Source organism: Sceloporus occidentalis, unplaced genomic scaffold (assembly GCF_023333645.1).
Source record: "Sceloporus occidentalis isolate IW3139 unplaced genomic scaffold, rSceOcc1.0.p SCAF_157, whole genome shotgun sequence".
NCBI lineage: Eukaryota > Metazoa > Chordata > Lepidosauria > Squamata > Phrynosomatidae > Sceloporus > Sceloporus occidentalis.
In genome coordinates, this window is record NW_028317137.1 from 1,758,880 (window position 1) to 1,902,396 (window position 143,517).

The window sequence follows — 143,517 nt, forward strand, 5'->3', positions numbered from 1 at the left end:
TTCCAAGCAAAGGAACAGCAATACTTCAGGCGAATTTATGTATTTTCTGTAACAGGTACTGGCTGTAGTGTAATCATTTCAGAAAATTAAACCAGAAATGGTTAGAAAGCCGTAAAGTAACACAGATGGTAAATAGATGAATGAATGACCGCGAGCTCCTGCGAATACGTTCATTCAGTAGATTCCGGTGATTGCCTCGGCACCGTAAACAAACCCAGTTGTGTAAAGAACACGAAACACGAAGCTGTTAACCATCAGTCTACGATCTAAAGGGATCCCTAAAACCAGACATTTTTGTAGTTCACAAAAGCCTAACCAATGCAATCTATAAAGACCACGGGCGCAATATTTAAATAAAATATCATGCTATATACGGCTTGGAAAACGCAGAACTACGAGCAAATCTCAATGTCTTAAGAAATGACTCCAGGGTAAAAAAATAAAGCAGGGGACATGGTAACGAGACATCTCCCCGTTCATTTGTAACGAGTTTGGGTAGATGTCTGATGGCCGGGTGTCCAGGGAAGAGCCAATCCGCAGCCTCTATAGGTAGCTTTACGCACAGGTAATACGTCCTATAGGAAGTTGTACTATTAACCGTATAGTTTCAGTGAGAGCAGCATGGAGCCTCAGCCTTTGTTTCCTATACAGCCAGTGAGTATTGACTCATCAGCCTCCCCTCCCCCATCTCCGGATCTAAACAAACACTCCCGAATGCAGAGTGACCTCACTCACACCTTGTGATCCCAGAACACATCACCGCTCACCTCCATCCAGCCAGCCTTACACAACATACAACCATTAACACGTCTCCCCTACCAATAGCTCCACGTACAGGGGGTCACCGGGTAAACACTGCCGCCTAGTAACAGCTCCAGACGCAACGTCAAAGCTAGCTATTATAATAACAGCCTATGAGAGCCGACCCCTATCTGCGAGATTTAACGATATTATAGAAATGACATCAACGACAGCGATTTAGACCACGACCCACAGAGAATAAGCTCTTTGCTACTATTAAGTAACCGCAGAAATTATATATGGGCCAGCAGGGCAGGTAGGACCTTCCCGGTATAAACCACTCCTCTGTGTGTAAACTACACAGAACTACAAGATTACCAACAAGTTTTAATTCCCACCAGCTACCAGACCAAGGTCAAACCGGGGCTTTCAGGAAAGTGACCCCTGATTTAGTTTAGTGATCTTTAAACACACAATGGGGTCATCACTAAAGTCCGGCTGCACAGGATCGAAACACAGCGGCAGTAATGCTTTCATTATATACCGTCATGTATTATTTAACCCTTCACAGGGCATGATCTAGGACTGGGGATCCTCGTGACTTTACATAACCTGCAGCGTATTTCCAGACCAACTTATACGTTTATTTTATTGAAAGACATTTCAATAAAATCTCTAACTCTGGCCTGGATAGAGTGAGCAGTCCACACAAACAAATGATCATAAATAAAACGCATGTGTAATTTATATATATAGATACAGTTATTCTTGAAACATTACAAAATATAACACACTGTTCTATATAATATACACAAATACAGTATTTAAAGTGTATATATTTTACACACTAAATACTGTATGCGTAAATAAAGGCGCTATATTTAAAATGTGTGTATATTATATACACAAACAATATTCTTAATACTAAGGTTATATCTGCAGGGAAAAAAAAAACATCACCATGGCTACTGTTAAACATTACCGCAAGCCGCACATTAACAGAAGCAACGCATACAGGGCCGGCTGAGGCAGGGATTCCCCGTTGCCAGGATACGCAGCGCCCCCTCCCTCGGGGATATATAAGTCTGGGCCGCCGGAAGAAAATGGCGGCGCCGCAGAGCTGAGAGGGCGCAGCCAGCAAAACCTCCGAAGCGAGCGCTCCCCACACCCGCAGCCATGAGATATAGGCAGGACTCGTAGGAGCATCGCGGCCTCTATCTGTATTTAACACCAGCCGGAGGTGCAGAGGCCCGGGGAACGAGGATGGATGTGGATTTAACGTTGAGTTGTTACGGAAAAGAGACGCCATCTCTATGGTAGCTGGAGGGAGGGGGGTCAGCTGCAGAATCCCAGCGATTTCAGTAAAAAGCATCTCAAGTAAAAAGCAAAAAATAGCCAAGGTTACATGTTGCACTGGATGACATCCTGAGCGTGTACCTTTTAAACGCCGGGTTAATGGCCGTCTCCATGCGGATGGATACGGATTGATTTAACGCCCGCTTTCCGGTTGGGGGCGCAGCGGTGTCTTTTGCGCAAACTAATTCTGCTTCTCCACCTTCCCACTCCGACTCTCCGCTTCAGCGAAATGGCGCCTCGAAAAAGGCGGCCGGTCTTATATAAATACATGTTCGGCTAAGGATTGGCTGGAGACAGCCAGCCCCCTCAGCAAAGTAAGCATTCCAGTTGGTCGATTCGCTTATCCACATTGACCTCATCCGCCCATACAAACAAAGAAGGCTTCTCATTGGCTTCTATTTAGCCGGCTACTCACACGCCCCTAGCGGCCGTGAGATGAACAACAGCTGCAGCAGCAAAAGAGAACGCGCCCTTCTCTTTAGAAAACTCCAAGACTAGTGACTCAGCGGGGCTTCCACGTCACCCAAATTTGCTTTACTTTTCATTGGCTGTTGCTCCGTGGAGTCCATGCACCACGAACTCTCCAACTGGCTGTTACTAGGCTGCCGATCTTAGACGTGGGCGTTCCTAACAAGTCACGCGATCTTGCCGTTGTTTTCCCCTTCTGGCGCCTTGAAGGAGACGGCGCCATTTTGTTGCGCAGTTACAGAAACCGTTTAATCAAGCAATACGTGAAAGGACATTTTTCAAAAATAAACGTACAGGGACGGCATAACAAGTCTAGAGCTTTCTCCCCATTTTGTTCCCTATCAGATATAGAGATTCCGTCAAAATGCGTGTTCCACATCTTTAAAAGACAAAACGCTAATTTCGTGTAAAACTCCTCGGTCCCAAAAACAAGCGGGAAGATGCCGGTCAGTTCTAAGTTTATATCCTCACCTTTAGGCGCCATATATCCCAATTGATTCTCAGGTTATCCCAATCCTCTTCATGCCACTACCTCCTCGCCCTGTCACAAAACGAAATATCTTGACGTAAAACGAGTCCCGTGTTTCGGCAAAACGAATTCCGCTTGTAAAAATGACAGTTTTTCCGTGGCGTTTGGAGTCGAAAAAAGTGGCCTTAGATCCCGCAGGCAAACGCCGCCCCCGCCTGCATAGACCCGCCGCCATTTTGTTGCGAGGCAGCTCAGAAGCAACAACGCTGTCTTTCTTCATCCTCCTCCTCTGGCTGTCCTCTCCCGCAACTCCAGGGAGGCCCCGGCCCCCGGATGAGTGATCCTTTCCGCCACCTACCGGCTGCATCTTCATGATTTCCTCCCCCTTTCCTCTCTCCCCCCTCCTTCTCCTCCCGTTTGTGCACAGTCATAGCTACAAGATGGCGCCTGCCCTTTGTTAGGCTTTCGATCGCCATATTCCTCAGGCATTCAGTATGTGCTCTTCCAGCTACCGCCCCATCGCTTTAACATCTCCTCGTCGATAAACCTTGTTCTATCTGAACATAACCAATTGATCGCCGGTGACCGACTACGGCAATATTCGGTGAATTCGTTTTAATAAACGCCATAGGGCGGGAATAAAACGCAATAAAATATTTTTTCTTCTTCCATTGCGTCCCCTCCGATAACCTTCCCCCAACGAGCAATCAGCCAAAGGATCGGTGCCTGGAATTAACGGATCCGAACGTCCTGTAAAAGGAACTTGGAATGGGATTCTGCGTTCGTGTAAACTCCACCCAGATCAGCTTTACACGGATCTTACACGAACCCACCGGTGATTACCGTTCGCGTGTGTGTCATCTGCCCCCGGGGGTACAATGCGGATTGTATCCATCTACGTGGCTTCCGTGTTTTTTGTGTATTTTAATCATGATTTGGCCAATATGATTACGCAAGGAAACTGGGGGGTTTGCATGTATTGGACTAAAATATGTGTTTTTAAGTGTTGTAATACGAGTTTAAGACACAATTTCTCATGTATTTTGCAGAAGTAATTTTATTTTCGTTTTACATAACCATCTTGATATTCATTCTATCCAGGAGCTTAGTAGTTGAATGGAGCAGCCTTCTGGCAGAAGTGGTAGAGGGTAATACAGTGAGGGTATTAAACATGCATGGTACAGGCATACAGCTCCTGAATCTAAGACGAGACCAGCGACAGATTAAGGCTCGAGTCGGGCGAGTAGACGGGCGGATGGGTCTGATCTGCCGGCAGGTTCTGTGTTCCTGCGCAGGGCATCTGGCTTTTCCGTGTTTTTTTTTCTTCTGGTTTAAAGTCCCCCTAGTTCATGCGCGTCGCGGAAACCCTTCCCCGATAGCGCGGGTATTCACATGCAGCCGGAGGGAAATCAGTTTAACGATCATTTCTGGAGGTCTGTCTATCTCTGCATCTGAATGCCCCCCCCCCCCGCCTGCTCTCTTATCATATGCTAGTTGACGAGGGCGGGTGCCCTGGCCTTTTATTGCACGGCTTGTATACGTTTCGCATGGTGCTGGCCAGTAGGTACAGAGCTGATTTCCTGCTGGGGGTTTAGTCCACATACTGTGGGGCTGCGTTTTGCGTGGGCTGGGTGGTAACATGAATTATGTGTCCCGGGAGACAAACGGTTAATGTGGGCAGCCTGCGCTTTACCTGAACGCGAGAAGCTGTATGCTTACCAGGTGAATGATCACAGGATCCGCTCCCGCTATTGGATGGATACAGCGTTAGGGGTTAATACAGTGAGGGTATTAAACATGCATGGGACAGGCATACGGCTCCTGAATCTAAGACGAGACCAACGACTGATTAAGGTCGGAGTCTCCAAAACCGGAGAAACGGCCGACTGGACGGGGGCCGAACGGGGCTGATCTGCCATTTTTATATTTAATAAATGTTAATATTTTTCATGTAAAAATAAGCGTTAAGTAAAAAGCTGAATAGATATTTTCTGAGCCCTTTCTATCTTTACCCAGCAGTTCCTCGGCTCGCTTGTTTTTCCCTCCTTGTATGAAAGCATAGCGGCTGCAGGAGTACCCGGGGGTCCTGTGCAGCTGGGGGGCACCTAAACTAATCGGCTTTTCTTAGTCTTGTCATACCGCTAGAATATATGTATAGTAAGAAGTGCTGAGTAAATTGTTGGCGTTATGTAAAAAACAGATAATAATAATGGTAGGAAGTGGAATACGCCCCCCCCCCCCCTGTAGATTTGTGTCCTTTCTTGCCCTAGGAAGCTAGAGGGAAGTCCTGGGCTACAGACTGTAACACCCACTCACCAAGTACACACTCTATTACCTTCTCTCAGGGGCCACTAACCCGTGGCTCGCTGACGCACACACACTAACACTCACACACACTCACAAGCGCTCTCACACCATATACTCTCTGTCTCCCTCTGCTGGGTGTCTCGGTTACCTGCCCGGTAGAAGCGTGCAGCACAGGAGGGGGGCTAAAGAACCAATCAGCATGCAGCTGCAGAGTACCTGATCGCGGCGGCCCACCATAACTCTGAGCTACAGCCCCCTGCCTGCTTCTCTGCCTGCGAGAGGTTATGTGTAGCGGAGAGCATTTTATAAACATTCTCAGACATAACAATAAAAATATGTTTATGCCCAATTTTGGGATTCTTAGCGATCTGAAGACGCATTTATTTGTCACTCCGTTCCACGCTTACAGGGTAAATAAACGTAAGATTTGTATCTCCCATTGGCCCCTATAAGCATTACGGGGGGGGGGGGCAATAGCTGTGGTCTTCACCTACTACCAGAAAGCTGGGAACGTCTACCTGTGTTTCACACCAAGGTCACCCCGCGCATGCTTCTCTCTGTCGCCTTTCTTTGCCAGGCTGGGGATTTACAAAACTCTGAAACCTAATTTCATATTCAGCGAGAGGCTTTCTACAGCACAACCTAATAAACACCATGTCTGATCGGGATGGGATATGCCTGCTTTCATGCCCAGCGCTGTAAACAGTAATATAACACCCCGCGCTGTATATATGGTAATATAAAACCCCAGCGCTGTATACAGTAATATAACCCCCAGCGCTGTATACAGTAATAACCCCCCAGCGCTGTATACAGTAATAACCCCCCAGTGCTGTATACAGTAATATAACCCCCCAGCACTGTATACAGTAATATAACCCCCCAGCGCTGTATACAGTAATACCCCCCAGTGCTGTATACAGTAATATAACCCCCAGCGCTGTATACAGTAATAACCCCCAGCGCTGTATACGGTAATATAACCCCCAGCGCTGTATACGGTAATATAAACCCAAGCGCTGTATACAATAATATACCCCCAGCGCTGTATACAGTAATATAACCCCCCAGCGCTGTATACAGTAATATACCCCCAGCGCTGTATACAGTAGTATAACCCCCAGCGCTGTATACAGTAATATAACCCCCAGCGCTGTATACAGTAATATAACCCCCAGCACTGTATACAGTAATATAACCCCAGCGCTGTATACAGTAATATACCCCCAGCGCTGTATACAGTAATATACCCCCCAGCACTGTATACAGTAATTTCGGTCAGTGACAAAAACCTGGTTTTATTTTATTTTGTTCCAATAAACTCCCTTTATCTGCAGACCTCGGGGCGGCCATTGTTATCAGTCATGTGATATTTTGGGGGACTTTCCCTGCTCAGACACCACACTGAGCTCATTCCCTGTACATGCGCAGAGCAGAGGAACCGCGCTGGCATCCGTGTTGGTGGCAGCCCTATTTGGTCTGGTGATGTGAAAATCGTCCATTACATAAGGCAAATTTGGGAACTTGCCCCAGGCCCCATGCCGAGGAAGCCTCACATTCAGAACTGTGTCCCTAAAGTGAAAAGTGCTGAAATCGCAATGTTAGCCCCCAAACCCCACTTAAGGCCGTGCAAACCGGCACTCAGACGTAGGCGGCGTGTAAGGACTGCGCGGGAGCGGAGGAGCTCTCACTGGCTGGTGGATGGACAACAAAGCTAGGAGGGCCGGGGGATGGGTGTGTGTAAGTAAGTGTATATATGTGTGTAAATATGTTACTGTGTGTGTAATATATCACTGCATGTGTTAGTATGCATGTTAGTATGCTACTGTGTGTAAGTGTGTTAGCGTGTGTGTGAAGTTATGTGTGTAGGAGAAGCTTGGGGGCCCTCACCATAAATCTTACAGGGGCCCCTGGCACTTTTTTTTACGCTACTGTCTCAAGGAGAATGTGATTCATGGAAGGGGCAGCCCGCTGGGGCTTCTATGGTGGAGCACTGCAAGGTCATGTCATAGATGCCCCGGCAGAAGGGCAGGCAGCAGCCGAGGTTGTCTGCCCGGCTGCCAGAGAGGAGGATCCGGGCCCCCTGCAGCGCTGCGGAGGATCTGGATCTTAGTCTTGTAGTCAGATCTAAATATAAGACGACCTTGAATATAAGACAAGCATTACACTGAAAAAAAAAACCTTGTCTTATAATTTGATGTGAATGACAAATTCTGAAAAAAAACGTTCACAGTTTAGTCCATTATATCCTTATTTTCACACTTTACACATTTGTTAATTACCCCTAATATCTGTTCTTACCAGATGATGGCAGACGTATCACATCACACAAGGCTCTTAGGAAACGGGAATTTTCATAGAAAATGGTCCGACTTCTTTCACCACGGTTCCCCTTTTTAAAGTTTAATATTTTTTTATTTCAGAGTGGGAGATGTGGGGGGTTTTTATGCAGTATTTATCCGTAGAAGGAGGTGCTAAGTGTTACCAGTAATATTTGCTAGACTTGGTGATCATTCTATATGGTTTCCTATATCTGGGGTTTCCAGGTAGTTCTCTGGTGACCTCTGCCCAGCACGCCCAACATTAAACATTTTCTTAGGACCTAAGCCAAGGGCAAGTGGTCCATCACTGTCCAGTGGCGTGTGTCTTTAAAAGCTGGAGTGCCGGATATGACATCATATCCCAACGCTCTGACGTAAGAATAGTGGTGCAGGGGGCGGCTGGCTTAGGGCGAGGGTAGCGCTGAAGGTAAATACGGCACTGCATCCGGTTAAAGCCTAGTCAAAGGGGAGTGGCTTTACAAGACTTTCTATGTGGCTTTGTGACTGTTGATAGGTATTACTGAGTAAGGCATTTAGAAGTATATTGTATTTAATTTATTTTTAATTTCTAAACATGTTCCTATACACATTATTGGGGCTTTTAGGGCTGTAGAACCCTCATAACCAGCAAACATTCTGAGCTCCTAGAAAAGAGGGGCATCAGGGGAGGAAAAAGGAACCGTTACCAGAGACACTTAGAACAGATATATACACTCCCCTCCCCCAGCGAATGTATATGTTTCAACACAACACCCAGCAATAAATACAATTAAAAAGAAAATCCAAACAGCCAATCAATAAACCATTCATCAGCTTTTTTTTTAATGATTTCCATAGTAGATTGCAAAGGCTTTCATTGATCATAACAAACGCCACACATGCAGAGGATTGTTGGTTATCTTGGTTAATATTATTATCTTTTATTTATATATCCCATGTTAACCCCTTCAGTCCCAGGGGTTTTTGGTACCTCAAGTCCAGCGATTATTCTCCTTTCCTGTGAATAGTGCACCCATGTAAACTATATACTGTTTTTTTCAAGGAGAGATAGAGCTTTCTTTTGATACCATAGTAAGATGATTAGCTGAAAATTTAGGATGAGAAATTTAGTAAAAACTAGCGAAAATGTGAAAAAAACCACTTATGATGATATAAGTGCAGCTCGATACGTGCGGCCAAATGCTACGCGAGCATAAAAAAGTGCGGTCCGGCCGCTGTCCGCACGCCGCAGCACCTGGTCTTCCGGTCCGGGTCTGGTCCAGTTTCATAATGTTTGGGGTATATTCTCTGACACCGAGGTTACATAAATTTTTCGTTGTTAACAATACACTGAATGGAAATGTAAGAACGGCTCAGCAGGCGGCTTTGACAAGCTGCGTTTGGAAAAGGGGAAACAAACAAAAACCACAGAGAAACCGGGGATCTCCGAGCGAAAATAATCTGAAACCCAGACAGCACTTCGGAGGTTGTGCCTTTATTTTACACACCATACTACGTTACATTTATTTATAAAGAGCCGGCAGATTCCGCAGCACTGTTACAGTCAGAAGAACAATTTATGAACACATACAATAACACATACAATAACACATACATACAATAACACGTACAATAACACATACATACAATAACACGTACAATAACACATACACATACAATAACAAACTGGTGCAAAGGAGAAGAGGGCCCTAGAGGTGGTAGAGGGGGAAGTGAGACAATAGGAGAGGACGGCTGGGATGGGGATGAGTTGATCTGGTTCCGATGATGTGTAGAAGCTGTTGATGGTTTGATTATGATGATGGTTGGGAGTACTGGGAAGGAATGTTGTTCGCTTCCCTGAACAGGTGGGTTTTCAGAGAGGTTTTGAAAGTTGCGTACGAGGCAGAAAGTCTGCCGGAACGGGGAAGGGGTGGTGTAGTATGGTATAGTATGGTGTAGTATACTACACCATACTATACCATACTACACCATACTATACCATACTACACCATACTATACCATACTATACCATACTACACCATACTATACCATACTACACCATACTATACCATACTATACCATACTATACCATACTACACCATACTACACCATACTATACCATACTATACCATACTATACCATACTACACCATACTATACCATACTATACCATACTATACCATACTATACCATACTATACCATACTACACCATACTATACCATACTACACCATACTACACCATACTACACCATACTATACCATACTACACCATACTACACCATACTACACCATACTATACCATACTACACCATACTACACCATACTATACCATACTACACCATACTATACCATACTATACCATACTACACCATACTATACTATACTATACCATACTACACCACACTATACCATACTACACCATACTCTACCATACTACACCATACTATACCATACTATACCATACTATACCATACTACACCATACTATACCATACTACACCATACTATACCATACTATACCATACTACACCATACTATACTATACTATACCATACTACACCATACTATACCATACTACACCATATTATACCATACTACACCATACTATACCATACTATACCATACTACACCATACTATACCATACTATACCATACTACACCATACTATACTATACCATACTACACCATACTACACCATACTACACCATACTATACCATACTACACCATACTATACCATACTATACCATACTATACCATACTACACCATACTATACCATACTATACCATACTATACCATACTATACCATACTACACCATACTATACCATACTACACCATACTATACCATACTACACCATACTATACCATACTACACCATACTACACCATACTATACCATACTACACCATACTATACCATACTATACCATACTACACCATACTATACTATACTATACCATACTACACCACACTATACCATACTACACCATACTATACCATACTCTACCATACTACACCATACTATACCATACTATACCATACTACACCATACTATACCATACTACACCATACTATACCATACTATACCATACTACACCATACTATACTATACTATACCATACTACACCATACTATACCATACTACACCATACTATACCATACTACACCATACTATACCATACTATACCATACTACACCATACTATACCATACTATACCATACTATACCATACTACACCATACTATACTATACCATACTACACCATACTACACCATACTATACCATACTACACCATACTACACCATACTACACCATACTATACCATACTACACCATACTATACCATACTATACCATACTACACCATACTATACTATACCATACTACACCACACTATACCATACTACACCATACTACACCATACTATACCATACTACACCATACTATACCATACTACACCATACTACACCATACTACACCATACTATACCATACTACACCATACTATACCATACTACACCATACTACACCAAACTATACCATACTACACCATACTACACCATACTATACCATACTACACCATACTACATCATACTACACCACACTATACCATACTACACCATACTACACCATACTACACCATACTATACCATACTATACCATACTACACCATACTATACCATACTATACCATACTATACCATACTACACCATACTACACCATACTATACCATACTACACCATACTAGTAGTGTGTGATAGCAGCGTGCCCGGGGAGTGACGGTCTCATGTGCTCGCTTGCTGGGTTCGTGTAACAAAATCAATGTTAGATTTCTAATTTGTAGTGATCCCTACCATACAATGAAGAGACTCAAAGGGATGGAAATCATTGGTATAGGAACAACAGAGGAGGGGGGGGATTGAGTGAATATGTGTGTATGCATGTTAATGTGAATGTGTTAGCATGAATGTGGATATGTCAGATGGAGTGTGTGTTAGAATGAGTGTGTAAGTGTGTGAAAGTATCTGTGTACATGTGTGTTAGGATGAGTGGTTATTCCTGTAAGTGTAAGTTTGTATACGTGTTAGCTCAATTGTGTTTGTGTAAATACATGAGCCATATGTGGGGCAATAAGTGGTAATAATGGTAGGGAATAGAAGTGATGGTGGGGGGTAAGTTATGCTCGGATGTATGAATCCCGTCCTGTCTTGGAACATGTAGGCAATCTTTCATTTACAGGAAAATTTTGGCTAAAATGTCCTTTTGATAAAATATTAAAATGTTTTTTTAAGGTGATATTTTATTTTATGTGAAAATAGACTGTATCATAATTAGGATATCAGGAAGGATTGTGAGTATTATTTTTTTCTCCTGCTTTTTATACTTTTTGATAATTTTTTCATTTCTGCATTCTCCCCCTTTCCCTGCCACCAGCAGAGGGCAGCAGAGAGACACAGAGGTATTATGCTGGGAAGCCAACACATGCAGAAACAGAAATAAAGCAGCTCCAGACATGTCTCTGCCTAGCAATAGGTGATGCTATCCTCAGAAAACTTTTCATTGGAGAATATTTTAAAGGCCTCCTGTGATTGGCAGATTGTCATATAATAAACTGTAAAAGTGTTTTTTTATGCATAGAATGTATAGTAGTGATCGGTGCTTTTAGGAGAACTTGGAAGGAGCACCTATATGGGGACTATAGCGTGCCTATAGCTTGCCTATACATCATCGAATGATTGGACAACTGCACCAAGGGTAAATGAAACTGAAAGCTCCATATAGTCCCCTGGAGATGCGGCTGCTGTGTGTATCCATATGAGCCACGTACAGATCAGGTAACATATATCTTGGAAATGTAACAATTGAATGTCTCATTAGAAAGAAGGCAACACACTTATGAAATTGATTACAATGTATTATTGGGTTTGTGTATAGTAAGGTCTCTGCAGTCATTATGTTGTTTCCTGATCTGATGCTGTTGGACATATAGTTGTTATCTATACATCACAATTCACCACATCTTCCATAGGTGACACCAGAAGTGTGCAGATATCCCCTCTTCGGCATTGGGAGTCCTGAAGCTGCTCTGATACAATATGTGGCGTCTCTGCGCTATGCTGCTGCTCCCCCTGGTGGCCGTCAGGGGTCAAGCTGGTAAATAAAGTTAAATTCCTAAATATTGTCAAATTGTTAAAAAAAATGATAAATGTTTATTTCTATGGGTAATGTATTTTAAAAAATAAATAAATCTGTCTTTGTATGTAATTCAATGACTTCTGCTTTTCCATATTAAATACTGCGGGGGCCGTAGCAGGGAGCCTGATCGACCTTTTGGGTTAGGCCTAGGGTCCCGAAGATAAATACGCCATTGGTCTCAATGCACCATCCCATTATGCATTCAGAGATAACGTATGGTGTTTAGGTCTGAATAAGGAGCCCCCTCATTAGCCCATTTAGATCTATAGATTTTCTAGCTCGTTCCCCCTCCCCAACAATTTTTGTTTTAGTTTTTCATCCCCGTTACTCGCCTCTCACCTCTTTCTTTTCTTTTTTTTTCTCCATCTTTCCCAGATACTCATCTGCTAACAGAGGTCCTCTTCTGCCAGCCCGATGCCCCTGTTTCCGGCCTGCTAAAAATGTTTGATGACGATCTGATGTTCACCTACAATTTTTCCGATGGCTCGACAGCCCCGCGGATGGCGGATTTTAACAAGTGGGCTGGCAGCACTTTTCCCAACCGCAGCACCATATCAAAAAGTTTAAAACTATGTAAAGACTTTCTGAACAATTCCACCAACAAGTTAGAAGACTTCACCCCAGAGGCTAAAGGTCAGATATCGTATCCTAAAATTATGCGTCTGTGTTTTCTATTTCCGTAATTCACCGCGTCTCGACTTTTTTTTATTCTTGCATTATTTGGTTAAAACTCTTTATTTCTTAAGTCAATTTAGTAGTACATAAAAAGGCTGACCGTTGGCAATGTATTATCTCTCTTCTCAGCTAACACAGAAGTGAGGGTTTTTACCGCACGACCCCTCACCATGGGTGAACCCAACACACTCATCTGTTTTGTTAGCAATGTCTTCCCTCCTGTGGTAACCATCACCTGGACCAAGAAGGGCGAGGAGGTGACAGAAGGCGTGAGAGTCACCGGTTACTCCGCAGCCTTGGACCAGACCTACCAGGTCTTCTCCTACCTCAACTTCACTCCTCACCATCAAGATGAGTTCTCCTGCATCGTGCACACGGCTGAAGGGAATTACACCACTGTTGGGTTTTGGGGTAAGGGCAATGATGTCCTCTTTGGCGATTTGCGGAGGGCCAAAAACCATGGACCATCACAACTATGGACAAAATAATACTGTTTCGGGTTAATTAACTAAAGCAAGGGTGAATCATCACTGTGTATTACGGGTCAACCCCAGTAAGAATCTCTACAGGATGAGCTTGGCTGACCCTATATAATGCATAGTCAAACTAGTGCGATTTCATGGACAGTCATCTTGAACTATACATTGTGCAGGGCCAGCTTAAGCCTTACTGCCATGGTAGCATTATGAATTCAGTGAGTTGAAATCACAGCCATTCTGCCAACTCCTGCTTTAGGGAATAAACCCCTTTGGGTTGTCCAGCTTTGAGTGTGTCCTTTAGTCCCCAGAATAACGTAAAAAGCAGCTGTATTGGTAACACTTTCTAGTTTCCTGATACACATCGCTTTATAAATGTATCCAGAGCGAGACATAGGCTTCCGTCTGTCACTTGTCCGCTGTTGTCTGGGAAGCAGTTTCTTTAACCATTTTATTTTTTTACCCCTAGTTCCAATGTACCCCGTCCCATCTGACTTATTAGAGAACGCTTTGTGTGGCCTGGCCTTGGCTCTCGGGATCCTGTGCCTCACGGTGGGCGTAGCGTTCCTCACCCTGGCCAGGAAGCAGAGAAACAACGGTGAGTACGGTCTGCCGTGTGCTAGGAGGGCCGAAAGCGGGACTATTACACGGTTAGTCCTTTAGATAATGGAAGTTAAAGGTTATCCCCTCGGTAGGAACACACCGTGTGAGATTGGACCCCCTGTGGGCTCCTGAATGGAGCGGGACCCTTTGGCACCGTGGTAGTTATATCTCCGTATCGTGAGCTCGGCTTTGTATCTATCTGGTCGTCTGCCAGTTAGGGTTCATTAGAGCGGACTGGACGCCGAGAGGACGCAGCTTGAAGAAGCCTTTTGTTAACAGAGAATCAGATTACAGGGGTTATATTTCCTGATCAGATGTCTGTTGGTTCTCTTTTGACACCAAAAGCCCCTTCGTGCCTAATTAGCAAGCTCATTATCCTCATATCTGCGCCAAGACATTCTAGAATCTTCACATGTGATATAAAGACTCGAGCCTTAATCAGTCATTGGTCTGGTCTTAGATTCAGGAGCCGTATGTCTATCCCATGTATGTATTACCCTCTACCACTTCTGCTGGGAGTACTAGCACTGAAGCATTTTCTTAGGTCTATCTTTATTGATCAGATCACAGATCATCGTTCATTGCTGCGGCCGTGGCTTTCTATGTCATAAAAGGATTTTTTGATGTTTGAAGTACTCGGATCGGATTTTCCATTAAATTTTCCGTCATTTGTATTTTTCTTGTACCCTACAGACTAAACCTGAGAGGCTCGCCAGGCTCTTCTCATCCCTACCCAGACCTTCATAATGCCAGGCGTCGTATCAGGGGCAGCGAAAGTGTGAATCAATCAAGGGAAATGTTTAAAAAATATAGCAAAATAAAAAAATTCTGTTTACAAATTGCGATGCGAGCGGCTCGGAGCTGTGTGTGTCTCCATGTCGAGTTGTAGTCTACCGCTGAGTGCAGACTTCCCTTAAACCGGAGGTTAATGAATGAAACCCAGAATTCATGCACTTGTTACATTCCTAATAAAACAGCGCGTGAGAATATTTTGCATGTTGTTTGTGGTTTATTTCGTGGAGAGCCGTGGTGCAGCTCATAGCTAACAAGGAGGAACTGAAGGAGCTGCTGCAGAGGACTCCTGGCTCACCAGACCCATGAAGCCAACGTCCTACAATGTACCGGCCGCCATACTGTATATCGAAGCACGTGTCGTATTTTGGTCTAGAGGTCCAGCCTTACATATAGGGCAGCAAACCAGGGATGCCAAGGGGGCAGGTCTATTACCCCATGGCAGGTCTAGGGCATATACTTTTAGTAGCCACAGATACATTATTACTTGCCGTAGCAGAAAGCACCTCTCCTTACTCTTCTGTAGGGGATTATTCAACCACTTCTTTCTGAGTAATAGAGAGGGGGGGAGGGAAGCGTGTCCAATGTTGAAACCAGGACCTTTTTTCATTGTGGCCGCCCAGCGTGGATAATGCAGATCTATATAAACGTACCTGGCGACATAACCGTGTAATTAATCCGAACAAACACGCAAGGTAATATTACTCAACACTCAGTAAGAACGAAACAATGGAGGGGTGGGGAGAGGTTAAAAATCCAAGCAACCAGATGACCTGGAACGTAAAGCTCTGATCTATCTGTAAACTTCTATGAATGGAGAGAGATCTCTGGGACCATTACACAGAATACGGACTTCTTATAACTGCGGTGCACTGGGGGTTATATTACCGTATACAGCTCTGGGGTTTATATTACTGTATATAGCGCTGGGGGTTATATTATTGTATACAGCGCTGGGGGTTATATTACTGTATACAGCGCAGGGGGGTTATATTACTGTATACAGCGCTGGGGGGTTATATTACTGTATACAGCGCTGGGGGTTATTACTATTACTGTATACAGCGGTGGGGGTTATATTACTGTATACAGAGCTGGGGGTTATATTACTGTATACAGCGCTGGGGGGTTATATTACTGTATACAGCACTGGGGGTTATATTACTGTATACAGAGCTGGGGGTTATATTACTGTATACAGCACTGGGGGTTATTACTGAATACAGCGCAGGGGGTTATTACTGTATACAGTGCTGGGGGTTATATTACTGTATACAGCACTGGGGGTTATTACTGTATACAGCGCTGGGGGTTATTACTGTATACAGCGCTGGGGGTTATTACTGTATACAGTGTGGGGGTTATATTACTGTATACAGCGCTGGGGGTTATATTACTTTATACAGCGCTGGGGGGATTATATTACTGTATACAGCGCTGGGGGGGTTATATTACTGTATACAGTGCTGGGTTTATATTACTGTATACAGTGCTGGGGGTTATATTACTGTATACAGCACTTGGGGGATTATATTACTGTATACAGCGCTGGGGGTTATTACTGTATACAGCGCTGGGGGTTATATTACTGTATACAGCGCTGGGGGTTATATTACTGTATACAGCACTGGGGGTTATATTACTGTATACAGCGCTGGGGGTAAAAAATAGTCCCTCTTTTCTAGAAGCGCAGAATGTTTTCTGGGTATGAGGGCTCGCTAGCCCTAAAACTCCACTTCTGCTGGGAGGCTGTTCCACGTATCTACCGCCCTCTAAGTAAAGTAAAACTTTCTTCCATTCAGTCTAAGGCCCTAGCCAGACATATCGAGATGCCTCAGTCTCCCCTGACCACTTCTATTTACCCTTTTAGAGGTAGCTGTCGGTGGGGTATTTAAATTGTCCTTTAGCATTTACCCAGCTGTGCCTGTAAACATTCTAATATCCACCCCTGTAAAGAACCGTACTGTGCACGTCCAGTGCTGCCTCTCCCCAGTAACTGATGACGAGAACCGTTCTGCTTTCCCATTGGCTGGCGGGAGCGGTACTTTTAGCGGAACAGTTCCTGATTTTTGTAGTTAGGCGGACAGCCGAGATGAGGGGGATGCGGCCGCTGCTGTTACTGTACATCTATATAATTATCTATATACTCTCCTCCGTAACAGGTACCCGCTATATATATATATACATACACATACAGCCTCTGCATATGCATATCTAGTGGAAATGGGGGGTGGACAACCTGTGGCATGCAAGCTGTTGTTAAACTACAACTCCCATGACCCCCTGTAAGCCGTGAATCCTCAGGGGTATCTGTAATTGTTTTTTGGATTTTATCCCAGATTACTGTCCGGGGTTTCATTCACCCTCTGGAATCATTCATGGCTGCCAGCACCATGATAGCCAAGGGAATACAGGAGTCAATGTGATACGTTTATTGGCTGTTTAGAATTAGAGTGCAAGCTTTTGAGACAAATGATTTCTCTTTTTTATTGGCATGTTACTAAATTAACTATGAAGTATCTCTTAAATGCGTTTATACAAATATGCTGCTGGGTTCAAATCAGTAAATCAATTCAGACTTTAGCAACAACGATATCTGAAGAAGAGCCCTCTGAGGCTCCAAAAGATTATGTTTCTATGAAGTTAATGCGAGGCAATCCGGCTGGGTATAATGTTTGAAGCCCCGGACAAATAATTCAAAGGCACAAAAATAAAATGGTCCATGAGGTCTCACCACAGATCTGGACATTGGGAAGAGATAGGGGGGGACGTGTTTGTCTCCGCTGGGTTTTAGGTGTGCTTAGAATGAACTTCTGTATATGAAGATTCTGGAGCCTCATATCACCTGGCAGGGCCAACTTGGGGGCCCCAAACAACTGCTTGATCTGCTTATATGGAGGTGCCCCCCCGTGTCTCTGTCTCGCGGTGAGAAGAAGTTGTAGATCTTTGTTAGATGACCTTTAATGGTTTTAGGAGGATCTGCTGGCAAACAGCCTCACGTGGTGATAGTAAGTCCACTGCCAATCCTCCATCTGACCGGCCAGCCTAGCCAGGGTGATACACGGAGGGGAACACAGCGTGGCCCAGAACCATGAATGCCAGGTCATGGGCGGAAAGAGTCACCAAGGGACCCAAAATCCAGAGTCCAGTCGGTCAAATAACGACACAAGTCTGAGTGACACGAGGAACATGCGAGGCTTATGTGCAGCCCACGGTTCATACGAGCTCAAGAAACAGCTTTTTGGTTTTTTTTAAGTCATTCCTCCGTCGTTGTGAAATTTATATATTTTTTTCTTTGTAGGGTTCGTGGTTGACGAGAAAGCATACTGCAGCTTTGGGGACCAGAAAGAAGGGGACGTTGCTTTTGAATACGAGCTGAGCTTTAACCGGATGCCCATGGCGAGCTTCTCCAAGACAGACGGGAGGTTTTTTCCGTGTCAAAACTGCCCGAGAGAAATGGGCGAGCTGGCTGAAGAACTTTGTGCCGAACTAAACAACGAATACATGGTGACGCTCATGAAAGAGAAAGAGGACAAGTGTAAGAAGGATGCGGTGGAGTATTGGGAAAACACAGTGGAGAGAACAGGTAAGCGAAGAACATCTAACGATTCGATGACTTTATCGCACGTATCGCCCCCCGGGGGGTATTTACCATTCACTTATTTCACTTACCTGCTGGGTGAAGGAAGCGGGGTATATGGAAGGGACTGGCGGGTGACTGTATGGAGTCTCCGAGATATACATTCACACCACCCTCAGACTCTATGTATTGCTCTCTCTCCATAGCTAAGCCATCCATGAAGGTCTTTCTCGCTGAGCCTGTGCATGACAGGACCCAGAACATACTGGTTTGCCATGTTTGGGGATTTTATCCCAGTTCCATCTCTGTGACCTGGTTGAAGAATGATGACACTATAACGAGCAACAACACAGACGCCATCCCCAGGGGGGACTGGACTTATCAGATCGTGGCCCTACAAGACCTGAGAGATGCGCTGCCTGATGACAAGTACACATGCGTTGTGGAGCATTCATCCCTGGAGAACGTTGTCATGGACATGAGTTGGAGTGAGTGTGAAATACACGAGACTCGATCTTTTTACCTCACACACCACCCTATAGACCCCCATTTACATTTCATTCTTATAGCACCCTTCTGATTCTTCTGCCCTACCCACCTCATCATCCGCCTCTGGCTTTATTATCCCCACCGGGAGTCTTCGTCAAGGCGGGTGTTTTTATATATGCGCTCATACTGCACACACATGACTTAATAAGGGTGACGTCATACCACCAATCAATAAATGTGACGATATTTTATAATTATTCATACAATCAGCATCTCACAATACATTATACAGTTTGCAACAATGTGTCCAAAGAACCACATCTCATAGTAATACATTCTATAGTGAATACAAATTTGGTGCAAAAATATACACATCAATATTTATATATACGGTATATATATACAGCTTAACTCAAAGGGCTTGCAACATTTTGGAGGGTATCACCTAATACTTGTCTTTTTTTGCCATCCTTCGTGTAGAACAAGGATTAACGTCCGTTCAAATCATTAAGATCAGCGTGGCTACTGTAGTTTTCTGCGCAGGAATAATATTCGCCTTGGTGGGATTTTGGTGCTGGAAGAATTCCAAGAGAAGTGGTGAGAAAATAGCAAATTATATATATATATATATATATATATATATATATATATCCTCATTCTGAGAGGGCCATTGATACACGGCTGTTCTCCCTTATAGACACAGGTCCATCCTACCCATAGCGTTCCTCTTCACCAGATTACACGCTCAAGTTAATACGAATTTGAAAACAACAGATGAGGCTGATTGTAAATAAAAATGGTTCCGCGATTACCGGAGATTGCATGTTTCAACAGATAAATGGCTGTGATGGAATCTAAACATCTTCAGAGCATACTTAAGTATGCTTCCTACACATGCGCGGTAGCAACCGCGTTCTAGTCCACGGATACGCGTTATTTACTGTGACGGCTCATACGTTGTCATGTGCTGAAGAACCTGCTAGCAATGATACGTTTGTATGTATATGAAATGTTTGTATAAATAAATGTGTATTCTCATCCCGCACGTCTTCTCATTTACAGGATACACTCCGCTCCCTGGATACAACAATGTGGACTAAAGCTTTCCTCGGTAGGAGTTCTTACAGCTCTAGCTTTTTAAAGCTTGTTAAAGCAGGTGCTCAGCAGAGTTAGGGGAGGAACAGTGCCCTATGGTTACTGAAGGGCTGCTCCTCGGGGGTGGGGTTAATGGGGAAGTGAGGCTTTCTCTTGATTGGATTGTGAGTGCAAGTGTGGTTATCTCTGAATGGTAGTCTTCTATTGTGGGGCGTTAGTTGGAGCCATGTTTTTTTTATAGTTTGACTCTTTCTGTTTCAGATGTTTTACAGACTTTTTTCTGAATCTTGCAGGTCACCGAATGAAACCATTTCTCCAGAAAGTTCCAGAATTTGTGTCGGGGGAAGAACTGTACTTGAGTTTCTCCACAGGCTTCCAATATCGAGCTTCATCCTCTCTCCTGAGCAGGTCACTCTCTACGGTCTTCTGCTCTCCATAAGCAGCACAGGTCTGTTTATATGTGCGCCCTGAACCGACGCCATCGCCCCACCGATCGGACCCGCTCTACTAAGGCCTGCGCGACCTCAAGCAAGTCATCCGTTTCACCAGCTCAGGCACTTTACAAGTGCTATGTTTCAAATGACCTATTTTTATTTTGAACTGAATCCAATTTCTGAAACCTGCTCTGCGACCCAATAAACTGAACGTTTGGGGTTTATGATTATTGATTTAATTCGATGTCTGCGTATCCCAAAGAGTGCCTCACAGGCCGCTGCTTTTAGACGTCCAGCTAAACCCCTTTTGGATCTCTCAAAATACAGCCATTTCTCTTATATTTATGTCTTTGTGTGTCTTGGTGGTTAATGTCCTCACTGTTCTGTGGCTTATTCACAATTGAAGGACAGCTTGTGCGCAATCACCGTCCTTAAAATTCAGGCATAAGATGATGCCTTTATGGCTAACGAATTGCAAGCTTTTGAGTCTAGCTAGGTCTGTTCATCAGGCATATTATACCTTCCTGTGACCGTTCTGTAGGAAATCTCCACTTTATGGCACCAGTGGAAGAAAATGCCTAGAAGAGGGAGAAAGCCGGTAGTGAAACGGATAGATGGATAATTATAACAGCGGAGAAGCCGGTGTGGATTGACCCCAAACCCCTGGCCGGTCGGGAGGACAGCAGCGTACTTTAAACTTCACCACGCGAATCCTCCATTAATACCGTACGGTTATCCGGTGTATTTTGCCCAAACTGCAGAAATATAAAGTCCATAGGTGCCTGGGGTAAATACAATAATACTAAAAGAAGCCCCTGAAAGCCGTACCCGGGCCGAGCAGCTGCTCCATATTAGCTTTTAGCTTTAGCGCCAACCCAAACTTTCTCAAACTTCTTCTTTATCATTGATTTGTATTTAGTTTAGGATGCGTGGGACGCTCCACTGGTTTCGCTTCCTCTCGGATAACTTCTTCTTCCCGTATCGAGGGGCCGGTGATCTGCGTCTGGAGTGTGAGAATCGCCAGTTCCTTTGTTAGCGTTTTGCACCCTAATCGTCTGATGGACCTCCTGAGGGACCTGCTCCGGTCACCCGTGTATTAACCCCCCGGATCTGGGGTTAAATGGATATATATATATATAACGTGCCTCTCTCCGCATCCTCGCATCCGGACAGTTAGATCGCGTATGTTACAGGGCCACCGGAAATGTTTCTTCTAGCAGTTTGCACAGCGTGACGTTTTGGCCGGATTATAAATAGTGTTTTTTCCAATCTTGCCCCGAATGCACTCTTTTTTTTCTCATGCTTCCATATGAAAAACTCTGGACCACCTCCTCCCGGCGATCCTCCACACTCCATCCTGCCCTAAAAGTCCCGAAGCCTGCATTACCGGGCGCTCTCGCAGATGGCACTGGTGTTCTATCAAACGATCAGAAGACACGGCAGGCAGCAGACTCTCTATTGGCTGCTTTTATTACTCGGCTATTATTACTGCATACGGGAAATCCCAAATACTGCAAGCAGAAGCAGACTCTGCTGCGAAGGTCGGTATAAAAATCCTCTTCTGATACATCCTAGGAGAGATGCCTTAATCAGGCGTTGGTCTCATGTTCATCCATTTCCTGGATTTATTTTATCAGCTGGGACCGAAGAGGTTTCTCATCGCACGTTCCCGGGTAATAAGGAAGTTGATTTTTTTTTTCTTGTTTATTACAGGGAAATTATTCATGGCCGTTCACTTGGATGAGAAACATGAAGATTATTTTGCTGATTCTGGTCCCCGTGGCAGTGTGCGAAAATCACACGGGTGAGACGCCTTAAACAGGTCAAAGCGTGAGCTCGGTCAGGATCATGGCCCCCAGGGGCCACTCTTCTTACTGGCAGGGCATTAGTCGATGTGCGCAGGAGGCGGAGGAAGATACGGTGACTTATTTACTTAAATAATTTAAAGCTGCGAGAACTGAAACTGAACATTTCCACACCCTGTCTTTGGAGGAATTTTCTGGCAGATCGGCCCTATTCGGCCCATCTAGTCTGCCTGTTATTCCTGCTGTACACACTCAAACTCATTGGCCTCGTCTTAGACCAATGAGGCGCCATATGCCTATCCCATGCATGTTTAAATTACCTCACTCTATTTGCCTCTACCACATCTACTGGGTGGCTGTTCTACCCCCGTCTCAGTAAAGGTGGGGGAGATTGAATTCAATTATCTAGAATACACTTAATCTATTGCTAACCTTCTGCTTCTCCCATAGGAAGCCACGCGTTGAACTATTACTTCACAGGACTGTCTTCGTCTGATTCGGGGCCGCCTTTCTTCTCGGTGATTGGATACGTAGATGACAAACAGATCGACCGATATGACAGCGACGGCGGACAGGCCCAGTCGGTAGCAGAATGGATGTCATTGTTTGGGGGCCCAAGATACTGGGAGACAGAAACTAAGAAGCGTCAGACCTGGGTGGCTGAATATCGGGAACATTTCAAGATTGAAATGAGCATTTCCAACCAGACCCAGGGTGAGTGAAGCTGAACCTTTGGGAAACCTTGGCGAGTGTCCCTCAGCCAAAGAGCCCCACGGGGCCCTGGGGTCTATTCACTAAAGAATGACTTGTAGGTGAGTTATATCTCACCCCGATACCTATCCGGTCCTACAGCGCCAACCATCCTATTAACTCCTCCAACCGCTGGTGGGTCTTTGTGCAGAGGCCTTTACCTAAAATGAAGACCAGACCTGTAGGTTGGCCAGGGGGCAGAAGGAGAGATATTGCCCCCTGAAACCCAGAATCACCTGAATGTCAAACAGGATCTGTAATAATGAGCCTTCCGGGAAGATTCCTAGAAGATCTGAATGTGAGGGAATTGTCCCACACGAGATGTAGCCAGGAGACGATGAATGTATGAATGGAACATGGTATTACTCCAGCAGAAGTTAATGCAGCTGTACAGGCAGGACTGTTACCGGCGTTTATATATAAAGCCTTCATTTTCTGTTCCACGCAGGTTTGCATGTCTACCAGGTGCTGTTTGGCTGCAAGCTGGATGCGGATGGTAGCTCCAGATCATATTATCTTTTTGGCTACCAAGGGAAGGAACATATCCGCTTTGATAAGGACAGAATGTTGTATGAACCGGCCACGGAGCGGGCAAGAATTACCACAGACAGATGGAACGGTGAAAGGAGCCGCCAGTCGGAGCGGGACAAGACGTGCCTGGAAACGATTTGTATCGAGTGGCTGAAGAAATATATAAGATATGGAAAAGAAGAACTGGAGAAGAAAAGTAAGCAAATTCCCCCGAAATGTGCTGAGTACACACCCTACCCATCACAAAAGCAGCAGATACCCCACAATGCATACTGGTTTAGCTGTGTTGGGAGAGTTGGTTACATTGTATCCAGTTTGCTCGGAGGGGAGGCTGCCTGCTCTGTGTGTGAATTGTTACACTGTGTCTGACCGCAAGGAGCCAGCTATGCCGCTTCTATTGCCAGTAACTAAACACAGCCTTCTCCCTCTTAGAATTGTCTATAAACTAATGATATTGTAAAATACGTTTCTTCTTTTCCGATCAGTTCCACCGGAGGTGACGGTGTCAAGTCTGAGCACACGTGGGGTCACTAGGCTCCACTGCTGGGTGTATGGGTTTTACCCCCGGCACGTGGATGTGATGTGGATGAGGAACGAGAAAGATGAGGTTTACTCAGAGGAGGCCAAACAGATCCTTCCCAACTCAGACGGTACTTATCAGGTCCGAGTTACTGTGGAGGTTATGCCTCAGGATGGAGACAGCTACACGTGCCACGTGGATCACTGCGGCCTGGAGAAGGTTCTTGTTACTAGGTGGGGTAAGTGCCACGAAGGGACATCGGACACGCTAAAGAAACCAAACAAAATGAGGTCTCTCTATATACAGCTATTCTCCAAAGCCATAACTAGGGATCTCGGCACCTGGGGGAAGGTCAGAGGTCATGCCTCTGGTTGATCCTACATGTAGAGGGAAGACACAGGGTCATCGCCGATGGGTGGTTCAAGTGTGGCCATTCCATTGGTTGCTATGGTGATGAGACCACTTTCTTTGCACCAGAATATAACATTCTTCACAAAAAATCCCTCATAAGGGTTTATTGTCCGCTCCTTGTAATTCTTCTCCTTCTCGATGTCCCCAGATCCTGTTAGGAGATCATTCCTCTACGAGCTGGTTGGGGTCCCTGTGCTGGTTCTGGTGATCATCGCTGCTGGATTCTTTATGTACAAGAAGATTGCACGTAAGATTTGTCTCTTTATATGAGAATGTTTCACTTTTTCAGGAGTATCCCTAAGATCAGGCCTGGTCTGGCCAAACCGGGCAAATGCCCAATGGACGGGTGGCCAATGGCAGGTCCTTCAGTGTGTCCCCGCTGACTGGATACACACAGCTGTACTTTGTTTTTCCTTTATCAGTATAATATTAATTTTACCTCTAAAAACCTGTATTCTCACGTTCTCGTCTTTACTCATTTTACCAATGGTGGTGAATTCTCCAACTCAAATGCCCTTACTTTAAAGGATCAACTACACCAAATGAAATATAATTTACCTTCTAAAATGTTGGATATGATGGACAGACAAAAAAAAATCTTAAAATATCTTGGTTTTTTGGTTAGAAAAAAATCTGAGGAAAATTGACATTAGGGATACCGTCTGCAATAAATGTAACTGGTGTCACATATTATCCATACTCGCACCAACTCATTTTATGTGGGCACAAGAATTTTAATTGTCTCCCTTTTTATCAATTTAGGAAAGAAAAATCAGCGTGAGGTCATCTTTCTCCGGGGCAATGCACAAGGCAGACGTGACAATGGCTGAAGAGGCTTTGGGCTGGAGTATTGGTGGCCACGTCCTGCATCATACGTGAAACGTGTCCTACTCCTTCTTTTCTGGATTTTCTTTAGTATTTAAATATAAATGGTGGATTAACTCAGCCGCGTTTTTCTCCTTGTTTTTTTCTTCATTAAGACCATCTCCTGTGTGGCAATAACCAGAATAACCAAAAAAAATGGGTCTAATGGGGGCAAATTTAAGGGTCCAGATTCTCATGCCAGAAGGCACTACACATGGAAAAAAAATGTCTTCCTTCAGAATAAACCCCAGCAGTGTATACAGTAATAACCCCCAGCGCTGTATACAGTAATAACCCCCAGTGGTGTATACAGTAATATAACCCCCAGTGCTGTATACAGTAATATAACCCCCAGCGCTATATACAGTAATACCCCCCTAGTGCTGTATACAGTAATATAACCGCCAGCGCTGTATACAGTAATATAACCCCCAGTGCTGTATACAGTAATATAACCGCCAGCGCTGTATACAGTAATATAACCCCCAGTGCTGTATACAGTAATATAACCGCCAGCGCTGTATACAGTAATAACCCCAGTGGTGTATACAGTAATATAACCCCCAGTGCTGTATACAGTAATATAACCCCCAGCGCTGTATACAGTAATATAACCCCCAGTGGTGTATACAGTAATATAACCCCCAGTGGTGTATACAGTAATATAACCCCCAGTGCTGTATACAGTAATACCCCCCAGCGCTGTATACAGTAATATAACCGCCAGCGCTGTATACAGTAATGTCTGGTTTTCTCTCATTTTGTTCCAATAAACTCCCATTATCTGCAGACCTGGAGCCGCCGTTGCTGTCAGTCATGTGAAATTTTGGGTGACTTACCCGGCTCAAACACCACACTGAGCTGATGCTTTATGGCAATGCTAGTGAAGTCTGTTTTTTCATGGACTTTCATTAAAGTGCCTGGCTGGGCCATTGAGACTGAGTCATTCTTTTGTTTCTCACAAGTAGTATGATAAGGAGTCGGGGTGAAAACATTATATTATGAGGCAAAAACTACAACTGGGTTTAAAAGAAAAAAGCTCTGAAAACATGTTTTTAATTTGATACGAGGAGCAGAAATAACAGCAGGAATTTCCCTGTCAAGATTTATTTAATCAGGTTTCTGGCTGCATCACAAGAAAAGCATCTACCTAGTAACTAGTGATGTCATCGCAAAATCTGGATTGGTTCTTGGGAGACATGCGGTTTCTGGGAAATCAGGTCGATTCTTTTAGTTCAAAAAGCAAGAGAAAAATTCCCACCAAAAGGGGGCGCCAATGTATAGAGAAATGGCCAGTGTAATCTACATCGCGCATGAACAACCAGATCCTTCCACTATAATCACCCAACAAGAGACTACTGAGCCTTTTCTCTATAACTCAGAAAATAGGACTGCGGCCTTTCAAGTGATTTTATTTTATAATTAAACTTTTAGTGGTTTTAGCTTCATACTTTACAAAAGTACATTTCTTTACTGAGAAGGCGGTGGATGAGTGGAATAGCCTCCCTGCAGCTGTGGTAGATGTTGTATGAGATGTTGGCTTATAGCTACGCTGACTAGAGATCATGGCCAAGGACCAAGTAAGCTTTCAGGTTTTATATTGCGCCTCGGTCTTTTGGCTAAGATCAAGTGAGTTCCTGACAGGGAAAGCGTGAAGCCCCGAGATTGCAATTTGTCCCCCGTCTTTGGCCGAGGTCAGGGCTCTGCGCATGATGGTGTTTGTGTCGGGTTGAGCGCACTTTTTGCACTTATTGTTTTGTATACAGCAGCCTTTTGGCGAGGTGTATACGGGATTCATTTTTATCACATCAGCCTCAATACAACTATTTGGAAAGCCAAGCAAACATACAGAAGATACCGGAAAGCCAAGGGGGGGGCGCGTCCCCTGAGAATGTCCAGCTTTTCTGGTGAGGAGAGGCGTTAGGTAACTGTTTTGAGTGCAACCCCCTCCTCAATAATATACAGTAATACCCCCCAGTGCATTATACAGTAATAACCCTGGTGCTATATACAGTAATACCCCCCAGCGCTATATACAGTAATATAACCCCCAGCACTGTATACAGTAATAACCCTGGTGCTATATACAGTAATACCCCCCCAGTGCTGTATACAGTAATATAACCCCCAGCACTGTATACAGTAATAACCCCCAGGCGCTGTATACAGTAATATAACCCCCCAGCGCTGTATACAGTAATATAACCCCCAGCGCTGTATACAGTAATATAACCCCCCAGCACTGTATACAGTAATATAACCCCCATAACTGTATACAGTAATATAACCCCCAGCACTGTATACAGTTATATAACCCCCCAGAGCTGTATACAGTAATATAACCCCCAGCGATGTATACAGTAATATAACCCCCAACGCCGTATACAGTAATATAACCCCCCAGCGCTGTATACAGTAATATAACCCCCCAGCGCTGTATACAGTAATATAACCCCCAACGCCGTATACAGTAATATAACCCCCCAGCGCTGTATACAGTAATATAACCCCCAGCGCTGTATACAGTAATATAACCCTCCCAGCGCTGTATACAGTAATATAACCCCCCAGCGCTGTATACAGTAATGTCTGGTTTTATCTCATTTTGTTCCAATAAACTCCCTTTATCTGCACAGTCCGGGTCGGCTTCTCCTTTTTCCGTAACCAAGTAAGAGACCACAGAAAAAAAAAAATCAACATTTATTAAAGTCGGTTATGGATAAAATTGTCCGCAGTGTTTTCACCTCGCAGCTCCGCACCGTGATGTCAACGTCTCCCCAAACAATGCTGTAAACAGCTAACTTTATGTGCAAATGTATGCAAATTTATGTAAACATATTAACATATAGCCAACATTACATGCGCTGGAGCCGAGCCAACCCAACACCGGCTGGCCCAGGCATCCCAATGATATCCCTTCATGCCACCGGCACCGGCCCCAGGAGTGTTCTGCCCTCAAACTGGCGGCTTGTGCACCACGAGTCCCACCACCTGTAAGGATGATTAACCCTTACACCACGCCAACGACCAGCAGCCCGCCATGACAACAGCAATAGTGGCGAGAGACAGTGGGGCGTTGTCCTTTACAACAAACAATAACAGGAAGCTGCTCCCTGAGGGAGTCCCTAATATCCCTTTCTAGCCCCCTGTGCCCTCCCCTTCCAAGGGGCGCCCACCAACCGTCATGGCCCTTAATGCCCTTTTTGCATAATCTACCCAGATATGGGGGGGGGGGGTCTGCTTGGCGTCACCTCAGTCATGCTGCCCCTTCGCCCGACGCTTGTTGGCAGTCATGTGATATTTTGGTTCCCCTCAAGCAGTTAAAGAAAACATGTTTTGGATCTGATACGAGGAACAGAAATAACAGCAGGAATTTCCCTTTCAAGATTTATTTAAGCATCTAACAACTAACTAGTGATGTCATCGCAAAATCATGCCTGGATTGGTTCTTGGGAGACACGCCGTTTCGGGGAAATCAGGTTGTTTCTTTTAGTTCAGAAAGGATGAGAAAAATTCCCACCAAAAGCGGGCGCCAATGTATAGAGAAATGCCCAGTGTAATCTACATCGCGCATGAAGAACCAGATCCTTCCACTATAATCACCCAACAAGAGACTACTGAGCCTTTTTCAGAAAACTAGGAATGCAGCCTTTCAAGTTATTTTTTTTTATAATGAAACTTTTAGTTGTTTTAGCTTCATAGTTTGACTAGACGGTCAGAGGTTTCTTTGTAACAAAGTATTTCTTTACTATCAAGGTGAGTGGAATAGCCTCCCTGCAGCTATAGTAGATGTTGTATGTAAAGACACCCCAAAAAAAATCATATCGGCAAGAATATTTAACAAATTTGGAAAAATACGGGAAAAAAATGGAAATCTAAAAAAATAAACTTATAAATAAATTAAATAAGTTGAATAAATAACATTTACTAAACAGATATGCCTTAAAACAGCATGCCTGTGCCCCCTCTTTCCTGAAAAAGGCTGCTTGTGCCCCCCCTGCCCTGTAACAGCCTGCCTCCCCTCTGCCCCTGAAACAGTCTGCCTGTGCCTACTCTGCCCCTAAAACAGCCTGCCTGTTAATGATCTGCCCCTGAAAAAGCCTGCCTTTGCCCCCTCTGCCCCAAAACAGCCTGGCTGTGCCACTTCTACCCCTCAACACTAATACTTTCATTCACTCACTCATTCACTCGCTCAGTCATGCTAATGAAGTCAATAATATCGACAATAAATTCATAAAATAAAAATGTTTGAATTCACACGGAATGTCTTTTATTTAAATGTACAGCAGAGGTTTACGGTTCCAGTCTTTAATAAATGTCGCGCATACACGAGATGATACTGGGACCCCCTAGAGCAGAGTTACAGATCATAAAAGCGAGGAATATTGTCCCCGGTTAAAAGGGTGTTTTTCGTTCCATCTTCGGTGACTGTCACAAGGTAAATAACACCGCCACTCGAGCCGTCGCGGCTCATGGCCAGGGAGAGAGCTGAAAAGAAATAATAATAATAATAATAATAATGAGAAAATAATAATAATAATTATAAAATAAACCATGGTTAAATAAATGGCCGTGATGTCTTGGTTTATGGCATTGCTTTCCTAGAGCTCTAGAGCATGTCAGTAATTCTCCATCCCACCTAATGAGGGTTAGGGGGTTTGATAAAACTATTATCGCACAGATTATTTGGGGGGATATATCTAATATTCTCACCGTGGATAGCGAATCTTTCGCATTCCTCTTTGGACATCCCAGGCTTGAAGGCCGAGTCCACATAGCCGTATATATAAGTGCTGCCGGAGCCTCCGATGGCGAACGGCTGCCGCGTTATCATACCTCCCAGCGTCCCGTAGACCTGCCCAAGAGTCACATCATAGACAGCAAATGAAATAATGTGACAAAATATATCATAAAACACGCAGACCCCCAAAGAGTGTAACGTGTTTCTTTACCTTTAACAAAGTTTTAAAATAAATATTCCAATATTCTATTCTGCTCCGTGCCCCCCATTAATGACACGCACACTCACTTTCATTCCGTTTCCCCGATGGTCTGACCGTTTCTTCTCATTCCTTCACTCTGTTTCCTGAGAGAGTGCACTTACCTGCCCCCTGTTCTTTCTATCCCACCCAGCGACAATGAGGTGGGCTACCATCTCCTCCTTATACTTGTAGCTGATTCCTTTCACCAGAGTCGCAGCCGCCAAGACTAACGGAGGTCCCCCCATTTCTATACTGCAGACGAGAAAACGAGTCAGAAATGTTACCCCCCACAAGGACAAGCGGGGTGTCACCTGCACAGAGGTCTCACCTGTGCACATCCATGTGATAGCTGACCAGGTCCGTCACCGCCTGCGCATCTGCTGCAGATCCAGAAAGAGCACAGTATATATTCTGGTGGACAGGAGCTACTTTGTTAAATACTCGATTTACCACGGCTTCCCTGGGGAGGAAAAAATATGTATAGGAATCACACCGTATACATTCAGACACGCTAACACCCACGTGCAGATACAGGTAGAACATACAAATGGCAGGACCACCAGTGATGTTGACCTTCGAGGTCGCGGGGACCACGTATTTTTGATAAACAGATATAGTAGCAGGGAGATATATATATATTAGCAGGGCCCCCCACAATGTGGCGGCTGCTGGGCCACAGAAGTGCGAGGAGCCCCTAATCTCACTCTGTGTATAAATACATTATTTATAAACCCATGCTAATCCCCCAGAAACGCACCCAATCCAGACATGGGCAGGAGGGCCGGCAGGGGCCGGAACGGGAACCCAGACTTACCCGGCAGACACACGCGAGTCAGAACCTACAACAACCCCTCCGTCGAACTCCACCGCAATGATGGTGGTCTGGGGGAGAGAGAGATACTTTGTTACAAACGTCTTAGCATTCTACAGACCAACAAAGGGTACAGGAGGTCCGGGGGGCCAAAGGCAGCCATCAGGGGCCATCTACACAATGCTGAGTGTAACACTAACCATGGGGGACGCTATATAGTGAAATGGCCCCTGGCATCGACCCCCCCCAGGAATGACTGGACCCAGGGCAGCTCCCTCTTTTGCCCTGCGTTAAAGGTGGTCCTGATCAGAGTCACACTTATCAAGCCCCCCCTCCCCGGTGAAAAAAATGCTACTTATTTTTTTTACATTTCTTTAAATATTTTTAAAGTTTGCAGGTTTTGCTCTGGTCCATGCGCAGCCTGCGGCTCAGTCCTCTATACAGTGCTCTGCTGGCATTAAAGGGTTAAACGTCTCTTTGAGGCATTTCCTTGGATTTTTTAACGGTTCTCTCCCAGCCTCCTCTTTTCTCTCTCGTGTTCTTCTCTTCCCGTCTCTGTCCGCATGACATGTTACCTCTCCCTCTCTGCCATCCCCCCCCGGCCCCCAGGTAACCCTCAGGGCATGAAATGATCGTCTTACCCCTGTGAACACCTCATAGGAGGCATTATACGGACTCCCCGAGCCGGGCATTACTCGTCCTTCTTCAGCAGAAGTAAAAGTGAAACAAACTGTGAAGCTGCAGCTTGGCGTCTCTGTGTTTGTAACAGACAGACAGACAGACAGACAGACAAGCTGATTCAGGATTTCTGAAGGGGGGACTCTGGGTTTGCATCCAATGTGCCTGCGCGTTATCAGGACTGGTCAGACAGCGCGGGGTCTGTATGTAATGTAGGGGGATGTGACTGCGTTATCAGGACTGGTCAGACAGCGCGGGTCTGTATGTAATGTAGGGGATGTGCCTGCGCGTTATCAGGACTGGTCAGACAGCGCGGGTCTGTATGTAATGTAGGGGATGTGCCTGCGCGTTATCAGGACTGGTCAGACAGTGGCGGGTCTGTATGTAATGTAGGGGATGTGCCTGCGCGTTATCAGGACTGGTCAGACAGTGCGGGGTCTGTATGTAATGTAGGGGATGTGCCTGCGCGTTATCAGGACTGGTCAGACAGCATGGGGTCTGTATGCAATGTAGGGGATGTGCCTGCGCGTTATCAGGACTGGTCAGACAGCGCGGGGTCTGTATGTAATGTAGGGGATGTGCCTGCGCGTTATCAGGACTGGTCAGACAGCGCGGGGTCTGTTTGTAATGTAGGGGATGTGCCTGCGCGTTATCAGGACTGGTCAGACAGCGCGGGGTCTGTTTGTAATGTAGGGGATGTGCCTGCGCGTTATCAGGACTGGCTCAGGTAGTTCTAATTCAAGCAGCCTGTGGTTACTCTCAATTATTCACTTTTCTAAACTGTTCACAGATCATCTGCCTGGCAACTGATGATGTGTATTATTGTCTAACCATTCATTGGCCGTTGCCACGTAGCTTTTCAGCATTCACATTCTATTGGCAGAATACTTTCGGGCTTTCTAAGCAGAACACCCGCCTCTGATAAATATGCATTTAACCCCCAAACACCCATTTTCCTGTTAATATTACATCTTTGTTCACGAGCTGCATTAATATTTTAAAAGCATAATATTGCAATTATCAACAAATCAACAAAAAAAACCCAGTTAAAGCGTAACATTTATAAGTCTTTCAAATCGCCAAGTTCGCTAAATTAACCCGGGTCCGGCCCTGGACAGAAATGCATAGATCAAAGCTGATGTGATGCAATATAAATCTCTCGTAGGTAATGTAATTCCTAGAAAGCTGTCTGTTTCTTCACCGAAGGTGATTATTTATAGAAACTATAAAGATAATTAGCAAGGACAGGTTTATGTAACCGTCTGTGAGGCACAAAGCTGCCGGCGGCCCCGTAACCAGGATATTCGCCAGGACAACTTCGCTAAGAAATAAGCCTGGCTGGAGGGACTGGTTTGGGAAATTTAAGGCTCTTATCATTATGTGCATGCGCGACGGTGCTTCTCTGTTACCGCTGCTGTGGGTATAGAGGTGCGCGGCAGACGCCATGAGGCCCAAAGCCACCGGGGATATTCATATTCTGCCCTGATGTAAGAATATCTGAGCATTGTACAGCGCTGCAGAATATGATGGCGCTATATAACACAATAAGTAATAAGAATTCAGCTGAAATCTCTGCTTGAACACAGGTGACAAGGACCATTATTGGAACCTCTTGGTTTGCACCATTAGCGAGTCACTACAGTAGGATCTTTGTGACTGGCTATTAAAGGGTTAATTTTTATGGAGTCCTCAGTGAGAATGCTCCCAGCTATGGCGGGTACTCAATACACAATAATCTTTGTCCTTTCCTATCTATCTATATATAGCTATCTCTGTATCTATCTATCTATCTATCTATCTCTGTATCTATCTATCTATCTATCTATCTATCTATCTATCTATCTATCTATCTATCTATCTATCTATCTATCTATCCATCCATCCATCCATCCATCCATCCATCCATCCATCCATCTATCTATCTATCTATCTATCTATCTATCTATCTATCTATCTATCTATGTATATAACTGTTCTAGAACCGCACACCATCCTGTGTTCCGGATATCCCTTTATCTTTGCTCGGTTCTGGGGAGAGGAACGGCCATCGAGGCTCTCGACTTCGTGTCACTTTCAGTTTCTGTTATAGACAGATAGACGGGAGAAACAACACAGAAGAGACACCCAGGGGTAGGCAGAGGGTGCGAGAGAGAGAGACAGCCCTGGAGAAAAGTACGGCTCAGTCCCACCCCGAGAGGTCCCAACAGAGCGAGTCACAGAACCAGACGCAAGAACCGGATCGTTGAGGTTTCTGAGATGGCCCTTCTGCAAGTGTGTGGCTCTTCATCCGACTGGCGGCTACCCCTGTATGGAGGCAAAATCTCCCCCGCCATCTCATTCCTGCCACAGAAGACCGAGCTGGCAGTGCCCCCTGGGTGGCAGGTAGGAACATGCATTTATTAGAATGTACATAGAGATGGATAGATATTCTTCTTTATGCTTCTTCATATAACTGTAACTAATTTATGTAAATGTAGCCAAAGAGGATTTAGAGGACGTCAAATGGAAACTTTTTATTTAGTTTATTTTTTAAATGTATTTTTTATTGTTTATTTGTCATATTATTATTATTATATTTATTATTATTATTATTATATTTATTATTATTATTATTATTATTAACTGAGATAAGCTAAGTCTGTCCTATTACTTCAAAGTTTTTAGACACCCAGGATTTTTACTTTAACGTATAATTAATAAATAAACCCCCGGCTTAAAATGCTGACATAGAATATTTTGGACCCCTTGGTATTATTATTTTTTCCTCCCCTATCCCGGCCATTGACTTCTCTACCTGTAATAACTATATTTATCCCGCTCTGCAGCCCGCAGAGTTCCTGCGTCGAATGGAGCAGGGGGTGGATGGCGTGAAAATCGAGCCGTGGCACGGAACCACGACCCTGGCCTTTAAATTCCAGCATGGAGTCATCGTAGCCGTGGATTCAAGAGCTTCGGCTGGGAGTTATATCGGTAAATGTGGGGAGCGAACGGGAATAACGAGTATCCGGGCCATTTTATTACACCGGCTACCGCTTACCTGATTGCAGTCAGGGCAAGGCAGGCAGCTGTCTGGGGCAACTGGAGTCAGCAGTAACCCCAGAAAACGCTACTTGCAGGTATTACCATCCCAACCTAGTACCGGATGCTGCGCTGATTTTATCACATTAATAGGGAGCTGTTAAAAGACCCCTTTCCTTGCCGAAATTATATTACATGACATAATACATTAACACCATATAAAACACTGGCCCACTGGGGGCTACCAACAGAAACCGGGCTACCGGGGAGTCTATGACCCTATTTATGCTCCATTTTATATGTTTATCATACTTGTATTTATTAGTACATGGGGGGGTCCTACATTATCGGCCATTCCTTTGAGAACTGGGGGGGTCATTGCCTGTTTCCACCATAAGCGGCTTCCCGCGATGGGTGCTCTGTATTGGTCGTCATTACCGCGGGAAAATTTGGGCCAATTCTTTAGTAATTGGATCTTCTGGATTTCCGAAACAGCGACACTAAAGGTTAATAAAGTGATTGAGATTAACCCTTACCTGCTGGGGACCATGTCCGGAAGTGCCGCGGACTGCCAGTACTGGGAGAGACTGCTGGCTAAAGAGTGCAGGTGAGGGAGTAGTATTTATTGTTTTTTATTGTTTTATATAGTGCCATCATATTCCGTAGCGCTGTACAATGGAGTACCTGCATGCCAGTTCTTTATAGCATCTGGAACCCCAGATAAAGTAGCCAGAGAAAGGGCCACCTAAAAAGTGACCGTTTGGACTGATTTTATGTCGTAGAACCTCGGCCTCCGAACTGCATGGAGATCTTTAGTAAATAGGACATGTCACAGAAGCCTCTGGGCCCTGGGCTCCTGGAGGGGCCTGGGGGCCGCCTTCTTCCTATAGACTTTGGGCCCTGGCCTTGGAAAGGGTTCTGTATTTCGGGAGTTGGGTACAAGGTAATACCAAGGGGTACCAAGACCACAATTTCTGAATAGTACCCATAAGATGGATCCGGAATAATGATATTTCCCTATATCCCGATGTATGCCTCTAGAAATCTGTACCCCCTCCGTGTCACCGGCGTGTGGAATGAATTCCTGTTTTCTAGGTTATACCAGCTGAGGAATAATTCCCGCATCTCGGTGTCGGCGGCATCCAAGCTCCTGTGTAACATGATGCTGCAGTACAGAGGAGCCGGGCTGTCCATGGGCAGCATGATCTGCGGATGGGATAAGAAGGTAGGAAGCCCCACCATTCCCCACCATTCCAACCTCTCTGCATGCTGGCTTCAGGTTCTATTACACAACTAAGCAGTGCATGACATCGCTAGAAGTTAGGAGCCTGATGATGTCATCACTAGAAGGGCCACAGCTGGGATTTAGACCCCTGGTCGTTTTGCACAGAATCGCCGTTCTTAGCGCGACCCCAATGCGTCTACAGGTTCAGTCCCGAAGGGGAGCAGGTAAAGAATGTATGAAAACTTTCTGCATCTCAAAATGTACGCCTCTCCTGGCTGATGTTTCCAACAGGGTCCCGGTCTGTATTATGTGGATGAAAATGGTACCAGATTGTGTGGGGACATCTTTTCCACCGGATCAGGGAATTCTTACGCCTATGGAGTAATTGATAGCGGCTATCGGTATGACCTGAGTCCGGCAGAGGCGTATGATCTGGGCCGCAGGGCAGTCACCTATGCCACTCACCGTGATGCCTACTCGGGGGGAGTTGTGAACAGTAAGTACTACTCTGAAACGGGACCTGGGACTGGTTAAGCTCAGAGACCGAATGGTTCCATGTTTCTATTGTGATAAATCTTTGCTTTCTCCTTAGTGTACCACATGAAGGCGGACGGCTGGGTGAAGGTTGGACAGTATGATGTCAGCGATTTGCTACAGGGATACACTGAGCAGAAGACCGAGTGACCAGAAAGTCAGAGGGAGGTCCTACAGAGGTCTCCGAACCACCAACCTTTACTTCTCTGGGACCCCCAAACAGAATATTGAAACCTCGTTACGCTGTAACACGAATCAAAGAACGAGTCAAAGAACGAATAAAACTTAAGTTTTACGATAAAAGCCTCCTTTCTGTTAATTCTGTGTTTCTGAAAACCTTTCTGGTTTTGTTTTCTTTAGTCCTAAGACAGCCAGCACCCGGTGGCATTTAGGGAACCAAATGGTCAACAAGCCAGTCCCATGCGCTGTGCTTCTCAGAGCGAGCTTCACAAAGGCCGGTATGGGCTACGTGACCCCCGCCTTGGCCATCAGTGGGGTATTTAGAGCTTCGCTCCTCAACGTCTTACCCAGGGCAGTACCTCCAGGTGCCCCTACCTATAAATCTTGCGCTGAATGTTTTATCATTATTACAGTTATTATTATTTATTGTTTTATACAGCAATTTATATTTAATGTCGCCATATCACACTGCATTCTACTAACCGCAGTGATATTGAGTTTCATATTGACAGAAAAGTTCATTTTAAATTTAAACATATGTATACGGTTTATTATTTATTTATTTAATTACATTACATCATTGCACTTTACAATAAATAAGTGCATAATTATATCAGTGGCTTCTGCAACAAGCATGTAAATGTAGAATGTTAAAGATAAGCTCAAGGGAAGACTCAGTGGTTCGACCAGGTCTATGAATTGTTCTTATTCTGACCTCGGCAAGGAAAATTGGTCTACCAGTGGAACCTAATGCAACAAAAAAAAGGCACACATCAAAAAAGTAACATTTATTGCGTTACATACATTATGAAAACATTAGCAAATATAAAAGCAAATAGAAGCTATGGTTTACTATGCAAAGTAACCCCCAATATGAATTGTACCCCATAGTATTATAGAAGCCAGACAGCAGCCTTAACCTTAGCAACCATTAATGTGGCGATTAGTAAAGACGCATATATTATATATATATATATAGGAAATGTGGTCACATCCATCACGGTGCATTGAAATTCTACATATTACCCGGTCAGGGACACTCATGGTATTTAGAATGGCTCCAGGGTGACACTAGAGGGTGTGACATCACACACTGTGCACACTAGCGGGATGCTTGCATCACATCCTGTTTTCTCGAATGTCACAGAGAAGCCCAATTAAACACAAAGGGGTTCCTACGGCCCATCACTGGCACACAATGCATTCTTAAGCCAGGTCTGCTTGGCTCAAGATCAGGACTTACAAACAGTAATAAATGAAAGGCTAATCTTCTTCTCCGTTCCCTCGTTGGTAACTCGTGTTCTGATTGTTCCAGAGTTTACAATAGCTGCCCTTCTGAGCAATCAGCTGTTCATGTGTCCCCTCTTCTACGATCCGACCCCCTTCTAGCACCAGGATGCGGTCTGCCCTCTGCACGCTGTGCATGCGGTGGGAGATGAGCAGGACACTCCTTTGCCGGGCATCGTCGTATATCGCACTCTGCACCTGAGGGGAGAGGGCAGGTTTTAGACACTCTGGTTTAACGACCCAACTTCACTGAATGAAAGTATTGAAGAAGTATTGAGCATGAAGAAGAACTTCACTCTGAGCTCAGATACTGTAATTATTTACAATGTATCTGTATTGAGGGAGTAAGCATGTGGGTCACTGCGAGGAGGAAAGGTGGAGCTGTTGTAGGGAGGAATTTGGTGTAGAAGAAGTGTGTGTACGTGTTATAAAATATTGTCAATGTAATGGAATGTGTGGCTGTGTGATGGAATGTTGTGTGTGTCTGTGTAAAGGAACACTGTGTGACCATATGATGCAGTACTGGGCATTTCTGTTACAAGGAACACTGTAAAAACTGGCCCTGACTCGCCTGTAGACTCTCATTTTATTGAATAGACCCAACAGTGTGTGACTGTATAATGGAACGCGTGATGGAATATTATGTGTGATTGTGTGATGGAATATTGTGATGGAATATTGTGTGTGATTGTGTGATGGAATATTGTGTGTGATGGCATGCATGATGGAATATTGTACGTAACTGTGAGTGTTTGGTTCCTTTACTGCACTCACTTTCTTCTCACTCTCTACATCCAGAGAACTGGTGGCATCATCCAGGATGAGGACCTTTGGGTCCCTTAGAAGGGCTCTTGCTAATGCTACCCTCTGTTTCTGCCCCCCGGAGAGCAGCCCACCTTTCTGTCCAGCATCTTTGGGGAAGAAGAATGAAATTTATACAGACCACACTTGTTATTATGTGTCTTCCCGATAATAATACATTGCATATAATTCTTGCCCAGAGCCTGTACCTGTCTGATAGCCATTATCCAGCTTGGTAATGAAGTCATGCGCGTAGGCCACCTTGGCTGCTTCCTGGACTGAGCTTAGCGGGACATCTTCCATCCCATAGGAAATATTGTCCTCCAGAGAACGGGAAGAGAGGGTCGGCTCCTGGCTCACCACCGATACCTGTAGTAGAAGATGGAACAATAGTCATATTATGAAGCGCACACCGGCAACAGTATTCACACACAAGTCATGTGCAGGTCTATTGCTCTTGGTCAACAGCTTGATGTCGGAGATCAGGGGCCATATTTTCCTCTGCCAACGTCTTCTTCTCGTTTACTATACGGATGCTGCCAGCTTCCATCTGATACCCGGAGTATTATTACTAATAATTTATTATACACAATATATGTGTGAGCCATTACCTTGCTGCGGTAGAAATGGTTGTCATATTCTGCCAATGGTTTCCCGTCCATTAGTATCTTCCCGTTCTGGGGTTCATAAAATCGTAGCAGCAGCTGCACTACCGTAGACTTTCCGGCATCGCAGGGACCCACCAGCGCAGTCACTTGACCAGGAAACAGTTTGAAGGACAGTCCCTAAAGACACAGAGAGAAAATGAGGAAACTGACACTGTTTGAGAAGGAGATTTACACTACGAGTGGCCATGTGTCTATCAGCACCTGCAGGGCTGGGGTATCTGGGCTTTTAGGGTACGAGAACGTCACATTCTGGAACTCAATGTGTCCTTTCAGATTGCTGGGGACATAAGATCCTGATATCGGCATCTGTGGGGTGCGGTCCATGTATTCAAAAACCTTCTCTGAGGACCCTGCAGCTTTCTTGACCTCAGGGTATGTTTTGAGCACTTCCTGGGCATAAAAAGGAGTGAAAAGCATGACAACAGGACATGAAGATACTGCCGTTCTACACCTGCACCCAATGGATAATCTGCCAGATCGTAACATCACAACGTAAAACAACACATCTGCCAATCTCTATTATACAGAGGAATCATTCCATGTCACCATCTCATACCTCAACAGCGGATGTAAAAGTCATTTGGTAGAGGACAAAAGACACCAGTTCCCCTCCGCTGACTTCTCCATCCGTCACTAAACGGCCACCAAAGTACAGAATTAAGACTTTCAGAGCCAGACCCAAACACTGTATGAAGGAGGAAAAAAATAATTAAATAAGAACCTCAACCCCTGAACATAAATGGTGTTTCCTAATAATATCTAATCTGAACAAAACATCCCAAAATGACAGCTTTCCTTAGTACTCACACTGTTGGCCATATTTTTGCATCCATAGGCAAGGGCCTCCATCTTGTTGAGCTGGTAGGTATCGTGCAGCATACTTTCATAGCGCTGACACTCGCCCTCCTCATTCGCAAAACTCCGCACCGTCTTCATGTTGGAGAAAGTCTGCAGAGCCACCTGGTTGGCTTTTGAAGAAGATTCCTGGATTTTCGCTCCTAGTTTCTGTGGGGAAGGAATAGGACCAGGCCTGTCAAATATGGAATATCTGATCAGAAGGCAAATAGATCCTGGTAGAAAGAAGGTGGACCAGGGAGCGGAAAAAGGAGATGAGGAGCCCATTCTAGAGGCTCGGGATTCCGGAATAAATTGCTGGGGAGATAGCAGGCTAGGCGGATCTGGTGAGGCTTTTTGTTGATTGTAAAATAATAATATGCATACGGATATACGCATACATAGGGTGATCATTAAATGTGTGGAGTGACAATTGTCTCACCTGTAAAAATGTCCCCGATAATTGTGGCGCAATCATGATGATGCACAGGCACAGCACAGAAAAGACTGTCAGCTTTGGAGACAAGTAAAACATGTAGATAGTGGGGAAGGCCGCCCTCATGAAGTACCAAATAAACAGGCTTAACCCTTCACTCAGAGCTTCACTCATGACAGTGATATCGGTGGTAACGCGAGATATGATGTCACCTGCGAGGACATTCAAAGAGTTAAAGTTCTGCTAGGTTTGTCTAAAAGGAAAGCAATATATTATTTCATGTCCATTAGGATCTACCTGTGGGGACAGAATCAAAGAACCCAATTTCCTGCCTCAGGACGGAGCGTAGAAGCTGCCCCTGGGTATGGATGTGGATCAAGCTCATGGTATTGTTGTAGATATAATCACATATGAATTCAGAAACTGCACTGCACGGGAAAAACACATTAAAAATACATTAACTTACACACTAAGATATCTGTGATAATAGCCTAGAACTCTAGAACATGAGCTAGAGGCTAAACAATGCAGGCTGGTAACACATCTTCCTACATACGCTGATTGTACATCATCCTACAGATCCCAATACTCAATAAAGGTTATTCACAACAGGAAGATCCATAGAAAGTTCCTTAAAGTTCCAAAAGAGTTTCAGAAGGTTCCTCCAAGCTATGAAATGACCCTGACTTCTGCTGGTGGCTCTTACCTGCAGATAGTGATCATACTCATAGCTATGATGGCATTTTTGAACATCGAGGGGTCCTTCTTATTTAGGATCCAGTCTGTCATACGTCCAGTGTAGGAAGGCAGAGACATCTCCCCTGAAATATGGAGGAGATAGACTTTAAAACAAGACCGTATAGAGGGTAATAGACAATACAGCACACAATACATGGTGTCCTACTCTGGATGGAAGCCTTAGGTGTTTGTGAGATGCAACAAGGGACACAGTGTGATGGAATCGCAACGTTGTTACTTACCCCACGATCCAATTATCAGGAATATTAACACAAATAGAAACCTATGTTTGCAAGGCCACAAGAGTTTCAACAAGCGAGTCACGGAACCAGACGACACGGCATCAGGACCGTCTCCTTCCTCCTCAGCATTAGGCCACAGGTGGTGCAACAAGATGGCCGAGGCCAGGGTGCTAAGGTAACAGAACAGTAAGATGTCCCAGTGTCTCCAGCTGTAAAGGATTTCCGAGCTGATGCGTGGGGACACAAACTGGGACACGGCGGCGCATGTCGGGATAAGGAAACTTAGGACAATGTGTGGCACTGGAATTGGGTCTCCCTGAAGCCACCAGGGGAGCTTGGACCAGCAGCCGAACACGTGCTTTCCAAGGGTCAATACGAATAGTCTTAAAAGGCCTACTACCCAGACCCAGTGTGCCGGGGCCATTATTTGGGGTTCGTTAAACCCCAGAAAGTACACGGTGGTGACATCCAGGGCCACAAGGGATCCCAGAGTCCAAAGGAAATTCATGATGAGCGAGCCTACAAATCAAGACAGAAATTATCATTAAACAAGAAAGATTATTATGAGACAGGCAATAAAGAAAAAAACATCGTTTTGAAATATATTTTAATTAAAAAAATTGCAACTAAAGTTTTGCACAGTATTTCTATGAAGAGGCACCTTACACATAAACCTTATGGTAAAGAGCAGGTTGTGCTGTTTTTTTTCTGTTTTATTATAATATTATTTATAAAGTTATTTGTTACACATTACACATTAAACTTTGCAAAGGTAATTAAATAATCATTAGAAAGGAGATTAATCATTTAAGGAGACACGGTGAGAGCCTTTAGATTGTAAGCTCTACCGACCAGAGCCCTTCACACCTTCTGTATTATAATAATAATAATAATAATTATAATAATTAGAGTAATCTGACAGGGTGAGAGCTTAACCCGTAATGACAAAGCCCGTACATGTACGGGCTCCAAATGCATTGTTTTCAATGGGTTTAGGGACCGCCCATTGTCCTTAAGGGGTTAAATTCAGAGGTTGCCCCAGAGCTGATGTGATGGGGCAGAAGACCCAGCGCATGGTACCCCTGATGCCCCAGGGGAAGTATTGGGCAGATTGTACAGCAAGAGCTCGTTTAGGAAATGGTAATGAAGTTGAAAGGGTATCAGGAAGTGCACCAATTAGTCGTTCTTACCCCGATGCAGTTGCCCCTGTGCCTGTCCGCCTGTCCCCGGTAGTCTGTCTGTTCGCAGCCCACGGAAACCCCCGATCTATAAACGGATCAGAAGTGAAAGTGAAAGCGGGAGCCGGTATATTCCGCCCACATCTCAGATCAGACAGCCATCCTTCTACCCCAGCTATAAATATACCCCCTCCTAGTGCAGATTATTCCCCTTTCCCCATCCACCATCATACACCACCTGATCCCGAGCGCTGTCAGTGAGTACCTGTCTGTACCGAGCAGTTTACCTCCCTCCGCACCCCCTGATACCCTCCTCTGTATCTCCGCACCCCCTGATACCCTTCTCTGTATCTCCGCACCCCTACTGTCATTCTCTGTATCTCCGCACCCCCTGATACCCTTCTCTGTATCTCCGCACCCCCTACTGTCATTCTCTGTATCACCGCACCCCCTGATACCCTTCTCTGTATCTCCGCACCCCTAATACCATTCTCTGTATCCCCGCACCCCCTAATACCCTTCTCTGTGTCTCTGCAGCCTCTACTATCCTCCTCTGTATCTCCGCACCCCCTACTGCCCTTCTCTGCATCTCCGCACCCTCTGATACTATCCTCTGTATCTCCGCACCCCCTGATACCCTTCTCTGCATCTCCGCACCCTCTGATACTATCCTCTGTATCTCCGCACCCCTGATACCCTTCTCTGTATCTCCGCACCCCCTGATACTCTTCTCTGTGTCTCCGCAGCCCCTACTGCCCTTATCTGTATCTCCGCACCCCTGATACCCTTCTCTGTATCTCCGCACCCCCTAATATCCTTCTCTGTATCTCCGCACCCTAACACCCTTCTCAGTATATCTGCCCCGATCTGCTGCCCCTCTCCCTGTATCTCTGCCCTCATCTGTTAACCCCTTCACCCCATATTTTGCACACTTACCTGCCCCTCTCACTCCTTGTCGTTATCTTCAAGCTTTATTACTTATTCTGTAAAATGCTGTATTATTTGTTATTTGGTGAGAATGATGTATTATCTGGTAACTGCCTTCATTCTGCTCACGCACCCATTCTGTCCCCACTCATTCACCCCATTATTTACCGCCCCCTGGCCTTCTATCCCAGTAACTTTTGTCATTCTTGTTTCTATATGAAAATGTAAACTCTCTATGTGTCCACTGGGGGCAGCAGAACCCTCAGAATGTAACAGACATTTATTAGTGTAATATGTAAAAAGTGGCCAAATGCGGTAATACACATATTATTATTATTAGGAAAAATGATAATAATAATACACCAAATAGCTTATTTCATTTAGAAATCTCTGTTGTGTTTTTACAGGTTTTTCACCCACAGTCACCTACACCATGGGCTCTTTGTGGCTCTACCTCACCTTCCTCCTCCTGGACTCTTCTACCACTTACATGTCCTCCATGATTGTATATACTTACTACCCCTATGCTCTCCCAGTGGCCATGTGGACAATATCCCTTATAAAATTCACCATGCTTGGCTCGGTGTCACGCCTTATAGAGGGCCAAGCTTGGACCTCATCGTCTTTTCTCTACCCCCTTACCCTCTGCCTCTCCCCACCACTGTACCAGACATTGAGAATGTATGTCACCTCTCACCCCATGGAGTTATACTGCGGGCTCTACCATTCCCTGCTCTCCCATCTCATCCTGCTCCTCGCCTGTCTGCTCTGGGATCTCGTGTCGCCTCACGTTCTTCCAAAAGAATCTTCAGAAGAAGACAAGAGCAGGCAACAGACGAGCAGGAAGAACTTCAAAAGACTCCTGAGATACTCCAAGCCGGACTGGTGTCCATTAAGCGGGGCTTTCATCTTCCTGGTACTAGCTCTGCTCAGTGAGTTTCCATAAAGATTGGATTTTTTGGGGAATATTCATAAAATAATTTAAAGTTTTGTGAGATGGAAACAGCATTATCTATAATGTAGAGTCATATTAGTTATTGCATAAAGACTGATACAAATTAACAAATTTTCATGCCCCACCAGGCGAGATGAGTATCCCGTACTACATGGGCCGGATAATCGACATCTTGTCCTCAAATTACAAGGAATCAGAATTTTCGGTGGCCATAGTCTATGTGTCCATTTTTTCTATAGCAAGGTAAGGGCAAAATGTTCATAGGTGGGCTTTGTACGCTTAAAGAAGACGTTAAGGACATATGTGGGCGGTCCTGCTGATGTTGTGGGCGGTCCTGCTGATCTTGGGGGCAGTCCTGCTGCTGTCAGTGGGTGTTATTGCTGCTGTCAGTGGGTGTTCCCATTGACATTGTGGGAAACACCCACATTTAAAGGGGAAATGGGCGGGGAGTGGGGCGTGTCTGGACCCCGCTCCTGCGACCCAGAGGATTCAGCACGGCTCCTCCTGGAATTCCCAGGTGTGCAAATGACCCAAAGATGAAATGAAAAATGTGTCGGAATTGTTGTTTTCTCCTCGTGCTCCGCGTGTTGGGTAACATCAGGAAGCCATGTTAACGGTCCCACTCTCCTCAGCTCTCTTTCGGCGGGATGCCGCGGAGGCCTCTTCATGTTCTCCATGGCTCGACTGACCCAGCGCTTGCGAAGATTCCTCTTCCGTTCCTTTATGAAACAAGAAATCTCATTCTTTGAAACTACAAAGACAGGTGACAGCGGCGCGATCGCAAATAAAGTGTATGAAAAGTGCGGGTTCAGCCCAGAAATCCACATTTTACCACGTGATTCACACAGAAAGCCCGTCGTGTTTTAGAACTTTATCTTGTAAGGGATTCAAACCCCCCCATCAGTCCTTGATCTGGTCCCATAGTGAGGAAAGCTTTATCCCTATCCCATGCCTGTTTACATTTCCTCACTGTATTAGCCTCCACCACTGCTGGGAGGCTGCTCCATTTATCTACCACCCTCTCAGTAAAGTCTCTCAGCCTCTAATCTCAATTACTTTACCTCTACGCCTCTGACTCTACGCCTCTAGTTTTAGATACTGACCCCCTGTTCTCCTCCTTTGAACCCCCCCCTGAACTTTGTGAATATACATTAAAATATTAAAAGGTCTAAACATAAAGATTAAAGAGGTAATTGTGTCTGGAGGGACGAGCGAATATGCTATTATTATTATATTATGCTATTATTATATATTATATAGCTAATACTATTTCCTTATTTTGTCCGCAGGAGAACTCACATCCCGCCTGTCCCAAGACACGGCCCTTGTGAGCCGCGCAATTGCTGGCAACGTGAACATTGCATTCCGCATGCTGGTGAAATGCATCGGGGTTTACGCATTTATGTTCTCTCTGTCCTGGCAGCTTACGCTCTTAACCTTTATCAGCTCCCCGATTACTTGGCTCATACAGAAGTTTTACAATCACTATCATCAGGTAAGGTTACGGTGGGTATTTCTACTGTAGGTGCATTTGAGGAAGAGACCGTTGAGGTCTTAAAAGTTTAGGGGATGCTATGGTGTGTGACGGTGCGCACTGTATCATCTTACAGCCTCTGGTGCAGAAGGTCCAAGACTCCATCGCGAGGTCCGGCGATATCGCCAAAGAGATTCTAGAATCGGTGAAAGCGGTTCATAGTTTTGCTGCGATGGAGGACGAGGCCAAGCGATACGAGGAGTCTCTGCAGGAAACGTACAGACTGCAGTACCTCAGGGACCTGGTCAGAGCGCTTTACGTCCTGGCAATTAAGGTGAATACAGCTCGGCGGGGTGAGTCTTTGGGGGGGCAACTATTGCCTTACCATGCCAGGGGCAAAATGTACTTCTGGGGTTGTTGGTTAACTCGTCTGGAAAGTTTTAGGCAGGTGTGAAAAAGTGCCAGAAATTTTAAAAATAGACATGTAAATAGTTTAATTTCATTAACAAAATATGGATTTGATTTACATTTTTAACATTTATATATTTTTGGACATATTCTTACTTTATAGCATTTTTCACACCTGCACAGTACTGTATATGGGAACTCCACCCCCCCCCGAGCTCTCCCTCAAAAAAGGTGGGGCCTACTGTGCATAGGGTGGGGTTAGCCCCAAAAGGGGCAGGGGAGGGTGTAAGTAGTAGACAATGTGGGTGTGGCCAAATGCAGCTTCCCACCCCAGAGATTCAGTAATCAGCTTGATCTCCTGTGTCCGGTTTGTAATTGCCCCTTTCATGGGTAAATAGTCTGATAAACATGGACAATCGTCTGTTTCTAATGTTCGTCGCTGTGATTCATTTCTGGTGCAAATTCCATGTATTGAAATAGTTAAAAAAATGTAATCTTTTTTTTCATTCTCAGCTCACCAACTTCTGTTCCCAAATTATAATGTTATTATACGGACAAACTTTAATCCAGAATGGGTATATAACCCCTGGGAAGATGGTATCGTTTATTCTGTACCAGATGGATTCTGGAAACTATATAATGGTAAGACTGGCTGCTGAACTGGACCTTGTGCGGAATGTGACGGATTGTTGGGTTGTGTGATAATCGAGTCCTCTCTCTCCTAGGGGCTTGTGCATATGCTGAGTGAGATCACTCATTCCGCCGGAGCTGCTCAGAAGGTCTTCCAGTATCTGGATCGGGAACCCTTGGTGTCCACCTCCGGTACTTACCGCCCGGACCAGCTTCATGGTTGTTTTGAGTTCAGAAATGTCACATTTTCATACCCATCCCGCCAGGACAGCCCTGCACTTCAGGTAATCATCAGAATTATGTTTGTAGATCTTTTATTGATCATTTATTGATCAATCTTTTCACAGCCCTGGACTGCCCATCTGGCACACTGGCTGTCATCTCTCCATGCGCCCGTGATCTGCTGCACACCGGGGGCTGAAGTGTGCGGCCACTGGCTGGGTGTAAAGCACCAGGGCTCCCTTGTAATTAATGTCTGAAATTTAAGAATCTACTAGACAAACGCCCTGACTTCTTATTATACTGCCTATTGGAAACAATAGAATGGCTCAGTCTTAACCACCGAGCTGAATTTCCTGACTAATGAAAGACTGTAGAGTAATATAATTCATTAGAATCGCCATAAAGCATCAGCTCAGTGTGGTGTTTTAGCAGGAACAATGGCGGTCTGCAGATAAAGTGAGTTTATTGGAACAAAATTAGATAAAACCAGGTTTTTGCCCCCCCCAACATTACTGTATACAGCGTTTATTACTATGTACACTGCTGGAGGTTATTACTCTATACAGCGCTGGGGGGTTATTACTGTATACAGCGCTGGAGGATTATACGCCGTGTTCTGGCAGCAGCCCTTCTCATTGACAGACTTTCTCTTCTCTCCCACACACAGAACGTGTCCTTTAAACTCAGCCCTGGAAGAGTCACGGCCCTAGTGGGCCGCTCTGGAAGCGGTAAAACCACCTGCGTGTCCCTGTTGCAGCGATTCTATGACCCGAACAGTGGGAAGATTCTGCTGGACGGGAAACCGCTAGATCAGTATGAGCACCGCTACCTGCACTCCAAGGTAAGACAGAGTGATGAGCTGCTGGGGTGGCAATGCTCATCGGGTCCTGCTGGATCAGCATTTCCAAGGTGGAGTATATGAAGTACAGAATGTGCCCTGGTTTCTGAAAAGTATAATACCCTTTCCCCATAAAATTATAATAATAAAAATATTTTAAAAGAGGATGTTTCCCCATTTTTCTGTGATATCCTTTTTTTGACATTCTGACCCATTTTATGTAACTGCACGTCTACGAAACGTTATTACGAGATATTAAAGCCTAATCTGCCTAAACTTTTCCAGGTAACGTTTCATCTTTGTTAGAATTAGGTTAATATAAGGCTAATTATATTAATGGCGTAATTCTCATTCCGTGCCCTGTAGGTGGCGCTGGTGGCTCAGGAGCCCGTCTTGTTTTCTGGATCAGTTAAAGATAATATTGGCTATGGACTCCAGAATGTCCCAGAGGAGCATCTTAAGGAAGCGGCAAGGAACGCCAACGCAGCGTCCTTCATCATGGGCATGGAGAAAGGCTACGATACGGGTGAGGAAAGGGGGTTTTATTATTACACATCCAGAAGGGGCATGGGGGACAGGATGATGGCTCGAGAGCATTCCGGAGGCGATACAGAAGGGAATTGCTCCAGAAAGGCAGTAAGGATGGAAAGACTCAAACCTTAATCAGTCGTTGGTCTCGTCATCCATGATTCAGGAGCCGTATGTCTATCCCATGCATGTTTAAATTCCCTTGCTGTATTACCCTATACCACTTCTGCTGGGAAGCTGCTCCACTTACCTACCACCCCCTCTCAGTACATCTATGATTACGTTTGTTGGCGGACCTGTTATATCTTCCAGAAATTGGTGGGAACGGAGGACAGCTGGGGGCTGGACAGAAGCAGCGCATTGCAATCGCTCGGGCCCTCGCACGGAAGCCGAAGCTCCTGATCCTGGATGAGGCGTCTAGCAGCCTGGATGCAGGGACTGAATATGAGGTATTGGGCAGTGTTCCTGTCGCATGGCTGCTTCCATCACACACGTGGACAGTGCCTTATAGCTCTCCTCCATACTCGTATCCGTCAGTCTCCCTCCTCTCTTTCCTTTGACCTGTTGAGGATTGAATAAGAATGTTTCGATATCCACATTCTTCCTAATTACGTATTTTAACTATTTGTATTATCAGACAGATACTTTTGATTAAAGTTCTATGTTTGTTATATCATATTCAATATTCTGCGTGTATCAGTAGCTTTCTCCAGGTCTTTTGATATTCCGTCTCCATGTCTCCCTTAGATCCAGCGCTCTCTACAGAGTATTGAGGGGCTCAGCGTGTTGATTATCGCTCACCGGCTGCGTACCGTGCGGGAGGTCGATCAGATACTAGTTCTGGATGAAGGACGTCTGGCAGAGTGTGGAACCCACGAGGAGCTTATGCAGAGACAGGGTGTATATTACGACCTGCAAGGACACATCCTACAAAATGGGGAGTGAGGAGCTTAGGCTGGAGAGGAGTGTGGAACTAGGGCATAGGACCACAAAAGTTTGGATAGAGGGGAAATACTGCACTCTATTGTACATATCATTTAATCCTTCGATATTCTTGGGGTTGAAGAAATCTTGAAAGTCTCATCGTGGGTTGAACTATACATTATACAGGGCCAGCTCAGCCCTTCTTATAGGAGCAACTGCATAATCCACAACATTTCAAGTGTCCAAATCGGGAAATCCGTCTCGGTGAAGTGTGAGACTGTTTCATGAAAAGTGAGACACTTGGGAGGTATGCAACCGGGTAGGGTATGGCTTTGTTTGTTTTCTATAAACTATAAAATAAATGCTATTTCTTGGAAATCCAAAGAAAGCTTATATAGCTTTGCATACCCTCGCCCGTAACTCACAAAAGACACAGGCACTCCTAAACAAGTAACAGATGAACGAGCCGGCAAAAAAAGCCAAAATCTACAGGAATTACCCCTGAAAATGACCTCCCTTATCAGAAAGCACCTAATACAATGCAAGTGATGAGATGATATACTGCTGGGGGTGACCCAGGGCCCAAAGTCAGTAATGAGGAGGCTGGCTCTCAGGCGTCTCCAGGGGCCCCCGTGATGGAGGGTTCAGTCACATAGGTGTTTTGAGAAGAAATCATCTAAAAAAAATAATGACCTTGACTTATAATCGAGGTCGTCTTTTATTCAACCCCCAGATCGTCTGATATAGCTTTTCCGAGTGCTGCCGAATCAGCACTTCCACCGCCTACTATGGCCCCCTGGACACGTTAAATGCCGCTTGCGTGCGTTCGAAGACCCGCCAGACTCTAAGCTGCCGTCCAACATGTGGGTCACAGGATGTCCGCAGCGGTCACGTCGCCCCCGCCGCTAAGTGTACGCGGCATAATGCGGTGTGATCTCCCATAGTCATGCATATCAGTGAGTCCGTGCTCCTCTCCTCAAGTTGCTCCTATAGGGCACACATCTTTGTGGACTACATATCCCATGATCCCCGGCTGCCTTAAGCTTAACAGAGTTTCAGGTCTTATTGTTCCACGAGATATTCTGCTCATCTCATCTCTGAGCCGCTGACTGAGGTGAGTATACAAGGAATACACATGGAATATGGATCAAATTACCCCCCCAAGTCCTACCCCCCCACACACTACTATATATACATAATTGCACTTCTGACAGCTGCGTTAATTTTTTGTGGTGCTGCTTTTGCAAATACATCGGGGATTCTGCAGACTTCCCCTTCCCTTGTTTCAGTGGCAAGAAAAGTGTCAAACCATGGAAAAGGAGGGCAGTTGCAGCAACAGGGCTGCATCTTCTAGGTCAGCGTTTTTTTCGTTTTGAAGAACGCATATTAAAGCGCTCACAGAAGGTTGGGGTTACACACATAGCACTTTAATATGCACTAAGAGACGTTAAACCGTCCCTTTCATTTTCTGCGCAATTTAAAGATATGGCCACATGGTGGCGCCACAGACCATTTAATGTCCAATCATACGCGGTGGAAAGTAACCAATCGCTGCGGGTCTATAGCTTGACTGACAGAGAATAAGGAGGGCGCGTTGATCGGATTTGTGGCAGTGCATGTAGTGAAGTAATGGAGGCTGGCGGAGACAGCTCCTGTCCTGTGAGGGAGGACGGGGGAGGACATACTCACCACTGACATGTAAGCCTGGGCTCGCTAAAGTTTTGGACTCTCTCTATTCATTGCATTTTTCTCTGACCCCCTAGCAAATGCGTTTTTCCCCCCCAAGCCTTGTGCGACTTTTTGAGTAAATACATGCCACTTGGTTACTTTTAGTTTCCCGCCGAATTTGGAACCTGTTGTTTAGAAACAATTCTTTTTTTACATGGTGTGTTTGCAGCCACAAAGTTTTCTGTGTCCATTAGATGGCGCTTGTGAGCATAATTGTCAATGTATTTTATTCCCATAATGCATTGTTACAAATCACTTACATAAAGGATTGAATGGTCTTGTCATCAGAAGTCATAAAGTTATCTTTCAGAATCATAAGCCATCTGATTAAGAAAATTCAAGATACACACCCCTCTCTTAGTTCACAAGCAGGCAAAAGTGGTATGTAGGTGTATTTGTGTCTAATTATGAGTTTCCAGTCATGTGTTTTTTGATGTAATTGACTGTATGTCTGATGATTTGTCTTTCTTATTTATTTTTATTTAGTTCTACGGTGTTGATGTAACTGTCTTAGTTGGAACCTGATATGTGCATTAAACATCTGTGAGATAAGAACCTCAGCCTTCTCATTGTGACTAAGGGCGGCATAGTAGAACACTTCACTGCATCAGTGAAGGCCTTGAGATGGTAAAGCTGCATGCAGAAGACAGCCATCAAGAGATGCCACATGTTTTCTAAGGGAAGTATAACATTGGGAGTGATCACAGTTAAATGACTGAAGCAGCCAGTGAGCAAGTAAAGGCTAAACAAGGAAGCACCTTTAAGTTAGTGCAATTAGCAGAAGAACTTGTTAACTGCTACTGAAGTTTAATTGTGCTGGAATTTCATATTTATTCTAAGGACAACAGTGGACATTTTTCTTTCACTGGATGGCTTTATAAGACGCTATAAAGACTAAATTGATAAGTAAATGTACATATGGTATGTTTAGAACAGACTAAATGCTTAAAATTTTAGTATTTTTATTTGTGCATATATCATTCAAGTGTGTTGACATTTATTGCTATGTTGCATTGCTACCATTGCTTGCACTAGAACGTCTTTACCTTTGAAAAATTGCAATACATAGTACTGAACAGATTTAGCATGTCAAACGCAAGTGAAGTTAACCCTGCAGATACCACTGCACAAGACATTGTCAATACACAGCAGGCTGATACAGATGAGCAAGCTGAAGTGGCTGCACAAATGCAACAGCCTCAAGTGAGCACAGGTAATACACAGCTCCCAGACATTAGAAGAAGCCAACGTACACGCATACTCACCGAAAGAGGTAAAGCTCTACAAGACATCAAATTAAATTATCTAAAAAAGGATTTTGAACAGAAATATAGAAGATGGAAATATCACATCAATGGGTTGAAAAGAGCCATTAAGAATAGTGATGAAGCAGAATTGATTATTGAAGTTGTGAACATCATTAATGCGACTCAGTCGGAGGTCGACCATATTTATGATGACATAAGAAGTATCTCAAGCCCTGAACCTGAAATCCGGAGAAAAAATGACACGTGCTACGCAATTACCAGCACTGCAAATGAAAAGGCTCAACGCTTTCTCAATAACGATCTGGAAGACATACCCTGGCCTGAGTCAGAGTCAGTTTTTGAAACTACTGTGTCCAGCATGATCTCAACAACCTCCAGTAAGCTAAGATCTGGTTCTAAGATGTCCAGTCAGTCTTCACTGCAGAAGAAACAAGAAGCAGCAGCGGAAGTAGCAGCGACGCAAGAGGTAATTAAAATAATGAATACACAACATCAATATGAGGAGGAAATTAGAAAACTTGAGGCAGAGGATGCAAGGTTAACAGCTGAGAGAGAAGCTCAAGAAAGGGAAATAGAAGCTGAGAGTGCGAGAAAAAGAGCTCTATTTATTTCAGAAAGCAGCAGTATAAAAATTAAGTTGGAAAGGAAGAAGAAAGAAGTGGAACGACTGGAGGAACTAAAAAGGCACAATGCAGCACAAGCAAGGCTACATGTGTATGCTGAAAGTATCAAAAGGGAAGATGAAGAACAGCTTTTGGCTTCTCTTCCTCAGCAAACAAAGGAAGGTTATGTTTCTCAACCAAGCGATCCAAGTTCTCTTCCTCAGCCATTCCTGCTCACCCAAGCAAAGGCTCCTTTGAACCAACCCCTTTATCCACCTCAAAGGGTTAAATTCACCCAAGATCCTATTTCTCAATCAGCTATATTTACTACCTCTCATGATGCTTCTAATGACCTTGTGAAAGCACTTGTTGAAGCAATTACAGCCAATAGGATTCCAATTCCAGAACCTGCTATTTTCTTTGGAGATCCTCTGAAGTATAATGACTGGAAGTTGTCTTTCCAGACATTAATTGACCGCAAGAACTTACCAACCCAAGAAAAGCTTTTCTTTTTACGCAAGTATGTAAGTGGCCCAGCAAAAAGAGCTATTGAAGGACACTTCATGGTTGGAACAGAAACCGCTTATCATGCTGCCTGGGACATACTTGATGACAGATTTGGAAATCCGTTTGTAGTTGGAAAGTCATATCGTGACAAAATACAAGCATGGCATAAGATTGCCACCAAAGACAGCAAAGATCTCCGTGAATTTGTAGATTTCCTGAGCAGTGTTGACTCAGCCATGCCTTATGTTCAAGGTTTACAAGCTTTAAATGACTGCGTTGAAAATCAAAGGATAACAGCAAAACTACCAGAGTGGTTGAGTTCACGTTGGAACAGAGCTGTCACAAAGTTCCAAGATGAACACAAAGCATTCCCCGATTTCAAATACTTTGTTGAATTTCTTAATAAAGAAGCCAGAATTGCATGCAACCCCATCACCTCACTGCAAGCGATAAAGCCAACAGAACAAGAAAGATCTAAGCAAACCGATCAAGATTATTTTAACTCTCAACGCATTCGCAACTCAAGTGCCAAAACATTCACTACAAGTTCCAGGGAGAATACTAGCGTCCTGTGTGCCTTTTGTAAGAGACATGGCCACACTCTTCATAAGTGCCATAAGATTATGGAAAGACCAGTTGAAGAAATAGTGAAGTTTGTAAAGTCAGAGAACTTATGCTTTGGTTGCCTCAAAACCGGTCATAAGTCAAAAAACTGTACCTCCAGAAGTGTGTGTGATAAATGTGAACGGCGTCACCCAACATGCCTACATCAAGATCGGCAGAATAAAGATCAGGAACAACGAGTTAAAACCGATCAAGAGCAGTCAAAAATCAATCAAGGACCTGCAGAAAGAACAGCTGAACTACAGAGGATACACGAGTCTAAGCAAGTAACGTCCAACAGAGTTATTCAAGAAAGAAGTAACACTCATACCTCATCAGTTATTCCAGTATATATCTCAACAATAGCCAAACCAAATAAAGAGATCCAAGTGTACGCCTTACTAGACACCCAGAGTGACACTACCTTCATCTTACAAGACACAGCTGAAATACTTGATATTAAGAGAGAACCAGTCAAGCTCAAAATTTCTACAATAACTTCTAAAACAAAGGTTGTATCTAGCCACAAATTGAATGGACTACAAGTAAGAGGCATCAAGTCTGAAATAAGAATCAATCTACCAACAACTTATACCAGGGACTACATACCTGCCAATAGATCACATATACCCACATGTGACACCGCAAGGAATTGGTCACATCTAGAACATCTTGCAGATGAAATGTCTCCTGAACTTGATTGTGAAGTAGGGTTGTTGATAGGCTACAACTGTCCTCAAGCTTTAATGCCCAGAGAGGTTCTCAGCGGTAACGAAGACCAGCCATTTGCACAGAGATCTGTGTTAGGTTGGAGCATTATCGGATATAATAACCCCGACAGTGGCTATGAAGATGAAATCGGTGTGAGTCATAGGATTATTATGAAGCAAGTTCTACCAGCTGTTGACCCAGTTCACAAAATCAAGTCTGAAGTCTACTTTGTGTGTAGGAACAAAGTAAAGGAAATCATCACTTCAGCAGATATACTGAAGGTTTTTGAGTCAGACTTTGTTGAAAGTAATAATGAAGAAGTCTCTATGTCACAAGAAGACCTACAGTTTCTAGCAACGTTAAAAGACAGTATCAAACAAAATCAGGATGGACACTATGAGATGCCATTACCTTTTAAAGATGAGCGACCAGAATTGCCAAACAACAAGGCTTGTGCAGAACATAGACTCAAATGCCTAGAAAAACGTTTGAAGAAAGATGAGCAATACTACCGGGACTACGTGGCTTTCATGAAGGACATGATAGTAAGAGGCGATGCAGAAAGGGTTCCAAAGATGGAGATAAACAGGCAACCATCATGGTATATCCCTCACCATGGGGTTTATCACCCCCAGAAACCAGGCAAGATCAGAGTCGTCTTTGACTGCTCAGCAAGATTTCAGAATACTTCCCTGAATGAACATCTACTGACTGGGCCTGACCTCACAAATACTCTGGTTGGGGTCTTGTGCCGTTTCCGGAAAGGACAAGTGGCCATTATGTGTGATGTGGAGCGTATGTTCCATCAGTTTCATGTTGCTCAAAGGGATCGAGACTACCTCAGGTTCCTGTGGTGGGAAGAAGGCAACATGGAGACCCTACCTTCAGTGTATCGAATGAAGGTTCACCTGTTTGGAGCTGCTTCCTCGCCAGGATGTGCAAACTTCGGGTTCAAGCACCTTGCCACACAAGGTGAAGGCAAATTTAATCAAGCTACAGTGAAGTTCCTACAACGCAATTTTTATGTTGATGATGGTCTAGCCAAAGTGGTAGATGTCTTCCCAGGAACTGATGGCAGGGTCAGAAAACTGAAACTTCTTGTTAGTGACACAACAATAGATAACAAGGGCACACGCACTAGTAAGCCAGTGTATCTAGAAAGACCCATACACAAAACAGTGTTATTACTTGAAGCTGATTAACGGAAGGGTAACGTGATTGTATCTGATTAATGTGTGCAAAATGCGTTTCCTCTAAATGTTCATGTTAAGTTATGTGTTATAATATCAGCTCCTTTAAGAATCACATGTTGTGATGGTGGGAGTGTGTTTGCAGCCACAAAGTTTTCTGTGTCCATTAGATGGCGCTTGTGAGCATAATTGTCAATGTATTTTATTCCCATAATGCATTGTTACAAATCACTTACATAAAGGATTGAATGGTCTTGTCATCAGAAGTCATAAAGTTATCTTTCAGAATCATAAGCCATCTGATTAAGAAAATTCAAGATACACACCCCTCTCTTAGTTCACAAGCAGGCAAAAGTGGTATGTAGGTGTATTTGTGTCTAATTATGAGTTTCCAGTCATGTGTTTTTTGATGTAATTGACTGTATGTCTGATGATTTGTCTTTCTTATTTATTTTTATTTAGTTCTACGGTGTTGATGTAACTGTCTTAGTTGGAACCTGATATGTGCATTAAACATCTGTGAGATAAGAACCTCAGCCTTCTCATTGTGACTAAGGGCGGCATACATGGCGATGACTTTTATTAACCCCTTAATGACAAGACATTTTTCAGTGTTGCTGTTTAGCTGTGATTTTCTTATTTCGTGCTCCCACACATATTATATATTGTTTTTTTCAGGGCAAACAGGGCTTTCTTTAGAAATACCCAATTTTTTATTTTTTTTTTGCACGTTATGGGGCACTAAGTACCAGTGGCGTTTTGCTATTTCAAAACCATTCTGCCCCATGTGCTATTTTGGGTATCGTTGAAGCCGGCCAATGCAATTTTTCACACACGAATATGTGTTCAGCGACATCACCTGAGCGCAGGATACCCCACATGGGTTTGTTAGGTTGTTCGGGGACTAAAAGGCCCTTTTTGAGAGGTGTGCATTTTTCAAATTGGAATTTTGACATGTCAAAAAGTCCGCCCGCATATCCTATTTCGGGTATCTTTGAAGCCGGCCAATACAATTTACCCCATCAAACCAAATATTTTTGAAAACTAAGCACCCCAAGGTATTTGAAATGCTGGTATTTTAACCCTTCCCATGCACTAATTTTACCACCAGCCTTTGTCAAACTTTATGGTAGTACATTTTTTTATTTGTATTTTTTTCCCACACACGTACTTCAGGTATAAATTCATCGCTTCTGGTATATGTCCGTGTCAAACAACACCCCAATATGTGTTCTGTAACATCTCCTGAGTGCAGTGATTGTAGGACTTGCTCAACATAGACCCTCTATCCACGTGTGAGGCTTCCATGGATGTTGCGAAGCCACCTGTCACGGTGAAAACACAGCTGTTTAACGGCAGCCCGTACATGTACAGGCTTTGTCGTTAAGGGGTTAGTATTTAGGGGAGCTAAAAGCATCAATAGCAGTCTATGTAGTGTAGACACCAACATTAACACACCAAAACACTTTTTAAATTGGGGGGAAAGGTTTCTATAGGCGTGGTACATGCTTAGCCTGCGCTAGTACCAGCTTACAACATAACAAACCGGAATTGCTGGTTAAATCAGTTAGAACCAATAAAGAATTCCCTATAAAAACAATCACACGCCATACGATTAATGTTATTTATATGTTGTTAGCGTGGATTACAGCGGTGGAGAGGCTATATGCACCTCAGGAAGCTGATTGGTGAAACGCGTTGTGCTGAATACACCCATTGAGGAAATGGACACACAATAATCCTGTACATAACCAAGCTGTTACTGCTACAACGCAGCATTATTCCGGTCCTTTCCACGGAAATTATTCTTATATGTAAGATAATACTTTTTTATTTATATTAAAATGACTACTTTTTTTAACTCTCTCTCTTCCGGTCTTTTCCGTTACACCGGTACAAAGAAGAAACTCCATTCCATTCCCCAGAAGGGGCTCTACGGGCTTCCCAACAGAGGAATCCACTTAAATGAATTTAAGTATTTAATTTCCGCGCATATTGTGATGGTGTTTGTAAATCTTGTGCAGCACTTTATTTCTTTGTTTTATGTATTATTTTTTACACACTTGTGGTCAGTGTGTTTGGTTCTGCAGCACCAAGGTATTATACTTGTTTAAGTTGTGTCATTACACCAGATATCTGGCATTTTTATTTTAAACGCTGAATATCACTCTTTTCTTTCCACTTTGTTATTTTGAAATCATATTTCAATTTCAAGAGATAAATATGTATTATGTAGTTAAAAATGTATGTCTAATGCTTATATGTGATGGGGCCATCACATAAATCAATAATAAAGGGAGGGGCTTGCTGGGGGCATTAATACAAATAGTGCTGGCTGGAGGCGATCATACAAGGCTCTGGTGTTGGTACCATAATAATCTATACTAAAAAGGTTCTGGCTGAGGCATCAATACACAAGGGGCAAAAACATTAAGGGGGTATTAACGACAATACAGTGTGGAAAATCCTTCCTTGTGTAGATGATTGTGTCCTGCTGTTTGTGTGTTTTTGGTTATCAGTATAGCAGAGCATTTCGTGGTGTGTGTATATGGGTGTTGGTGTGGCCGAGCCTGTCGTGGTGTGTGTGTGTTTGGATGTCGGCGTGGCAGAGCCTGTCCTGGTGTGTGTGTCAGTGTAGCAGAGCCCGTCCTGGTGTGTGTGCGCGCATGTATGGGTGTTGGTGTGACAGAGCCTGTCCTGGTGTGTGTGTGTGTGTGTGTGTGTGTGTGTTTTGGTGTCCGTGTGGCAGAGCCTGTCCTGGTGTGTGTCTGGGTGTCGGTGTGGAAAAGCCTGTCCTGGTGTGTGTTGGTTTTTTGTTTCCTGGCCCTTAATTTACAGAAGGAACTATTTCATTTTTACTTATCCAGAGATAAAGTGCCCTCCTGAATTTGTAGTGACTTCACGGGACAAAACATTCAAGGCCCTGAAATAATTTAGAGGAAAAGATAATGTATTGTGTTATTTACTGATTTATTTTATTACTCAAATATTTATTTCAAGGATTAGTCGCACTAAATTGTGGCTTCAGCCTTCCCATGTTGAATGACCAAGTATTATGTATGTATATGTATATATATATGTTTTTTTAGTAATTTGATTTAATGGTGGAAATTATTAATGCCCCCCAGTTTTGACGGTGGTATCTTATGTGCCCCCCGTTATATTGTTTCTAGAGTCGCCACTGCCTGCAACAATAGACAGCCGAGGGATTTCCTGCCAGGTTATTTTTTAGGTTAAGATTACATGAAAGACGAGTGCAGAACATTGAGTCAAAGGTTTAGCTGCGTCGGAAACCCTCGCCTAATGAAGAATCCATGAGAGAATGCATTGTTTTTTCAAAATTAGGATTTTCTTGCTCATCTTGTGTCATTCATCCAGGATCCGCGCTGGTGAGTATTTGTATCCTTTCTTTACTACGGTTTATATAGAAAAATAGCACGTCAGTAGATTGGCCCCATTCGGCCCCCGTCTAATCTTCCTGTTTTTCCTGCTGTAAAGACTCAAACCTTTATCGTTCGTTGATCTCGCTTTAGATTCGGGAGCCGTATGTCTATCCCATGCATGTTTAAATCCCCTCACTGGATTAGCATCTACCACTTCTGCTGGGATTCTGTTCTACTTATCTACCACTCTGTCAGCAAAGTAAATCTTCCTTACATTACATCTAAAAAATACAGTACTGTTTTAAGGATGCAGCCACAGTTAGATACATTTAATGATACATTGTATCTTCTGACTGGGATACAGAAGCTCCACATGTGGCGCTCTGAGCTCCCACCAGCAGAAAGGGGTGTGGTCAGGGTGGGGTTTTGCAGGCATTTAGTGTCACCCTGTGGAAGGTAGATTTTGTATGGGTTCTCTGTTAATTTTATTGAAGAAAAGGTAACATGTCCGGCGCCAAACTCAAATATGGCGGTGAACATCTGAGTCCCCAGAGTTCACCTGGAGGAACGACTGTTTCTTGCACCCCCAGAGGGAAGCATTGAAGAGAGGATGGCTGCCAAAAGATGGCTGACTTATTGTGGACCATTCATTCCATATAAGTTCCGAGGAAATATCCTTCCTTTACGAAATTCATTACTTAAATAACACACATTCCAACAGGTCATAAATATATACCTCATCGTGAAGACCAAATGTTTGTTTTACAAGATCTGATACCTGAAAGATGCCTAAAAACCATAAAAAATGAAGGCTATTAATAAGTGAAGATCTAACTAGTAAAAAAAATAAAAATAAAAATTCTTATAATTAGTCCACTGCAATGATCCTTGAAATGGTAATGGTGACTAAAAAAGGGCTTTAGCGGGAAGGAGGTGGCCGCTCCCGGACTTCCATAAAACCTTTCTTATGTTGAAATGTAAGATTTGACACAGAGAAAATCTGGCAGCAGAGCTTTGACATAATCCCCCCCCCCCTCCATAATAATTCATTGGTGGGCATGTTTAAAATAGTCAACCCCTCTGAGACCCCAATCCCCATGTCCACCTTTCCTTCTCTGAGGGTCCTCTTTTCTACTTAGCCGTGCATGTGCGAGAAATGAAGTAAAGTATTAGGAGCTGGCAACCGGGGTGAAAAGAAGAATTTTCTAACTCTAAAAACGAAATCAACCTCAGCGTAGAAAATCGGGGGAAAATAAAAGCAGGAAAATAACTAAATTAGTAAAAATATACGTACATACATTCTAGAGCTCAGAATGCTTGCCGGGTATGAGGGTATCGCAGGGCTCTACAGCCCTAAACATCACAAAAATGTGTATAGAACAGGGTAAACTGGGTCAATAAATGAAACTGCGTAACTAAAATACATTATTCTTCTTACATTCAGTTGCATAAATAGCTTTCACAAGGTGTCCTTCTTTGTTTATGTTAAAAAGCCACCTCCCCGGGTAAATGTGACCTTCTTATTCCTCTGCAGAGAAGCACACCTTGCAGTTTTATTTCACCGTACTCTCGACTCCTCTCCCTGGGCTGCCCGTGTATTCAGTAGTTGGACATGTGGATGATGTGTTGGTCGTTAAATACAACAGTACCTTCCGGAAAGTACAGCCCGCTTTACAATGGATGGAAGAGACAATAGATGCTGACCACTGGCACATGCTGACTCGCCTGGGAAACCATTATGAAATCGTAAACCAGCGCGATCTGTATTCTTTCCGAGACCTTTTCAACCAGACACATGGTAAACATCTTCATTTGATATTATGATTTTATATGTAATATTATTCTGGATTAGGCCCTGGACAAAGAATCCAAATATTACATACTCAAGTGTACACTAACAGACAGAAAGAAGGAGCATCACACATACCATAATACATGAAAAGAGAAAAACAGGCAATAGGCGAATAAAAAAACATGGAGAATGCGGCAGACATTCTTTATCATTGTAAATAAATAAGTGTGTCCAAGACTATAAACAAAGATGAAGAGCTTGCTCAGAAAGATTGAAGGAATGAAACAATAAAATATAAAAAATAATGAAAAATCTGATATTAAAAAATAAGATAATCAAATATTAAAAAATGAAACCATTTAATATAAAAAATAGACAATCTAATATTTAAAAATAATGAAATAATATATAATTAAAAAGTATAAAACAATCAAAGTTTTTTATGGTTTTATCTTGTATCTATCCTCATTGCTTTTTTTTTTTTAATCCCACATTTTTTGGGAGCTTTATTGTATTTTTATATAGGTAGCTCATGGTTTATTGAATATCTAATTTCATAGTCCAATTTCAAATGGACTGTCTAGTCCTCAAAATTCATATTTTTAAAATAATGAATATTGAGTCCATTCTTCTGCACATAGGTGCATTCATAATTTTGTTGGAGTTAGACGATGAGACTTTCCTACTGAAAACAGGAAGCAGGATTAAGTACACTTCCGGCAAATACATTGTAGCAATCAGTGGGAATTGAGCAGCAGTGATTAGGGGGAAAAAATGGGTGAAAAGTTAGAAATGTAACAATCCACCCAGAATACATTTTTTTCAGATGTCAATCCATTTCTTAAAATTGTAATAAAATAATGCAAAACTTTTGATTGTGTAGTAATTTAACAAAAATAATTTAGTAATAAAGGGTATTTTGTACCCTGCAACCAGGACTAATTTGTTTTTTTTTTTCAAAGAAGAATTGTTGGAACCCTATCCTACTTAATATGTATATTAACAAAAAATGTATATAAAAATTATATTTTGTTAAACAGGTCTAAGTGTCTACCAGCTGAAGTTTGCCTGTTACATGGTTGACGATGGTAGCATGAGCGGTTATCTGGAATTTGGATTTAATGGGAAAGAATTTCTTGTGTTTGATAAAGAGAGATTAGTGTATATCCCAGCAACACGTGAAGCTGAGCTCATTACACAGAAATGGAACCAACAGAAGTTCTCAAGACATCGAAACAGGGATTTGATCGAGAAGGAGTGCACCGCATGGATGAAGAAATATTTTCATCATGGCAAATCTTATTTTGAGAAGAATGGTAAAATTTTTGGTCCATTATATATTTTCATTTCCCACCTTACACTGTCTTGTTTTATAGCCAATGTTAATTTTATTTAACACCCCCAGTAAACCTCACAGCGTCTGTGGATAAGTTGGTGCTTTTGAAGGGATGTAATGTTTCTCTCTCAGTTCCTCCACAGGTGAAGATAACTGAGAAGGCATCAGGTGGGGTCACGAAGCTCCTCTGCCACGTGTATGGGTTTTACCCGCGAGACGTGGACGTGAAGTGGATGAGGAATGGCACTGATGAGGTTTATTCAGACGAGGCCAAACAGATCCTCCCCAATACTGACGGCACCTACCAGATCAGAGCCAGTGTGGAGGTGACACCGAGGGAAGGGGACAGTTACTCCTGCTATGTGGACCACAGCAGCCTGGAGAAGGAACTCATTGTTCCCTGGGGTGAGTGTTACTTTGTAACTTGACAATAGTCTTGCGAGAAGAGGGAACGCTGAACTAATATTTTACTTTTACTGTGACAGATCAGGTGCGCCAAGTCCAACTTCTTGCCTCTCATGCCTTCATCTTGCCTGGTTTATTCTTCCCATCTCTCATCTTATAAACAGAACCCAAGAGAAGCTCTTCTCTATGCATTGTGATTGTGGGGGTTGCTGTGCTGCTCGTCCTCGTTGTGTCCGGAATTTTCGCATACAGGAAGTTTTCTGGTGAGCAAAATAAAGAAACAGAGGCTCAGAAAGCAAATAAGGTAAGTTTATTTCACACAGGCAACATTTTGACACACAGGTCTTTCTCAAGCCTTCTGTTTATGGTGAGCAGAGAAATCACACAAATAAGATCAGAAATTATTTTCAAACGTATAATATAAAGGTGCTGTTCCACCTACTATGATCTTTATATGAAAACGCAGCATTCAAAACATCATCCCACGTTCTCCTGAATGGCCAAACTTTCCAAGAAATTATTATTTATCATGTGAATTTGTTGCTTATCCATAATTTCTGCCAGGAGCACTTAATTGTCATGTGACAAGGAAGCGCAGCTTATGTTTTCCCTAGGTGGAACAGTGCCTCTAACGGGGAGGAACAATAGGGAAGATGTCAGGGCTGCTTCCGGTGCTACACACATCAGATGGGCTTCTAATATATACGTTGCTTACTTACAGTGAATGCCACTGCGTAGGGTTGGAGAGCGTATAGAACTGTATGGCATGCTAAAGCGGCAGAACAACTAACTCTCCTCCTTGTTTTCCACTTATTTAGGCGGCAGGCAGAGGGTTAACACAGAAGACACAGCGGCAGGGTGATGAGTGCCCACAGATAACCTCCTTCTGCCCCTCGTTTCACTCTTGTTTGAGGCGCTCTGATTCCTGGTTGTGACCCCTGGCTTTTGTACTTTGCTGTTCCTGTCCTCTCCTATCCCAACCTTTGGCTTGCTATACGGACTTCGCTGCTCTCTCCCGCCCTGACCTTCGGACTGTTTCTGGATTTTGCCTTATCTACTAAACCTTCCCCCATCTCCTGGAAGGTAGCCCCAGGGACTGAAAAAATGGCTGCCTCTTAAACAGGGACACTTGGGAGGTGTGAGATGACCATGGCTGTTCAGTGGGGCACATAACGGAAAGCTCAATCTTTGTACAAAGTCATACAATTTTATTTTATTCTGTGATTATGGTGTGATGATATATATATATATATATATATATATATATATATATATATATATAGTATTATTTCATGTATAAAGTGGATATAGAGGCAAAAGGGCCATTTATTGTTAACCTTGTTTGCATATGCCTACCAATCTCTAGATTGTAAGCTCTTTAAGCAGGGCCCTCCTCGCCTGCTCTTTCTGTAAGTCTAATTGTTTTACTATATACTACTTCTTATGTCCTGTTTATCCGTTGTACAGCGTTACGGAATATGATGGCGCTATATAAAGCAATACTAATAACAAATAAAGAAGTGGCCGCTGCCTTTGTCAGAAAAGCCAACGTTATCCTGTTTTTTGGGGGTCGGGGAGTAATTGGGGAGTAGAAAGGGTTAAGGAAATAAGTTGTTATTCTTACGGCAAAAAAAATTACCAAAAAGAAACTTTCACTTCTCCATTTTAACTTCACTTCTACCTAGCAACAGTGTATGTCATTAACTGCTAGTTTTCTTATTGGTTGTTGGCACTGTTACATCGGTCGGTGTCCTTACAGGAACAGATCTCGATTGTCGGAGTTGAGTTGTTTTGGTAACGATGTAGCAGAATGAAGAGACGGTAACTATGTTGCTCCCCATTTTCCTCCAGTTTTTAGCCGTAGTCCATTCTGGTGAGTATTAATACAACACTGTCTGTAATCACGTGCGTTTCGGCCATGTTACCAGGGTGTTACCGGAGCCTCCGGGAAACCCAATCATTTTATATGTGATTTTAATCATAATGGATAATTGTATTATTCGTGAGAGCACTGGAAAGGCCGGAACCCCTGTCAACAGATGCTATACCCTTACCCACATCGTTCAGCAAAAGCATAGCCGTTGGGTGAAAAATGCGTAGGTCAAATCCTGCTGCGTCGTCTTATCCGTCAGCTCCTCGCGTTCAGCGCTGTACTTTCTGGACACTTTTCTCCATTTGCTATATGGAGACCGCAACATTTTTTGTAGTATTGCTATTGTTATATATAGGTTACAATCTTATAAACTAATATATATATTCCATGTATAAAGTGGATGTAGAGGCAAGGTGATCAATATTAACCTTGTTTTCATATTACTACTCAGAATCCCTTGGTGGGTGTAAATTGGTTTTTAATAATATCTCTGCTAAAATATATTTATGTATATATATCTGTATATACATTTTATATATACATATACAATTATTGTGTTAATAATAAAAGAAATGAAAACTAAACGTTTAGTTTTCAAGCCCCCGCTCACCCTTAGCTGTATCCAATATTGTGTGGTATATTGCGGTCCATAAACCTTCCTCATCGCTCCCATTATTAGCATTTGTCATGTCCAGAGATACAATCTTTTGGGAGGCAACACCAAGAACATGGCCAGGGGTTAGATTCCACAAGAGTTTATAACTTGGTTGAATAGCCATTTAGAAGAATAGTATATTCTATTTATATAAAGATGGAATTTTCTATTGGCTGTGAGGTCATATTCTGATGTAATGGAAGGAAGTTTTACTCTACTGAAAGGCTGGTAGATAAATAGAATGGAGGAGATGATACAGTGAGGGAATTTAACATGCATGGGATAGACATACGGCTCCTGAATCTAAAACGAGACCAACGACTGATTAAGGAGGAGCAGGAGGAATGGGTGACTAGATGGGGGCCAAACGTGCCTCTCTGCCAGCAGATGTTTCTATAAACATTTGGGACCCCTGTGGCATTCTGTATCTGTATGACTGTTAAACTTCTCTCCCACAGCCAGGCAGATTTTGCAGTTTTATGTCACCGCCGTGTCGGCCCCCGTCCCTGGGCTGCCGCTCTATTCAGTTACTGGGTATGTGGATGACGTGTTTATTGTGAAGTACACGAGCGAGTCCCGAAAAGCCCAGCCTGCCTCCCAATGGCTGGAAGACCGCATCGACCCCGAACACTGGGAGATGCTAAACCGACTTGCACAGTATTATGAAAATGGACACAAGAGCTTCATGGCAAATTTTCGGCGCCTTGTGAACCAGACGGAAGGTATATTCACTAAACTGGGAGTTTGCATTATGAAGGGCCAACCCTGGGAAGCTTCTCCTGCAAGGGGAGCTGGAGTGGCCCTGCATAATGCATAGGTAATATTGGGCAAGGTCATGTCTTTTATGCCACATTGTACTGGGCCAACTTACCCCATTTTGAAAAAGAAGCTCATTAGGCTTTTGCCTTCGTAATGCTGAACCACATCAAAGGGTTAAATGGTTCTTCCCTTCCGCAAACTCCTGGTTTAAAGAATACACCCTCAAATGACATTGTATCTATTTTTTTCACAGGTATCAGCGTATTCCAGGTAAAGTTTGCGTGTAACAAGCATGAAGACGGCAGAGTTGGCGGATACCTAGAATACGGGTTTAATGGGAAAGAATTTGTTATTTTCGATAAGAAGAAATTAATCTACATTCCGGCATCTCATGAAGCCCAGGTCATAACGCAGCAGTGGAACGGCAAGGAATTTTCTGGTCACAACGACAAGAATTTGATGGAGAAGGAATGCATCGGATGGATGAGGAAATACTTTGAGCTTGGAAAATATGTTTTGGATAGAAAAGGTTAGAAGTGAATATGCTATCAAACAGTTCATTTATGGTTTGAATTAGTTTCCTTTTCATATTATATATTAAATGATGTCTATTTTTTGACCAGGTAATAAGTTTGAATACTAGTGTTCTCAGTGTTCTTAAATGTCAATTTAGTCAATTCCCGGGAGGATGCAAATGACACTGGTGATCTTGGCCATTGGCAGAACTGATGACCTCTGTTCTCCTTCTCTATTGGACGTTCCTTGCCCTATTTACTCAGTCACCTGGTCATTTGTAGGTATTTCAACTACAACATGTCTCCTGATTATTGGACTGTTGCCGCCTGCCCTGACTTCATCCTTGTGCTGACACCATGCAAATGCTGTACAGTTTAACAGGTTTCATGGTTTCTGTTTCTCTCCCAGTTCCTCCACAGGTGAAGGTTACAGAGAAGGCATCAGGTGGGGTCACGAAGCTCCTCTGCCACGTGTATGGGTTTTACCCGCGAGACGTGGACGTGAAGTGGATGAGGAATGGCACTGATGAGGTTTATTCAGACGAGGCCAAACAGATCCTCCCGAATACTGACGGCACCTACCAGATCAGAGCCAGTGTGGAGGTGACACCGAGGGAAGGGGACAGTTACTCCTGCTATGTGGACCACAGCAGCCTGGAGAAGGAACTCATTGTTCCCTGGGGTGAGATTTGATTTGTTAAGAAATATTAACATTAATATCAATATGATCAATTAACATTCTATCAATATTTTCATATTAACAAAAATTACAAACTGAGCTCAAACACATTGTAATGATTTTAATTTCTTCGGGTAACGCTCATCAGTCGTCGGTGCTCATTCCATTTTCTTCTGTAAGCAGAACCCAGGATCTCACCCCATGGATGGACAGCGCTTGCCGTCGGTGTCGCTCTTCCACTCCTGTTTGTCATTATTGTTGTGTCTGTTCTGTTTGCGCGAAGGCATTTCTCTGGTGAGTTCAGGAATATAAGTGCATTACATGTAAGGGTCGCATTATCATCATTATAGGACTTCTATGTATTTATTATGACTTCCTATAATATTTTAACCTGAAAACCTAAAAGATTGCCCTTCCCTGACACTCTTTTTACCTGCTTGTCTCATTGCTGAGGAGACAAATTGCCCCCCAAATTCTGTATAGCCGGTCTCATGAGCTTATCTGGATTTCGCCTCTCTCCCCTTTTCGTGAGGTCATGTTCAAACCTCTGCCCAATCTATTACTAAAGTGTAATCATATGACATCATATCCTCATGTGGCACAAACCTCTTCCTTCGTGATAGTGATTGGTCCAGGGAGATTTATATTGCAACTTTCTTAAGTAAAATGGTCTTATATACATTTTATTATCTAAATGCCACCTAGGCAGCTGCCCTGTAATATTGTTTCCTCTCATTAGGTTTTAATATAAAACCCCACAACTGGTTTTATTACTGTGGTAAATGTTTTTTTTTTTTTTTTTTTGTAAATGGTGATTTACAACTATATTCTTGTTTTTTAGGTCACAGACAGAAGGTGAGCACAGAAGAAAGTTGAAGAAAGTTGCATGTTTTAATCATATAGAGTTTTTAATATTTTTAAATTACAAATGAGGCATAGTAATAAAACTGAAACATATCAGGAACCAAACTCTCTGATCCATTCTTGTGCTCTCCCCATCCTGTTCTATATTGGAGCTGGAAGGAGGTGAAGCTGAACCTCAGGGGTGGGGCTAATTATGCATAGGGGTGGGAGTGGGCAGAACCAGACAGAGCCAGATGCACTTACAAGTGTATACAAACAAAATGTGTACAGTTACTAATAAACACAGTAAAGCATCAAGGACACTCGATAAATCTGTAAGTACTGTGTGTTGACGCAGCATAGCACCTGCTGTTAGGCAGATACTGAAGTCTGTCAATGGTGGAAATGTCTTTAATCAAGTTGAGGATCTGCCTGCGACATATTGGCCTTTTCTCTCTTCAAAACAGGTGATTTGTACCAAACCACGTATCCTTAATATAACACATTAGGCTTCAGACTTCTTCAATGGCACCCAAGGTGTCCACACAAAATAAAGTAGTAAGAGAGGAACTGCCTCGCTAAAGACTTTTTAAGGTTCTCAACAAAATGTATTCAAAAAGACCATTGGGTTACCATGCCAATAAAACCTTTTAGAGATGCATGGCCTTACCATGTGCCTCTCCCCCTCCCTGCATTGCTGCCCTGTGGGATGGAGGGGTTACTGAATATTTTGTCCCCCAGGTAGAGGTGGATTCAGTCCATTGGAGCACCCTGTGGTACTCAAAAGATGCAACCCGTAGGGAAACAAGATTACCTTTTATTACTCCATACAGGGTTGTGAAACAGTTCCCTTGAGCTCTCATCTTTGGCTAGAGGAAAGTGCCCTATAGAAATAAATGTCTGATGCAGACACTAAACTTACATAAATTAACATCTACATTGGACTCCCCAAATGGAGAGTATAGCAGTACTGAGCAACTGACGGCATCATAAAGTATGAAGAAAATACAAGGGGTATGGATTTGCCAAATAAAAAATCTCTAAAAGCAATGAAAGGCAGCAAGCACTCAACTTGGTGACCCCTCCAAGAACTATCCCTTCCAAAAATGAGGTTTCCCACCCGCAGAAAACCCCAGCAATGTAACATTTGCTGAAATATTAGGAAACAAAAACATGAAAAACCACACATATAAGAAAATCATAGAGAAAGCGATGGGGATACTGGCAATGCATAAAGAGACTACTCAACTCACAAGTAGGGTGTCAGGCAGACACTAGACTGCTTACATCTACTCCCCTAGAGAGACCAATCAAAGGATGACCAGATACTAGATTATACAAGTAAAAGAGAGGCTGACTTGATGAAAATAACAAAAATGACATAAAAACCCATTCCATACGGGAGAAGGTCCTGCCCTACCTAAAGAAATACTCAAAAAAAGTGCCATTAAAGCCCCAGCACTCCGGCTGTCACTATAAAACTTACCTTTGGTCAGCAAGGGCTACTGAGAAAGAAAAAAAAAAAATGTTGTTTAAAGGGCCCAAGTACAGTGACCAGCGTCCCATCAGCAGATCAAAGATGTGGACTCGCCCAGGTTGGACCCTCTGGGACACAGTCAGAGCCGGCCTTAGGTGTTCTGGCGCCCTGTGCAGACTACTCCTCTGGCGCCCCCCCTATCCCCCCAAAAAAGGAAAAAAAAAAAACTATCTATCCCCTCTCCCCCTTTATCACTATCTACCACCTCTGCCCCTTCTCCCTGCCTTACCCCCTCTCACTGCCTTCCCCCCCTCTGCCCCCTCTCACTGCCTTCCCCCCTCTGCCCCTTCTCACTGCCTTCCCCCCCTCTGCCCCTTCTCACTACCTCCCCCCCCTCTGCCCCTTCTCACTGCCTCCCCCCCCCTCTGCCCCTTCTCACTGCCTCCCCCCCTCTGCCCCTTCTCACTGCCCCCCCCCCGCCCCTTCTCACTACCTTCCCCTCTCCCTACTTCTCATTATCCTTACTTACCTTGTTGAGTCCTGCGGTGGGAGCGGGAGGCGTCCGTCTTCCCGTTCTGCTGCGGTGCGATCTTCACAGCTGAGCGTGAAACGCCGGCAGCGCGACGGAGTCATGGAGAGTGAGGGGCGCCGAGCGGTTGCTGAAAACTTCACGAGCGACCACTCGGCACCCCTGCCCGGGACTTGGATTAAAACATCGGGGGGGGGGGTTGTTTTAACTTTATTTAACATCCTCCATGTTAAATAAAGTAAAAAAAAACCTTTATTTAACATGGAGGATGTTAAATAAAGTTAAAAAACACAGAAACTCTCCAACATCTTGTGGAAATCCTTCCCAGAAGAGTGGAAGCCGTTATAGCTGCAAAAAGGGGCCCAAGTTCAAATTAATGTCTATGTATTTAGAATGCCCGTGGGTGTAACGGTCAGGTGTCCCAATACTTTTGGTCATACAGTGTATTTAACAGCTTAGAAAAAAAAACAGCCAACATACATGATGGTTTATGTGATTCTTCCCAGCAACAGATGACAGTATTTTTTCTTATTGGCTTCCTGGTATGCATGTGATTGGTCCATTTCCTCTCAACCTCGTCACAAAAAGTAAGTAACGTAAAGAAATAACCGAGAGAATGGATTCTTTGGTAAAGTTCCTTACTTGTCTTGTCCCTCTGCTCTGGCTTCCATCAGCGATATATTCGGGTGAGTAATAATATCCAGCATCTATCAGCGATCCATTCAAGTAATAATATAACGGCACATCTTGTAATTACGGGTGGATCGTGGCTACAGGGTGTGTGAAGGCTTTGCCAAAAATGAAAGTAATTTTTCTTTTTTAGTTTTCAGCTCCATTTTTTATTTTGTTTCTATTCTTTATTTTTATTGCCCTGAGGGGCAATTTGTTGGTTGTTACAATGTGTTAGTTTGAGGTTTCCCTAAAGGAATCATTAACCCTTTAAAGCAGATAAATCCTGTATGACTGTATTACAAACCCACGTAATGCGTATGCCACGGGAGTCTTAAAGGTGCTGTCCCACTTAGACAATAATTGCACTCCGTAGTATGTATGCAGCACATAATGTTTAGCAATTTTATACAATACAGAAGTCTTTCAGAAGTTATTCAGTATCTATGGCAATAATCGGTGACTGCTTATGTGTCACGTGACAATTAAGTGTTCCTAGCAAAAAATACAGCAGTACTAGCAGTGAAACAGAACCTTTAACCCTTTGAGTGTCTTTTCCTCATTAGGGGCGTTTTTCAAACAACATACGATATTCACAGATATCTACTTTAGGGTAAATCGTGCAACCGATCACATGATATGTTGGCAAAGATGCAAACAAAACCCCCTCACAATTGTCTAGGGCTGCAACTAACGATTAGTTGGCCAATTATTTTTTCGATTAATCAGATAAAAAAATAAATGTAAATTTTTCATTTACTTAAAATAATTTAATAAACAAACAGGATGTTAAACAAATAGCAGAATAAAAAAACTTTGATAAAAATGCATTTCTTGTTTTTATTTCCCAACCTGCCCCCCCCCCCAGTTATGCACATTTGAGCCCAGGCTTGCCACACTGCCTCCCAGATATGCCACATACCCTAGATATGCCACTCCGCCCCCCACATATGCCTTATATACCCTGTATGCCTTACACTCCCTGATATGCCTTATACCCCAGTATGCCTTATACCCCCCAGATATGCCACTGACACAATACTTTTATAAATAAATACAGGGTTAATCTTCAGTGCCCCAGGATTTAGATTCCCCTTAGTTTTCCCCCCTTTACCTCTAACTGCACCTTAAGTTAACTTTATTAAATTAATTAAATTAACCCTCAGTCCTCAGCATTAAATTAACCCTAAACCATAACTGCCCCTAAATTAACCCTAAAGACCCCATCAACCATAACTGCCCCTGGGTGGGGCCAATCATCAGTGTGACTGCAGGGAGGGACTGGGAAGTAGTAACTGCTGTAGGTGACATTGATTATGGTAGGTGATCGGATTATAAAATGAGAGGTGTTTTTCAGAGCATTTGCTCTGAAAAAAACCCATCATCTTGGCAACGATTTTCATTATCGATTATCGATTTTATCGATTAGTTGTTGCAGCCCTACAATTCTCTCTAATTATTTTCCCATAATATCCAAATCAAATCGTAAAACTTATATAACTTAATTTTCTTAAAAGCCCCCATGCCTTTTAGTAAATGTATCAGGAATCAGGGGGTCTAGCGGGGCATCTCTGGCCGTTGTTGCCACCTTCCTCAAAGACAGCTTCAAGATGGGTAGCCACTCCGGTTCTCAGAGTAAAGATGCTCCTCGGGGGTAGAAAGGTTTCCCAAATAACCGGACCTTTGGTCAGGAGACGACACACCAGACACGACACGACAAACCAGTCAAGACACACCAGTCAAGAGAACACACTTTATTGGGACGGGGCATAGTTTAGGTAACGACTTTACCAGGAGAAGGGAAATTAACAAACACAGGAAACAGGAAAAGGTTAACATAATTAACAGATAACACAACGGCAGGAATTACAAACAACATCGGCATCAGCAAATGGCGAATACACAAGGTGAAGGGGTTAAGTAGGGAAGTAGATGGTGAGTCATTCTTAATACAAATAGAAATGGAAACAAGAGGGCGAAAGTACAAAATATTACCATTTTACCCCTACAAGTCAATGTAACATCGCAGTCCCAATAACCTTCCTAAAACGGGGTCTACCATCCGTTACACTAAATATAGCCAATAGATGAGGTTGTACATACACGAAGACCGCACATGCAGCCCATTCCATTGTACAGCGCCACAGTATGTGATGGCCATACCTGGGAATTTCTGGTCTCCGGGTAAGTCAGTGGGAGCTCCCGCTGACGTCGGGGGCGGTCTCACTGATGTCGGGGGAGTTTGCACTGACAGCAGCGGGAAAACCCCCTTTTAAAGGGAAAATGTGTGGGCTCCCGCGACCCGGAGGATTCAGGTCTTGACTCGGAGAACCGGAGAAGCAGTGCTCAGCCGGCAATCTCCGGGTCAAACCCGAAAAGTTCCCAGGTATGGTGATAGCGCTATATAAACCAATAAGTAACACAGGTTTCATTTCTTAGGAAAATAGGAAATAAAACAGTCGTCATTTCAGTTACCATTCCCACCCGCTCCTTAATGCAAAAACACAGTTCATTCACCCGTTCGCTCCGATCTGTCCTTCACTCCTATCTGTCTTGCCAGGATCAAAGTGAGGAGATCAGTGCGAGGCTGTCTAATATGATATAAAGCAGCTCGATGTGGAAGCCATTTCCAGCAGCCGTTTATGTGTTTCCGTGCATGGAGGAAGAGAACATGGAAGTATACAGATTCCAGTCAGGTCCCATAGAGGTCAACAATAATCATCTTTTTGCATGTGCATGCGCCTACCCAGAATCCCTTGTGGTTGTGGCAGCACCATAAGATTTCTGAGGGAAAAAAACAATCCTTCTGGCTTGTCTGGTGTCTGTAGATGAATGTTTAATAATACTTCTACTACCCCTTAATTTTGAAGTGGAAGGGCTGCTTCTCTGAATCTTTCGGCTCGTGGGAGCGGGGTCCTGACACACCCACTCACCGCCTATTTCCCCTTTTAATGGGGGGGTTTCCTGCAATGTCAGCGGGAACACCCCCGACATCAGCTGACCTGCCCACTAACACCAGAGCGCAGTCCTGTCCGCGTCCCTCAAGGGCAGCCTCCGGGTAGCCGGAGCTCACAAGTCCCCAGATATGACCATCAATGACCCTTTCACTGGTCTGTATTCTATTTAAACAAACCCTTTTGTGTTTAGAGGATAGATCGTGCAATACATGTATTAGAAACACATCGTATGCTTATACCATGGAAGCAGCCATCTTTACTTCCTGCTCTTAGGAGCTATAGGATTATTCCTCAACGTTAAGATATCTCTCCCCTGTTAAGTTGCTGATTGTTGCTGGTTGGAGCAGGAAGCATTTTATTGGTAACCAAGGAACAGAACTTCAGAACTGGAAATTAATAATGTTGCTCCTGCTTCTCTATGACACAAGCTTCAGCATCCACAACATAAAGGTTGAAGTAAATTACCTCCAATAGGTAGTTTACATGAATTTAGGTTATCTTGGCTAAGGTTAGATACCCTGCATTTAATAATATAACATTTAAAGAATGTGGAGAAACTAATAATAAGGATTGGAGATAATCTGGAATGAGAATGACGCTTTAACTTCTGTCTGTTTTTTTCAAATTTATAACCATCATTTATTTTTCCCACAGAAAGTCACTCCTTGAACTATTATATCACCACGGTCTCCTCACCCCTACCCGGGCTGCCTCCGTATTCAGGTATCGGCTTTGTGGATGATGTGTTTTTTGGGAAGTACACCAGTGATTCCCGAAGAGCGCAACTCGCATTGCCATGGATGGCAGAGCGCGTGGAACCGGAACACTGGCAGATGCTAGCCCGACTTGGACAATATTATGAAAATCTACATAAACATTTCATGATGCAGTTTCGGAACCTTCACAATCAGACAACAGGTAAATAAACGTATTCACCTTCTTCTTCTCATGTATCAGCATTCTTTGAAGAAGAGCTAAGCATGCCCAGAATAATGCATAGTTTTGTTAATTAAGTCTCTTCCTGAAGAAAAGACCCCTGAGGACTGAGAGTCTGTAACTTCTTATTCCATGAACATCAGCCCACCAACTTTGGACTATACACCCAAAAAAATCAATATGTCTTAGCAACACGTCTGCTAACTGATATTCTACCATACAATCACAATGATTACAGTTGTGTGTACAATCACCGATTTATAGTAATATGGATGACACTGTGAAGCAGGACACCGCGGCACAAACCTCAGCAGAAGGTTGTTTTGATGGATGAGATGGCAGAGGTGCTATCGTTGTGCTTCGGAACATCAGACAATTTTGATTTTGTGTTCTGGAATATTAAAGGCTTAGCGGGTATTTGTTTTCTGTGGTGCAGGTATCAGCGTGCTCCAGGTGAAGTTTGCCTGTCACAAGCATGAAGACGGTGGCATTGGTGGTTACCTGGAATGTGCCTTCAACGGGAAAGAGTTTATTGTTTTTGATAAAGACAATTTAATCTACATTCCGGGAACCCATGAGGCTCAGGTCATCACAGAGCAATGGAACAATCGTGAATTTAGAGGCAAATACAACAAGTATTTGATTGAGAATGAATGCATTGCATGGATGGATACATATTTTCTTCACGGGAAACATGATTTGCTGAGAAAAGGTGGGCTCAGAGCTAGCGAAACAAACCACTTTTTCAAAACCTTATAACCATGTTCATTGAGGGCCCACTGCTTTGAGTGGTCCTCAATATTCTCAATTATCCTGCCTCATCCATAGTTTTTTCTTTCAGCACTGAACATTTACTGCCTGCCCCTGACATTCGCTATCCTTCCGCTGACACCAATCTTTGCCTCTCACGTTTCACTGTTCTTGCTTCTTTCAGTTCAGCCACAGGTGATGATTTCAAATCAAGATTCAGGTGGGGTCACGAAGCTCCTCTGCCACGTGTATGGGTTTTACCCGCGAGACGTGGACGTGAAGTGGATGAGGAATGGCACTGATGAGGTTTATTCAGACGAGGCCAAACAGATCCTCCCCAATACTGACGGCACCTACCAGATCAGAGCCAGTGTGGAGGTGACACCGAGGGAAGGGGACAGTTACTCCTGCTATGTGGACCACAGCAGCCTGGAGAAGGAACTCATTGTTCCCTGGGGTGAGTTGTCTGCTGACATTCCTTTCTGAGAACCATCCCTGGATATTTCACCAATTTCATTCTCTTCTGTAAACAGAACCCACAGAACCCATCTCACCCCATAGAGGGATTGCGCTCGCTGTCGGTGCCTCTCTTGTACTCCTGTGTGTCCTTATTGTTGTGTTTGGGGTACTTGCACATAGGCGCTTCCGTGGTGAGTACAGGAATTAAGTGCATTACATGTGGTAGTTTTAATGATTTTATTTATAAAGCATCTCCCTCCTACTCTCTATAGCTACATGGAATACGTTTGCTTTAGCAGTCACATGGATGATAATGTAAGGAAGGGCGGTAATAATCCCTTTCAGTAAACTTGTCGTTCAGTAATGTGTAGATGACTAGGTCTGCTTCAGGTGAAGTAACATTTTACCTATACATGGGTCTGGGCCTGTGACCAAGTTTAAGAACTTCCCCGGTGCCTATGGGCCATTTATTGAAATGTCACCCTGTTCATAGCTAAGCAGCCCACTTGCATCCTACATATGTGTGCCATTCGGGTATAAACTGAACCTATAACATTACTATTATCACTCACTGTTTATACTGTATATTCAGTCTGCCATTGACGAGGCTTTTAGCAGATGCCCAAGTCAGGTTTCGGTCTTGTTAGAATTTAACATTTTCACTGTTTTTTTACCTTTTTTCTTCTCGTCTGTCTGCATTCTGGTCACAGACTCACGGATATGAAATGAAGACCTGGGGGAGGCCACCTGTCTCCTATGCTACTTTGCTTAACAATGAGCCAAATATTTCAGAGGCAGCATGATGTTGGAGGCCTGAAGACTGTCCTTTGAGGTTGAGTCTGGCGCGATATTTGAATTCGCCTCCCCTGCTTGTGTGGTTTTGCAAGAGTGTGTGTTTTATTTGCCGTTCTAAACTGCCTCCCTGTGCGGGTTCCATGACCGTTTTGGCACCACCACTTGTATAAAGCAGGGCCTCATCATACGAGTTCCTCCTGGGACGGGACGACTGGATCCTGGACTGTGTTCCAACGTGAAGTGCGCACATTCAGTCCCAGGGCTGCACATATTGGGAACCCTGGTCTGCAATTCTTATTATTTTTAGTGTTTTGATTTCAATCGGTGTGAATTAAATCACGTGATATATATTATACGTAATCTTGTTCTAGTCAGATCTAGGGTTATTAGAAGTTCTTCAAATTATTGTTGATTCTAAAATCTCTTTCCCGTTATTCCTGTACATGTTAAAACTTCCCTTTTACTTCACCAAGTAAGAGCAGACAATGACCAAGCCATGTCCTCTCGCTGCTTCTGCTGTGAGGATCGTTGGTTCATCTCCCATAGTTCTTCTAAAACGGAAGGGTCCAAAACAGTGTAGGTACGATTAGAATGCAGCTTATAACTTCTAGAATACAGACAGTGATGTATTTACCTCTGGAGCCAGACCCAGCAGTTTACCCTCCATGGGGGGCATTCCAAGAACAGAAAAATAGCCTTTTAATGATAATAATAACACAAATAAAAGGATTTTCCACAAACGTAATGTTGAGTTTTGCATGAGTTCTGGAAGAGAAGGATAGAACACTCCAGCGAGGAAACCAGAAAACTGCTAGCCAGGTGTCGTTACCTGTGTGTAAGGTCCCCCCTTACCTGTGTGTTACCTGCTCCCTGCACAATAAAGATTGCCCTGGTGGGCTTGGCCAGTGGGCATATACCAAGAGGGGGTATCTGATCACTGACAGCACGAGGTCAGACTGTATTGGGGTATACTGAGGATCTGATTGCTGGGTATGGACGCAAGTATCAAGGAAGCTGTGGTCTGTGCCTCTGGTGTAATAAATGTCCTGTTAACTCTGCCTGAAACATTCAACATAAATCAGTAACTAACTGATATATATCTTAATGGGGAGGAATAAGCATGGAGTTTCAGTGAAAAGGCAGAAGGCTGCCTATATGTATATGTTACATAGAAACATCAAATTTTACTTTGGTCCTTGGTCTCACCCCTAGGAGCCATATGCCTATCCCATGCATGTTTAAATTCCCTCACTCTATTAGCCTCTACCACTTCTGCTGGGAATCTGTTTCACGTTTCTTAAAACCTCACCGCATTCAGCATACGCTTGCCCTTTTTTGTTCAGCTGTCAATTTCTTTGTTTTGGAGATATTAAGTTATAATGTCTGGCAAGTGTTCCAGGAGGGGGGGGGGCATGGTCTCACCCTACCATGCTGCCTATTTTAGGGTCATTTAGTGTATAGAACTGCAGAATGTATAGTAGTTATAAAGTTACTGATCTCTTTTAAAGTGACTTGAATCTTTGAGGTACAAAATGGAATTACTAATTAAGTTAATGCCACTTTAATAGAGCAACCGTCTGACACCCACTCTGTGTATCCAGTTAGTTTAAGGTTAATAAATAATGTATTTATTATATGTTACATGTTCCTATATGTTTTTCAGTCTATGATGCTGCACAAATGCATACAATGATTCTTAATTTGCTGGGAAACAAGGCAGAGCAACTCCCTAAAATAATAGCATTACGATTCGGTAATTCCTGCCAATCTAGTAGAACCTGGCAGCATATTACCTCTTCTGCGAAGGGCCTGGTCTGTGACATCATACCTCCAAAAGTCCTGGTTTTCACGAGACACAAATTTTTAGGCACTGTGCTGCTGTCCCAGATAGCTGCCCTACTGTCGCGGGCAGTGGGCAACATGTGCCAGTTGGGGAGATCCTCTGTCCGGGGGGGGTCAGTATACCTCCAATTCTGCCTACTTGACTTTTGGGCCCAGCTCCACCCCTTCATGCCTTCCACCCCTTCTTTCCTTTTTTGTCATCTTATACTGTCCTAGAATTTAAATTAATTGCGTATCGGAGTCCATTTTGCATGGAATCCAGTGTTTTTGTTACTGGAACGTTTTCTGTATCATTTAGCTCCTCCCCCGGCTGCCGTCACTGAATGCAGGAAGCATACTGCAGAATGCTTCTTCCACGCGCTACTTTTTTAGTCAACGGGAGCTAAGCTGAATGAATGAAAGCTCCAATAGCCAACAGCATGCTTGGTATCTGAACCCTGATGTTTTTCTAGCAGACATGTGCAGCTTTGGTGACCTCAATGTGCAAGACGTTTGTATTAATGACTCTTGGTTTCAGTATATTAATAACCCTGGTACAAAAAACGTTGTGAAACACGGTTATAATTCTTTATCCAACACATAGCATTGCAAGGACCACGTTCCTCTGTACATATCTTCACATCTAAGGCACTGGCAGTAGACACACTTCCCGTGCTGTACCCTCTTAGGATGGGTGAAGAAACACCGCTTCTCACGCTGCAACAGTGTATCGATTATCGAATACACGTCGGGAAATAATGTTTATCAGGTCCCAGCTATGTTGATTTTGGAACTCCAGCAAATCAAAAGCAGGGCCTTTCATTCCCTTTCATTCCCTTTCATTCCTTTTCATTCCATCACAGGGTAGGATTTTGCCTCTTGCAGGACAGGTCAAAAATCTTCTCAATACATTCTCTCAACCTGTTTGTGGAATATAGACCTGCCTGATTTATCTGCTGGAGGGAGGGCGCAAATCATACTTTAGTTACCTTTATTCATAATAAGCTTTCATATTTGAATATTTTGGAATCGTCAGACTAAAGAGCAGGGGGGCAACTGTAGCTGCATGGCTGCCGCTTCTTGCTCAGGCATTCTTTACCATGCTTACAACTTCTCACCCATTAATTATAGGTTTAGAATTGATTATGCATGACATATTATAAATTATATTATATAAAGTCTAGATGTATCCAGCACCGCATTATTTTTACCTGGGACTTTCCTGGCCGGGTCTGTTGGCTCAGACACTCCTAGAAATATTGCACCAGATTAAGGGCTGGGTGAGGAGGTTCTCCCATCAAATTATGCCAAATTCTGGTATATATCAGGCTGCTCCAGTTCGACCAGGCGGAGGAGCAACTGGAGACGGCAAGGACACCAGCGTATGAAACATGGGAACATACACGCTAACTGCGGTTCTTTTCATGGTCTCCTGCGTCTACCCGGTTTATTCTGGTAAGGACAACAAAGATTCTTAAACTGACGCTAGAAGAAGCCAATCAACTAATCATTTTTTTCCCATAAGTCTGCTGGGGGCTGAATAGTTGTGTGTAAATAAAAAATTGGGGAAATCTTCATTTGCCTCAGATATGATGGAGAGATAGACATTGGTTATTTCTTTTTAATTTACTTTGAGGTTATTATCGCCACCAAGACTACCGTTTTCCACTGCAGAAGTTGATCAGGAGGCAATTGTCTCCAAAATGCACGCTTCACTCCGTAAACATATAAAACAGATAATGAAAGCAATAGATACGTCTCATCATGGCACCGGCTAATTACGTGTATGGTAGCCCTTTCTGTCTACAAATACAGAGAATAGGGAACATTGTGGCCTGTGACATGCTCTGGCCTAGGCTAACAAGTTGCCCCCTGCGTCTCAGGGGTTGTTTGGGGCACTTCCCATAAAGGACTTAAATACTTTTGTTTAATGTGGTACCACAATAGCTAGCAATGAACCCGCTCGGGATGGTGCTTCGGAGGGTTGCAATGAAGGGTTATTCATCTGGCTCCATGGAACTCCTAAAAACCTTACACTTGGTTTTAGACGGATCTAAGAAACAGCGCTCTCAGGTCTCAGTCTCTTTTTTTAGTCGCAGACTACTACCTCCTCGGTGTCCAGAGAATTTAGTTTGGCAGTGGAGACCCTGGCAAGCGTCCGGGAAGGTGATGGGGAATGTATGTGTTTATTTGGCCCAAAGCCCAATGTGTATTGTTGAATGAGTTGAGCTGTACTCTACACCAAGCTCTTGTTGGCAAATTGTCAATCCACCCCAGATAATTGTGAACTTTTGTTATCTTGTTACCAGATTCTCTCTCTTCCCACAGGTAGCCACAGTCACTACTTTTTCACAACCACAATCAACCAGCCATTACCTGGAGAACCCTCATACGTCACAACACGAGTCTTGGATGATATCATTCTTTATCAGTATGACAATATAAATAAGTTAATGGAAGTCAAAGTTTGTTGGTTCAAAGCATACAATGGCAGTTTACCAGCGCTGAACAATCAAATGGCTAGTCATAAAAACTCCACGTTATCTCTTCTAAATAATATTACCAGCCTCCTGAATGAAACAGATGGTAAGTATCTGATGTAGTCGTTAACAATAATTGCCCTTTGTCTATAAAGAATATACTATACAATTAGTACATATTAGTCAATGTACTTTTTCTGTACAACAATCCATATTTAGATATTCTTCTGTTTGTTACCTTGGTTTGTTAATGGTTTCCTTCTTGGGCAGTTTTGCTTGGTTTGGACAAAGAGTTTAGCTTGGGGACCTAAAGTAGGGCTATGTTAAACACAGGCACGTCTTGGAGGTATAGAACTAGTGTATGCAGAACCGTAGAAAACATAAAAAAACAAGTTTGTAGTAATTTCATTTATAAGCTACATTCAAAAATTTGCTACAGTATCACACCGATATCTCAAAAATCTCAGTAAAGCCCCCAAACCATGCCTACAGTCACACCGTTACAATAATTTGAAATGTTGGGAGGTATGCCACTAACTAAAGACATTTCCGATAAATTTCAACAAATCCGTTATTTGTACTAGAAAAGTAATTTAATCCTTTAACGGCATTGGTTCATGGAAAATAGGTTTCTGAAGCTGTTTTGCTCGCTAACAGGAGTTCATGTTATGCAGAATATAGAAGGCTGTGATCTGCATGATAATGGAACCGTAAATGCAACATTCAGAATAGTCTATGACGGGGAGCCCTTTATTACTTTCAACATGGAAACTGGAAACTGGACTGCAGATGTGCCCGAGGCTCAGTATTTTGAGGATCTAGCAAACCAGAATATGACTGAAAATGAAGAAACAATCCGTTTGCTCACAGAAGTTTGTCCTGAGCATATAAAAGACCTTCTCGTCCTTCAAAGCACATATGCTACAAAAGGTTTGTAAAGTAAAGGAATTTAAAAACTCCACTTCTTCAGTACCAAAAAGTGTCTGTGATGACCACTGATATGTAACAAATCATCCAAATGTATCCATTAACCAAGTAAGAGTAGCAGTGGAGTTCAATGCCGCGAAAGCGCAGACTCCATTGCTTTCTACACCTTCCCCGGCCAGTCAGGGGAGATCAGAGGATCCCTCAACAAATCCATGATCTCCGCTGTCCGCAAAAGTGGGACATTGGGGGCTTCATCATCCATACAAAATCTACATCTTTACTATAAAAGGTAAATATTGGGGCCATAATAGTAAATTCGCTAGATTTACCTCTCCACCGGATGTATTGTTTTTTTCTTAGTTTGTCAATTCAAGTCTTGTCAGACCTGAATACATTTATTGTAAGAAGCGCTGTGTAAAGTGTTGGCATAAAAAACATAATAATAATAATAATAATGATAGATTCTATTGAACCTGGACCACATACACTCATTGTCTGGTTTAGAAGGGGGTTGTTAATTGGATCATATTGTCTCCCAATAAGAATCCTCCAACTTACAATAATACAATAATTCATTGCTTACGTCCAATATTGTCCCATATGCCAACATTCTACACCTGTATACATATAGTATATGTGATAAGTGTATGTGTGTGTATGATTGGTGAATGTGCGCAGTCGCATAAATGACCATATATAACATTATCTGTAACTCCTGTCTGGCAATGAACTGTTCCCACAGAAGCTCCGGTCATTTATGTTACGCAGAGATCCACAAGCAATAACATGATAACCCTGGAGTGCAGGGCGTACGGACACTACCCCAAGGATATCCTCATGGTTTGGGAGAGAAATGGGCAGCAAATAACGGAGGCTGACGCGGAGATACTGACGCTGCCCCTCACCGATCAGACCTACCTGTCTGTGCTTTCCGTCAATGTCACCACAACGAATGAGGACACATTCACCTGTCAGGTGACCCACAACAGCACGGAGCGGCCCATACGGAGCCAGTGGAGTAAGTGCAAAAATGGTACAACGCGTGTTGTGCGTCTATTAATAATCGTAAGCGCCTATTCACTAAACTGCACGTAAATGTCCATCTCTCAAGCTCACATTAACACAGACAGTGTGGAGCAAGGGAGAGATTTCCAGGAGTTAATAGAGGGCCCTGGAAATTATAGTGAACATGCGCATGAATATATGGAGTGTGGGTATTTAACCTTAAATGAATAGACCAAATAGTGTTTTAACTTTATTTTTTGGACATATTGACACCACAATTGTATCAATAGCACGGGGAGCGATATATCTCTCTCTCTCTCCAACATTATGTATTCTTTCTTTTATTTAATTCCAGGAGCAACCAATGGCTTTGCCAGCCAAGGCCAAGAGTTATCCGTGGGTGCCGTGATTGCCATCTGTCTTGCGGTACTCCTGGGGGTGACCATTGCAGTTTTTGGATTTCTTACTTGGCAAAGGAGCAGGAGGCAATGAGGAAAGAAAAAAAATAGTCTGTCTATTGCCTTATTCATCATCGTCTCGATAATAAGACAGACTTGGGTAACTAAGTGAGTAACACAGTAATGGCTTCAATGGCTTTTCAATTAATGGCAAAAATGCCCACTTTAAGCCCTTTAGGCTAGTTTAATGAAAGCCGGTGTATTGCATGTCGCAGTATAATCAGTTTTACTACCGATGAGTAGGAAGAATTTGAGGTTGGAATATATTTGTCCCGACCCGTATTTAGTCCGGTACAATACTACCTAGAGGCAGTCAATGTGAAAATTTGTCAAACTGTCAATCAAGGTTGCTTAGTGTCCTCAAGTAACACAGTTTATACCCCAAATGTTGTTTACGGAGAGATTTTTAATTTGTAAGATTTCTCATCCCGTCCACTGTGTCCGCGGTACGGCAGGCTTTGTTATCTTATTAAAATGCATCGTTCAGGGCTGCACAGGTGTCCTCCTCGGATCTCTAGGTGGTTCTATCTAAAGATGAGGCATCCAAGGACCTGAAAGCTTAAGTAACTTAACATCTTTTGCCTTGTTGGACTAATAAAAAGTATCAACTTTCACTAAAGACTCCATTCTTTCACTTGAGTTGCCATATAAAAATTTAACAAAATGCAAAGGTTTCTGCGTTGTTTTTTATGTTATTAAGTCTTCAGAGGAAAGAATAAAATGACAGCACCTTCAATCCACTTAATCGTCACAATGGTTTATCCAAGCTGGAATTGGCTGGGATGGAAGCACCATCAAAGAGTTAATTTTCCATTAGTCGATTAAATAAATTAAATAAATGTTAACCCCATCCTCTACCACAGGCAACCAGATGGGGCTCAGAAGAAAGCAGCACAGATGGCCTCCATACCTCCACCAAGATTTGTTCTTCTAATTTCTCACAACTTACTGGAAATGACGTAAGGAATATTGGGGGGGGGGGTATTCACCTGTACCTCGTGGTCAGTAGATGACAGTCTTTGAAGAGTATAAATGATTTTTAAATGCCCAAATTTTTTTTAGTTTTGCATTTTCACGTCGCAGGCGAGGACATGCAAGTTTTCATTCAACACGCGTGACCTCACTCGCAACATGTATCCGCATGCGCTTGCACAGATGACTGCGTGGAAAGTATCCCCCGACGCATCCGAGTCTAAAATTCAGGGTGCTGCGGGGCCGATGCTAATTCAGGACTCGGTATGCTTGTCCCGTACGCAGATGTATCGATGTAGGACAGCCAGGTGCTGGAGCTCTGGATATATTACTAGAAATAAAAGCCCTTATGTTTTTTAGCAACAGTTTTAAACTGTAATTTTACCAACGTGGTTAACCTCATCCGGTGAAAATACAATACTTTGTACTCAACCACGCACATTTCCCTTAAACGATATGGAAAAATATAAATATTCATTTTAATTATTACTTATTATTTCCTGTTTCATGCTGAGCGCCAGAATAGGATGGGACCGACCTTAGGTGCCACTTAAACGGAGCTGAATTTTAGGGGTTGACGGGGGTCACGTAACATTAAGTGAACCGCAGGTGCATCGCGGCTACATTGATGAACAGGCTGAGGCAGGGTGAGTGAGTGGTGCGAGCGTGTGTGAGTGTGAGTGTGTGGACCGGATGTTAATGTGGACAAGTGTTTTTGTGTATGTGATTGTGTATCTGGGTAACACGGATTAAACCAATGGAAGGGAATTAGACTTTTATGATGTCAGAGGATAAACTTCTATGAACAGGTCGCTCCGTGAAGAAAAACCCAAGGCTTATTTGGATAAAAAAATTGCTAAATAATGCATGTTTGTAAGTGCATGTACAGCAGCGCATGCCACTGTGTGTGTGTGCGTGTGTGTGTGCGTGTGTGTGTGCGTGTGTGTGATGTAGCTTGAAAATAGGCCAATATTTAATAAAGCAACTCAAATGTACACCCCGATCAGTTATTCTTATCTCTATTTCCTCCATTCCATTATGGCTTCTCGCCTCTTACCTTTGGCAACTATTCTGGACGGTACCAACCCGTGAGACAGTGAATGCTTTCTCTATCAGAGATGCCAAGGCTTCTGCAGAACAAACACACTGATTTCATCATTAGCAAAAATGTTGTGATGTAATATTTGTGCTGTTTAATCCCCTGAAAAACAGCTTGTGCAACACAGACCTGTACTCCGTCTCACATGGACTGAGGTGTGATCAAAGAGCCTTCCTAATTAAACAGCCAGGCCAGAGGGTCCTGAGTCAATCCAGACTATGACAATCCGGACGGGTCGGAACCGACTCCATGATATTGTTTCTGCCCTTTATTGTACCCACTGAGGCAAAATAAGAAATAGTAACTTCTACTGAAGGCTACCTTCATCCCTAACCAGGAATGGGCATCACGTTTCAAGCCGTCTCTGCCGCTGTGGTTTACCCCAAAAAGAATGGCTCTGCTTGTCAGCGGCCATTGAGTGCGTTCTCAAAAAAAACTAAACGCATGACCCTGAGAATATTTTGGTGGCCATAATGGAAAAGCTACAGGTTGGTGAGATCCGGTTGGATCTGGTCAACCAACCTTCCCCAGCCAACTCCACGAGACAGAAGAACAACGGAAACCCACCGGCCATGCTTTAAATACTGTCACTTAGTGTTTCGGAAGGTAACCCAATTTCCCATTACTTTCATTACCATTGGTAATATTTAGATTGGATCTTATCCCATTTCGATGGCCTCTTAACAAAGAAGCATCTTGTTTTCCTTGGCGTTTGCTCTTGCTTTTTGGACACGTCTTTGTGAATTTTCGAAAAGGGATTTTCTGTTTGTTGTCGTCGTTATTAATAACAGAACAAGTGGCAGGAGAGGGGCAGTTCCCTCGTTACAAAATTCTAGCTTGAGTAACACGCCAGACGGAGCCATTTACCGAGGGGTAAGAGAAGGCATGGAGCGGACGGCAGAAACTAGGACGAGGGACTCCTGTCTCATTTTTATGGCCATACTCATCTCTTGGACTTCTGCTGGTATTACTGATCAGTTTGTATGAAAGCCAGCATTCTCCCTGTCTGCTACTGACCTCCCATCATCTCATAATAACATCTTCTTTGTTACAAACTCTGTCTGTTCTTTTCTGTTTCTAATTCCGTCTGCCGCTGTCTGCACTGGTGTGTGTTAGTGTCTGTGCCCGTCTATGTTACTAACGCGATCTGATCTTGCTGGTTACTGTCTGTCTCTGTCCACGTTGGTTACGCCATCTGCTCTTGTCTTACTTACTAACTCTAACGCTGCTTGCTACTGTCTGCCCCGTCCCTCTCATTAACACTGCCTCTGTCTCTTATTAACTCTCTTGCCGTGTCTCTGTTACAGGCTGTCACGCTCTGCCTCTCCTACTGTGTCTCGGTCACTGACTGTCTCTTGTACTAATTCTCTAACTTTTCCTCCTTCACTTCAGAATCTCTCATTCTCTGGTAACGCTCTCCCCATCCCCCAGTCTCCTCGGCTTTTAATAGTTTCCTTGCCGTCTTGTATTCTTTCAGCAAGTCACAGTCACCATTACTTTACAACAGTGACCAATCACCAAGGCCCCGGCCATCCTTCTTACTTCACGACCCGAGAAATGGACGGTGTGGTTCTGTACTGGTACGACAGCCGTACCCAGCTGCTGGAGATCAGAGCTCCATGGGTGAAAAACGCTAACCTCAGTCTGTGGTCCATTGACATCATGGAGAGTAATCATCAGCTCATAATGCAAAACTACTTACGGGCTATAATGAACTACACGAACGCCAGCGAAGGTGAGTTACGAGTCTTGGTCAAGGGCAGCTTCACCAAACTAGAGCTTATTATCTGAGCCCGTCTATGGCTGCCTCCATCACCATGCGTTCCCAGATGGAGGGCTTAGACTCGCGTCTCCTTGTTCCGAACGTACCCCCTGTCCTTCGCTCATAGGGTATCATATTCTCCAGAAGATGGAAGGCTGTACGCTGCATGATAATGGGTCCGTGGAAAGCGTTCTTAGCGAGGCTTATAATGGGCAGCGTTTTACCCACTTCAACCCTGACACGGCAAACTGGACAACAGATATCGCTTCTGCTCAGTTCTACGTGGACATCTTAAATTCCAACAGGACGAATAACGAGAACCTAAGGGACCAGTTGGAGAAGAACTGCCTGGTAAACCTGGAGCTACTGCTGTCTGCGGGAAATGTCACGCTCAGCAGGAGAGGTATGTGGACATCACGCGGCTTCCCACCAAATCACGGTGTTTATTCTAACGGCATTCTCGCAGTGGTGTAGCTTTATATAACATTACACATAATTCTAGATGCCCTTTTACTGCATTATTGCTCTGGTTCCCGAAACTCTTCCTTTTGTGTTATATAGATACACTATATGGGCAAAAGTATTGGGATACCTGACCATTACACCAACAGGGACTTAGATTACGTTTTTGGTTTTCCTGTGGGAATTATTTCCCGTTCATCCAGTAGAGCGTTTGTGAGGACAGGTACTGATGTTGGATGAGATGCCCGGCTCACAATCTCCATTCCAGTTCATCCCAAAGGTGTGCGATGAGGTTGTCAGGGCTCTGTGCGGCCGGTCAAGTTCTTCCTCCCCAAACTCATCCAACCGTGTCTTTATGGGGGTTGCTTTGTGCGCTGGGCCGTCATCCTGGAATGGAAAATGGTCTTCCCCAAACTGTTCCCACAGAGTATTGCCCCAAATGTCTTGCTATGCCCCTGACTGGCGCTCTATAAATAACATTTAATGCAATTCTAATCTTCAGAAGAACCAATGCTTGAGGTGGCCCAGGAACCGACGTCTAATACCACCATGGCACTGCACTGCAGGGCGTACGGTCACTACCCGCGGGAAATCTCCATGAGCTGGTACAGGAACGGCCAGCGGGTACCTGATGAGGAGCTGGAGAGAATGACGCTGCCTCTCCCCGACAGCGACTTCTTGTCTTCATTATCTGTCAATGTTAGCCTGACGCCAGGAGACCTGTATACCTGCCGTGTGGCCCAGGGCAGCCTAAACACGCCAGTAACACGGGAATGGAGTGAGTACAAAACTTGGAGCTCATGCTAGCCACAGTTTTTTCTCCCACACAGGAAATTCGGCCCAGGCTGATAAATGGTACGCGAGGCTATGTGCTGAATACACGCAACCAACACGCTGCCGGAGTGTAAGAGTGTAGCGCGTGGACGGCTGCTGACACCTACTGGCTTACCGGGGAACTTCACAGGGTCTGTAGGAGGGGGATATAAACATGCGCGGGATCGGCTCATAAATCTAAGACGAGACCAATGACTGATTAAGGTTTGAGCTTTTGGACTGACCACGATAAATTACCCCCGGCACTTTAAGGCCAGCAGGTCACCAATTACATAGTTGTGGCTCCACACTGTAGCACCCCATCAGGTGTGTGGAGCAATGGCAGCCAGCGTCTCACCGGGCATTCATGTAGTGCGCCAGACGGCTAGTCCGGGCCTGTCTATTGTCCACTGGCATACAGAACTGTCTCATCTACGCGCACTCTCGAGACTGCTCTCTCTCTCTCATACCTGTACATATGTGCATTCCCTCTCTCTCCTATGCATATAGATTGCGTAGACTAATACTTATATAAGTTATACATCTCTCACGTAGAAGTGCCGGCGCTCTCTCCAGGGTCCGGCTGGTTACAGACCGGCGGCGTCTCCGTTGGGATGGTCATTGCGTTCACGCTTCTGGCTGTGCTGTTGGTATCGATCACAGTCTTTGCTCTGCTGGCCGGGGAGAAATTCAGAAGAGGTAACGCGTCTCTGATACAGTTTGAAAGATACATCCCATGTTTGTTATAGAAAACGTGTACTTATCATATGGAACCTTGTAGCCTCTCCGTGCATCTCTTTCATTGTCCCCCAACTCATTCTGGATACCATTTCACTATTACAACTCACCACGTTGTAGGGCTCCTGTCCTGTACGCCATAATAAGTCTTTATGACCTCTGTTTCTGAATACACCAGCTGTAGTCCTTCCTTATTACTCGCTGCTAAAAGAATTGGTTTGTTAATCTATTTTCTCTTCATTTCTCACAGAGAGAACGCTGGGCGAGATTTTAGTAAACTCTTGAATTCGTTGGATGTCATCATTATGAACTGCGCAAAAAATGACCTCATCAAATACAAAGAGAAATTAAATTACTAAATACAAGATCTCCTTTAGGGGCTCTTCAAAGTATCAGTACTCAGTACTCCATCTGCTTCATGGGTTCAGAATCAAGGGGTGAGAGTTTCACGGAAAAGTGGTGGGGGCTGCAAGAGGTAGGAGGGTCATCTCTTCAATATATCAGCACCCTGTAATATCTGCAATATATCAGCACCCTGTAATATCTGCAATATATCAGCACCCTGTAATATCTGCAATATATCAGCACCCTTTAATATCTACAATGTATCAGCACCCTGTAATATATCAGCACCCTGTAATATCTGCAATATATCAGATTACGTTCGATTTTAAAAATATCACAATGACCAAACAACAAACAGATGAAAATTAATTTAATAGAAAATTAATTTCTTTTACCAAATGTTTTTCAAAATGAAATAAATGTAATATTAAAATCTACCTGTAGCTTGTAGTTTTGGCAATCGCCGTTAACATTTGTTTAAATGTGAGCTCCTGGAAGCTGAGAGCCGTGTTCCTGAGTCACGGGTTCCTCATTACGTCTTGGTCTTGTTAGACCCCCTCTGAGTGTTTGCTGTGTGGGTGCTGCAGGAGTGTTTGATTATTTAAGGTGCCTTCACTCCAAGGCATCAGATTTTTCACATGTAGCTACCACTAGTGTCCACTAGATGTCACAACAGAAACGAAAATGACTGAAAGATTCACCAGAAATGTAACAGAATGTGACTATTATTATTCTTTTGAAACTATTTATATTGCGCCATCGTATCCCACAGCTGACATGTCTATTCACATTTCTGCGATGTCCGCCTTGGAAATGCAGACATCTCTCCCTGTCTCCTAGGCTTGCGGGAGATGTGTTCAACAAAATGCATCTCCTGCTGTCTGCGCCCACGTAGTCTACTCAGCGGCAGTAAGCGCCAGTGCTGGCTCTGAAAGGGTTATTGGGTGTCTAGCGAGACATGATCAGGTGAGCGTGAGGCGCTATCATATAGCGCCCCCCTGGGCAATTGCCTGTAAACAGGACCGCGGATGGGTGTTGGGCTGCAGCTCTAGAGCTGCGTCCTCTCCTAAAAGTAATTATGCGTATTGAAGCACTTACACAGGGGTGTTTAATAAGCATTCTTCATGGGACAGTGAGGTGAAAGAGTCAAAAATTGGCAGTGCGCAATCCCATCCATGACCACTGGGTGTCACCCTGGCAGCAAACAATTTAACCAAAGAGGGGGGGAATTATTCATTGTTTTGTTTCATTGAGTATTTTATAGTCTAAATGTAGCGTTTCCTTCCCCTGACGTAACGCCCCCCATGTTTACGCCGTCTCCCTGCTACATTTTACGTCTCGCGTGCTGCTGCCAAGGAAATTGGCGAGTGGGTGTGAAGTCACGCTCAGCGCCCACCGGATGTCAAGTGCGGGACAGGAGATGAAGTACCATAATTCAATATAATAAAAATCTATCATGAAAATAAAAAAAGCGGATCTGGTCACTGAAGGCCTTGTTTAGGAGTAGGCCTGAACCGAGGCCAACAGGGCCACACACTAACCCTGGTTCTGCAGCATGTGGCCCCTGGCTTCTATAGCTGTCCACATGGTACATGAGGGGAAAACCATAGCGTGTGGCCGCACATGTCCAGCTGTCACCATCAGGCGGCTTGTGGCTTTAAAGCGCCAGCCCGGCCCTCTTAACACTAGAGCGGTGAAAGTCTCTGCTGATTGCCTCAGCTTTCTGCTGACATCATCAGTGTGCGTCTGCAGACCATCCGCTGTCACGCGGCTACAGATTTACTTTCATTCCCAGTTTCTTAAAATCCTGAAGGGAAGTGGGGAAAAAAAGTGGAAAAAAGTTTTTTTAAAAAAGGTTACTTATAGAGAATGCATGCTGCTAGGTTGCAATACAATCAGTGATGCCCTGCATAATGCATTATAAGAATCCCAGGCTAAATTAGCAATCTGTTTTTTTTTGGAATAAAACAATCACCCTTGCATAATAACCGGCATTAGCAGCCTTTTAATTGAAAAGCAAAACAAATCCACCACGTAAAATGACCCTCCACCTTAGATGACTTGCCATCTTGGATGGGGCAGGGCAGCCACACAACCTGCCATCTTGGATGGGGCTGGACAGCCACATAATCTGCCATCTTGGATGTGGCAATAGTACAATGAGTTCACCATCTCAGACAGAGAGTATAATACAAAACACGGGTAGCTGAGGGTAGGTGTGGAAGAGACATCCAGGGTTTTCCTGATTTTCTTCACAGGTTGAAGTTGTTTCATTAATTGCCAAACCAACGTTGTCAGGAAGAACAAAAGTCTCGCTGCAAGAACGTCTTACTTATAAACAGGTATTTGGATGATATAATAAGTGCAAACATATATCGCAGGGAACACGCGTTGATGTATATTCAGTGTGTTTTGGGGAAAGCAGTTTTTATGCCTCAAGCATTATTTCCATGTTTGGCTGCGGAATAAAATAGATTTAGCAGCTAAAGGTAATTCATTGGGATTAAACGTGGCTATTTAATATAATTGATATATGCGGCCTGCATTGCAACTTTGAATTTAATGCAGATGTAATGATTTTAGATGTAATGTTACGATGTTTTACTTTACTTAAAATTATATAGATAAGTGGAACGGCCTCCCAGCAGAAGTGGTTGGTGTTAACACATTGGGGGAATTTAAACATGCAGTGGATAGGCATACGGTGGTGTCCCCTCTGTAAATGCATGGAGAAATTCTGCAAAATCCCCCGCATGCATTTGCCCCTTTCCCCTGCCGCCATGCACGGGTTGTATGACAGAACTCATCTCCTGCCACGTGATATATTTACTGCCGCTCATGTGCAGACAGTGCTCCCACTGGGAGTGTTTTCCTGTCACTGATTGGCTGCTTCAAGAAATGGAGGCCACCGTGGGGGCATTCGGCTGCATCTCTGGAGCTGCAGCTTCTCATAAAGGTAAATAATCTATTTGTTTTTAAGAATAGCATATTAATGTATTTACAAAAGACTTTGTTCAGGAGTCTGCCTGGGACACCGGGGGACCCTTTAATGAATTGGGGCAATATATTTGTCCCTGCAAACAAAACACTCTCCACTCAGTTTAACGGGGAATGTCTGTCTCTCTGTCTGTCTGTCTGTCTGTCTCTCTGTTTCTCTGTCTGTCTGTTTGTCTCTCTCCTGTAGCTATGCTGTCTCGCCAGCGATCCACTTGTTTCCTCTTGGAGAACAATCGAGTGCAAGGGTCTGACTTTGTTGAAATGCTCCGTCTCATTGGTTACCCGGGCGCCAGCGGCCTAAAGGGTGAGGATTTTGACTGGCTTTGCGAGGGCAATGAAGAAGTCGAGCAGTTTCTTGGCTGGCTCTGCGGGGTGGTGGACCAACGCAATGCCTTGAGCGATGAGCAGCTGGAGGCGTACAATGATCTTCTGGCTTCCGGGAAGCCGCTTCTTCAAGCGGACGAACTACAGAGCCTCTGCAGGAGGGAAGGAGGGGATGTTGGAGACTTGGATTTGGAAGAGCGTAAAACTTTGGATGAACTGGAAGCTGAGGTGCAAAGCCTCAGGAACCTAAAAACCCACAGACTGCGGACCCGCAACAAGTTGGAATCGTTGGGGTTGACGTTCCGCTGCAGCCACCTCTCGCTGGAGAAGTCTGAAAAGGAAGAGGAGAAAAATCTGATTCACATCAAAGAGGGGCTGGCGTCCCTGAACACCAAGTGCAAAGCCGCACTGACGAGGCTGAGAGAAGTCGTAAAAGAGCTTGGAGAGCTTCACTCTCCTTTGGTGGCTCCTAAACTCTTCCTGTCTTTGCTTGACCTGGGAGGTCACATAGACCTCGAGAACACATGTTGGGGGCAGGTGGAAAATCTTTCAAAGGAGCTGCTGCCTGGTAGAAACGAAGAGAGGGAACAGAAAAAGAGATTAAAGAGAGAAATAGAAGCGGAAGGCGAGAGGGTTAGAACCGCATGGGCATCTCAGAGGGTACAGCTCAGCCTGACGCTGGGGACCTTGCATGGTAAAGAGGAGGCATTCAACTGGGTTCACAGGACTAGAGAGGAGCAGGTGAGAGATCTCCACAATACGCTTTGTTACTCGTTATTCTAGAACTATCGTTATCGTAAATGCAAAATAGCAGCCTTTGTATTATTTATGGGATTTTTTAAATCATTTATTTGTTCTTCAGCTGTGGGATCCTCAACAGGTCCCTTCCCTAGAAAGAGAGATTCAGTCCTTGGAAGCAGAGGTGGAAGCCTTGCAGACACAAAGACTGCCTTCTCTGGTTTGTGAAGCCTCCCTGGGGCCGTGCCTGCCTTCTCACCACGAATGGTTGCGTACAGAGAAGCAAAGACTGAAACAGGTGGAACAAGGTCAGGTACCCCTAAAGGAAGCCGCCCTCCATCAACTTTCACGCCTCCAGCTAATCGAGATGGGTCTTCATGCCGAGAGGAGGACCCATCGCCAAACAGAGAGAGATCTCCAAGGTCTGAGAGGAGAGATGGCCACTCGGGCAACTGAGTTGGGAAGGAGGCTACAGGGGCCAAGAGACCTATGGGCCTCGTCCCAGTGGTTGAGTCCGATACGCATTGCCAGCAAGGACCACACAGCAGTGAGGTAAGTGGGCACAGGGGCCAAGCTGGAGCAGGGAATAAGGAGCTTTAAACATGCGTGGGATAGGCATACGGCTCCTGAATCTAAGATGAGACCAACGACTGATTAAGGTCTTTACAGCAGAAGGAACCGGCGACTAGATCTTTTATTTTTTATTTTTTTTTATTTATTTTTTTTCTGTATATTTTTAGTTATCTCGCGCACCATTCTCCTGTTTTTGGAATCTGTTGTTTTTCTGTTCTGGTTGGTAAGTACCGTTTTCGTCTGTTGGTTCCTGGATTTCAGTTGGATGTTTTTTTTGGTAAACCTCGTAGGATGATTTAATGTAAAGGAAGCCGCGGTGGAGCAGATGGAGCTCTGCGAACTTTAAGGTCTTTTAACCCAAAAAGGGGAACTCCCAGCAATTTTCTTTATCACGATCATTCTCTTCCCCCTTTCACAGATGGAGCTGAACATCTGGATTCGGTCTGTCGTTCTTTCTCTCTATCTTTGGAGCCCTCGGTCCTTTCGTGCCTCTTAGTCTCCCTTCATACATTCTGAATGTTAATTCGCGTCTCGCTGTCACGTTATATCTCTAAGGTTGTCTATTATGCTGAACGAACCGACCAGCCGAAAGGAGCTGTTTCCTAAGTATGAAGCCTTACAACATAAAGGGGCATTGCTTGTGCAGGAGGTGGCATCGCTAGGGGGGGTACTACATGGCCCCCTTCCGCAGGTGTCCAGCCTGGAAGCCGAGTGCAACGAACTTTACCAAAGTCTATGCCGAGGAACCCGGAACCTGCAGCTTATAGACCCAGTCAGTACCGCTACGTTTTTCCTCTTTTCTAGGAGCTCGGAATGTTTGCCGAGTATGAGGGTATCACTGGTTTTTCAGCCCTAAAAGCCCCAATAATGTATATTTAAGTCATGTTATCTCTGTGATCATAACCTTTCTATTTCCCGCGTAGGCTCTTACACACTCGTTCGAAGCGCTCTACACGTGTGTCTCTCAGTTTAACCATTGGTGTCTGGACTGTCTCCGAGATTTGGAAAGGAAGAAGCATTCCATTCAGACGTCTCGACTCGAAAAAGAGAGGCGATTATACGTTCTTTTCTACCAAGACCCCGCCGCCCTCGCCAGCACCATCCAGGAACTCGAGCAGCGAGTCCGGGAACTGGAGTCTCAGTGACTTTTAGATCGTTTAATTATATTGCACATAAATAAAATAAGAAGCATTCATACATCCGTGTGGCAGTCTATTACACCGTTCCCTTTTTTATGACCTCACCATGCAACGGCCTATGAAAAACTACTTTATAATGTTGCACCTTTTTTTTCATGTGATTGATCATATAACGCTCAAAACGCGCTGGTCCGGGACTTCTAGAATATTCTCTGCCCGGTTTAACAGCTGTTACCAGCCCGGGAGCTTACCCTGAGACTTTAACCCTTTAATGGCCCATCATGCAGTGTCGACTCGCCAAATATGTTAAGCAAATGACACTGATACCTCATGGAAACCCTGATCTGTCAGTTAATCGAGTCACCTATATTTACACAGGGGTATCAATAGCATACTAGGGGCAAAAGCACCGGCTAGGAGTCTTTTATATATCATTAGCTCCCTATAGATTATGAAGGAGGCAGCTCCCTACTGTGTGACCCTCAGAATCTGCCCCTTGACCCTGAGATTGGGGCAAAACATGGTAAGACTAGGGGGGCAAACCCAGAGAGTTCCCTGGAATGTCCAGGGGTCCTCCGCTGTGTGCTCGCTATAGTCAGGCAAATGCTGATTCCCGAAAAAAAAGGGATTTAAATGTTGAATTTTAAACTGGGGACATTGTTAAGTGGGGATTCAGCTGGGGAATGGGGGAAAAGGTTGTGAGTATTCACTAAAAATCAAGTCTTCCCTTGACCTTTTAACTGCCGCAGGGTTTATTGCCCCGGGTAGAACCCTTGGGATTACTGGTTTTACGGCAATTGGGTGCAACGCAGGGTTTTTTGTGCGTTTCTGAGTAAGAGTTCGCCGTGAAGGCATTTTCTTGAAGCTGCCGGAGCTGTCTTGGTTCCACGTTTCTTTTACTCATTTCCAGATATTTCAGACCCTAATATTTCCCATAACCCTCCCCCCCCCCGCTCCTGTCGGCTCCGTTCTCAGGCTCTCCCCATTGTCTGCGGTCAGGAAGTGCACTGGGTGCAGTATGTCCTATAACGATATAGGACGGGGGGAGCGCTTTCCTGCCTCTGACCTCACGTATTCTCTTATTGTAAGTTTGGGGAGGAGGTGTGTGGGAAGAGGGGGTGGCAAAAAAAATGTTGAGGTGCCTGCCGGCTGGTGAGAACCTGCCTTTTCTGGGCTAATGTAAACGCCGCGATGGGCACCCTTTGGACCTGGCTGTACCTCCTCTGTCTGCCTCTTTGCCGGGGTAAGAAACTCATTTCTCAGGTTGGGGCAGCAGGGTCAGATCTGACGTGCGCTGAATTGGGGGCTGTTTAGGAAAAGAGGCATTGAAGGGGCCTTAATGGGACTAAATAAAAGTGGTGGAAAGTAATAGATCTGTAGAGGAACCGAGGCATGGTGGACGTGCAATGACCAAGCTGTACCCAAAATCCAGGGATCCGGGGAAGACAATACTGTCTGCGGCGATAAGGCTGTGCTTTCTCTTTGGTGTAATAGATGTGGCTATCGGGGGATATGTAGCGACAGAACACAATGTTTGTTTTGGACGCATTGAGAAGTTGCGCTTGGTGTCTGCGGTGGGATCAGAAATAGCCGGCAGGTTACAGAACAGGATGCCGGTTCACGGACAGAGCTGTTTATGTTGCTAGCGGCTGATACATTGTAATAGAGTTTTAAAGAAGGGAAAACTTTGACCCCCGATCAGCTGGCTGAGGGTGATGAGGTGCTGTCGAGAAATTGGTGCGGACCGAAGGATTGAGTAAAATAAATCCAAGCAGCTGCCCCAACCTCGGTTATTAGACTGTATCTGGTATATAAGGTGAGTTTGAGGTGTGTTGTGGGGTTCCAGGTAACATTTCACTTTTAGAGGTTGTATGAAATATCGGCCGTGAATTTCTGTGATTTACAGGAGAGACGACTTTATTTTATTACTTAATAAAGCATCTGATGTGTATAATAATAATGCATGCTGGGGCTCACGGAGTGGATGAATATAATTAGGGGTATTGGTAATGTGTCTGTGAATTTATTTGGTTTTTCGGCCGGTTTGGAATCATTACATTTCTATATTTATTTAGTTCCCAACAAAACAGGAAAAATAACAGGAAAAGAGAGCTCTCCACCCCATTCATCATCACCCGCTCTCCCCAGCTCTCCCCAGCTCTCCCGCTGCGGATTCTTTCATCTTATAGCTCAAGCATTCATTAATTGTGCAACATTAATACTAAGCTATACATTTTAGCATTCTATACATTGTCCGCGGTCCTCCTGTATCCTGCATACGCTTTACTCTTCTCGGCATCATGCATGTATACCATACGCGCCCTCCCCATAGACTCTTTAATAGCTTCCACTTCCTAGAAGGGGTCCAACTTCAGTCCCCTGGGGGCCGCATGCCAAAAAATGTTTCCGGGATGTTAAAAACATATTACAATGCTAATGGCTTCATTGTATGTGAAATTCAAATAACTCTGTCGCCTTCAGGGACCTTAGCGTTATTAAAGCGAGTCCTCTATGTTCTTCATATTGAGAAATACAACATATATGTTTGCTTTACAGTATTTACCTCATTTTAAGACCATGAGGGCCAATCAGCTTCCACCAAAGGTTAAGAGAAACCCTATTGGCTGGCATAATTAGTAAATTCCGCTATAAATATTTAAGATGGCTGTTCCAGCGTACTTTTGTAGGATCCACTTTAAGAAGCCTTTGGAAACTCACAATATTTATATTGAGTACAAAAAATGAAATTTTTAGATCCATACCACGAAAGCTTCTGGTTTTGTTCCCGAGTCTCAGGGTTTCAGGGTAAATGGGCAGATTCTCGGGGTCACACCGTCTGGGGCTCACTCCTTCGTGTTCTACTTTTATTTAATGACGTCTAAGCGTCACAACTGGGGCTTTTCTCACCATTTATCCTACAGGTGAAATTCCTGCTTGAATACAGGTGATAAATCTGTGGTTTCTCTTTGTTATAATAGATCAGGGGATATGTAGCGACAGAGCACAATGTTTGTTTCGGACATGTTAATCCCTCATAGAGAGGTCGCGCTTGGTGTCAGCGGTGGGATCAGAAATAGGCGGCGGGTTATAGGACAGGATGCCGGTTCAGAGCTCTTTATGTGGAAATCGGACGATATTTGTGGTTTTTGTGTTAACCTTTTACAGTGGTTTATTTTGTGCTCTACAAGGCTTTGCCAGGAGTCTATTGCTGAAACAAAACTCGGCCCCCAACCCTGCATAATTTGTGAACAATATTTTCTCAATCATTTGTGTTTGTTTTGCACTTTATAAAAATATGAAGCTTTGCTGGTTGTGTAATTTTATTACCAGAACACAACTCATATCATATAAAGAGATGTCTTTTAATTATAAAATTAAAATAATAGCCCTAAAATAATTATGATTTAAAATAATATTATTAATAATAATAACAATAATAATAAAATACATTTTCATTGGGGGGCCCCTCCTTGTTTTCAGCAAAATGCATAAAACAATGCATTTTGTACGAATCCGAATGCACAATTCTACAAAATTCCGATATATATAAATGTAACAGGACGTTCTGGGGATACTAAATAATAATAAATAATAAAAGTTTGGGATAGCAGGTACGTATTGGCTACCCAGGGAGTGAAATTCGACAAAAAACAGGTACGCCTCGATGACGGGGCCGAAAAACGTAAACAAGGACCAAGACGGGGCTAAAAAAAAAAACTGGGATAAAGGACAGAAAATGGTTAATACTCAGTCTGGTTCCTGGGGTCTTTCCGACATCCACCAAGTACCCCCAGTCACCTATTTTATACCCCGCTCGTAAGACTTTTATCGCTCTCTGCGTATAAATGTTATATTTGCTATTTCTCCATGTTTTCTAACAATAGTTTTTTTATCTCACTATTTCCGCTCCCAATCTCCTTTTCTAACTCTATCCATTTCTTGGTCTATTTCTTCTACCTTCATCCTCTTTGGCCCCTCTCGGCCCTCTGCTCACAGGATTACAGTGTATAAATCATCAGGAATTTTGTACAAACGGAGGCGTGTGTGAAGAGCAGAACGGGACATGGATGTGCAGGTAACGGTACTCAGACAATACAGAACACGCCAAGTGAGGCAGCCGATGGTTTCCATCTTTCTATGCCAAGTTCTGCTAGAGAGGACATGTTACTTTGTTTCTTTGGTTGTAAAGGCTTATATCCCCTGCCTTTTCACTGGTGTCTCCTGCACACTAAGGTTTGATGTTTGCTTAATAGATGGGTTACAGGGAACGCTGTCATTCAGCTGCCTTTGTATGATCACCATCTTGGTATGACCCAGTTGAAGACCCAAACCCTACTAAAGTAACACATAATAACATAGTTCACATAATATGTGTGTGGAATTGTTGTCAGGTGGAACCCCGGGGTTCGATCCCATTCTGATGTCTGTATTAATGTGCTCTGCCCAAACGTTCTGACACGTACAGGTGCCCGATTGGATTTATAGGCGATCGCTGCCAAAATGTAGAGCCTTGCGCATCTATCAACTGCAAAAATGGTGGATCTTGTCAACGTTTCTCAGCCACAGAATACCAATGTCAGTGTCTGCCCGGGTGGACAGGTGAGACAAGCGACTGGAAGGGATGGAAACTTACCTCCAAGGGGCCAGGCCCAGATAGACAGCCCAGTAATACAGGGGCCGTAGGAGAGTCGAGGATCTGCTCCAACATCTTCTTCATAAATATCAACGGAACATAGAAAAATCACGCTATAATACATACCGCTTATATATATAACTAAGTGTAAAGCAGGCAATGAGATAACACACCCTTTTTTGTGTAGGCAAACACTGTGAGTACCTGGACTTTTGTTCAACAAACCGCTGCATGAACAATGGAAAATGTATCAACACCGTGCCTAACTTCGTGTGCCTGTGCCCGCCGGGCTTTGAGGGCGAAGCTTGCGAGAAGGATATCGATGAATGTCAGGCGGTGGGAACCTGTCGGAACGGCGGGACCTGCAAGAACCTGTTGGGTTCTTTTGAGTGCGTGTGCGATGCTATGTACCACGGGGACAGGTGTGAGATGAGAAGAGGTGTGTGTGCCCCAGACAGCTGTCTCAATGCAGGGAAGTGCCAGCAGAGGGACGCGGATTTATACCAGTGCGCATGCCCGGCAGGTGAGGGGGTCAGGTATAACTCCAGGTGGGAATAATGTGTAGGATATGGCGGCTGGATGGTAATAAACTCACTGGTGTCAGGTCTCCTGTTACAGGGTACACGGGGTCACAATGTGAAGAGAACATCGACGATTGTATCAACCACAAGTGCCAGAATGGGGGTTCGTGCAAAGACGGACTGGGGTCGTATTCCTGTCAATGTGCCCCTGGGTGGGAGGGTAAGTATCCAAAACCGGGTAACCCGACACGTTTCTCCGGTCCATTGCAGTGAAACTTCTCGCCGGAATTATATATTGGATCATTTTTCGTGTGCTCGCTCTTCTCAGGCTGGTATTGCACCCGGGATATCGATGAATGTCAGACTCCTGGCATATGCAGGAATGGCGGCACTTGCCAAAACATGCCGGGGGGGTATAAATGCGTATGCGTCAACGGCTGGAATGGGGAGAACTGCGAACACAACATCGATGATTGTCTCACGGCCACCTGTGCGCTGGGCTCTACCTGCGTGGACCAGGTGGGGACCTATATCTGCCTCTGTCCACCTGGCAGAATCGGTGAGTGGTTAAGGTCTCAAACGTGAAACTAAATACTAAAATATAAACTAATACTTTTCCAAAATAAAAATAATTTATACCTGATGAATTTTTTTATTATTATATAGAATACAGATGAATTATTTGGGCTGTAATTCTCAAAAGTCCCTCTATAGGACCCAGACCCCTGTGCCCCTCATTCTGTATGCATTATCGGGGCTTTTAGGGCTATAGAACCCCATGATACCCTCATACCCAGCAAACGTCCGGAGCTCCTAGAAAATGAGGGATACTTGGTAGATTCTGTATTTAAATAACTGTTTTGGGACTCGAATACTGTGGAGAAATGGGTCTTTCCGGTCAGAGCCGGTCTCTTTTCTGGATTTGTTGTATTTGGGGGGTTTTTTTGTGATCCGTTCCACGCTCTTCTGAATCTGTTCCCGCAGGCTTGTTGTGTCAGGAACAAGATGGCTGCCTGAATAACCCATGCCACCCGGCTGCCACCTGTGATTCTCAGCCGTCTTCTAAGACGGTTCTGTGCCGCTGCCAGCCCGGGTACACCGGACCTACGTGCCACCAGGATCTCGATGAATGCCAGTTAGGTGAGCCTTGCAAAGCCCCCCCCACACACTCACCGGCGCCTAGCATGAAGAGTTAATAAAGAGTCTTGTGATTGGCTCATTTAGAAAGTTCTCGGGTATCGCCATTTCACTTTTTCGCATTTCACTCGTTTCGCTTTTTCTCTCTCTCTTCTCCTTTCGCTTCCAGGTTCCTCTCCCTGTGAGCATGGTGGAGAGTGCGTGAACACCGAAGGCTCCTTCCACTGCCGCTGCTCTAAGGGTTACACCGGCACCCGCTGCGAAACCGACCAGAATGAATGCCAGTCCAACCCGTGCTATAACGGCGCTACGTGCCTCGACCACTTGGGATATTTCAAATGTTTGTGTTCACCCGGTAAGGAGAACGAGCATTTATCATCAATGAACTTTAGAGAAAACGGGTGGAACGAAGGAGATTTCATAGAAGGAACGAGGTTGTAAGATAAACCAACACTGATACCTTCTGTTGGGCCAACGTAGGTGGAAGTCCCAGACCATAATAGATGTTGACCCAATCAAAGGTACCAAAAATGAAAACTCCGTCTTATCTTGAACCAATACCCCGTACCTACCTATTCTCCATATTAAAGAAAATAATCATTATTCCAGGAGCCTGCTAGAACCTGTATATAGTTTTAAGATGGAGCTTCGCAGTTGGGTGCTGTTGGACCTCGATGTCTGTTATCTTCTGTAAAGATTTTATCCCGTGAAATACATTTATTTAAACCCCTTTCTATTTTCCTTCTCAGGATACGAAGGAGAACTTTGTGAGTTAGAGAAAGATGAATGTCGGAGCTCTCCCTGCCAAAATGGAGGTCTCTGCTCAAACTCTCCAACCGGCGCCAACTGCTCTTGTCCTGCAGGTAAGTGGACATCACCCCACGGTAGATCTGTCACTTCTCTCAAATCGCACATTTTATGGTCAAGTAAATTAAATAAATTGTTTGCACCTTTTGTGGATACCACGTGAGCAGCCATATACACTTTTTCTCAGCACCGGCATGATTATTCCTCCTCATTGGGGGGGGTTCTACGTACATTTCTTTCTAGAATGGATATTATCGCAGTGACGTGTGATAAGTGATGTAACCAAAACTTTGCCCGGTCCTGTGGTGTTTCTTGACAAGCAGACTGATGTATGGCATCTCTGTTATTCCTCCCCAGGTTTTACAGGCCTACTGTGCGAGGTCGACGTGGATGAGTGTGCCAGCTCCCCTTGTCTAAATGGTGGAAAATGCCAGGATCATCCAGGGGGATACAACTGTAGCTGCTCTTTGGGTAAACGCATTAACTATTTCATGGTTTATAACCTAAAAACCGGGTTTCTTGTTAGTCTCGGTGAACTTTGCCCCTTTTTTTTCCTCCTTCCATGCTGTTTTTTTTGGTTCCCAAGGTTTCCAGGGTCCCCGCTGTGAGATTGACGTAGACGAGTGCGCCAGCTCTCCGTGCCACTCCGGGGAGTGCGTGGACAGCCCGGGGTTCTTCTCCTGTAACTGCCTCCCTGGTTACACTGGCGAGCGGTGTGAGCAGAACATTAGTGAATGCCAGAGCGAGCCGTGCCACAGCGGAGCTTCGTGCCAGGACCTTTTGGACGGATTCCTGTGTCTTTGCCCTCCCGGCATTACCGGTAACTCCTAACCGTTTTCTCTATCCCAGCATCCCGCCTCTTCTCCTCCTTCCGTTTCATGGCTACGTCTAAGGACTCCAGTCTCTTTTTGCCTCTTCTTTGCCTCCGTCCTTTTAACTGCAATTTATTGGTTACTGGAACCATTTCTTCTACCTTCTTCTCCGCGTCCTTCTTCTTCTTTCCATTTCATGCCTCTGCTTGTAACTCATGAATCAATCTACTGGATACATTTTCTCCTTTATATCTTCCTTTCTCCTTTTCATCATCTTCTCATCTTTCCAAAAGGTCTCACCTGCGACACAAACGTAGACGAATGCGCGAGTAACCCCTGTGTTCACGGCCACTGCACCGACCTGGTCAACTCTTTCCGCTGTCATTGTGCCCCCGGGTTCTCAGGTAAAAGACATCACAGTTGTAGCTTCGGGTTTATCTTCTGGGTTTATTTGTCCTCTAATTAATATCTCTCGTTTTCCCAGGGATCCTGTGTGACGCGGATGTTGACGAGTGCCTCTCCAACCCTTGTGATAACGGGGGCATTTGCAATAATACCGAAGGGGGTTTCTTGTGTCGATGCCCCCACGGGACCTTATTGCCTCTTTGTGCCCTACAGGACAGCGAATGCAACCAGACGTGTGTCCATGGGAGCTGCCAGGCATTGGACAGCAGGTAGCCCAGATCAGGTCCTTTTCGCTGTTGATTGGTTGAGGCGGCCGGTGTAAGGGAGGAATGAGGAGAAGGGAGAGAACTTCAGGATAGGAAGCAGTTCTAATAATCCTGGTCCAGCCACTGGCTGCCACTGACCTCACCGTCCATGGACCTTAAAATGAAACCTCTCTGCAACAATTCAAGCTTCAATAAATGTCGGTAAAAGCTGTGACGACCACCGTCCTTCTGTAACCGCCGGTCTCCTCCATCTTGCAGGTTTCACTGTGTTTGTGACCCCGATTGGTCAGGCCCGGCCTGCGATACCTACATCCACCAATGTGCCACCGATCCGTGCAAGAACGGGGGAACATGCCAGCCCCACCGGGACGGGTTTAACTGCACATGCGCTTCTGGATATACCGGTAACACTGCAAACATGTGATATGCGTGAATAGAGATATTATATATCAATAAAGATGTTTCTATGTCAGGAAATAATCTAAAATGTTTCTTATATCCCTCACCCATCGCAGGAGCGCTCTGTGACACTCAGCTCAGTCACTGCTCGTCTGATCCGTGCTTAAATGAGGGTGTTTGCTTGGATTCACCTTCCGGATATACGTGTTCATGCGCATCCCCATATACCGGTAGGTAACACGGGCTTAACCCTGTAAGAGGTTAAATCATCCATTAATCCCAACGTTCTCTGCCCCGGTCCCTTATTTTCTGTATGTGACGGGATGTCAAGGCAGCGGCGGTTACTTTTTACATGACACTTGGTAGCCTCCATCTAATGCACATTCGTGATTCGGCTTTTTGGTACTTGCCTTGTGTATGGTTGTTAGTTACGTATTTAACCATAACATGGATATTTTTAATCACTTTAGTGGTAAAATTAACTCCTTTTTTGTTTGTCTCTTCTCCCAGGAGCCCGCTGTGATGTCCTTCTTCCGCCGTGTTACTCGGACCCCTGCCAGAATGGAGGGAGCTGCCATACGTTTGGGGATGAGACCCTCTCCTGTCTGTGCCCCGTGGGGTGGCAAGGTATGGCGTCCAAGGGGTTCTCAGTCTGAACAGAATCTCCTATCACTCTTTTAAAAGCAGACGTTTGTAATTACGGTATTTCCAGAGCAGGGCAGGTCCGCCATCATCTCTCCGTATAACAGAATGTTTTAGTTCATGATGTTTTAGTTCAGAATGTGGCATATTTTATTTCAACACAGAATTCGAGGTATTTTCCAGAACAAATAGATTGTAATGATTTCCTTCTTCTTTCTTTCTGCCCATTTTTTCTATTTTATCACGCCTTTCATTTCTCCTCCTCTCTCCTTGCCATTTCTTTTTCGTTCTCTTTCTTTCTCTCTCTCTCCTTCCCTCCTTTCCTATCTTCTCTCTCTCTCTTTTTTCTCAGGTTTTTTGTGTGAGATTGATGTGGATGAGTGTAAGACAGATCCCTGTAAGAATGGGGGCAGTTGTTTTAATACCCCTGGGGCATACAGCTGCACCTGCGTTAATGGATACACCGGACCGCACTGCGATACAAACCAGAATCACTGCCTGCAAGGTCAGACTGCATAATTTATACAAATATTACTCTTTCTTCTGCACCGAGCCTTTTATTTGTTTCTCCCTCGTTATAAAGTTACTTTCCTTTTCCTCACCCTCCCCCCCATGAATCATCTAACCCTCCCCGTGTCTTTTATTAGTAAAGTGTAAGAACGGGGGCACGTGTGTCAGTTTGCACGACTCCTACCTGTGCTTGTGTCCTCCTGGGTACTCGGGGGAGACGTGCCAGGAGAACGTGGATGGATGTGCCTCCTCACCGTGCCAAAATGGCGGATCCTGCAGGAGTCGAGGCGTCTCGTATATCTGTGTGTGTGAAAAAGGCTTCGAGGGAGTAGACTGTGAACTGAATTCACAAGACTGCACCAACAGGTGAGGATCGCAGGTCATGCAGTCCCGAAGTCCGAAGGGAGCCAAGCATCCAGGCTAAAGGGAAGAGAAGACAATGGGTGGACCCAATGAAAAAGATGGGGCCGATGGCATAAAAAGATGATATTTGTATTTATTTATTGCCATCTCTTTCTCTTGGGCCATAACTCTAGCTCCTGCCTGAACGGCGGCACCTGTATGGATGGCATTGCCAGCTTCTCCTGCCTGTGCCCGGAGAGGTTCACAGGCGAGCAGTGCCAGTCCCAGCTCAGTCACTGCCATCCACAGCCATGCAAAAATGGTGGCATCTGTGAGGACCTCCCGGAAGGCTATCAATGCTCCTGCCCCCAGAGTTACACCGGGGGCAACTGCGAGGTAAGGAGGTTCTAAGAACCAATTCATTAAACGCCCGCTGGTAGGATAAGTAAAGATGCCCCTGCTTGCAGTCCTACAACCTAAAGAGAATGGGGTGTAAACAGGCAGAAGGTATAGAGGAAGCTATCAGATGTATATTATTTGTCTTTATGGTATAAACCTGACATTTATTACCTCGTAGAGCGCTCTTATTTAGAACTGCACATTATCGATGATCCATGTGCACACAGGTTCCTGTAGATTTGTGCTCCAATAGTCCGTGTCAGAACGGAGGAACCTGTTCTCAGACTGGGACGAGTTATCGATGTATCTGTGCCCTGGGATGGATCGGGAGTCACTGCGAGACACCCCTCATGACCTGCAGGGCCACAGCCGCCAGAGAAGGTACCCAGCGCAACCCTATCTTTACATTTACTCCGCTTTACATCGATTAGTCGCTCCCCTCTGAACGTTCTTACCTTTCCGCACTTGCGGCCCTCTCCCAGGGGTGGATCCGAACTCTCTCTGCAGTGGACATGGAAAATGCGTGGATTCTGGGCTGTCTCATGTGTGCCGATGCTTTTTTGGATACACTGGACCCCAATGCAAAGTGAGGATTGACCTGTGCACCCCAAATCCATGTCACAACGGGGGATACTGCAAGGAAGCTGCTGGTTCCTTCTCCTGCCAGGTAAGTATTGGAATGCATTCATTTTTATAATAGGGAGGTGAATGAGGAAGGAGAACAAGGCTTGGATAGATGGAGGAGTCTATTCAACGCCTGGGGTGCCAGTAGAAGTTTGGTCTCCTATGAAGACCCTGGAGATGTAGAGGAGCTGGGAATGGGGATGGTGAAAGATTAATGGATATTCTTCATTATCAAATGGTACTTTCTTATCAAATGTATCTCAGATTTTTTGAGAAACACTAGAGATTACACTCTTTCTGTCTACTTTTGCTTTATAGTGCGCACCCGGGTACCTTGGGGACACATGCGCAGAGAGGGACCCATGTCTGTCCCAACCATGTCACCACAATGGGGAGTGTGTAGCACACGGTGAGAACTTCCAGTGCGTGTGTCCATCAGGAACCCAAGGTGAGCCAAGGCAGGGGCTGTGGAAAGTTGGGGGTTAAAGAACAGGAATTCGAGGGAGGTTTGGGATTTTATGGAGATGTGGGACTTATTTTTTGTTCCTCTATGACAGGAATTCACTGTGAAATTAACTTTGATGACTGCGCCCCTGTGACATCAGAACCCCGCTGCTATCATGGAGGCACCTGCAAGGATGAGGTTGGGGGCTATTCCTGCTTGTGCCCCCCAGGGTTTGTCGGTGACAGGTGTGAAGGGGACGTGAATGAGTGTCTGTCCAATCCGTGTCACCCTCAGGGGACGCACGCCTGCGTGCAGCTTGACAATTCCTACATGTGCCAATGTAACCGGCACTACACAGGTAGGACTGTTTCTGTTTCTTCAGTGGGTTCCTTTGGGTTCCTTGTTCGTGGGACCTTCTCCCAACGTCTCCTCTAATGCTTCTTCCTTCTCATTTTTCCTCCAATCTTTCTGCTTTAACCATTTATCCCTCAATTTTCTTTCCGGTCTTATTATTTATGTAAAGCACTTTGACCTCCCTTCTTGCTTCTACCGATGTCCTTCTCCTTCCTGTCCCTTTTCTCCTTTCTCTCGCACCTGTTTATCTCCCCTCTCCTCTCTCACTATCCTTTACCCCTCCGTAGCTCCTATCTCTTTCTCCTTTATCTCCTTATCTAACCACATTTTGTATCTTTTTTTTTGTCATCAGGCCTAAGGTGTGAGAAGATAATAAATTTCTGTGAGAATAATCCTTGTTTAAATGGAGGATCATGCGCAGTCGCCATTAATACTCCACTTGGCTTCACCTGCAGTTGCCCACAGGTAACGTTCCACTTATTAATGCGAAATGTCTGCCGTGTCTCACAATCTCTGTAATAAGATATTTACGTTCTCCGTCTGAAGAGTTCTGAAGAGTTATTGTATGTTCATGGACCAGCCCAGTGCGAGAAATACAATCCTTAATGGGAGACTCTGGTGGCGAAGCCCCTTCTTCTTGATGAAGTAGAAAAGGCCCAAATCTTACGGCTATAGGGACGCCCTGTGGTGACTTTGTATATTACAGAAGAAATATTTATTTAACCGCCACACCGTATTTAAAGTTATTACATACTTAGCAAATCTAGAATATAAAGATTCCTAAATATATATACAGAACTAACATATTATTTGGCTTTGTATGCCTCTACTACCCCCTCTTATCTGGGGACGCTGTTCTTCATCGTGTTTAATCTGTTCCCAGGGATATTCTGGAGCCACCTGCAGTGACTCCATAGTACCTTGCGGCCCCTACACCTGTTATAACGGGGGGCAGTGCATGCCAGCACACGGGGGGCTTCCTCGCTGCCTATGCCCAAGAAGCTTTTCCGGACCCCAGTGTCTGGAATTTGGGAGGCCAACCGCGACCCTTGCAAGCACCCCTCCCCCCGCTTCCAGTGGACCTTGGCAAAATTGCACAGAGGCAGAGTGCAGGAAGAAGTTCCGAGATGGCGTTTGTGACAGTGACTGCAACAACAAATTATGTTTGTATGACGGCTTCGACTGTAACGTCACATTGTCGTGCAAGTATGTCATTGTCACCTTTTTAGTTTTAGTGGTGTCTGGGTGTAGTATTTCTTGTTAGCTGCAATATATGTACATACTAACATACAAAGACGCCATAACACCTGCTCACTCTAACATCCTACACACTCATACATACACACATCACCCTCTCTCTCCTTCTCTCTGTCACACACCACTAACCCTAGGCTCACCCATTACACTCTAACACACATATGCTGACACTTATTCTAACAAACTCATGCCAACACTATACACTAACATGTACATACACACTTTTGTAAATACAAACATCATTTGCTGTCACACACACTCATACTAACCCCCCCACACATCCTAACACCATGCATTAATATACAAACACACACTCTAGTACCATATTCTAAATCACAACTACACTAACACCATGCTTCAATACACACTCTAACTCCATACAGTAACGTGAACACACATGCCTGCTAACGACATACACTCACACATGCTAACACTTGTTTGTATTTTTTGCATAATATAATGTTTTAAGGCAACTAAATATCTAAGCCCGATCCACTAGACTAGACTTCCTAACTCCTTATTATACCGCCCGTAGGAAACAATAGAATGGCTCAGTCTTAATTGCTTAATTGACTAACTAATGAAAAAATTTACTTCATTAGCATTGCCATAAAGCATCAGCACTGTGTGGTTTTTGAGACGGAAAAGTCACTCCAAATATGACTGACAGTCATGGAGACACCCAGTTTGTTGCTATTGTTGCTATTAGGGGCACCAGGTTGTTGTTAATGTCAATTGGGGAAATGAAGCACTTGGCGCGAGAATCCATTAGGAACGCAAGCTAAGTGTTGATCAATGAGTCATTACCTCAAACCCAATGGGGCAGTGGGTATTTATGATCCAGAACGAGCCCTGTTCATGTTTCCATTGTTCTTATATTCTAAATCTCTGTTTTTCACTCCTCTCCTCCTCGATATCTCAGCCCTCTGTATGATAAATACTGCCTCGACCACTTTGCCAACGGTCACTGTGAGAAAGGATGTGACAAAGAAGAGTGTGGTTGGGATGGAGGAGACTGCTCCAGTGATATAAGTGACCATCCTGGGGGAGTCCTCATCTTGGCGCTGAATTATGCCCCTCCTGTGCTTCACCGACGAGATGTGACCGTCCTCTTGCGCTCCCTCTCCATCTTCCTTCGGACCAGCATCAAGTTATTAACGGACAGCAAAGGAGACATGCTCTTCAAGTATCGGAAGAGGGACAACCCAAATAAGCTGTCACCAGAGGCTCTACAGAGGTGGGAATACGAGACGACGACCTCCTCCCCCGAGAGGGATCAAGGAGAAGATGGGGAAGAGGATGACCAGACTATTGGGTAAGAAGGCAGTGGTGGGGGTGAGAGGTTACCTGAAACACAGGTGTCTCAACAGGGTAAAGAAATGGTGATCATTGGCGTAGCTTACGGTGGGGAAGGGAGTGCCGAGAAGACACCAAACCAGTTCTCGAGTGATGCCAAAAGCCTTGAAATCCACGTTTACACCCCGTTGAGTCATTAAGTTTATTAGTAACGCAAGCAAAGGTCTCCTCGCGATTATCCAGATTCTAATACGTAGATTTAAAACATCTCTCGTGGAAACTTCATGCGGAAATATCTCATGCAGCTTGGGGACCAAACATTTTATGTCGTGCCATTACACGGAAAATTATTATTTTGGTTCAACCAAATAAAAATAAATATATAAGTAAATAACCTGCAGGGCCCATAGAACCAGAATAAATATACGTGATAAATATACATGATTCTGAAGATATCATTTGGACAGATGATGGCACCAGAGTAACGAAAATATAATTATTTATTAAATTATGGAATTGCCCTCCGTAGAAGTTATTGTGACTTAATGGGGAGGAATAATCCCATAAACAGGATGTTAAAATGGCTGCTCTTGTTGTATACGTAAAAAGTAGTTGGTAATTCCTAAAAAAAAAGCAAAATCCCACCGGCAGCATCTTATAAATTGTATTTTATCTGTTGCAGAGACGGGATTTACATTTAAGTATTTGAATATCATTCACAGCTGCGTCCTCTACCTCGGGGTGTATGGAGCAAAGTGCGACCGGCCTCCCTGCCTCCATACTGCCGAAGAGGCCGCGCACTTTCTGGAGGCCATCAGCGTCAACCGAGAGGAGATTCTGCCTTACACTCTCCTAGGGGTGCAACACAATGACGAAAAAAAAGGTAGCAGCCGCTCCCTTCCAAAATTCCACTAAATTCCAAATTTGTGCTTATGATCAACCAAATTCCGAAATCCATGTTTTTTTGGCACAAAACCTACGCCACATGACCACATTCGCTCTCTCTCACAAGGCACTTCTTCTCTGTTCTGTCTCTCTCGCAGCTTCGGTCAGCGAGCTCTCCCAGCTGCAGTGGCCTTTGGTCATGGCATCCATTGGGGCGCTGGTGGCTCTAATAATAGGGGGCTTCATTGGGGTGCAGCTGAGCAGAAAACGCCAGCATGGAGTTCTGTGGCTGCCTGCCGGATTCAGTCGCCACCGGGCAGCGGACGGTAGCCGGAGACGCGAGCCTGTAGGGGAAGATGCTGTCCGACTCAAGTGAGCATATGTGGCACGTGAGGAGGACCATGCAATGTGGGGATTTACCAGCCAGATATATCTTCTACCTTATTCCAATTACAATAAGTCGAAAAAGCGTTTCCATGTAACCCTCCTAAACCCTCCTTGCCGAAATCAAGTGATGGGGTTCAACCTGTAGTTGACTCAAGACGTACATTATTTGTCTTGGACTTCTTAAAAATTACTTCTATGGCTTGACCTCTTTATCTTTTTATCTCTTTCTTAGGCCGTTAAAACATGACCCTGGCTATGATGACGATTCAGCCCCAGAAGAAGGTATTGTGCAGCCAAAGTCCAGGCGTTTGAGGGTGAGATATGCTTCCATTCCCTCCACTCTTTTCCCTCCTTGCTGAGTAGATACTCACGTACTCATCACTGCGTTTAATGTTACAGCTTGCAGAAGACTCATCCATCCACGACCATCGACAGTGGAGTCAACAGCACATCGATGCGGGCGTGCGTTTCCCACAATGCATTGCCCTGACACCACCCCAGGAGGAACCCGATTGCGGAGACATCAACGCGAGAGGCCCAGGTGCTTTCCAAATGATATTTCTGCATGGGAACCAATAATCTGAACGTTTACATGATGAAAAGGTTAATGTTTCATCGGCCAATTCTGTGTTTATCGCCGCAGACGGAGTGACTCCTCTAATGTCAGCCATTTGTGCTGGAGGTGGCTTGGAACCCGTTGGCGGTGGAGAAGATCCCCCAGAGGTAGAAAGCTCTGCGGCTGTAATCTCTGACCTCATTGGTCAGGGGGCCAGTCTCAATGCCCAGACGGATTCCACCGGCGAGACAGCTCTTCACCTGGCTGCTCGATTCTCGAGGCAAGACGCCATCAAGTGCATGCTCGACGCCGGAGCAGACACCAATGTCCAAGACAAGCTGGGGAGGACTCCGCTTCATACTGCTATTGCAGCTGATGCTCTGGGCGCTTTCCAGGTGAACATGGGTGTCACGTGAGAAGAAGTAATGCAAAAATGGGCACAAAAATTCAGAAAACATTGTCAGCCGGGGGGATGTAGATGGTTGTGATAATAAACAAAAGATTATATATTTCCATATTACTTCTAGATTTATAACAGCAGTTGTATTTGTATCTATCAAGCAGCAATTTAAACCGGCCTAGCATATCATCAGGATAAATTATTGGTCAGAGCCAGTAGATCTCAAACAAATAGTGAATATTTATATAATTGATCATTTTTAATCTAACTCTCTTTTCTCCACAAGTCTCTCCTACGATGCCGGCAGACTGATATCGATGCTCGTATGAATGACGGGTCCACTCCGCTCATCTTGGCCTCTCGACTCCCCGTACAAAACATGGTGGAAGAGCTGGTATCGTGTGGTGCTGATATTGGAGCGACGGATAATAGGGGTATGTACCAACATTCCAAGGTGTATCTGGAAAGACCTCTTAACCCCATCACACCGGCTTCGCAGGAGAGAATAGGAAAGATTCTAGAAAGGATTGTAACTGACAAACACTGGAGTTCCAGCTGTGGTACCCGGTATTATTATTACATTATGTCATACGTAGCGAGCACATTATCAGTTGGAATATGATGTAGGAAAAGAGGAGAGGAGGACTTTCTATCTCCTGTCTTTTGGTCTTTTCTCTCCACTTCTTACTGTTCTCACTCTCCCCGAAGGTAAGTCGGCGCTTCACTGGGCAGCTGCTGTGAATAACGTGCCGGCACTCAGGACCCTGCTGTGCCATGGGGCAAACAAAGATCTTCAGGACAAGAGGGTAAGAGGGCAATACCCTGTGCAGCAGGGAGGGTAAAGACGATTATATGAAAATGTTCTTCACAACTTCTTTTGCCACCGCTCGTTGGATGTCTTTTTTTCCTCCCTACAATTTCAATGCGAGGTCACCTCTCTCTGCTAGGTTGGTTTTATATTTCTATTGATTACTTTTTTCCTTTCACCCTTTTTTTTTTTTCCTCTAGGATCAGACCCCTCTTTTTCTGGCCGCTCGGGAAGGAAGTTTTGAGGCTGCCAGGATTCTCATCGAACACCAGGCTGATCGAGATCTCACTGATCATGTAGGACATCAGCCACGGCACGTGGCTCGGGAGCGTGGACACAGGGACATTCAACAACTTCTGGAAGAACGTGGACCCATAGTCAACAGGAACACGCCTGCGGCACATCCTCCTGGAGGACCTCATGCAAAAAAGACTCCGCGACCTCGACCCAAGGACACTGCCAAACCGCCCCCCTTGCCGCACATAGACCTGAGCAGCTCCTGTTATCACAATGCCCCACCTCTTTCAGCACCGCCATATGCAGCAGGACCACCAACAGAAGGCAGCTGCTGTCAGTCGCATCATTCAATGCCCACTTATGGTGGTAACTGCCCTCCTTATCCCCGGAGTGGCTCCTTCTCCTCAGGGGTGGCCCAATGCCAGTGGGGAAATAGAGGTTGGAGGGTCCATTTTTGCACTGCAGTCCCTGAGGCACCCTACTCAGGCGGAGGTCAACAAGTATCTCCTCGTGCCCAGTGGCTCCCAGAATCTCACCATCCTCAGTCTCCAAAATGCCAAAATCCAGTTCCAGGCTACTGCCCAACTCCATCCTTGGAGCCTCAGCCCGCCAAGGACATGCCTTGCACCCCCACTGACCAGTTGGGTCATAGCCTCTACTTGACACCTCCTCCCTCACAGTATGGTTACCCTTCCCCTGCCAGCCCAGAGGAAATATCCACCACCCAAATGACTTGCATGCACCACCATCCTTTCCTCACACCTTCCCCGGAGTCTCGAAACACTTGGGGCATCGCCTCACCATAAGTTCTAAGTCAAGTGAATGGCTGGAAAACTTATCTGAGCGATGGGTAGGGTTGTCCTGCTGGGTCATGGTGGCCAGATCAGGGACACAATGTGTGCTGTCCAGGCCTCCATTCTGTCCAAGGAATCAGCTCCAACCAGCCTGTGACTTTACTAACGCTAAGTGTCCTATCACAGGGTTGATAAGTGAGTTTCCTGGCATGTCGTACCAAAGGGTTCCATGTGATACGGGTCCTGCAACAACAGCATCAAGTCCTTAATGTGTGTCTTCTTAACGAAACACTGGATTCTACATTCTATCTGTGTCCTGAGTGTCTTGTAACGCCATATTCTGTAATTAAACGTCATTTTGTTGTTAATTTGGGCTTTTCTCCAGAAGTTGTAAAAGAATCTGATGGATTCTGCATCACAATTTTAGGAATTTACCACCTCTTTAAATAAATTTTCTTTCCCCCCCCCTAACCATTCCAAGGTGTTTTACTGCACAATAAAAGCTACGCTGTCCCGGGCATTATTGTTAAATTAACATTTTTTATATAAAATATTTTATTGTCATAATGGTTACAGATGGTTTGTCAAACCCTTGGAATTTTGCTTTTATTTTGGATATCAAATATTTTCTAACTTAAAGGCGTAATAAATAAATAACGTGTTATATGCTATTTTTTCTGTCTTTGTTGGCATAATGACGAAGCTGATTACAAATCATGCCTTCCAAGTGCCTACCCGTGTACCCCTCTTTCCTCCCCTGATATCGCTCTTTTCTAAGAGTCTTAAAAAGCCATAAATTGTTGGTGCTATATAAATGATAAAATATAATTGGTCTTTAAATTTGCCATTAAATATTTCTACTGCAGCAAATTACATAGAAATGTATTTGATTGGCTACTATCCCTAACTCAGTCAGATTAAATGTAATAAAAATATATATATTTTAAATTATCTTTATATCTCAGATTCAAATAAAGTTTTTCTTTACTAATTTCACTTCCTTTATGATATCTTTTTTTTTTATTTCACAAAATTCAGGGTATACGTCCTTCTCCTTTCCGATGAATTGTTGGAATCAATTAAAAAAAAATATATATATATTACAAATAATCTCAAATTTAATCTGAAGATATAGAAAAAAATATGTGGATTGCTTTGATTAGTAGAATAAAATTAGGGCAATACAAGAAAAGTACAAGAAAGGACGGCAAACTTTATTTACGTCAATATCAGTTTTTAACAATTTTTACAAAAGGAATCATTTTTTACCTTTGATTTGATGGAGTGGCAATTAAGGTTAATTTGGGTTTCTGCTATATAATATAAACAGGGCTGCTTGGCCGAATTTACTTCCTTATATCTTGCTCTGGATCTAGGATTGTCAAAATTCCCAAATATGTTATAAATCATAATCTTAGGGTCCTGCTCCAGTACAGAACGAAAAAGCTTAACAGATGGGGATTACTTGCTTAACATACTGGGGAGTGCAAGCGAAATTTTGTCTAAGTGGAACTGCACCTTTAAAATGTAAAAACAGGGGAGATTATTGTCGGAGGCTGATCTGAGAAACGCTTAAAAACTAAAAAAAACCTTTAATCCAAATGGTTCTAGAACGTGTGCGCAGAGCACAATAAGGAATCCATTCTAGATTTAACGCAGAGGCTCCAAGGTCTCACGGACGTCAGCTGAGCTCCCAGGTCCCCGTAGATCGAGTATTCATCTCGGTTTTTCTAGAGAAGTCTTCTAGATACGGTATGTAGAAAGCACACAAGTCTTTATTGGGCAGACGAAGTAAAATCGCGGAGGCTTTACCATTCCTCCCTATTATGTGTTCCAGGAAACAGGAAGGAGGTTTCTTGCTTTTGGCAAAATATTAAGAATTCTTCACAAGGAACACCCCTTCCTAGGGAAGAAATACCAAATTCTTCTAACCTTCACCCCCCTTATGATCCAGCTATTTTTTTTTATTAAAAATCAAGGTCATCATTTCTCCATGCCTCACTGGGGGGTCCCACTATTATAAATGTACCCTCTCCCCGCTATAGTATTTCCATAACCCGCAGCAGTCCGTCTCTCGTCCCACTATGCCACTAAGTGGTCAAGGAACTGCCAAGAAGAAAGTAAGTTAAGTCAACGTTAATTATAAGGGGACAGGGCGTTGGGTCCGTGCCCCAGGTTAATCCTCCATGGTGGACACCAGGTCTACCCCCTCTCCCCCAGAGCCCATCGTGTTAAAGAAGAAGAGTTGTCCTCATGTTGCCCCCGCCATGTAAAAGTTGGGGTTACTGATTGGGATGTGAGGGGAGCACATAGTGTAGCGGCTGTAATGGCTGCGCTACTATGATGGTGGTTTTGTATGGGGGTCCCAAACTTTACAAGGATAATAACATAAATTCATTGAACTAAAACAGGTGGGGTCATGGGGAGCAACGGCGTAACCCGACATGCCAAATTAACAAGCATTCGCCAATGGGGGAGGAAGCTCCACTCTCTGTTCATCCATACGATTTCCCTGCACGCGGAAAAGAATCTCGAATAAGTCGGCGGCGGATTGGGGTATCGGCGGAGAGCAGCGCTGATCCTCCATTCTCTCAGCCTGAAACGACACAAACGAGTGCGTGTATTCACAGCGGAACGAAATACAGGAACGGGTGATTCAGGGGATGGAATTGTGGGTTTCTATTGTTAACTTGAAAAAGCTTTTTTTTACTCCTTATCATACCGCATGTGAGAAACAATAGAATGGCTCAGTCTTAATCATCTAGCAGGACACTGTGACTAATGAAAGTCTATGGAGCAACGGACTTTATTAGCATTGCCATAAAGCATCGGCTCAGTGTGGTGTTTGAGCCGGGAAAGTCACCCAAAATATCACATGACCGACAGCAACGGCGGCTCCAGGTCTGCAGATAATGGGAGTTTATTGGGGCAAAATGAGATAAAACCAGGTTTTTGTCACTAACTGACATTAGTGTGTGGTTATCCAGAGGAGCATAAAATGTCTTAGAGACAAAAGATCTAGAATTCTTTTGTTATCAGAATAATTAAACAATTGTGTGGCCCCAGAAAAGCCTTATCTTACCTGATGTCCCAGGATGGTGTTATAGAGTTCCTCCTGGGCCGGGATATTTAGAGTGGGAAGTTTCTTCTTGTAACTCTTTCTAGTCAATGAGCCACCTCTCCTCCGACGTAACTCCACGAGAATCCCTTTCTCGTCCGAGGGGAGGGATAACTGGCGATAGCTGGGGAAAGAGAAGTGTCGGGTGTGACGGGGGCGAAGAGGGGGTAACTCTGCCCTCTGCTCTTCGAAGCGCCTGGTCTGGACGGTGGACAGGAGTTCAAGGAACTCTTCAGTGTTGAGGGAAAGAAGAGAGCCGGAGATACCTGGTGGGACAACAGAAGAGAAGAAACTCAGCCTGAAATCTAGAGAACAATCAAGAAAAATGTAAGAAATCAGTGAAAAAAAACGTGGAGGAAGAAAAATGAACACAAAATCCATATGAAGAAGATCTATTGAGGCAAATGGCAGGGGGCAATAAAGGAGATACGTGGGACTTTAAGGCAGAACATGAAATCTATGACCCACTTAATGACCAAAGAAGACTAAGCAACAGTCCATGCAAATGTCGGAATAGAATAGGTTCATACTTCTCACTCATTTATAGATCAACAAACATCTTTATGTTCCATTGGAAAATGATGAGTTCTAAACCTAAAATACCCCCAGTTTTGGCATTGAGGAAGGGGTCACGGTGTTTACCTGTCTCAAGGTTCTCATGAAATGTACCCAGCTTCAGTGTCCAGGGCTGGATGTAACAGAAGGGGGTTGGATGCAGAATTAGGATGTAATCTGAAAGGGGTCCTGATAGATCAAACTCTACACTAGGTGGGCAGGTAAGGCAAGAGAAAGTGGATGTGAGAAAAAGATGGACACTAAGCGGTGACGAGCTGGTACCAGGTGGATAAAAACCCAATATGTGACCATCATGAGAAGATTGAATACCTCTCCTTTCACTGGCTGGGGATGGGGGAGCGGACTTCCATGCTCGGGGTCTCTCCTCCTGGCTCCCTCTGGACACTCTTGCATTATCGTAGAATACAGACTCATCATCGGGATCTGGAGACGTCTGAGCAGAGGGAAGAAGACATTAGAAGAAGGCTGAGCTGATATTCCATAATTCCAAAAAGGACGTGACCTTTCCTTCAGCCCACCAGTTCATACCAACCTATCCGACTCCACGATGGGGATGGGAATTCATGGAAACCCAGATCTGTTACTCACTATGGTAGATGGGTAACACGCTTCTCCTCCCGATGTCTCGGTTTGTTCCAGGACTGTCTCTGAAGACTTTTCTTCGCTGTGTGCACTCATTCTAAGCTCTCTATCTTCCTTCATACATGTACCTCTCTCTCTCACTCCTTTATCCCCGTCTTCTGTCAACCTAGAGACAAGGATAGGAGAACGTTAAAGACCAGACATTGTCCTCACCTGCATCTCATGGATGCCTACACGTCTCCCGCCGCTTCTATACACATTACCGGGGCTTTTAGGGCCGTAGAACCCTCTGATACCCTAATACCCAGCAGACATTCCGACCTCCTAGAAAAGAGGGGCATCAGGGGAGGAAACGTGATAATTATCGTCTCATAAAACATGGAATTGTGATACCAGCCATGAGAATTCTGGGCCGTCCTTCTGCTTCTCACTTGCAAAATGTCCAAATGGCTCCAATACTGGTTGTCGTGGAAACCTTGACTTGTCACTATTTAAAGATACATTTAATTGATTCACCTGCATTCAAGCAGGGATATCGGCCACAACATACTGGTAGTAATAGGAAGGAGTTGGCTCCTGAAAATCTACCCCTTCACCCTGAGACTCTGGGGCAAAAACCCAGGTATGACTATATTATTTATTTATATGTTTGATATTTATAGCGCTATCATAGTACGCAGCGCTGTACAACGGACATGCCGAGTAGTTCATCACATAACAATTATTCCTTGAGCTTACAATCTAGAGATAAAAGCATCGTTGAATCATGTGTGTTATTTCTATTTAATGTAAATTAGTCAGATTCCGCAGTTATGACATCACATGACATCATTCACATCACTTCATGTTAATTCCCCATCATTTCCCATGATCCCCCAGCACAGACGGCATCAGCCCAGGCAGGAAGTTCTTCTAACCCACTTCCTGACGACTTTTTAGCGGATTGTGCTTTAAATTCTAGAGATTGTTTACAGCCGGTAAATTCCTCTTTAAAGTCCTCATTTATTATAATTTCTGCATAAAGCCCCCTTTACGTTCAAATACTGTTTTGGGGGTGTGGTTAGAGGCGTGGCCAGGGCTTTATCGGGTCTTTTTTGTGACTTATCCATGAAGAAGAGCCCTCAGAGGCCTCAAATCTTTTCCTACATCTACTTCAACTTAACCCTTCATATCTCCATTTCTCTTGGCTAATGCGGCTCGATCTATTTTACCTGTTTATGGCTATTTATGTCCCGATTTACATTTTCCTTTATAAACGTTTTGAAGACATTTCAGAACCGGCATTAACTCTTTCAGCGATATTGGGAGCGAGAATGAGGCGCGGCTGCCGCGGCCGGCGCTCCTGTCCGGGGGGCTCTCTCCCAGGGCACCCTTTGGGGGGGGTTAATCATTTTGCCCCTGGTCCGTGGGGTAACGATCGTTGGGCGCAGAGACTTTTGGAGTCCTCCAGAGAGAACGTTCATCACGGCTGGTAACGGCGGCAACGAGCTGAGAAAATGTCAGCCGTTTCACAATCTGTGTCCCAAACAATCCATTCATGTATTAGTCCCCTGACTTTAAAACGAGTCCTCACAGAAACCTCGGCGGTCTGCGCTTCACGGGCGGCCCCAGCGGGGTCACCTGTATACAACAGCGGCACATTGACAAAGGGCCAGCGTGTCCCGAAATATTTGTGTCATTGTTAGTTTCCAATATAGAAACACAGAACCCGCTGGCAGATCGGCCCCATTCGGCCCCCGTCGCCCGTTTCTGTCATCAGTCGTCAGCGCTCCAGTGTCGCAGTGACAGCAGAGTTGTGTTGTGTGCCGTTGTGTTGCAGCATGCGCGGTGTGTGTGTCAGCGTGACTGCACGTTACTTACCCGACAACGCTGTCCCTCCCGGACCTCCGAACCAAAAGACCGCGTGAGACCGGAGAGAGAGGATGATGTCTCGCAGTGACAGACAGCAGTGAGTGTCTCGCAGTGACAGACAGCAGTGAGTGTCTCGCAGTGACAGAGAGCAGTGAGTGTCTCGCAGCGACAGACAGCAGTGAGTGTCTCGCAGCGACAGACAGCAGTTAGTTTACCTCCCAGAGGCAGGACAGCGATATCTCACCTCTGTTACGGTGGGTCTCAGGATGGCAGCAGTCTCTTTGTGTCACATCTGTCACTTCCCCTCACGCCTCTCCTTCCGCTCACTCTCTTCCTCTTTTCTCCCTCTCTTCCCCGTCTGCATCGTTCTCCCCCTTCCCCTCTCGTTACTTTCTTCCTTCTTTATCTCACCTGCATCTCACGGCTCCTGTTTCGCTTCATTCCATTCTCTCTCTCTCTCTGTCGCTTTCTCTCTTTCTTTAGCCCCTATAGGTTTCTAAAAATATGTATTTCCCTGCGTCTATAGTACTCTATAAAGATCCCTCATAAAGCGCTGACTGTCTATATTACTCTATAAAGATACACCCACTGTAGCGCTGTATAAAGTTAGACACATATAGCGCTGGCTGGCTGTAGCGTTGTATAAAGTTAGACACATATAGCGCTGGCTGGCTGTAGCGTTGTATAAAGTTAGACGCATATAGCGCTGGCTGGCTGTGGCGCTGTATAAAGTTAGACGCATATAGCGCTGGCTGTCTGTAGCGCTGTATAAAGTTAGACACATATAGCGCTGGCTGTCTGTAGCGCTGTGTAAAGTTAGACACATATAGCGCTGGCTGTCTGTAGCGCTGTATAAAGTTAGACACATATAGCGCTGACTGGCTGTAGGGCTGTATAAAGTTAGACACATATAGCGCTGGCTGTCTGTAGCGCTGTATAAAGTTAGACACATATAGCGCTGGCTGTCTGTAGCGCTGTATAAAGTTAGACACATATAGCGCTGGCTGTCTGTAGCGCTGTGTAAAGTTAGACACATATAGCGCTGGCTGTCTGTAGCGCTGTATAAAGTTAGACACATATAGCGCTGACTGGCTGTAGGGCTGTATAAAGTTAGACACATATAGCGCTGGCTGGCTGTAGCGCTGTATAAAGTTAGACACATATAGCGCTGGCTGTCTGTAGCGCTGTGTAAAGTTAGACACATATAGCGCTGTCTGTCTGTAGCGCTGTATAAAGTTAGACACATATAGCGCTGACTGGCTGTAGCGCTGTATAAAGTTAGACACATATAGCGCTGGCTGGCTGTAGCGCTGTATAAAGTTAGACATATAGCGCTGGCTGTCTGTAGCGTTGTATAAAGTTAGACACATATAGCGCTGGCTGGCTGTAGCGCTGTATAAAGTTAGACACATATAGCGCTGGCTGGCTGTAGCGCTGTATAAAGTTAGACACATATAGCGCTGACTGGCTGTAGGGCTGTATAAAGTTAGACACATATAGCGCTGGCTGTCTGTAGCGCTGTATAAAGTTAGACACATATAGCGCTGGCTGTCTGTAGCGCTGTGTAAAGTTAGACACATATAGCGCTGGCTGTCTGTAGCGCTGTATAAAGTTAGACACATATAGCGCTGACTGGCTGTAGGGCTGTATAAAGTTAGACACATAGCGCTGGCTGGCTGTAGCGCTGTATAAAGTTAGACACATATAGCGCTGGCTGTCTGTAGCGCTGTGTAAAGTTAGACACATATAGCGCTGGCTGTCTGTAGCGCTGTATAAAGTTAGACACATATAGCGCTGACTGGCTGTAGCGCTGTATAAAGTTAGACACATATAGCGCTGGCTGGCTGTAGCGCTGTATAAAGTTAGACACATATAGCGCTGGCTGGCTGTAGCGCTGTATAAAGTTAGACATATAGCGCTGGCTGTCTGTAGCGTTGTATAAAGTTAGACACATATAGCGCTGGCTGGCTGTAGCGCTGTATAAAGTTAGACACATATAGCGCTGGCTGGCTGTAGCGCTGTATAAAGTTAGACACATATAGCGCTGACTGGCTGTAGCGCTGTATAAAGTTAGACACATATAGCGCTGGCTGGCTGTAGCGCTGTATAAAGTTAGACACATATAGCGCTGGTTGTCTGTAGGGTTGTATAAAGATAGACACATATAGCGCTGGCTGTCTATAGCCATATATGGACACATATAGCACCCCAGTGGATACCAGCAGTTCGTGATTCCTTCAGGTGTTCAACCCTCCCCTTCCCAGGACCCGATCGTCTCTTTATTAGACTCAGAAACTGTTTATTCGTCAGGTAATTTGCAGTAACGGGCAGAAAACTGTGTGGTTTTTATGCGCTCTGTTTTGATGAGGACTTCCTCTGGTGGCCACAAGGGGCGCTATGATGTCACAGAATGCCAGAGGAAACCAAACATTTCGGACATTCCTCAGCGAACCAGAAAGGGGCAGCAGAGCCGCCTGTGACAAGCTGAATGACCATATTGCAGCCATACCGGAATATAAAGTAATACCGGAATATAAAGTAATACTGGAATATGATGTCATACCAGAATTTGAAGTCATACCAGAATATGATGCCATACCGGAATATAAAGTCATACAGGGCTATGATGTCATATCGGAATATGATGCCATACCGGAATATGATGTCATAACTCATACGCATACCTCAGGGAGAAAATGGATATAGCCATATTGTGTCAAAAGAAGATTAAGTGCGTAGACATCGGCCATACCTTTTAATGAGTCCAACAAGATTTGGGGACCTCAGAAGTCTCTCCTTCAGATGCAACGGCCGACTAAGGAGAGGGGAGTCTTGAATACATACAACAGGAGCAGAAAAAGGCCAAAAGTGTTCTGGCGGATTATGAAATAGGAAGGAGGATTTGTCCCGAGAAGCAGGGCAGAGGTGGAGCTCGTGGGGCAGCAGGATAGAGAAGTAATAATTCCGAACGCAGCACATACAGCCTTTCCTGTACGCTTTACATAGAAACATGGAACCTGCCGGAAGATCGGCCCCATTCAGCCCATCCAGTCTGCCAAACCTTAATCAGCCGTTGGTCTCCTCATGCGTCTTTAAATCCCCTGACTCTATTACCCTCTGCCACTTCTGCTAGGAGGCTGCTCCATATATCTACCACCCTCACTATATAGTAAAGTATAGTCTGCCGAGCATCGCCAGGTTAAAGTGCACAAAGACTCCGGGAAGATACGCGTTAAGTTACAGAGAGGCCGGATAAACATTTTCCGTGAACATCGAGAGCCAGCGGTGTGTTTTCTTGGATCTATGGCGGTAACGGGTCTCCAGCGTCCGGAACCTGAATGACGTTATATCTCGGCGCGATGTTCTGTTACAGCGGATCTCTCTGTTTAGCGCACAGAACGAGTATAGGAGATGGGGGGGGTTATGGACATGGAGGCCTGGTGGAGAGAGATCCTCACCTTAATGAGCGAGAAGAGAAGGAGTTGCTAGTAAAACGATAGAAAGAGAATCTAACAGCGTGACCGGTCCAAAGACAAAGTAAAAAGGCCGCACAAGGATGGAGAGAACGAGAAACTGAAAAGATTAGAGGGTGGTAGATACGGGAAACAGCCTCCCAGCAGAAGTGGTAGAGGGTAATACAGCGAGGGAATTTAAACACGCATGGGATAGACATACGGCTCCTGAATCTAAGACGAGACCAAAGACTGATTCAGGTTTGAGTCTCAACGGACAACTAGACGGGCCGGATGGGGCCGATCTGCTGGCAGGTTCTGTTTCTATGGAAGTGGAGAATAAGAAAGGGAAAGGAGAGAAGCGAGAATCAATAGGAGGGAAGCAGGGAAGGAAAGAGCGGAGAGCGGCGGATCTTCTCCATCATTTATCTTTGGATAAATAGATCCTAATTACCCGCCTGCTCTGTTTAATTAGAGCCGCAGAGATGAAGTCCCCCTCCCTCCTGCTAATTAATATCTCTGCATTTACGAGCAGACTAATGAGGTGTGCAAGGGGACAGGAGTGAAGGGGTTAACGACGTCCTCAGGTACAAGAGAAGACAATGGAATGGTGCGCTACAGACTCCATGGTGTGGAAAGGGTTAATGTAGCGATGCTCTGCAGACTCTGCCTGCCAGGGTACATGTTCTACAGCACGGGAGAGGTTAATAACGTAATGCTCTGCGGCCTTTACCTGGCAGGCAAGCAGTTAATAGAGTGATGCTCTGTAGGTTATGCAGGAGAGATGCTCTGAAGCCTGTGTGGTCTGGCTGCAAGGAAATGGTTAATAAGCAAAGCTCTGCTTAATGGCTTGCATAGGAGGTAGTCTAATGGGCCGATGCCCCGCAGGGAGGTGTTAACCCTTTTAGTTCTAGAAGGGCGTTTTGTTATAGAGGTAAAGAAGAATAGCAGAAGTCAGACACGGCCACAGAGCTTACACTCTTAATAGCCGTCACACACTTTCTGATATGGATGCCCGTCACCGACCCAGAGCCCATAGGGACAGCGGACCCCCTAAAACTGGGGAATGAGCACAGAAAAGCCATTTGTCCATATGGCCCCCTGTTCGCACATACAGGAGTGTTTCCAGGGGGCCACAGCTGGACACCCACCCCAGCTAACAGCAATCTCGGCCGTAAACACCCGAACATCTAAACCCTAAGGGCACGCGCTTCAATTAACTCTTCAGCTGCTGGATGGGAGGTCAGTGGCCTGGTCAGTGTTTAAATGTAACCGGTGGGCCGCTCTGCGCCGTGGCCCCGGACTGCTTAATGATGGCCCGGTGACACGCGGGGCCATTTCCGGCCCTTGTTAGTAAATTCCCTCTTTCTCCTCTGGTCGTGGCGGATGCTGCACGCGTCACCCCGGTCCCCATTTCTATGCCCCATTTCTTTGTTGCTGCAGCCTCCCCCCGCAGCCCCTCTCTCACACACAGCTTCTCTCTCTCCCCTTATCCATATTAAATCCATCTCCTTTCCCCTCCCCCCCTCATTACCTCTTTGTATAAAATACCCCTCTCCCCCTCCCCCACTCCTCGGGGGGTTCTATGCTTAGGATGGGGGTCTCCAAAAGGACACAATTGTGCGAGTTTTCTATCCACCCATAAAACCCGCAAGAGACTTCAGTTTTCGGAGTTATTTTATATGTAAAAAAATATAAACATTTCCAGCGAGTTAAAAATACCCCAGCATTCTTTTAAATAATGTGTATATATAGGGGAGGGGAGGGGGGGTCACCCGCGGACCCCATAACTTTCTATAACGCCTCATCGGTGTGGGGTAAAGAGAGAAGAGAGACGTTTAAATACTTAAAGGGATTTAACAAAGTACAGGAGAGAAAAGGAGAGGCCGGAATCTTACACTAGAGGGTCAGAGGGTCAGCTGGAATGGTGAGGTTTTACTTTACTGAGAGGGTGGTAGATAAGTGGAACAGCCTCCCAGCAGAAGTGGTAGAGGGTAATACAGTGAGGGTATTAAACATGCATGGGATAGGGATACGGCTCTTGAATCTAAGACGAGACCAACAACTAAGGTTTGAATCTCAACGGGCGACTAGGCGGGCCGGATGGGGCCGATCTGCCGGCGAGTACCCTGCCTTTTGGTTGTCATGTGTTCCTATGAGATAAATTTTAAGGTTTCATGCTCGGATGCACGATTTTTAGATTGTCAGCTCCTATGAGCAGGGCCCTGCTTACATTTTGATAATTCTTTTGTGATGTATTGCTTGTTATGTTCTGATTACCGGTTGCACGGCGCGCTGCAGAATATATATTCGATATAAAGAATAGTAACAATAGTATAAACGCCGTACTGGGTACATTTGCGGTGAGTCTTGTGGATGGACCTCGAGCTCCGAGGACTCTTCCGTACTCGTTCACCTTTCCAAAAGGCCGAACTAGGCCGTGAACCCTAAAACCAATCGGGGAGAAGGTGAGCACGGAGGCTGCGCCGGGAGGCTGGTTCATGGAGAAGCGACAAAGAAAGAAGACACGAAGAGAAGCAGGAGAGAGTGTGAGAGCATGAATACGAGTGAGTGAATGTGTGAGAGAAAATGTATAAGAGTGAGAATGAATAAGAGTGAGCGTGAATGTGGGTCTTTTTATATTTTAAGGTCAGGGGCCAGGTACTCTAGCGACAAATATGAAGATAAAATTTGATTTGATTAAATGCTGATTTCAGGTGGGCGTTGGGCGGGACGAGGAGCGACGTTTCTAAAGCTGCGTTTAGTTGGTAAGAGGTGGAAGAGCTCCTCTTAATCCAGATTCAGACACGTTTTTCTTGCTTAGCTACTTCTGTGCCTCTTGAAACGGGAATCTCCGAGGTCTCCTTGTGGCTTAGAAGCCGTCCCGCGCTCTACCGCCGTCTCTAAGGAAGAGAAACCGCCACGAGAGATCATAACACGGCCCGTCTCCTGCTGTAAAGACTCAAACCTTAATCAGTCGTCGGTCTCGTCTTAGATTCAGGAGCCGTATGTCTATCCCATGCATTTTTAAATCTCGCTGTATTACCCTCTACCACCTCTGCTGGGAGGCTGTTCCACTTGTCTACCAAACTCTCATTACCTTGACCCTCTGTTTGAGTTGAATCCAGGGGGACTCGCTAATAATCCCTGGATGTGTGATTTTTCACCGCAGGGGGTAGGATTAGGCAGGGCTATGGGCCAAAAAAGGGCTAACCCTGCTTTTAATTAGTTGCCATTGAGACACCCCCCCTGCGGTGCTGAGAGTGGGTTATTCATCTATATGGATAAAACGCAGATAAAAGAAATGCTAACTTTTTCACAGGTGCTAGAAATGAGCCTTTTGTCTGGTGAGATCTCTAGGTAATGGGGCGATCTCCTCCTTTCCCTTTCCCTGCCCCTCCTCACTTTATTTAAAGTGTAAATGATGAGGCCTACGCTTCTCCCCCCCTTCACACCACCAATGATTAAACCAACAGCTCCAAAGCCAAGAGAAAACAATGGCGAGATAACGCGACCCACAGATAGACCTTATCTAATGATGGGACCCGCATTTCCCTGCTCATTCATTATCCCCTGCTCATTCATTATCGCAAAGCATTAAATTAACACCACGTAAGATTAATAAAAAAGAAAGGCTAATTGACAAAAACAAATATTTTTTTAATGTCAAAATTATTTCTGTAAATAAAAAAAGGATGCCTGACATGATATATAATTAAGATTTTTTTTAAAAAAAATGCTATATTTTAATTCTGCTGGGGAAAAAAATAATATTATCTAGAAAATCCTCCCTAAAATTATCAATTTTATCAGTTACATTAATGGAATCCAGTATAATAATTCATCCCAAATCATTATCTTTTAATAGGGATTATATATTCTATTTGTTTTTGTTAATTTGTTAATAATGATACAATATGACAACTATACATACATTTATATAACTATACATATTACATTTACATATATAAATGGAATATATATTATTTATATACAAAAATGGAATATATATTATTTATATATATATAAATTACAAATAAATTATATATATATAGTTATTTTTAATACAATAGATCCATTCAGCAGTAAACAGGGCATGAAATAAAAAAAACCCTGCCTTGTGGCATCAGAATTTATGTCCCCCAGTAAAACAGAGTTCAGGGATAATAAAAGCGAACTATCGGTAATGAGTAACAATTATATTAATTTAATTAAAGTAGCCGTATATAGATAATCTAATGATATATAATAATAATAAAATTTTTTTTTACAAATAATTCCTAAAAAAAACCCTAAATGTAACAATTTGGGATCTGCATAAAAAAATATGAAAATCACTTAAAAGCCAATGTTATGGGTTTTTTTTTTAATCAGAATTTTACTTCAATTACCACTCATTAATATATATATATATATATATATATAATACTGATTTATTATCCTAATATTATTTGGCAATTATTTATTTATTTATTTTTAAATTACGATCGCCGCTAAATATTTGAAATGCGTATTTATTGGCACACATGGGTACAAAAAATAAATATTTCCATTTATAGAAGACAATCTGTGGATACGTTATATAGATTGTTTTACGTTTGAATAATAAGCACGCTGGGGGTATCGGGAGAGGATGCTCCTTGTTTGAACTTTCAGATACTGGGTGAGTGATGGCAGAGTCATCGCACAGAGATAGAAGATAAGGGGGGGAAATTGCCAGATAAAAAAGAGGGATAAGAAAGTCCATTGAATAACAACAAACCAAAGCAAGGTACAGAACGCTGGGGAGGAAAAAGCACAGAGGGAAAAACAGAGTGAACTTATGGAATGAATGAAGTGAGAGGAGAATGCGACCGAGTAGATGAAGTTCTGCTCTACTGAGAGGGTAGTAGATAAGTAGAACAGCCTCCCAGCAGAAGTGGTAGAGGCTAATGCAGTGAGGGGATGAAACATGCATGGGATAGACATACGGCTCCTGAATCTAAGACGAGACCAACCACTGGTTAAGGTTTGAGTTGGGTGGATCTTTTCTGCCATCAGATTCTATGTTTCTAAATCCCGAAAGGAGGAACGTGAAAATGAAGGCAAAAGAAGAGTCTGAGGAACGAGCCGGAGATTGAAAAGCAGTGAGATGGTTAACCCGCGAGGAATGCCTCCGACAAATCCCCGATGCTCCTCGTACGGCATGGAAGCGTTTCTACATCTGCTTCTGATGGGAGGCTTGGATACGGCTACGGAAAACGCGGCATTAGCTCCACTTCAAAGGCAAGGAGGACCGGCTCAGGGAAGCGTGGAGGGGCCACACAAACGGCGTCATTAATAAATTCCCAACAATTCCTCGTATCAGATTAAAAATAAGATTTCAAAATGATGAGCTGCATATTAGCCATTTCTTCTCGCTCTGTTATCTGATTATCCCCAATCTACTAAAAAAACTCCTTATCATACAGTCTGTGGGGAACAATAGAATGGCTCAGTCTTAATCACCCAGCTGGACTCTCTGACTAATGAAAGTCTACGGAGGAAGGACTTCATTAGCTTTGCCATAAAGCATCCATTGTTTATTGGAACAAAATTAGATGAATTTCTGTCACAGACGTTACTGTATACGGCACTGGGGGCACTGGCGATGGGGCCCATGCCTCAAGGGGGCCCGGTGCGGCCCCTGCAACCCCGTCTTCCCATGCTTTGTCAAAATTGTTTAGAAAGGGCCCTGACTGTCACAGGGAGACAGAAGTATTTCTGGGTTACGTGACCCCGCGGTGAAACCGAGACCCCCACGGCGCGTGAGCAGCCGGACAGAAAGCTGCAGGAGTGATGAGAGGTAAGCGGGGGCGGGGATGTTTGTTTGTTTGTTTGCATGGGTGTCTAATTATGTTTGTGTGTGAGCATGAATGTCTAATTGTGTGTGTGTGTGTGTGTGTGTGTGCATGCACGTGTAATGGCCCCAGGTGGGGAGAGGAAGAGGTAATAAGAGAGGGGAAGGAAGGGAGAGAGAAAGGAGGGAAATATGATGAGAGGAATGAGAGATAATGATAAAAGATCAGAGAAGGAAACGCGACAGCAAAAGAGAGTGAGGCAAGATGTGGACAAGAGAGAGAGTGACTGACAAGATGGAGAGGAGAGAAATACATTCTACGGAAAAGAGGAAGACGAATGGAGCAGACGGGAAAGAGTAACACGGATAGACAGAACATGGCAGGAGGAGATAGGATGGACAGTACGGGATAGGAAGGAGGGAGAAGGGATATGCAGAGTGAGAGAGAAAGAAGAGAGGGATACAGAATGGGAGAGGAGAGAGACAGACGAGAGGGAAACTAAAGAATGGGAGAGGAGAGAGACAGAAGAGAGGGATATGCAGAGTAGGAGAGGAGGGAAACAGAAGTTGGGTAGAGATAAAGGTAGAGGAAAAAGAGAAGCGGAGATAGAAAGAGTGGAGCAGGAAGAAGAGAGAACAGACACAATATGACAGAAAGGGTAGAGGAGATGGGCTTAGACAAAGGGGGAGAGAAGGAAGAAAGGAGAATGGGAAAGGAAGGTAACAGAAGATTGGAGAGGAAGAAGAGAGGAGATAGGGGAGGACAGGAAGGAGGGAGAGGACCTGGATAGACAGAATGAGAGAGGAAAAGGAGAGGAGATGGGATAGCAGTGAGTGATAAGATATGGGATTGAGGGAAGAGATGAAGAAGGAAGGAGACGGGATGGACAGAGTGGGATAGGAGGAAAGGAGGAGAGAGGGAACACGAGGGGCACTCAGGTGAGGCTTGGCTACGAGTGATGTGAGGCAGGCTGGATGGGGAGGAGCGTTAGGGCTGTGGCAGAGAGGAGGCAGCAGAGAGCCGAGAATCCCGATCAGAGGGGAGAGGCGGCTCGGCCACATTCCTCCCCCTCCGCCCTCTCTCCTCCTCCTCCACCCTCCCCCTCTCTCCCCAGCTCTTCACCATTTTCCACTCCTCTCTCCCCAGCCTGGAACATCGCGGCCGGATTATTTGTGGAAGAAACCCCAGAAAACCAGAAGTAAGGGGGATCGAACCTCTGCTTCGAAGTAATCCGGATCGCAGATCGGGAGTGTGGGAACCGGAGCGGCTTATCCAAAGAGGAGATCCACTTCCAGGAGAAGGGAGAGAGCGCTTTATACCCCAAGAGGAGGGCACTTAATACTCTGGGAGGAGAGCGCTGTGTACCCCAGGAGGAGGCTGCTTTATACCCCAAGGAGCAAAGAAAGAAAGAGGGTGGAAAGGAGATTTCTGAAGGAGGAAGAGAGTGACTTGTGAAGAAGAGAGCGAGTTACAAAAGAAAAGGAGGAATTGGAGAGGGGGAGAGCGACTTCTATGAAGGACAGGAGGAGAGGCTGCTGAAGGAGGACAGGAGGAAGCCAGGACAGGAGGGCAGCCACAGGGGCAGGAGGGCCAACTGCCAGATGGATGAGCAAGGGAGGCTTCTCCAGGCCAGGGGAGTGGGGATCCCCGGACACCCTATCCACGGAGGACCCCAAACCCTCACCACACACCCCATGCACGACCCCCCATCAGACAATGGGGAGCCCAGGAAGCAAGATATCGGCGACATATTGCAACAGATCATGACTATCACAGACCAGAGCCTGGATGAAGCCCAAGCCAAGTGAGTGGATAGGAGGGAGGGAAGAAGGAAGGTGGTGGGGAGGGGGGAGTGAGTGAGGCCTGGTGTGTACACGGATTCCAGGCTTATTTACCCACCAATCCCTACACAGGAAACCCTATATAGTCCTGAGACACTTATTTACCCCATAAATACCCCAAATACAAACAGCAAGCATTTAAAGGACCCTTTAACCCATATTAGTGGAATAGCCGGGAATAACAATCCCTTTACAGCCCATAATAGCCTAGAACAATGCCCTTTATTTACCCTATAAACACCCCATCAGTGCCTTTAAACAGACTTCTGCCCGATGCTGCCTTATCACTCATTTAAAGCCACACCATAAACCTGCCCGGGGGGGTAATTAATTCTCTTTACTTGTTTGGGTTACAATGTTAATGTTTTGTGGCATTGATGCCTTGCAGCCCCTGTGTGCATAGAAATAGTTAACATATAGAAATAATATTAATGTAACCAAAAGAAAACAACATTTATCTTCCTAAACCGCCAACGCATAGAGTATGAAACGAGCGACCCCCGACTCCGAGCCCCCCGGGGGCCATAAAAGTGATTGATTTCAACAGAAGTTAAAAATAATTCCTCTTCCTTTTCAACGCGATCCGTGTAAAGAGCGGCTCTCTGGCATACAAAGGGTTACATTGTCCTTATGTGCATATTGTAGGTAAAAGGGTCCATGTTATATTTAACTTACTGTATGGCGTGTATTCTCCCAAAATCTATGTTTAACTCTAAAATAGAATACATGTACTCTTAACTCTCTGAGTGCTGGAGGGGTTCATAAAAAAACTTGGCTAAGGTTTAATATGAGGATAAAATAAATTATATAATCTTCTCTTTTTCTCTTTCTTTCTCTCTCTTTCTCTTTCTTTCTCTCTTTCTTTTTCTCTCTCTCTCTCTTTTTCTTTTTCTCTCTCGCTCTCTCTCTCTCTCTCCTTTTCTTTTTCTCTAAATCCCTATCCTTTACTTATCTGGGCCTCTGGTCTATATAGCTCATATATTTGTTTATATATATAAAAAGGCTTCTTTAAGAAGACACTATTAACCCTTTAATAATAGTTTGGGAAAAAATATCTTTAGAACTATGAAAACCGTTTTTTCTGTGGATGTTGTATATGTGCTTTATATGCAATGCAGTACTACGCTGTGGAATATGATGGCGCTATATAAACTAATAAATACGTTATTTTGGTGCTTGTTTTCTCCTGGATCTATCACAACAAACTGGGAATTCCAACAACAGGAGCACATTTCTGTGCTTCAAGTTGCAATACTCTTTGTGGCCATCGCACTTTGTGGGGGCGCTGTTTGTTGTTGGACGTTGAACCCTTTTTGGGGAGCGCCGGTGCTTTTTAGGGGCTCCAGGTGTAAAGAAGAAGGAATTGGAGAACACCCGGCATAGTCTAAAAACATAAGCTTCCGCGTCGTCATTAAGATAGGTGCCCCATTGCACGGCCATATTGTTTTCTGATCCCAGGAGTCTCCTGCGGTTGGGTTTCCAGCAGGAATTTCATGTCACAGCAGGCCTATATTTAAGGGAGGAGAAACTTATTATTTTATAGAGCTCATGAAATGTGTTTTTATTTGAACAGCATGTATACGCACTTTTTAAATTACTCTGAGATCAGTTATTAGGGACAACTAATACAAGAGGGGGTTTGGATCCTTAAATATTTTGGGGGGGCTTCCCAGCACTTTTACGGCCCCTCCGGTCCGCTACCTTTCCGTAACTCCTCCAGGGGCAGACTGCATCTCCTCTTTCCTAGACAATGGAAGGGGTGCTTTATCTTTGCACCCCAAGATCATTCAAGGGGGCAGAAAACATTATCTGCCCCCCCCCCTTCCAAAACCATGGAGCAATAGCTGCCTCCTGTCTTGGAGGGCATAGAGCTTTGAGGACTTTTGGGACCCTGGGCCTGGTTGCAGCTGCACCCGCCACAAGCCATATTGTTCTGTAACAGCTGCTGTTCAGAGTTACAAAGGGCCCGACACACCGGGCTCCGTGCCGATTACAGTCCTGTACAGCGGTCTCCTGATCAGAACGCCTTGAAGTTTGGTGAACTTTACAGCAAAGCTGCGCATGTAGAGAGCTGCGGGGTCTGGGCTGATTACCGGAGCTCTGATCCTGCCTTGGTTACCGCCGAGCGTTTGTGACCATTTTTTATTAAAAAAATAATTTATATTTTTAAATACATTTTGTGACAATTTTTTTATTAAACTATATATTTTTCAAATACATTTTGTGACCATTTATTATTTATATTTTTTTATTAGTATTATTATTGTTTTGTTATGATTATCTATAATTATTAGTATTTATATTTTATTATTATATTGTTAGTATTTATATTGTTATTGTTATTAGTATTATTATTATAAGTATATTGTTGCTTATTAGTATTATTTATATTTTATATTTTTTATTAGTATTTATTATGATTTTTATATTGTTATGATTATATTGTTATTAGTATTATTATTATATTGATTATTATTAGTATTAAATGGCTTCCTTCTATCGATCTAATTTGCTCTAATGGCATTTCAGCTCCTCAATGAAATCATCCTCGGGCTGCGAGGCCCTTGATGTTCTCTGTACTTAGAAGATTAAATATTTCTTGATTATTTTCCCAGTAAAAAACCCTTTTTTTTAAAAAATAGCCATAAAACCTTCTATTTTCCAAACTGTATATAATCATGTATCCCCAGTAGATACTATGAACTTCTTCGGACCCCGTCCAGTCCTTATGAACCTTTATTAATATAATTGATTAAATGTATTAATTAAGCGCCAACATATTCTGTAGAGCAGTACAAGTTAGGTATGGGGTGGAAAACAAGTGCAGGAGTTGAGGGCCATGCTTTTAATACGAAAGGTGGGCTTGTGGGGCCCATGAGATTACACTCTAAAAGATAGTTTGAAGGTCGTTTGCCATTATCATTTGTGAAGCACCAACATATTGTAGCGCTGTATAAAACGCACGCTCTCTGCTCATATTAATAACAGAACCTCAACTCCCATCACCATAATCCATCCAATATACTCTTTTGTTTCTGATAGGAGTTCTCTTTCATGGAATGTGATAAAAAAATACTTTGTATTGGGCCTGAAACTGATACATTTTATGATTCTGTGTGATCCCTTTGGCTTCCCCTTTTACCAAAATATATATATACCTCTGTGTGTGTGTGTGTATAATATATATATATACCGGTGTGTGTATAATATATATATATATCTATACCGGTGTGTGTATAATATATATATATATATATATATATATATATATATATATATATATATATATATACCGGTGTGTGTGTGTAAAATATATACATATATATATATACCGGTGTGTGTGTGTGTATAATATATATATATATATATAATATATATTGGTGTGTGTGTATAATTAATATATATATATATATATACTGGTGTCTGTGTATATTTTTTTTTTTCCCGGTTTCTCCCCCAAAACGTCCATGCCCCATCCATAGCTCGTTCCCACTAAGCCGGATTCCTGTGATGCGTATCGGCGCAGATACTCGGCGATTACAGGCATGTCCCTAGCCTGGGCACCGTCTGTACAGCCCACGGGCCGGCCACGTGGAGACACATGGTGAGCTCCCGGGTTCGTCCAATGGGAAGCCAGCGAGGATACATTCAGGAGGAAAAAGGAGCTGGGAGCTAAAGGGTGTGGAGTGAATGAGCGGCATCATTATAGAGCGCAGCGCAGCGTATCCGGTCATCGGTTGGGCGCCGGCGGTGATCGGTTTATCCGCATTTACCCCTCAAATGATGATTAACCGGCAAAACCAGAATCAGCCGGCAGATCAGCCCCAATCGTCCCACCTGGTCTGCCTCCCAGCAGTAGTGGTAGGGGATAATACAGTGAGGAATTTTAACTTTACTGAAAGGGTAGGAGATAAGTGGATCGGCCTTCCAGCAGAAGTGGTAGAGGGTAATGCAGTGAGGGAGTTCAAACATGGATGGGATAGACATACAGCTCCTGCAAGATAAGTCCAACAACTGATTAAGGTTTGAGCAGGAGAAACGGGCTAGACGGGGGCCGGTGGGGCCGATCTGCAGCCACGCTAGATGCCCCGCGAGCGACGTGTTCAGCCAAACGCATCTCTATGCGCAATTTCAATGGGAATGCTTTTCTGCATCAAGCAGCCAATCAGCGGCTATTAATGTCAGACCGCGGAGGAGGGCAGCTGCTGCAGCCGGGCTGCAGCTTCTTAGGGCATGTAGGTGTTTAGAAGAATACAGAAAGTACATTAATCTGGTTTCTTCTAGGGGGGGGGGGTGTTAGAGACGCTGTCCCTTTTAATCCCAGCCCTGAGAACCGCTGTCGTTAATCAAGTAACATCAAGTAGTCGCCCTGCGCCGTCGCCCAGAGGAGGAATCCCGCGGTAGAATGACTTTTTTTTTTTTTTGAAGGCTTCAGTGAAACCGCGCTGCGCTCTGACTGTCGGCGATAATCACGTTTTATTGGCGGCATAAAACTGTTTGATACCAGCAGTATAACATAATCCTACACGCGTGTCGTATAGCGTGCCCCCCCCCCATCTGCTGCCTGTATATTTAACCCACTAAATAAAACGCTTCCTAAGACACAAACCCGTCCCCCCCCCCCCGATGAACTCGACCGACATCGATCAGACGGACGGGGGGCTCCTGCATTAAATCGATGATGTATGCGCTGCGCTCTATAATGATGCCGAATATCTATACATTAATAGCGATTACACTGCGCTCTATAATGATGCAGAGTATCTATACATTAATAATGAACACCCCGCGCTCTATAATGATGCAGAGTATCTATACATTAATAATGAACACCCCGCGCTCTATAATGATGCAGAGTATCTATACATTAATAACGAGCACACTGCGCTCTATAATGATGCAGAGTATCTATACATTAATAATGAACACCCCGCGCTCTATAATGATGCAGAGTATCTATACATTAATAACGAGCACACTGCGCTCTATAATGATGCCGAGTATCTATACATTAATAATGAACCCGCTGCGCTCTATAATGATGCCGAGTATCTATACATTAATAACGAGCACACTGTGCTCTATAATGACCCCATTATTTTTATGCTGACAGCGAAGGCATGGTATAGAACGATGCTGAGCGTCCGTATTCTGATAATGAAGCCCCCGCTCCCTTAAAGCGCTGCGCGAGACGTTATGGAGGTGCTGAGTATCTGCTCGCTCTCTCTCTCGCGATGATGATGATGATGGTGGCTCGTTGCTGATAACCTTCCCTCGTCTGTAGGAATTGGTTCACTTCACGCTCTCGGAGATATAGCGGCGACGAGTATCTCTACCTGGATGTCCATGTTTTATAGTATCGCTGCTCTTCCATTTGAAATAGAGACTTCTGTGGCCTCTAAAGCTGCTTTTTCACACCGTATCCACGTGATGATGATGATGTTCTCTCTTCTTTCCCCGTAGGAAGCACGCCTTAAACTGCCACAGGATGAAACCCGCCCTCTTCAGCGTTCTGTGCGAGATCAAGGAGAAAACAGGTCAGTCTCACCCCCTTCTGCCCCGCTGTACATTTAGTGGCCCTCTCGGAGCACCCTTTCATTAACCCCTTAATGTCACTGTGACCCCCAATAAGACTTCGTAAGCGCACCTGATATCCACGCCCTGCAGGATGTATATCATATAACCTATGGCTGTATTTGGATATACATGTTCCCCGGTATAATGATTTAGGGTTCATACCCTCCTCTTACGCCCTGCGGACGTCGCCCTGGGATCCCTCGTAGCGTTCTGTACCCCAGCAGAGATCGGATGCTGGCGAGGACCCCCCTGTAAGCCAACTGGAAGGTGACAATCACCGCTAAGGCTTCTGGGTCTTTACGCGGGCTGTGCGTGTTCGTGTGTGTAATGGCACCGCTAAGGCTTTACACGGGCTGTGCGTGTTCGTGTGTGTAACAGCACGTGTTATTCATGTTATAAATGCGGCGTGATGTGTCCCGGTGAAATATATCGTTTATATTTGGCACCAAAAGTGTTAAAAGCACTTAATTAACGACCAAAAAACCCAAACGCCCTGTGTGGTCCATCTGGGGTGTGCAGCCCGGCACTCAAACGGTTAAATGGTTTCTGTGACGATGAATGGAAACAAAGAAAGCAGATTCTTGGCTCTTCTCTGTTTACATTTTTTTAGCTGTTTCAGTGATCTGCTGCTTAAAGGGTTAACTGCGTTGCATTAAGTACATTGATACACATGTAGCGTGTGGCATGAACACGGTTTGGAGCAGGCCCCGTGTTGGTAAAGAGGTAAAGGTATAACAATGGAGAGCCCTGCGCCCGCCATCCCCTCCCTCTCACAGAAGCCCCCCTCCCCCCGGAGATGGTCATTGAAGGGGGGGGTGGCAGGAGCAGATCAAATGTCTCACACGTAACCTACTGCGTGACCTACTGCGCTCCAACATGTCTGCCCCGGCCTGCTCCTGACTCTTAGGCTTTTATGAGGAATCTTGCCCAGGGAGCTTACAATCCAAGCACTTTCTAGCCTTCCAGCTCTCCTTTGCCTTCCCTTTTGCCCCGAACATTGATTGTTCCCTCGTCTGGTTTTCTTTGTTGCCCCCCTTTTCTTGCTCTCTCTCTGCGCGCCCCCCTTTTCTTGCTCTCTCTCTGCGCGCCCCCTTTTCTTGCTCTCTGCGCGCCCCCTTTTCTTGCTCTCTGCGCGCCCCCTTTTCTTGCTCTCTGCGCGCCCCCTTTTCTTGCTCTCTGCGCGCCCCCTTTTCTTGCTCTCTGCGCGCCCCCTTTTCTTGCTCTCTGCGCGCCCCCTTTTCTTGCTCTCTGCGCGCCCCCTTTTCTTGCTCTCTGCGCGCCCCCTTTTCTTGCTCTCTGCGCGCCCCCTTTTCTTGCTCTCTGCGCGCCCCCTTTTCTTGCTCTCTGCGCGCCCCCTTTTCTTGCTCTCTGCGCGCCCCCTTTTCTTGCTCTGTGCGCGCCCCCTTTTCTTGCTCTCTGCGCGCCCCCTTTTCTTGCTCTCTCTGTGCGCGCCCCCTTTTCTTGCTCTCTCTGTGCGCGCCCCCTTTTCTTGCTCTCTCTGTGCGCGCCCCCTTTTCTTGCTCTCTCTGTGCGCGCCCCCTTTTCCTGCTCTCTGTGCGCGCCCCCTTTTCCTGCTCTCTGTGCGCGCCCCCTTTTCCTGCTCTCTGTGCGCGCCCCCTTTTCCTGCTCTCTGTGCGCGCGCCCTTTTCTTGCTCTCTCTGTGCGCGCGCCCTTTTCTTGCTCTCTCTGTGCGCGCGCGCCCTTTTCTTGCTCTCTCTGTGCGCGCGCGCCCTTTTCTTGCTCTCTCTGTGCGCGCGCGCCCTTTTCTTGCTCTCTCTGTGCGCGCGCGCCCTTTTCTTGCTCTCTCTGTGCGCGCGCGCCCTTTTCTTGCTCTCTCTGTGCGCGCGCGCCCTTTTCTTGCTCTCTCTGTGCGCGCGCGCCCTTTTCTTGCTCTCTCTGTGCGCGCGCGCCCCCCTTTTCTTGCTCTCTCTCTGCGCGCCCCCCCTTTTCTTGCTCTCTCTCTGCGCGCCCCCCCTTTTCTTGCTCTCTCTCTGCGCGCCCCCCCCTTTTCTTGCTCTCTCTCTGCGCGCCCCCCCTTTTCTTGCTCTCTCTGCGCGCGCCCCCTTTTCTTGCTCTCTCTCTGCACGCGCCCCCTTTTCTTGCTCTCTGTGCGCCCCCCCTTTGCTGGTCCTCCACCTTGAGGTGGTTTATTTACCAAACAGTAAGTTGAGATCTAAAATCTCAGCTCACTGATTTAACCCTTTATTATCCAGGCCCGGCCTCCACCTCGTTCTAATGCTTGCTTGAGGCTCTCATCCCAACACGTGGAAATCTCTCTAATTAATCAACTCTTCTCTTTGGTGTGTCCGTCGCTCGTATAAACTGGCCGTCCAACGCGATTATCTCCGCTAATTCCCCCAAATCCTTCGTGCGGAGAATGAAATCAGACGGACGCTCCGTTATATGGAATCCCGTCCGGTTCCTCCTGTAGCAGCGAGAATCCCCGTTACTGCTTCACGCGTGTGTGTGACCCATCGCCATATTCCTATGATGTCAGACGCCATATTTTTTTCTTATTATTTGTAGCCCCCATTTTTTTCAGTATTTTATTTCTGAGTTTCCCTTTTTTTTTATTTAATTTTTGTTAAATTCTTTTTATTTGTACAGCGCTACGGGATATGATGGAGCTATATAAAGCAATAAATAATAATAAATCAGGGACGTGACCTTTGTAGATGCCGGTGTTGGCCTCCCCCGCAACTATTACAAATATTAGAAAAAACTTAAAAATGTGTAATTTTGTCCTGTTGTCGTCTTAGCTTAAAGTGCTTGAAAATGTAGAATATTATATTAATGTTATTTAATTCTTTCTGCGGATAATATATATTTTTAAATATTTTATTTTAGACCCCCCCCCCTTGCATTGTTCACCGCGTGTACTTCCTGTGACCTTTTTACTATTATTCATTCCCGTAATAAATGCTCGATTGCTTGTGGATGTGTAAAGAGGCGCTCGACGGAACCTGGCCTTAAAGGGACATTACCCTGATTAAACGTGTGTCTGCCCGTTAAGATATCCGTGTCACGCCGCGGCCCGGCTCCCTCGTTAATGGCCCGGCGTTAATTACATAATTGTGATAGTGTTTGAGCGGGGGAAGGGGGCGCAGAGTAATTAGCTTTTATGAATCTGGTTCATCTGGGAGTGTAAACAAGGAGGCTCGTTAATCAGCGCTGATTAAGCTGCGGACAGCCCCCTGAACATGCAAATAAAGCCTCAATTAGGGGGTCAGTCCCTGTCTGGATCCAATGGCAGGCGTAGGCTAACCAGAGCTCTATAAAAAAAAATAAAAAATAAAAAAAAATCGGCCCCATCCGGCCCATGTCTTGTCGCCCGTATTGCCTCGTCTTAGATTCAGGAGCCATATGTCTATCCCATGCGTGTTTAAATTCCCTCGCTGTATTACCCTCTACCGCTTCTGCTGGGAGGCTGTTCCACTTATCTACCACCCTCAAAGTAAAAATAGCACATAAGCATTCTGTAATTACAGAATAAAGGGGTGATCCGGTTCCCTGACGTACACCGCGGTCAGCAGGCTGTGTGGCCAAATCCGTATACTTTTTGCATGAATCATGATGTGTTATGAAATAACTAGGAGATAAAAGATTTCAGGCCAAAGTGCGCTCCAGCAATAGTCACCCGTTTCCGGTTCTGTTCACCGGCGTCATGGTGTGTTACGGGTTAATATACATGACACATATGCGTTGAAAGCCCGCCACGTGCGTGTCTCGTCCAGTTTGTAGGGTCCGTGACGTATTAAATGGCCGTTAGGATGGTGGGAAGAGAAGGGAGAGAACTTTGTACAGGAAATATATATATATATATATATATATATATGCTGGTTCTGCCACCTTTTGCCACGGACGGTGACCGGGAGAAGACGTCCCAGCGAGGGCGTCTGCCATTGGTGGGCATTTGTGCCCATCCTGGATGGGGCCCCCTCTATTCTGCCCCACTGACAGCACTAATACCCCCTCAAACAACGTATGTGCGTTTGTATGGGTGCCAGTCTGGACGGCCCCTCATTCGTGGATTGGTGGTCACTCTGAATCGGGATTCTTGTTATCAGCCACATCGTAGGCCCGTCCATCCTTTCTCTACCTCTCACGCTCGCTTTCCTTTACACTTCTTCCCCTATTTCTCCCCATTTTCTTTAACCCAACCCCCCCTCTCCTTTTCCTCGTTGCTATGGCAGCCATGTTTCCTCTGCTGTTGCCGTGGCGGGAGAAAAGGTCGTCGCTAGGTCGTCTCCACGGTGATGGTGGCTGGGAGCCTCTGCTTGTCTGAAGCTGTGGATTGGTTTAGAGGGGGGAGGGGCTGAGGGGATTGGGCACAGGCTTAAAAGCATGGCGTCCCTTCTGTGTATGTGTCGTATTTGGCGCCGTCACTTTAAAAAACATACGGAGGCTTCCTGTGAATGGCTGCCGGTTTCTTTCATTCACCGGAACGTCTCCAATTTTGTTATAAGATGGCGTTGTGTGTGGGAAACCATGTCCCCAGCAGAGGATCGCTTTACGTCTGTAGTAAATATTTTGTCTCATGACATCACAGCCATAAAGTCAATGTAAACATGCTCATTTTTATTATATTTATAGAATTTTAGTTATTTCTTATTCTATTTTGTGAAATATTTCTCTGGCCCAACCTCCCCCTGTTTTCAATGGGTTATAATATTTAATATCGTCCCTCACTTCTAATAGTAATTCAACTCTCGTCCAATCAGGTCTCAGTATCCGTAACAACCAGGAGGAGGAGCCAGTTGACCCACAGTTGATGCGCTTGGACAACATGCTCCTGGCGGAAGGAGTAGCCGGGCCGGAGAAAGGTGGAGGATCGGCTGCGGCGGCTGCTGCAGCGGCAGCTTCGGGTGGCGTCTCTCCGGATAATTCCATTGAGCACTCGGATTATAGGAATAAGCTGTCTCAGATAAGGCAGATCTATCACGCCGAACTGGAGAAGTACGAACAGGTGAGATGGAGCCAATGGCCAACTTAGTGGTCTCCCGGAAACTTCCTCTCTACCAATGTCTTTCCGCCGTCTCCACCGACCATTTCCGTCTCCTTTCCCGCAGTCCGCTTCTTCTCTTGCCTCTTCTTTCTTCGTCCGCTTCTCCCTGGTACCGGCTTCGCTGACCAGGCACCAGGAGTACTTCTGCAAAAGGGTGGAGCCACGGCACACACACCAAATGGACAGCCTCTCTCCTGTTCCTCCAACCAGGGGGATGGGGTGCTTCCACAGAGACTCCGCCCTTTTGAAGAAGCGCTCCGTGAGGCCTGGTCGGTGGAGCCGATACCAGGGAGAAGCGAAGAAAGAAGGAGAAGAAGCGGAGCTGCAGGAAA

General features: G+C 44.5%; 9 protein-coding genes across 11 annotated transcripts in view; 7 read left to right on the top strand and 2 right to left on the bottom strand.

The window, feature by feature from the left end:
- Positions 1–30,216: 30,216 nt before the first annotated feature.
- Positions 30,217–32,341, bottom strand: LOC149280399 (proteasome subunit beta type-9-like). The gene is made up of 6 exons (XM_089500693.1): positions 32,291–32,341; positions 31,653–31,720; positions 31,167–31,298; positions 30,961–31,090; positions 30,570–30,711; positions 30,217–30,344 (listed from the first exon to the last, which is right to left on the bottom strand). Exons 1-6 carry the CDS (start codon positions 32,339–32,341, stop codon positions 30,217–30,219), a joined length of 651 nt encoding a protein of 216 aa, XP_089356819.1.
- A 2,242-nt stretch (positions 32,342–34,583) lies between these two features.
- Positions 34,584–37,254, top strand: LOC149280400 (proteasome subunit beta type-8-like). The gene is made up of 6 exons (XM_089500643.1): positions 34,584–34,709; positions 35,153–35,297; positions 35,841–35,952; positions 36,441–36,570; positions 36,862–37,066; positions 37,163–37,254. The coding sequence occupies exons 1-6, from the start codon at positions 34,584–34,586 to the stop codon at positions 37,252–37,254; spliced, it is 810 nt and encodes a 269-aa protein (XP_089356769.1).
- Positions 37,255–38,547: 1,293 nt separating this feature from the next.
- Positions 38,548–42,798, bottom strand: LOC149280401 (antigen peptide transporter 1-like). Its single transcript, XM_089500644.1, has 11 exons — positions 42,291–42,798; positions 42,017–42,131; positions 41,608–41,738; positions 41,317–41,522; positions 40,848–41,045; positions 40,597–40,725; positions 40,242–40,430; positions 39,984–40,157; positions 39,582–39,741; positions 39,346–39,482; positions 38,548–38,769 (listed from the first exon to the last, which is right to left on the bottom strand). The coding sequence occupies exons 1-11, from the start codon at positions 42,796–42,798 to the stop codon at positions 38,548–38,550; spliced, it is 2,169 nt and encodes a 722-aa protein (XP_089356770.1).
- Positions 42,799–43,342: 544 nt separating this feature from the next.
- Positions 43,343–50,395, top strand: LOC149280402 (antigen peptide transporter 2-like). Its single transcript, XM_089500645.1, has 13 exons — positions 43,343–43,595; positions 44,006–44,143; positions 44,803–45,327; positions 45,479–45,593; positions 45,983–46,113; positions 46,640–46,845; positions 46,961–47,158; positions 47,746–47,874; positions 47,958–48,146; positions 48,752–48,925; positions 49,289–49,448; positions 49,763–49,899; positions 50,198–50,395. Exons 1-13 carry the CDS (start codon positions 43,343–43,345, stop codon positions 50,393–50,395), a joined length of 2,553 nt encoding a protein of 850 aa, XP_089356771.1.
- Positions 50,396–56,194: 5,799 nt separating this feature from the next.
- Positions 56,195–64,531, top strand: LOC149280403 (major histocompatibility complex class I-related protein 1-like). Its single transcript, XM_089500646.1, has 6 exons — positions 56,195–56,765; positions 61,901–62,164; positions 63,199–63,474; positions 63,627–63,899; positions 64,064–64,203; positions 64,514–64,531. The coding sequence occupies exons 1-6, from the start codon at positions 56,195–56,197 to the stop codon at positions 64,529–64,531; spliced, it is 1,542 nt and encodes a 513-aa protein (XP_089356772.1).
- Positions 64,532–65,726: 1,195 nt separating this feature from the next.
- LOC149280404 (major histocompatibility complex class I-related protein 1-like) lies at positions 65,727–69,256 on the top strand. Its single transcript, XM_089500647.1, has 5 exons — positions 65,727–65,772; positions 66,886–67,149; positions 67,440–67,715; positions 68,111–68,383; positions 69,222–69,256. Exons 1-5 carry the CDS (start codon positions 65,727–65,729, stop codon positions 69,254–69,256), a joined length of 894 nt encoding a protein of 297 aa, XP_089356773.1.
- A 4,758-nt stretch (positions 69,257–74,014) lies between these two features.
- On the top strand, positions 74,015–77,780 carry LOC149280405 (major histocompatibility complex class I-related protein 1-like). Its single transcript, XM_089500649.1, has 7 exons — positions 74,015–74,044; positions 74,918–75,008; positions 75,510–75,773; positions 76,228–76,503; positions 76,726–76,998; positions 77,084–77,191; positions 77,711–77,780. The coding sequence occupies exons 1-7, from the start codon at positions 74,015–74,017 to the stop codon at positions 77,722–77,724; spliced, it is 1,056 nt and encodes a 351-aa protein (XP_089356775.1). The 3' UTR covers positions 77,725–77,780.
- A 19,859-nt stretch (positions 77,781–97,639) lies between these two features.
- LOC149280406 (uncharacterized) lies at positions 97,640–115,376 on the top strand. The gene is made up of 30 exons (XM_089500650.1): positions 97,640–97,691; positions 101,269–101,604; positions 101,700–101,822; positions 101,931–102,161; positions 102,587–102,742; positions 102,909–103,094; positions 103,904–104,017; positions 104,133–104,366; positions 104,652–104,762; positions 104,843–105,032; positions 105,288–105,433; positions 105,545–105,658; positions 106,423–106,575; positions 106,718–106,946; positions 107,117–107,318; positions 107,549–107,702; positions 107,804–107,988; positions 108,264–108,393; positions 108,503–108,748; positions 109,845–109,950; positions 110,924–111,316; positions 112,020–112,180; positions 112,341–112,554; positions 112,802–112,883; positions 112,969–113,110; positions 113,213–113,251; positions 113,291–113,520; positions 113,812–113,959; positions 114,234–114,331; positions 114,534–115,376. The coding sequence occupies exons 1-30, from the start codon at positions 97,640–97,642 to the stop codon at positions 115,374–115,376; spliced, it is 5,748 nt and encodes a 1,915-aa protein (XP_089356776.1).
- A 16,987-nt stretch (positions 115,377–132,363) lies between these two features.
- Positions 132,364–143,517, top strand: part of LOC149280407 (pre-B-cell leukemia transcription factor 2) — a 13,487-nt gene continuing 2,333 nt past the window's right edge. For 2 of the 3 annotated variants that reach the window (XM_089500570.1, XM_089500572.1), the window contains exons 1-3: positions 132,364–132,566; positions 138,067–138,140; positions 142,902–143,146. In XM_089500570.1, the coding sequence (XP_089356696.1) occupies positions 132,364–132,566; positions 138,067–138,140; positions 142,902–143,146 (522 nt within the window). Of the gene's footprint in view, positions 132,567–138,054; positions 138,141–142,901; positions 143,147–143,517 lie in introns of all 3 variants that reach the window. The other variant, XM_089500571.1, reaches the window with a different exon arrangement.

Coding starts and splice junctions, on each gene's coding strand:
- LOC149280399 (XM_089500693.1), bottom strand. CDS start 32,341: ATGCCCGGCTCGGGGAGTCCGTATAATGCCTCCTATGAGGTGTTCACA. Junction 31,721..32,290: donor CCTATGAGGTGTTCACAGGG/GTAAGACGATCA, acceptor TCTCTCCCCCAG/ACCACCATCATTGCGGTGGA. Junction 31,091..31,166: donor TATCACATGGATGTGCACAG/GTGAGACCTCTG, acceptor TCTCGTCTGCAG/TATAGAAATGGGGGGACCTC.
- LOC149280400 (XM_089500643.1), top strand. CDS start 34,584: ATGGCCCTTCTGCAAGTGTGTGGCTCTTCATCCGACTGGCGGCTACCC. Junction 34,710..35,152: donor CAGTGCCCCCTGGGTGGCAG/GTAGGAACATGC, acceptor CCCGCTCTGCAG/CCCGCAGAGTTCCTGCGTCG. Junction 35,953..36,440: donor CTGCTGGCTAAAGAGTGCAG/GTGAGGGAGTAG, acceptor CCTGTTTTCTAG/GTTATACCAGCTGAGGAATA.
- LOC149280401 (XM_089500644.1), bottom strand. CDS start 42,798: ATGAATTTCCTTTGGACTCTGGGATCCCTTGTGGCCCTGGATGTCACC. Junction 40,158..40,241: donor CAGATACCCCAGCCCTGCAG/GTGCTGATAGAC, acceptor CTGTGTCTTTAG/GGACTGTCCTTCAAACTGTT. Junction 39,742..39,983: donor ACCATTTCTACCGCAGCAAG/GTAATGGCTCAC, acceptor CTTCTACTACAG/GTATCGGTGGTGAGCCAGGA.
- LOC149280402 (XM_089500645.1), top strand. CDS start 43,343: ATGGGGCAGAAGACCCAGCGCATGGTACCCCTGATGCCCCAGGGGAAG. Junction 43,596..44,005: donor GAAAGTGAAAGCGGGAGCCG/GTATATTCCGCC, acceptor GTGTCTCTGCAG/CCTCTACTATCCTCCTCTGT. Junction 49,900..50,197: donor ATGCAGGGACTGAATATGAG/GTATTGGGCAGT, acceptor TGTCTCCCTTAG/ATCCAGCGCTCTCTACAGAG.
- LOC149280403 (XM_089500646.1), top strand. CDS start 56,195: ATGCCATTACCTTTTAAAGATGAGCGACCAGAATTGCCAAACAACAAG. Junction 56,766..61,900: donor CAAGCACCTTGCCACACAAG/GTGAAGGCAAAT, acceptor ATTCCTCTGCAG/AGAAGCACACCTTGCAGTTT. Junction 63,900..64,063: donor GGAACTCATTGTTCCCTGGG/GTGAGTGTTACT, acceptor TCTTATAAACAG/AACCCAAGAGAAGCTCTTCT.
- LOC149280404 (XM_089500647.1), top strand. CDS start 65,727: ATGTTGCTCCCCATTTTCCTCCAGTTTTTAGCCGTAGTCCATTCTG. Junction 65,773..66,885: donor TTTAGCCGTAGTCCATTCTG/GTGAGTATTAAT, acceptor TCTCTCCCACAG/CCAGGCAGATTTTGCAGTTT. Junction 67,150..67,439: donor CCTTGTGAACCAGACGGAAG/GTATATTCACTA, acceptor TTTTTTTCACAG/GTATCAGCGTATTCCAGGTA.
- LOC149280405 (XM_089500649.1), top strand. CDS start 74,015: ATGCAGCCCATTCCATTGTACAGCGCCACA. Junction 75,009..75,509: donor CATCAATGACCCTTTCACTG/GTCTGTATTCTA, acceptor TTTTTCCCACAG/AAAGTCACTCCTTGAACTAT. Junction 76,999..77,083: donor GGAACTCATTGTTCCCTGGG/GTGAGTTGTCTG, acceptor CAGAACCCACAG/AACCCATCTCACCCCATAGA.
- LOC149280406 (XM_089500650.1), top strand. CDS start 97,640: ATGGGCACCCTTTGGACCTGGCTGTACCTCCTCTGTCTGCCTCTTTGC. Junction 101,823..101,930: donor ATGTGCCCCTGGGTGGGAGG/GTAAGTATCCAA, acceptor CGCTCTTCTCAG/GCTGGTATTGCACCCGGGAT. Junction 112,181..112,340: donor ACACAATGACGAAAAAAAAG/GTAGCAGCCGCT, acceptor TCTCTCTCGCAG/CTTCGGTCAGCGAGCTCTCC.